This window comes from Pan troglodytes, chromosome 13 (assembly GCF_028858775.2).
Source record: "Pan troglodytes isolate AG18354 chromosome 13, NHGRI_mPanTro3-v2.0_pri, whole genome shotgun sequence".
NCBI classification, from domain to species: Eukaryota; Metazoa; Chordata; class Mammalia; order Primates; family Hominidae; genus Pan; species Pan troglodytes.
In genome coordinates, this window is record NC_072411.2 from 118372646 (window position 1) to 118515810 (window position 143165).

A 143165-nucleotide genomic window follows, 5' to 3' on the forward strand; every position below is an offset into this window, starting at 1 on the left:
AAAAAGTAAAAAAAAGAAAAGAAATCTAACTCCAGAGCTCTGACACAAAAATGCCTTAGGTGTTATTCTCAATGAGAGAAAAGGGAAGTGAATCTTTAAGTGATTAAGTGAATCTTTAAGTAAATCTGTCGTACTAGCGTTTCAGGCGGCTCAAACACCACACGCTCCCGACTACGGCGGAATGGAGAGAATGTGCGCATGCTCGGCGAGAATCTGCGCATGCTCGGCGGGAATCTGCGCATGCTCGGAGGGAATCTGCGCATGCTCGGCGGGAATCTGCGCGAGCTCGGCGGGAATCTGCGCAAGCTCGGCGGGAATCTGCGCATGCTCAGAGTTCCGGGGCACAGTTTCCCCGCCCCTTTCAGGCCTAGCAGGAAACGAAGCGGCTCTTTCCGCTATCTGCCGCTTGTCCACCGGAAGCGAGTTGCGACACGGCAGGTTCCCGCCCGGAAGAAGCGACCAAAGCGCCTGAGGACCGGCAACATGGTGCGGTCGGGGAATAAGGTATAAAGAAAGCCATGGACTTGGGCTTTACCCGGACTGGGGATCCGGAGAGGGTGGTTCGGAAGCAGGAATCGTGGGATCGCGGTCAAGCCAAAGAATGGGGCAAGAGAAGATCATGGTGGTGGGCTCAGTCAGGAGGGCCGGGACTGAGGGATGCGCTATGAGAAAAGCTGGAGATTTGGGGTTCCAAGACCTGAATTTGAGCCTCGCTGACTCCACCTCTTCCATTACCCACCCATCCCATCCCTCTTCTCCCTCTCTACCTGCTCTTTGTCTCACCTGCCTCCCCACCCGCCTCCCCTCTCTCTCCCTTTATCCCATTCCACTCCCTAGCCCCACTTCCTCTATTACTTCCGAGCCTGGGTTCTTAAGATCTCTATGAGAATGAAAATTAGCTGTGATAAAGCAACTATCCCACAGGGCTTGTTGTAAAACTTGAGAGGGACTATCTGTGACTAAAATAACTTAAAATTTAAAGCGTCGTATTATTAGCTTTATAATAACGTAGTATCCCGCATTTATTGAAAGCCCACTCTGTGAGGGACGGATCTAAACCTTTTATTCTTATCTCATTTAATCTTCACAACCCCTTGAAGTGAAAACTATCCCCATTTTGCAAGTGGGAAAACCGAGGAATAAAGAACTGTGGGCTTTTCGTGGTGAAATCCGGATTTGAATCCAAGCTGTCTGGTTTCAGGGCCCTGGAGAACCCCTGTGTTGCTAGAAATCTATGACCATTGGTGTCCCAGATCAGTAACAGAAATTACAATGAATTTTCAAGTGATTTTTTTTTTTTCAACATAAAAGAGTGGTAGTTGTCTCTGAAGGGTCACTAGAGAGAGATGTGGTTCCAGGGATTAATGAATTTATTCAATACAGATAAACAAGATACGAGTTTGAGCAACTGATCCCTAGTTCCCTCAACTCCTCATTGAGAAATGTTGATTAAAACGATCATGAACTTTTAATAATGCCACTCACCTCCTTTGTTCGTCCTCTTTCAGCTGCTGAAAACTTTGTAGCTCTAGTGGAGGAGCTGTTTGTCGCAGATGAACTGGAAGTAAAATTCTAACAGCCTGTATTGCTTCGGTATAGAAATGAAGAGTTGCTATGCTACCCAGTTTCTCTTTCTCAGTTTTCTTACTGCTGCCAGATAGGAACTCAGAAATATAGACCATTCTGCTTCCAGACAATAAGTTCCATATTTGAAACCCTTTGATGGCATTTACTGGATACCTAATTCATGACAAAAGTGCTTTAGTCCTCTAGAGTTTTCTGGTTTAAAAGTAGCTTTTGTGGGTGTGTATCAAATAAGTGCAGCAGCATATTTTGTGACTCTTAAGTTTTTTTAGGTTATTATGCCCCAGGCATTGAAACTGGGATGTGCATTTTACTGTTCTCAAAGGAATTTTGTGGTTTATTAGCACGTTTTTTTTTCCAAATAATCTAATTTTACTTCAGAAATCTCTTAGTGCATTGTGTTGTTTGTAAACTAGTGAAAAATAATCTTTTCTTTTCATGTGTTGCCTGAGATATAACCACATTTAGAAATCATCTATAACTTCCCTGATAGGAATTCATTCAGGTTTTTAAAACATTTCTAGGGTCAAGAGATCACTTAAAAAAGAGTAGTTTCTTTATTGATCACTTCTAAATGTTATTTTTTATCCCTCGTATGGAGTCGCATCAGTCTCCCTGTAACTTCCATCTGTTGATCCTGTTGTCTTTCTTGGCAGACCAATCCTTTTATACAACAGTTGTCAAATATCTGGGGGGAGGCCAGACACGGTGGCCCATACCTGTAATCCTAGCACTTTGGGAGGCGGAGGTGGGAGGATTGCTTAAGCCAAGGAGTTCGAGACCAGCCTGGGCAGCACAGTGAGACCCCATCTCTACAAAAAAAATTTAAGAATTAGCTGGGCATGGTGGGGTGCATCTGTGGTCCCAGCTATTTGGAAGGCTGAGGTAGCAGGATCACTTGAGCCCGGGAGATGGAGGCGGTAGTGAGCCATGATCATGCCACTGTACTCCAGCCTGGGTGACAGTGAGACCATGTCTCAAAAAAAAAGGAAAAAAAAAATGGTGGGGAGGAAAACTGTTATGTTCCCTTTAATCTTCTCATCTGACTTAAATATCTAGTTTTTTCCAACTGTTCTTTACATCACGTATTCTTCAGATTCTTCCCTAAGCTGCTCATTTCATGTTCATTTGTAATTAATTTTCCTGGTAAGATGTTAGCCCAGAACTGCTCACAGTTTGTTTGATCGGTACAAAGCACTGCGAGACTGTCAGTCAGAGTCAAGGAATGTCAACTCCAGAAAGGACCTTAAACCTCATCTAGTCCAACAGTTTCCTACCTTTTAGTATTATTAACAGTGAGATTAAGTGACATTCCCAAGGACTCAGAACTAATGGGTAGGAGAGATGGGACTAGATCCCAGGTCTCCCGATTGCTATTATCTTTTTTCACCAGAAGACCCTTCTTTTCTCTTCTTGAATTCACTACACTGTTGATACAGACCAACACATTTAGGCGATGAAGTAAGATAGGTGTGGGGAATGTGGTGCAAAAGACATTTCACGTTGTTGATTGATTTTATAATTCACACTGAAATTGTGAGTTGCCATCAATCCAGGTCTCTTCCAGCTTGTGTTCAGGTAAAATTTGGAAGCCAGGTATAAATAACTTTACATGTATTCCTTTTAGGTTATGTTTCTCTTATTTTCTTAGTCTCCTACATACGTGATTGCTATGTAATGGCTTGTGCCTTAGCTTATGTGATTCCGTCTGTCACTTACTTGTTCACATGATTGACTCCTACTCATTAAGACTCACCCAAAGAAGTCCACATTCAGGAAGCCTTTTCTGCCCCTTCACCGCTCTGGTATCCCCTCCACCAGTCTTGAGTGGATGCTCCTCCTGTGTCTCTCAGTGCCCAGTGCATACTTCTATCATGGAACATTGTTCTGGTATTATTTGTTATCTGTCTGTGTCCTCTACTAGAATAGATTTGGTGTCTTTATTTTAGATCATCAGTTTACAAACTGACTCAAATTGTCAGGGTATACCTCTTAGCATATATATAGATTCTAGCAGTCACTTGTTGTGACAAAAATGCTTCATAACAAATTATGCCCCGAATCAGTGACTTACAGTGAAAGCATCTGTTCTCATGTTTGTAGGTCTGCAGGTCAGCTGCAGTTTGTCTGATGTATATTGGGCATAAATGGGTTTAACTCTGGCCTGCAGGTTGGCATCATATGTACTCATCATGGGTTTATTCTGGGGCTTAGGCCAAAGAAGTGGCAGCTATCTGGAGCATGTTCTTCTCCTGGTAGAAACTTCTGTAGCTTTTAGAAAGTATCAGGACTATTTAAGGGTTTTCCATAGTGAAAATTTATATGTCTTACACACATTCTTATGTAGAACACATCCCTTTTTCACACCTTTCCTAAATACGGATACAGGTTCATGAATACAATAAGCAAGGGACATTCTTACAGTCTTTTCTTATGACTTATTTTCTCAAACACTCTTTGGAACTTTGTTTCCAGGCAGCTGTTGTGCTGTGTATGGACGTGGGCTTTACCATGAGTAACTCCATTCCTGGTATAGAATCCCCATTTGAACAAGCAAAGAAGGTGATAACCATGTTTGTACAGCGACAGGTAAGTTTCAGATTGACACTGAGCTTGTAACCCATGTTTGAACTGCTTGTTGCCTCTACCTACTAATGCAAGATACCAGCCTCCTTATAGTGTCCAGCCCCTCTGTTTGGGGGGATTCTGGGGAGTTTCCTTACATGTACTCACATACAACTTCACCTACCACTAGAGTCTGATATTTTTTCTTCCCTCGTTTTGGCCCCTTCACTAGATACTACAGTTTTTATCGGAAACAAGAGGCAGTAAAAAGTAATGTTTAAAAGCACAATCTCTAGAGACAGATGGCTTGGGTTTGTATCCTTGCTCTGCCATGTCATTTACTAACCTTCTGATGTTGAACAAGTCCTTCAACTTGTTTGTGACTAGTTCAGTTATCTTTTGCTGTGTAATAAACTACCCCAAAATGTAGTGTCTCAAGTAACATTTTAAAAATTCATCATTCATGGTTCTGTGGGATGACTGGGTTGCTCAGTTGGGTGATTCTCTATTGAGGCCTCTTACGCAGTTGCAATCAGATGGCAGCTGGGGCTGGAGTCATCCAAAGGCTCAACTGGACCAGATGTCCAAAGTGGCTCACTCACATGGCTGGAAGACGATGCTTTCTAGTGGCTGTGAGCTCAGTTGGGGCTGTCCGTTAGAATCTCTACATGTGGTTTCTGTATAGTTTCAATTCTCACATGAAGCAGCTGGTTCTAAGGAGTATCCCAAGAATGGGTTTTCTATGAGACCCTGCCTATGTGGCTTCTTAAGACCTATTTTTAGAAGCCCCAGAAAGTCGTTTCTGTTTTCTGTTAGTCAAGCAAGACACTAAGGTTAGGTCACATTTAAGGGAGGAGAATTAGACTCCCTCTCTTGATAAAAAGAGTAGCCTGCAAATACAAGGAGAGAAAGAACGGATGGTGGCTATCTTGGAGGTTAGCTACTACAGTGCCTCAGTGTCCCATGTGTAAAATGAGAATAATGATACCTGTCACATAGGGTAGTTTTGAAGAATAAAAGAATTAATGTAGATAAAGTGCTTAGAATAGTGCTTGGAATATTGTAAACACTATGTAAGCATCAGCTATTTTTATTTCTGCCCCTTCTACTTGGTATGACTGCCACTTTTGCTAAGTCCATGAGTTCCTGCTTCTTTCACTGTCTACTGCTGCTCCTCCTGGACACTTCTGTTTCTTCTGTGTGTTTACACTTCCGTTGGGCACTAGTACTTCCCACCTGTCATTCTAGATTTTTAAAAATCTTGATGACCTGGAGTCCTTGAGGTGTTGTGTCAAGGAAGGTGCTCTAACCCTGTTCTTGGTTATAGTTGTGTTGGTGGAATTCAAGTAGTGTGGCTGTCCCCTAGTATGCTGTTAGAGAAGGTAAGTAGACATGAGCAGGGCAGGAGAGAGGGCCCCCGAGAATGTTGGGCATTTGTGAAGCCATGGTTAGGCAATTAGAAATCCGTCCCTCTGAAGTGATGAGCAGGGCAAGGGAGGGGCCCCAAAGCTGTCAGGTTATCATCGAGGGGAAGACAGGCGGGCATAAAACTATCACTGTAAGGTAATAAGTGGCCATGATTGGTGTCAGGAATTACAGGAATCTTAACAGACAGAAAACACCTGGAGTTAGCAAACCATAATCCTTAAGGTTTCGAGCATGCGCAGTGAAAGAGCAAGATGGTGAACTTTAACTGGTATAAAAGCTGCTTCTGGGGGCGCTCGACCAATAATGCCGAGTTGCCGCTACTGAGCATGCGCATGACTAGTAACCACACTACGCATGCGGCCCCCTCTTAAGCAGTAGCAGGGCTAGTGCGCATGCGTTGATTAATTCGGGCTGCTCAAGGGAGGAACAAAGGAGACTGGAAGCCCGGGAAAAGATGGCGCCGGTGGTTGGGGGGCGGGGCGGTCTAAAAACTAAACAAAGAAGGGCGCAGGGCACTTGATTTTTCACGTGGCCCTCTTGGTTCTCTTCCAAGTGTACTCTGCTTTCTCCAGTAAACTCTCACTTTGCTTAAAATAAATTTTTCCTCCTGCTTTAAACCTTGCTTATGTCTGTCGTTTCAATTGTTTACTTCGAGAAGACCAAGAACCGAGATTACTGCGGAGTCGCCACTCCGGAGTTTCTCTGGATAACTGCCGACTTACACCCCAGTAACAAGAGTATAGGTGTTTTTTTGTTTGTTTGTTTTTGTTGTAGAGAGAAAGAGTCAGAATCAGGAAGTCAGAATCAGGAACTTAGTGCCAGTCCCATACTACATTCAGAATTTCCTCCCCTCCCATGACTGAGATTTTGTCTAGGGCAAGATTACCTTGCCTTAAGATGGATGCTCGTCTAGGCGGCAGATACCTGCCCAGCCTGTATGCTACGCATGCTTGAATCCAGCAGCAGGCACCCAGACACCGTTAGTCGATGTACAACTGGGAATTGTTGTGTTGTTTACAGACTAAAGGATTAAACAGACCCTACAAAAATGAAGAATGACAGAATTCCATTATCTCTCCATACAGCACTCTTCCCCATCAATGTAAAAAGGCCTATGTTAATAATTAGACAGGACTGTCTTTTGTGTCAGATACTATTTTTTGTTTTTATATTTCATTATGAAATATTTCATAAAATAGGCAAATATGGAGAATATACAGGTAACCAATTTTCCCATTGTCTTATGCTGTAAATCCTAATGTTTCATATTTGTTTGATTTTTTTTTTAATAAAGTGTTACAGATAAACCTGGAGGCCCTTCCTTACCCTTTTTTTCTCTTTTCTCAGGATTTTGGTAGTTATTACCATGTATATTTTATACTTGGACATAAGTATATATTCATAAATACTTAGTATTGTATAAAGCTGTCAAAAGTGTAAATGGTTTTATATGCTACATGTAATTCTGCAGCATATCTTTTATCAACTTATTTTAGATCTATTCATGTTGATACGTGTTGCACAAATTTATTCATTTTTACTGGAGTATGATATTTCGTTGTATAAATATTCTGCAATGTATTTTTGCATTCTCCTGTTTGATAGTTTGCTTCCAGTTTTTGTCCTATCATAAACAGTGCTGAAGTGTAAACTTCCTATCTGTACATAATTTTTCTAGGGTATACTGTATATGCCTGCCCCTGAAATTGCTGGGATATAGGCTATCCTGCACTTTTTTTTTTAACCTCTGGAAAATTTAAACCTTAGACATTCCATAAAAGACATACTAAAATCTTTTCACATTACCCATTTTTGGTTCTCTAATTGAGAATTACAGTTTGATTTGGCTGGAAATCATCAAGAACACTTACTACCCTCCTATTTCCACACCTCAACTTCTGCTGAAATGAAGGGTGAGACTTATAGTCAATGAAAAACATCTGTTTAGAACCTAAGAATTGTCATTGTCTGTAAGTCTCATGTTTCATCCCGCCCAATACTATATGGCCCCAGGGACCTGCCATAGGGAGGTTTGGTTGTCCTGCTCCCTGAAGGTTAGGTATTTTATTGCTTCCAGATTGTTCTAATATGGTTTTCAGCCATCTGACATTTTTTTCTAGGTGTTTGCTGAGAACAAGGATGAGATTGCTTTAGTCCTGTTTGGTACGGATGGCACTGACAATCCCCTTTCTGGCGGGGATCAGTATCAGAACATCACAGTGCACAGACATCTGATGCTACCAGATTTTGATTTGCTGGAGGACATTGAAAGCAAAATCCAACCAGGTTCTCAACAGGCTGACTGTATCCTTTTTCTGCCAGAGAAGACTTTAAGAAATTTCCTTTATTCTGGGAATCGTACAGCAGTTTGATGAGACACCCCCAGAGTTTCAGCTATGAGTATATGGGTATATTTTGCTCTGAGGAGGGGGAGGTAATGTGTTAATAGGGTTTAATGTGAAATTAATCAGTTTAAAACAGTGCCTGGGCTCCCAGCCCTCCACTCACTTCCCTGTTCTCTGCATGGGTGATACTGAGAGGTTGGGAGGCATAGGAAGGGGGAAGATCCTAGGGAGTATATGTGAGCATTGACTATATGCAGAGGGTTTTAGTGGTGCTCGTTAGAAATGTTTGGAGGCGGATAAAAAATATTTTTAAAAGAGCATCCTCCCAATGTTCTCTCCTTTTTTTCTGGATGGAAGATGTTTTTGTGCCAGAAATCAGATTGATACCCAAAGTGAGATTTCCAGTTTACTCCACAGGTCCCCTAATTTTAAGGGATCATCACTCTTGTTCTTTTTCTAATCAGTTAGTAGTGCTATTCCTGATCACTGGGAAGTGCTGTTGTGTTAGGAGTGACTTGCAAATGCTACATTATGGTTCGCTTCATATTTAAGAATGGACTGTGGCCACCAAAAATGGGTTCTAGATACTATTAAATGACATAATTTTTGGTTAAATGCATGCAATGTGTTAGGTTACCTTTTGTTTATATTTCTTGGTTGTTTTTGGCAGAATATATAGTTTGATATATAGAATGTATGAATATATGTTAGTGAACTTTGGAAGAATGGCACTCAGGCAAGTACTTTAAGTCATCACATAGTTCAGTGTCCACAATTTCCAGCATGGTGGACTTCATTGGAAAGAGTTGCGTGTTCACATGAAGAGACTGTTTGGTGATATCCCTATCCTTAACTAGCTGAGTCCTGGATGCACTAATCGTGAGCATGGATGTGATTCAACATGAAACAATGTAAGTGTTCCAAGGAAGAGAGCTGGAAGAGAATCTTTTTGCAAAAATTGTATGGGTTAATGTATTGAATGTACTTTGTGATTCATTGTTAATCAAGCTGCATGTTTGTGTGACAAGAGAAACATTTTATAGAATTGAATGGTTCAGTCCAACCTCTCTGTTTTTTAAAAGTTTTAAAAGGGGAAGGGCTATACTCGGTGAGTATTTCTCTGGGAGAAATAAAACATTTGGCTTATTTCAGTTTACTTCCTATTAGACTTAAGCTGATTACCAGGAATTTTAAAAAACACTAAGTGGTATAAGCCATATGTCATTGATATTAAGTGCATAGTAACTCTGGCCAACTTCCCTTTTTTGTTGTGTGTGTGTATGTTTTTTGTTGTTTTTTTTTTTTGAGTTGGGGTCTTGTTCTGTCACCCAGACTAGAGTGCGGTGGTGCCAATATAGCTCACAGCAACCTCAGCTTGATCTCCTGGGCTCAAGAGATCCTTGCATCTCAGCCTCCTGAGTAGCTGGGACTACAGGTGCACACCCAAGTCCAGTTAATTTAAAAATTTTTATTTTTGCAGAGACGGTCTCACTATTTTGCCCAGGTTTTCTCAGACTCTTGGCTTCAAGCAGTCCTCCTATCTTGGCCTCCCAAAGTGTTAGGATTACAGGCATGAACCACCATGCCTGGCCTGCTTCCTAATTCAGTATTTATTTAATTATTGTGCCTTGGAAGTGTTATCTCTGGAGACATATATGTGCATGTACACATACCTCTTGCCTGTCAGGAAAATCATTTGCACTAAAATCCCAGACCTAAATCTGTGTAATCATTTCTCAATCTCTGTACATCCTCTGCCAAATCTTGCCACACAAAATCTGTGCATGGAGTCAGAGCAGGATATTTAGAAAGTGAACCTGAGCAAGGCTGAAGTTAGAGTATGCTGGGAGAATTCTTTGTTTACATTCTGCCTATGTGGAGGCTGGGAAGGGATATTTTTTCATCACATTTGAGTTCGGAATCCAGAAACATAACATTTCCATAATACCCAGAAATTTTGGCCAAGATGTTCAAAGTATAAAGTGTATCAGGGTTGATTATGAATTGAATAAGAACTTAATTGGACTACTAGAATGTAATCACATTTATTAACTCTAGATCCATTTCTAAGCTTCTCTCCTCAGTGACCAAGTGTATTTGAATTTGTAGAAAAATAATTCAGGAGAATGATTTCTTAATATGATAACTCTCTCTTTTAGAGGAAAGAAGTTTGAGAAGAGGCATATTGAAATATTCACTGACCTCAGCAGCCGATTCAGCAAAAGTCAGCTGGATATTATAATTCATAGCTTGAAGAAATGTGACATCTCCCTGCAATTCTTGTAAGATCCTAAGAATAATGCATGTAGACAAATCCTATGATTTCCTAATATAGTGAATGGGCCCTCTGTATAGAGTACTTGGTTTATGGGAATTTTCGCTTTCTGCTCCAAGGCTGAATCTGTCAGATGACTGACTACTCAGCAAACATTTGCTGGTTACTCTCTGTGTTCTAGGAACTGTTCTGAGTGGTCGTGACAAAAAGATGAAAGTCAGCGATCCAGAAGAATTGAGCTTAGTGGCAGATCATTGTTTAGTGTTCTTAGACTCAAAGAGTTGAGGATTAGAAGAACCCTTTGAGGATATTCAATTTGTCTCCTTCCTGCATAGAAGGCTTTACCCAAACAGCAGATTGATGGATTTTTTTTTTCTTAAACAGCTCTAGAGAACTGTGTCCTATACAGAGTGCATGTTTTAGGGTAGACAGGAATGCCAACTTGGGAATCATTCTAAATACATAACATGTTTATGTTTAACTCTTTTCAGATCCAAAAGTTGTAGACACATATATAAAATTTAATTTGCTTATGTTAATTCAGAGATGGAGTATAAAACTTCAGGGGAAAAATATGTATTTCACAATTTATTAGGGAGAGAATTCTTCCTCAAAAAGTAACTTGAATATTCCCTCCGGGATTTACTTTCTGTGTTATATCCCTAACAAAAATTTCTTTTCACTACACTAACCCTTCTTGCTGCATTTGAAACATATTTTTTCTTGTCCTATTTTTGGTGAAAGTTGAGTGATGGTATAGAATGTTGAATTATTAATCTTCTGGGAATACTCGTTTTTCAAATTGAGAGCTATGCCAAGAAGCCTCTAGGTTAGAGTGGTAAGCCTTTGGCTTCATAAAATGCCTGCCTGGGGGTATTAAGAACTTGTTTTGCATGTGTGAGTAGTCTTCTCTTAAGACTACAGAGCGACATCTCCTTTCTGTACGACTGTGGAAAAAGAGTTCAGAATAACCCATCAAACCAATACTTGTTAAGATGGTACTTCAGAGAAATTAAGTGCTTTTAAGTGACACTTCTTACTGAGTTGAGGTTTTTCTCAGTACTTCAGAAGCCCAGCTCAGCTTCTGGTACTTTTTCATAATCTCAGGATGCCTTTACATGTTAGAAGCAGACTGCATTTCAGTGAATGTCATTCGAAAGAGCTACTCTTTTTTTCCATAAGCAATACAGAAAAGTGCAGAAGAGGAAGCATAGCCTTTGCTTCTATTTGCTTTTTATTTGGTTGTATTTTTTTCTTGGTAATATGCTTTCTTCCTGTGCTACAAACCTCCAGCATACAAAGTAGAGTTCATAGTTTTACTGTTTGGTGTATTCCATGTACAGCTGATTGTTGTAATTGGACTAAAAAAATACCAGCAGCTCAGAGAAGCCCTGTGTTCTGTTTTTAATTTATTTTTAATTTTTTTTTTTAGAAACGAGGTCTTCTGTAGTGGCATAGTTATAGCTCACTGCAGCCTAAAACTCTTGGGTTCAAGTGAACCTCCTACCTGAGCCTTCTGTATAGCTGAGACTATAGATGCATGTTACCACACCCAGCATTTTTTAGTTTTTCTTGGTTGTTGTTTGTTTGTTTTTGAGATGGAGTCTCGCACTGTTGCCCAGGCTGGAGTGCAGTGGTGCAATCTCGGCTCACTGCAACCTCCGCCTCCCAGGCTCAAGCAGTTCTCCTGTCTCAGCCTCCCTAGTAGCTGGGATTTCAGGTGTGTGCCACCACGCCCGGCTAATATTTGTATTTTTAGTAGAGATGGGGTTTTACCATGTTGGCCAGGCTGGTCTTGAACTCTGGACCTCAAGTGATCCACCTGCCTCGCCCTCCCAAAGTGCTGGGATTACAGGCATGAGCCACTGTGCCTGGCATAGTTTTTAGTTTCTTCTACTGACTACTGAGGAAGCTTATTTCTGATCTAATGCAGAATAGACAGAATAGTTATTATTTCTTTTTCCAGGATAACTTCCTTTCTCTTCACTTTTACGACATTTGTCCTTTTCTGGTTATTGCTTTGGAAACAGGAGTAACCTGATGCAAACCCTGTGTCTCACGCTTTCCTCCCTGGAAACTTTTTACCTGATAAATGCAGGACATGCAAATTACATCATGCTGTATTTGCTAAGTATATGAAGAAAAATTGTAAACAGCCTTATTTTAAGTGTAGCAAATAAAATGAGAAATCACCTTAAAAACAAATTTATTTCTCACAGTTCTGGAGGCCGGGAAGTCCAAGATCACAGCACTAACAGATTTGGTGTCTGCTGAGAGATCTCTGCTCTCAAGATGGTGCCTTATTGCTGTGTCATCCCATGTCAAAAGGGCTAACACTGTTCTCACGTGGTGGAAGGACATAAAAGGCAAAAATGGCAAAAAGCCTCTCCCTTCAACCATTTTTTTTAAGGTCGCTAATTCCATTTATGAGTTCCCCACCCTCAGGACTTCATTACCTCCTAAAGGGCCTCTGTCTTAATAGTATCATATTGGTGATTAGGTTTCAAAATAATGATTTTGGGGGACACGTGTAGACCGTTACAGTGTGGAAGAGGCCAGTCGGAGAGAGTGAAGCCAGCATAAAGGCAAATGAAGGTAAAATAGAGACAGAGAGAGTAATCCTTGCCACAGTTGAGACCCTGGGTCTGGACTTCCTAAGGCCTTGTGCCACCCTGCCCTTTCAGTTACTTGGTTATGTAGTAGCCAGTGATTTTCCCCTTTTACAAACCAAAGAGGTTTCAGTCACTTGAAACTGGGAGAATATTGGCTAAGGTAGGTAAGAGTCGTTTGACAGATGAGAAATTTGAAACTTGATAAGGTTGACTGATGTGCTCATTTTCTCATAGCTGATGAGTTACAGTTACAGGATTAGAACACTAACTACTGTTGATCTTTCTTAATAGCTTGCCTTTCTCACTTGGCAAGGAAGATGGAAGTGGGGACAGAGGAGATGGCCCCTTTCGCTTAGGTGGCCATGGGCCTTGCTTTCCACTAAAAGGAATTACCGAACAGCAAAAAGAAGGTCTTGAGATAGTGAAAATGGTGATGATATCTTTAGAAGGTGAAGATGGGTTGGATGAAATTTATTCATTCAGGTAAGAATTGAAAACATTGATGGGAATTTTTAATTGTACCCACGTAAATTTCTCTTTTGATTAGAGGTCTCCCAAATGTTTCCTTTTTCTGGGCCACTCTCGAATTAGTCATTGCTTAATATTCTGAGTTTTATTAAAGAAATAGTACACCCACCCTTAATCACCCTTTTTAAAGTTTGTGTTCTTGGCACATGTTTCTCATTTATTTCCAGGACCTGTGTCAGTGAAGTTCAGGAATATATAGATACCATGAGAAATTAACAAGTCAAATTGCAAAAGATGAAATAGTAGATTTCTTCATTATGCCAAGCTTGGGATACATTTTTTGGGCCCTTTTTTTTTTACACATCTACAAAAAACATTATTAATTATAGAAAGTGGTCTCAGATCTGAGATAGTCAGTATCTTCTTATCATCCTATTAAGGTTTTAGAAAGTAGCATACTATGGTATAGTGATTTTTTTTTTTAAACTTTTGATCACAAAGCAGTTTGAGTGAAAAAAAAAAAAACCTGCAATGTAAAGAGTTCATAGCCTACTTACTTTACGTGGGCGTTGGAAAGGCAAAATGATTTAAGGAAAGTGAATTCCTTGAAGTACCGTGTAACAATAAAGCAAACTGCTTTTTCAACCATCCAGCTAGAGACTATGGAAGAGACCATCTCCTTTATCCATCTTATTCTTGGTTGGAATTGGACATACATGCATTTTGAGCAAAGAACCTAAGAAGAATCGGTGGCATCTAGAATAGTGTGTGTCCTATGGGGTTCAATTTGGTAAAAGTGGCAATAGAGTACTTTACATAGCAGTATGGCTTGGGTGGTTCAAATTCTCAGGGATAATACTGCTTGATATTCTTGAATTATTTCCAGCTTATCAGTCTGTACACAAAATACTGGCTGTTTAAGCACATTGAAGTAGTGATTGAACAACTAGAATTTTTTTAAGTAGTTACAGTGTATATCTCCTTAATATTTTTTCTCAACGACCATTTTTAATATTTCCGATGAGCTATAATTGACAAAAATTATGTTCTGATTTTCTAAATACAGACAGCCTTGAAAAATGATAGGTAAATTTAGGAAACAGAATTGCCCACGGGATTGCCCTAGGAATCAGTGAGGAATCCTGTGAGGTGAAGTTTCTTGGCGTCATGTGTTCTTGTCACAATATTTACAGATATGTGTTCCTAAGTTGTTTCTCTTTCAAATTTGGGAATAAATGCCTTAAGCTAAACATATTACCCATGATATCACAAAGAAAAATTAGGCTGGACACGGTGGCTTATGCTTGTAATCCCAGCACTTTGGGAGGCTGAGGTGGGCAGATCAGTTGAGGTCAGGAGTTCGAGACCAGCCCGGCCAACGTGGCGAAACCCCGTCTCTACTAAAAGTAAAAAAAATTAGCTGGGCATGGTGGTGCATGCCTGTAGTCCCAGCTACTTGAGAGGCTGAGGCAAGTGAATCACTTGAACCTAGGAGGCGGAGGTTGCAATGAGCCAAGATCATGCCACTGCACTCCAGCCTGGGTGACAGAGCGAGACTCCGTCTCAAAAAGAAAAGAAAAGAAAAATTAGAGGCCAATATAGATTACTCTTTAAAAAGTGTTTTTGTTTGTTTTTTAAATTTTTCTGTAGCATATCAGATAGGGAAATTACTGACTATGCATTGTTTTAGCATTTCGACGCTACTTTGATTTTAGGTCTGCCATGAAGGTGTAGACCAGAACTTTGCCATCCAGTACAGTAGCCATTAGCTACATGTGGCTATTTAAATTCAAGTTAGTTAAAATTAAATACATTTTAAAATTGAGTCCCTTAGTCATATTATCTGTGTTTGAAGTGTCTATTGGGCTAGCATGGTTAGAAATAGAACATTACCATCATTGCAGAAAGTTGTACTAGACAGCACTGGACTAGATTATCTCCATATAGATCTTAGGAAGAGAACTTGACATCTACCTGGGGAGATTGAGCTCTACTGCAGAACTGAGTCAGTTGTTCTTAGATTTTTTTTGAGACAGGGTCTCGCTCTGTCATCCAGGCTGAAATGCAGTGACGTGATCTCAGCTCACTGCAACCTCTGCCTCCCAGGTTCTAGCAATTCTCATGCCTCAGCCTCCCAAGTAGCTGGGATTACAGGCATGCGACACCATGCCCAGCTACTCAGATCTTATATATTGGATGCCCGTCTTTAGAATTTTCCCTGAAATAGAATCTAAACCTCATGGTGATTTTAGGCCATGAGGTTTATATTCTGTTTGACTAGTAATGTTGTATGAGACACGTTAGACCTGGTTCAGACCCATTCATTCCTCAGCAAATCCAAAGCCATTGTGCACCATAGGCTTTGGAAGCTGGGTGTCAGGTAAGATATCTACTATTCGTTGTAAATTATTTCTGAAAATTGGAGTCTCTTGCGACCTGTCTGTCCATAACTCTGTGGATAATGTAAAATAATTCTCTTTACCACTTTGTAGATCTGTTTTTTATCTGTACCAAGGAGTTCAGCCAGAAAGTCTGGACTGTATGCTTTGAGTGTATTTTGTCATTAATTCCTTTGCTGCTTATTTTAGTGAATACCGCAAATTCCACCTATCTCCTATCATCTTCCCTGTTGTGTTTGATTATGGGCCAGATGAAAATATGATTGATTTTCACTTTTGTTTAAATGAAGCAGCACTCCACAACACTGTTTGCACCTCTCCCCAGCTTTTCCCACCAGTAAGAAACCTAGAGTTAACGTGCTTTACCTTGAGACTAAATATGAACTAAATTCCTTTATTCCTTGGATAGTCTTTAACTCTCACTATTATATACATATAAAAACGTGTATCTTTAATATTCAGAATTGGAATTAATGAATTATAGAGTTGTAAACAGTGATGATAATTATAGGATGGTGCCCTCCCTTTGATACTCTAGAGCAGAGGTTCTTTTTTTTTTCCTTTTTTCTTTTTTTTTTTTTTGAGACAAAGTTTCATTCTTGTTGGCCAGGCTGGAGTGCAATGGCGCGATCTCAGCTCACCGCAACCTCCGCCTCCCAGGTTCAAGTGATTCTCCTACCTCAGCCTCCCTAGTAGCTGGGATTACAGCCATGCGCCACCACACCTGGCTAATTTTGTATTTTTACTAGAGATGGGGTTTCTCCATGTTGGTCAGGCTGATCTTGAGTTCCCGACCTCAGGTGATCCGCCTGCCTTGGCCTCCCAAAGTGCTAGGATTACAGGTGTAAGTCACTATGCCGGCCCTGAGCAGAAGTTCTTATCCTCAGGTCCGTGGTTTTCAGGGAGTTGGTAGTGAATCCTTTATATTGTGTGCAGACTCATTCATGAATGTGCTTTTATCACATCCTCAAAGGTGTCCTTGGTCCTGAAAAAATGTTAAGAACCTCTGGCAGAGTTGAAATAAAGTATTGAATAAGAGGAAAATAGAGCTGTTCATTTTCACCTGTTAGTAAAGTAATTCAGCTCCTCTTCCCTTCTAAGCCAACTCACTCTTGCCCTGGCTATCTCCCAACTTGTGGTTGTTGTTTTCCGGCCATCTCCTGCTGTTTCTCTCTTTATAATTAACATTAGCTCACTTCTCATTGTAGAAAATCAAATGCATCATCCAGCACAAGTTAACATTTAAAAATTGTTGCTTTCATTTTATATTTTTCTTTATTAAGTGAGAGTCTGAGAAAACTGTGCGTCTTCAAGAAAATTGAGAGGCATTCCATTCACTGGCCCTGCCGACTGACCATTGGCTCCAATTTGTCTATAAGGATTGCAGCCTATAAATCGGTAAGTGGCAGGTACACATTTTTAACAGAAATGTTTCCAGGCAGATAAATACGTGTATATAAGGAACAGACAATTCATGTGTGTGTTACTCGGAACCATAATTACTGCTTTTCTAGTTGTTCTCCCTGCTCATTTAATCTCTGTGTTTAGCTTTTTGTGTAAAAGGCAGGCTAGGAGAGGAAGTTTAAAGAATTGTCTATAATAGAGTTTGATTTCCTCCTCTTTTACTTTCTCTCCATTGGTAATTGATTGTTAATCATAAGTTCTAGGCCTGTCTCTTTTTTTAAAAAGAAAGAAAATGAAATGCATTAAGCTGTGTTATTGTAGTATCATAGCAGAAATGTAGATAATGCACCAAAGTTAAGTTCAGTTATGGAGCTCAGTGACACCTAATTCAATTATGAATGATCTGATAGTAACAACATCTGTGAAATGTAAAAAAATGTTTTGTTACTGTAAAATTGCATTTTATAATATATGTACATTTATATACAATAGCACACTTTAAAAAATGAGTTGCTTTTGGTGATTATTTGATGAAATTCTAGTTTGAGTAGGAATCTGATGCGTGCCTTCATATAAGCCTCCTTGCCTTTTTCCTTTAAGTGTTCAAAATAAATAGGAACATTTTAGACATATAAAATAAATATACAAAAACATGTTTTTATGTATTTAGTTTTTTTCTTTGTATATTAAAGAACTTAATTCCAAAATACATGATATATCTGTGAGAACCTTGGGGCAGTTCTTTATTTATTTCAGCTTCCATCAGAGCCTAGAATAGTGTCCCTAGGAGTGTGAATATAGTCTCCCTCCTTTTTTATTTTGGCCTGCTTTTCAAATTTCTTTGTTGATTTCTGACACAGATATATTGCTGCTTTTTTTTTTTCTATTGGAAACTATGATAAAATGTATAGTCCTCTTTTTATTAAACAGTCTGGCTGGGTGCAGTGGCTCATGCCTGTAATTCCAGCACTTTCAGAGGCTGAGGTGAGCAGATCACTTTAGGCCAGGAGTTCGAAACCAGCCTGGTCAACCTGTCTCTACTAAAAATACAAAAATAGCCAGGCATGGTGATGTGTGTCTGTAGTCCCAGCTACTTGGGTGTCTGAGGCATGAGTATCGCTTAATCCCGGGAGGCGGAGGTTGCAGTGAGCCAGGATCGCACCACTGCACTCCAACCTGAGGGATAGAGCAAGACTCTGTCTCAAAAAATAAAAATAAATAAATAAAAATATTAGACAGTCAGGTTTTGTATAGAAAGTGTGAATGTAAATATTTGTGGATTACTTTTGGGAGAAAATGAAATGTAGAGAAGGTTATCCAGTATATTTTGTTATGAAATAAACTAAAATTTTCATAATAGGCATGAGCAAACAAAATAATGTAGCTAGAGTAATTGTTCTGGATTTTTGTCTGTGGCAGAGAGTGTATTAGGTTTTCATCTTCTATCAATTGGAATCCTAACTTTCCTTGTTTTCCCTTTGTTTTGGAATGTAAGATTCTACAGGAGAGAGTTAAAAAGACTTGGACAGTTGTGGATGCAAAAACCCTAAAAAAAGAAGATATACAAAAAGAAACAGTTTATTGCTTAAATGATGATGATGAAACTGAAGTTTTAAAAGAGGATATTATTCAAGGTATGTCAGTAAGAGTTTTCACTGTTGCCTAAAAGACATTTTCTTCAACATGATGTGATGCAGGCTGGGGTTTGTATTATTCTTTGTTTAAAGTTATTTCTTTGAGTTATAGAGATATAACAGTTTGAAAGGATAATGAGACCCTAGGTCCTTTAGCTCATTTGTTGGGTCTTAGGCAGGTTGCTTCTCAGGAGTACACTTGGGTGTTCCATCTCTGTGAGTTTTAAATGTCTTAAGTGATAGTACTCAATACTTGGCTTTATTTTAAAGTTTGAAACTCACTAGCTAGGAGCATGTTTAATATGGTTGAACTAAGGTTTTTTTGTTTATTTTATTTTTGACTTTCATGGTGATTATTCTTCTAAGGGCCAACTTCAGGTTTTATGTCCTACCAGATATGCTTCCTTAATTTAGGGGCTGAAAATTATTTGTATTTATTATATTGCTTCATATTAAATAGGATTTTTTAAAAGTTGTACTCCTATGTTATACCCATTTGGATTGAATAGTGTGTCTAGATGGCATCTTTATCCAGAGGACTTAGAAACTAGCTGAGGATATCTGTATGTTCAAGACCTAAAATTATTAAGATACCAAATGATGGTTAAGATAGAAACAAGAGTCCTTAGATAAATGTTTTGCCAGGCTATTCACTACCCAGTATAGTTTTGATTTGCAAGTCTTGAAAAGAATTCTTTTCCTCTGTGACACTGTATTTCATCTTACAGTGTATATATTTGTGTGTGTTGGAGGAGGGGGTTGTTTAAAGGTGGTGGTGGTTATGATTCCTTCCTTTCTCCTGATGGATTGTATGTAGAATATAATTAATACCTACAATTTCTACCAGTTCTTGAATTCAATTCTGTAGCATAGAACATGAATTTTGGAATCAAACCTGGGTTAGAATCTTGGTTCCATCATTGGTTAATCATTTGATCCTAGTATAATGACTGGCTCATAGTAGGAAGAATAGCATGATTAAAGCCACAAGACCTGGAAAGTAGGGGGACTTCTCAGAGATACTAAGTAGTCTACTTGGGTTGGTGTATTGAGCATATACAGGTTAGTACTTGAGGGTAGCATCTAATGGACAGCCTGCATTTTCTCTTTTAATCATCAGCGACCATCTTATAAAGCAGGTACTCTTTGTTATTTCCATTTTATAGATAAGGGAACTGAGGCTGAAAGACACTCGTTCACATATTCAAAGCCACACAGTTCTCAACTAGCAGGACTTGGATCTAGGCCTGTACTGCTTCAGAGTCTGTGCCTGCATTCTATTCTGAATTTGGACTGAGTAATGAAGGGCTTTGGTTAATAGGCTAAGAGTTTATGCATAACCTTGAAAACAACGTGGAGCCACTTACAGTTTTGAGGAAGAGAATGTCATTGGGGCTATGTTTTAAGAAGATTAATATGACAACTGGTTGTAGGATGGATTGGAAGGAGAAGGATCTAGTGATAAGGATGGATGCCAGTTCTTTTGGTTGTCAGCAAAGAAGGCATCCCTGGTTATCTTAGGCAAAAAGGAAATTTATTGCTGGGGCAATGGAGAGGGAAGAGTTAAAAACTGCTTGGGTTCAAAGAGCGTAGAAGTGCATCTTTTCTCCTGTCCTCCAGTTTCCAGCCCCTAATCAGCTAGGGGTTTTTGCTTTTTGTTTTTTGTTTTTTCTTGAACTAAGGGACCAGTATACACATGTGGGCAAAGGAATCTGGTTAAATGTTGTAGTCTATTGTAAGTATACAATGTACAAAAGTTGGAATTATATGCCATTTCAGTAAATGAACCAGAAAACATAAAACAGTTTTAGTTAGAATGTTCATTACAAGTTAACACGATTCACACGATTCAAGTAAGATGATGACTGATGACAGAGATAAGACAAACATTTGGTTTAGGTACCAGTCTTAATCATGTGCCATACATTTCCCTGTTAATTTTTTGTTGGAAAGTTTGGTTTTGTCATTAGCTTTTTAAAAAAGACATACATGGAAATAAAAATGTGTTTCTATTTTGAGACGGAGTCTTGCTCTGTCGCCCAGACTGGAGTGCAGTGGTGCGATCTCAGCTCACTGCAACCTCCACCTCCCAGGTTCAAGTGATTCTCCTGCCTCAGCCTCCTGAGTAGCTGGGACTACAGGCGCGTGCCACCATGCCTGGCTAATTTTTTTTTGTATTTTTAGTAGAGACAGAGTTTCACTGTGTTAGCCAGGATGATCTCAATCTCCTGACCTTGTGATCCACCTGCCTCGGCCTCCCCAAGTGCTAGGATTACAGGTGTGAGCCACCGTGCCTGGCCTAAAAGTGTGTTTCTTTTTAATAAAATAAATGTCATCAACAGACTAACAGGAACAAATAAACACTAGATCACAGAATCTGTCCCTGGATATGAAAGTTTTATTGTGTCTTGGGGTAAAGATGCATGTGCTTTTCCTTTGCATTTGTCCAAGGCCAGAATCCTTGGATTTTGATGCTCCTTCTTCCCACAAAACATAGAAGATACTGTGTATTGAAAGGGTGTGATTTTTCATAGAATATAGGCTACAGAACAGGGCTGGACTTTTTTTTTTTTTTTTTTTTTAAGAAGCCGAGAGCCTATATTTATATAAATATCCTATGTAATTAAAAAGAAAAATACAGTTAAATCCCAGAAATAAAAGAAATTTAAATATAGAAGAATATATAACTTATCAATTGAATGTTTCCAAACAGAAGAGTTTTAGCTTCTGTCAGGCATTGCATATCTCCAGCATACGTTTTTGAGAACATTTTGTTCTGAAAATTTCCTGTTGGCATTTTTCTCTGTGGGTCTCTAGGTTTCTGAATAATGTGTTCTTATGTTTACAAATCATGCTGTACTTTAGTCAACCATGGTTTATCTTTGGAGGATAACTAGTACGTTAACATTTGCCAGATTTTTTCTTTTAGGCTGGGTAATCATTGAGCTAACTAGATTGCAAAATATGCTACTTTAAAAAATGTAATTAGATTTTAATCATCTCTATATTGTATATGTGGTTTGTGTATCTGCTGCTGCTTTTTCACCATTGATCACAAGGGGCAGTCATCTGATTCCAGGGAATAGAAGATGGAGGCTTGCTCTGGCGTGTGCGTGTATTGTTAATGTATGCATGGAACTAATTTCAGCTTGTAGAAAATGAGGCCCCATATGCTTAACAGATGCTCTTCTCTTTTTCTCCAGGGTTCCGCTATGGAAGTGATATAGTTCCTTTCTCTAAAGTGGATGAGGAACAAATGAAATATAAATCGGAGGGGAAGTGCTTCTCTGTTTTGGGATTTTGTAAATCTTCTCAGGTACGATTGTGAACAAACTAAATGAGCTTTTTCCTAGCTGTTATTTGAAATGGTATGCTTTTGATTGGTCATTTTATTTATAAGGTATATTTATTTCACTTTTAATTTTTCTAAAATGTAGTCTGGGGGTTAATGTTGCCATGGTATGTATTTTATACATTGGGAAACTGAGGTTCAGAGCCGTTAAGTAAATCTATATGAGCATAGCAAACTAAAAATACAGGATGGTTTTTGAATGGGGAATGGAAGTGGAGATGAGGGGTATTTGAATTATGTGGGCCTAACCCTCATCCCTTTGAGGTTCAGTCTTCTTGAGCTGGTATTATGGTGAAAGTGCTCATAATGTCTCAACTCTAGAGGTGGGAGGGCATAAAAATGCATGAGAAACATTGCCCAATACAGCACATTGCATGTTCTTAAAAATAAACCCCAGGCTCCAGATTTCATAGATCAGACAAAGTTGATCTTGGTAGATAAGTGCAGGTGGTTATGATTTTCAGAACTCTTCAATGCTCATTTTCTAATCTGGTATTAGTAGAGCTGTCTTGACCCCTCTTGATACTGTGCTAGATAAGTTAATTGAATTTAAGGGGGTGGGGGGAGAGACATGCAGTACTTATTTTTGATTTAATTTCTCTTTCTTTCAACCCTTCCCCTCTAATTCTTCACTCAGGCCTCTACTGTTCATCAGTGCCTCAGTGCTACTCTTAGGAGGAAATGCAAACCACTTAGCTTTGTTCTTAGGAGACTTCATCATCTGATCTTTGTTAATCTCTGTAATCTAATTTTTCACCTTTCCTCTCACACAGTGGCACTGTACTACTCCAAGAGCAGTTCTCCAAATGTACCATGCTTTTACAGCACTCCAGACTTCTATTGATACTGTTTTCTCTGCCTGGAACGCTTGTGCCCAGACTTTTCTCTTAGTTCCTATTTGTCCTTTTAAGTCTAGACTTAGGTGTCACCATTTGCAGAAACCTTCCCTGATCCCTCATGACCAGGCTTGGTGCCCTCCTTATGTGCTCTTAAAGCACCATGTAACCCTGGACCATAATACTACACTGCAGTTAATTTCATATTTATCTATTGAAGCTCCTCAAGGGCAAGATTATATTTTGTTCACTGTTGTGTTTACAGTGCTCAGATAATCTTGGACGCATGCTGGGTGCTCAGATATTTGTTGTGTTGTATTGAATTAAACTTCAGGTAATAAGGTGTTTTTAGTATCTGAATGTTTTTCAGTAAGAGGATTTTGAATGGAATTTCTTGGCAATGTGTGTCATGGTTATACATGTTACTTATTTTGGATCAAAAGCAATTCTTTTCCTCTCTTGTAGGTTCAGAGAAGATTCTTCATGGGAAATCAAGTTCTAAAGGTCTTTGCAGCAAGAGATGATGAGGTGAGTTGGCAGCAGGTCTTTGAGGTAGTGCTACAGAATTGAATTGTAAGTCTATGAAAGCAAGTTGTTTGGGGCTTTTATAGTTTAAAATGACATGAATTCTTGCAATAGGAGTGGGGAAATCCACTGATGTTTAACTGAAAATGGAGATGTGGTAAATGAATTTGTGTTAGCATGAGCACAAGACCCGAGGACATGGAGACCAAGGAAGTATTAAAAACATTTTGAACCACTGCATTTAGGAATGGGAATTTCACAGTCAAATGTTAAGGAGGGTTGGGGTCAGGTTGACATTTTGTGTTGTCATAAGCATCCTGGATGTGCACTTCAGTGACTCACTAGACTGCTTTTGTCATTGAGGAAATGTGTCTTTTCTCTATTCCTCTCTCTTGGTACTCTTCCTGCCTCCCCAAGATACTCTGTTTTCAGGCTGGTTTTTCTCTAGCTAACAGCCTATGACTGCTGCATTCTATACTCACATCTGCCCTTTCTGTAAATATTTTCTGTTTGATCTCCAAGTTAGAACTAACTTTGTTGGAGATACTGATTTTAACTGGAAGATTGCAATCTACTATCTGTTTAAGGCAGCTCAAGCAGGTTTCCAAGTTCCTGAAGTATTTGCATTTGTAATTAATAAACTGGATGTAGAAGGCTTGTTTGGGGTGGGGGTAGGGTGGTGGTATAACTAGTATAGTTCTCTTTTTCTCCTCACTTCTGGAAGGTAGCTGGTTGCTGATATAGTGGATGGGTATGCCATTATTAGAACAGTTAAGGGAAGAAAATGTTTGGCTTCTACCCTGTTTTGAATGAATTATTAGAGCACAATATTAGCATACATGAATCTTCAAATTTGAGAATCCTACTTCATGGATTTCTCTTGCATCAAATCCTGTTGGGAATCATGGAAGTCTAGTATATACTGTCAAACCACAACTTAGCTGAAGTTTTATTTTGTTTTGTTTTTTTAAGAGACAAGATCTCATATGTTTCCCAGGCTGGCCTGGAACCTCTGGGCTCAAGCGATTCTCCTACCTCTGTTTCCCAGATAGCTGGGACTATAGGTGTGCGCCACCATTCCTTGCTTCTGCTGAAGTTTTAACTTCCACTTACTGTCTCTTTATGCAAAGAACATTCTGATCACTTCATGAGACTTGCTGGGTATGCAGTGAGGAATCACAGAGTTGTGTTGAGACACACGTGTTGGGTAATGATGTAGGCTTGCTAGCTAAGGGCAGCCTTGTGGATTGTGTAATTCAAATCTGGCCTTATACAACACTAATTTCTGTATATCATAGGATCACTTTGAGATAACTCAAGAAAAACAGATTTATCTCCTAATGGCAAAGGGATACTCTCTAGTGTCAGTTTTTGAGGTAGTCAAAAAATGATAATATCTAATTGGAGCTTCTGAGATAAGCAAGGGAGTAAGGAAACAATGTCATATGAGGACTTCCAGTAAAACAAAACAAAAAAATGCCTGGAGAAGACTTGTGTAGGTAGGCAGGGGTGTAGGAGGGATGGCAGACATAATAGCACTCTTCATGCATTTGGAGAATTATCTTGTAGAATAGAAATTAAACTCTGCTTCGTATCAGAGGGGTGAACTGGAAACAACAGGTGGTGCTTTTTGTTCAAGATGAAGAATTATTTTGTCAACAAGGATTACTGTCCCCACTGGATTGTTTTCTTGTAAGATGATCAGATCCCCATTTCTGTAAGTTTACAATAAAAGTCTTTATCACCACTAGTCAGATGTACATGTGGATTGTTAAACTAGATGAATACTGTTGTTTTTTAGCTCAAATATTCTGATTCTTTGGATAATTCCCTCTTTAAAAAGTTTTCTCTGGTCATTAGCATACAGTTTTTTGTATTGAGAATCTATACTTTCATGTGCTGATTTGCACTGTGTGTAGAAAACGAGGGAAAAGAAAGGAAGGAAATGGAGCTTTAGTTAAGTTATACACAGCTGTAGTACTGTTTCACCATGTAGCAGTCATTCACAGCCCCATCCTTCCTTCTTCTTCTTCTTTTTTTTTTTTTTTTTTTTTTTTTGAGACGGAGTTTGGCTTTTTGTAGCCCATGCTGGAGTACAGTGGTACGTTCTCGGTTCACTGTAACCTCTGCCTCCCGGGTTCAAGTGATTCTCCTGTCTCAGCCTCCCGAGTAGCTGGGATTACAGATGCCCGCCACAACGCCCGGCTAATTTTTGTATTTTTTGTAGAGATGGGGGTTTCACCATGTTGGCTAGGCTGGTCTTGAACTCCTGACCCCAGGTGATCCACCCCCCCCCCTCGGCCTCCCAAAGTGTTGGGATTACAGTTGTGAGCCACCGTGCCCAGCCCCTTCCTTCTTTTAAACATCCTAATTGGTCCTGTCAAAGACATATAAATAAAAACTTCAAACAAATTGGAAGTAATCTCTTCCTCAGATTCTCATTGTGCTTATCTAGCCCTTTCTTATGGGACTTAACTATTAGAACATACATGTTTCATATTTGCTACATATCTCATTTCTGCTAATAAAGAATGTATTAGGTAAGTGAGGTCAAGGACTTGGCTTTGTTTTTTCACAGGGCTCAAGACAGTGCCTGGCAAAGAACAGGCACTAAGTAGCCTTTGAATTGAACTGAAAAAGTAATGATTCTGTTATGAAATCTGTACTGGATTCTAATGGCCAGGTCTTGGGGTCATAGGTTTTTTGTTTGTTTGTTTGTTTTGTTTTTACAACAGCATGGCTGAGAGGTCATAGGTTTTTAACTTTGATAAGGTTAACCGTGATAGAGAAGTACATAGTGTTTGGGGAGTTTCTGCAGAGAGAGAGAGAGAGCTGACTAAGGTAAATCTGGAATGGAGAGGGTATCAATTTACTAAGCCTAGAGAAAAGGTTAGAAGCTGGAGAGCCAGAGATTAGTAAAGGGGCATTCTAGCTAGGAGGTAATGGTATGAGCAAAGGCCAAGTGTGAGACCTGCCCCCAGTCAGTGATCAGCTCAGTGATGCCAGAATAGAGGAACCACTGGAAGGGAGTGACGTGATGAGCTCTGGGAACAGAGGTGGCTGTCAGGGAAGAGATGGATTTGAGAGACAGTATAGAGGTAGAATTGGTAGTTTCGTGAACACTTAAAAGGCGAGGGATGAGGCCCAGCACTTTGAGAGGCCAAGGTAGGTGGATCACTTGAGGTCAGGAGTTCGAGACCAGTCTGGGCAACATGGCAAAACCCCATCTCTACTAAAAATACAAAAAGTTAGCTGGGCATGGTGGTGCGTGCCTATAATTCCAGCTACTCGGGAGGCTGAGGCACAAACATTGCTTGAACGGGGGACACAGAAGCTGCAGTGAGCCGAGATTGTGCCACTGCACTCCAGCCTGGGGGACAGAGTGAGACTCTGTCTCAAAAAAAAAAAAGTGAAGGATGAGAATGGTGCGGTGGCATTATCAAAGACCGGGGTTTCCAGTGTGGTTGATTAGGCAATGATGTTAATGGAAATAGGGAATCCAGGAGGAGAATGAGGGGGAAAGATAGTAAGTTTAGGTTTTAGTCTTGTCGTGGTGAATGTGAACAGTTCATACTGAACAGTTTGAGATAATTGAAGATGCCATGTCAGATATCCACCAGCTAGCAGGCAGTCTAAGTCTAGATCTTAGGAGAGTTTTAAAAATGAATGTACAGGCCTGGTGCGGTGGCTCACGCCTGTAATCCCAGCACTTTGGGAGGCCGAGGCAGGCGGATCACCTGAAGTTGGGAGTTCGAGACCAGCCTGACCAACATGGAGAAACCTCGTCTCTACTAAAAATACAAAATTAGCCGGGCGTGGTGGCACATACTTGTAATCCCAGCTACTTGGGAGGCTGAGGCAGGAAGATCGCTTGAACCTGGGAGGTGGAGGTTGCGGTGAGCTGAGATCACGCCATTGCATTCCAGCCTGGGCAACAAGAGCGAAACTCTGTCTCAAAAAAAAAAAAAAAAAAAGAAATAAAAGAATGTACAGATTTTTGATTCATCAACTCATGGGACTGGATGAAATAATCCCCAAGTAGAATTTTAGAGTGAGAGGAGGAGGGAAAGGTCTAAAGTAGAATTTACAAATTGGTGGAGAAAAGAGAATAATCAGGGGAGAATGTTGTTTTTGAAGCCATGAAGGAGAAAGTATATAGAGACAGTGGAATGGTGAGATGCTACTGTCAAACAAAAAAATCGAGAACCAAGGAGTTGGCAATTAGAAGGTGATGGGTGACTTCAGAGGATAATTTCATTAAGGAAGTAGGGGCAGTAGCTGGACTAGACTGAAGAATAATTATGCACTAAGCAGTGGAAACAGCATGCCTATTATTTTAAGAAATTCAGAGGTAAAGACAGGAAAGATACTGATAGCAATTTGTGGAGAGGGAAGGACAAACAAAAGATTTGTTTAGGAGGGCTGACACGAGTTTATTTTTAGGGTAAAGATAAAAATTTAGAGAAGGAAGGTTGAAGCAGTAAGACAGAGGATTTAGTTAATGAGGTTAAGTCCCAGAAGAGCTACAGTAAATGTAATCAAAAGCAAATGTGTGCACTTCGTCCTTAAAGTCAGGGGGCACCCTAAAAAATGTAAAATAGAAAGAAAGTGATAACAGTCTTAAAGTATTTAGTTCTGTTGTGAAAACTCTCACATGTTGAATATGTGTTAATACATCCATCTTTCTTACCAGGCAGCTGCAGTTGCACTTTCCTCCCTGATTCATGCTTTGGATGACTTAGACATGGTGGCCATAGTTCGATATGCTTATGACAAAAGAGCTAATCCTCAAGTCGGCGTGGCTTTTCCTCATATCAAGCATAACTATGAGGTAAAACCCAAAGTCTTAATGTTATTTTTTTTCTTCAGTTCCTTTATTCTAAGCGTGTTTCTCAGCTGTTAATGTTCATGACAATTACTTGGGGATCTTGTTAAAATGCAGATCCTCATTGTGTAGTTCTGGGGCAGGGCCCAGATTCTCTGTTTCTCTCGAGAAATGCTGATACTGGTCTGTGAACCACACTTTCGGTTGGAGGAAAAAGTATACGTTATAAAAATAATATAAGAATCTTTTAATTATAAAGTATTATAAGAATCTTTTTATTAAGTATTATGAAAATCGTTTTAGATTAAAAGAATCTAATCAATAAAGGTTCACCATGGCCTTTTCTTGGTTCTCATCCTTCTTGACTTATTGGAACCAAATAGAGAAATTACCTCCATTTTTACAAATGAGAACTATGAATAAAGGTTGAGGATATGATTTTGTTGTGATCTTTGTGAAACAGTTTATTTAGGGCTCTCTTGTGTAAAATACAGTTCTAAATTCCTTATCATTTCCTCTGTCTCAGAGAACTTACTGTGGCCGAACTGGAAAGAGAAGGCACATATCTTGACTTCCAAGTCAACCTTCTGGTCACCCCAGTCTTCTCATTTGTTGTATTGGTCATGCATTTGATAGCAGTCCTTTAGTATTCTTTTATACATTTCTCTTATGCTTAATATTCTTTATACTGTTTGCAGTTGTGAACAGCCAGTAGCAGAAGTCAAAACACTTCACTTTTCATATGCCAGAGTTGGGCTGTCCGATTTTTGAAATATTTCTGTTATGCTACTTTCCCAGAATTTGGGATCAGTTTTATATTTTTTCATTAATTTCATCGTTTCTGCTTTTACCCCCTTTCTTTCTCATTAGTGTTTAGTGTATGTGCAGCTGCCTTTCATGGAAGACTTGCGGCAATACATGTTTTCATCCTTGAAAAACAGTAAGAAATATGCTCCCACCGGTGAGTTTGTTTTCATTTAGATCACTCACTGACTACACACACTGTTCTTGGGAAATCACCTGTCTGCTAGTTGTTGGTTGGGGCTAGGTATTTATAGGGTGCAATTAGTTGGATTTCCAATCATACACTTAGACACAGTAATGATGAAGGTGGTTTACTTGGTGTTTTTCCAGTAGTAGGGATAGGTTTGCCTTAAACTCACCCAACACTGTCTAGTTTTTGCCTTGGAGCATGTACCTAGGGGAAAGCTTGATGGTAATGGATGTCCATCTCTAGTTGTGAGCAGAGTTTGCCCCTGCCGAAGTGAATCTGAGCAGTATCAAACCTGTGACTTTAGTGTTCTGTGTAAAGTCTGATGTAGCCTTTAAATGAAAAGTGACAGTGCTGAAGATTAACTTTTCTCTTTGCCCTGTTTTTGTAGTTTGCACCAACAGTCCAAGTCTCATTGTTACTTATTTCTGGCTTTTAGGAGTTACTTCAGGCTTGATGTGAAAGGTCCTGATTGAGCATCTGGCTGCAAATGTCAGGGTCCTATATAGAATTATTCTTAGAGCCACAGGTCCAGTCTTCCAGAGAGCCTGTCATTTAAAACAATTGTAATAAAATATAATAGGGGGCAGAAGTAGAAAACATACCAAAAAGAACAACAAATGATGAGTAGATGTTTTAGGTTACAAGTTTATGTATATTGTCTGTGTCTGTTAAGATTAGGGAATTGTGAGGTGAGTCTCGGAACTCAATTCTTTCTGTTATTTTGGCTAGACCCTTTGGAAGTAGTGTGCTATAGAAAGGCCAAGAATCAGATGGGTCCCTAGGGCCTGTATCTTTATCTTCCTTCTAGAAGTGAGTCTGTCTGCATCACGGTGGAGGCAGGCATGGACCTGATTGTATGGAAGTTGCCACTGTATTACAGTATTACTCTGTCTCTATTTCCTGATAATTCCAAAATTTAAATGAGTAGAATATTTAATTATTTATTTATTTGAGACAGGGTCTCACTCTGTCACCTGGCTGGAGTGCAGCGGCATGATCATAGCTTACTGGAGCCTCAAACTCCCTGTGTATTAGTTCATTTTCATACTGCTGATAAAGACATACCCGAGACTGGGAAGAAAAAGAGGTTTAATTGGACTTACAGTTCCACATGGCTGGGGAAGCCTCAGAATCTTGGTGGGAGGCGAAAGGCACTTACATGGTGGCAGCAAGAGAAAATGAGGAAGAAGCAAAAGTAGAAACCCCTGATAAACCCATCAGATCTGGAGTGAATAAATCTATGGACTTACTCACTATCATGAGAATAGCACGAGAAAGACCAGCCCCTCTGATTCATTTACCTCCCCCTGGGTCTCTCCCACAACATGTGGGAATTCTGGGAGATACAATTCAAGTTGAGATTTGGGTGGGGACACAGCCAATTCTGGCTCAAGCAATCCTCTTGCCTCGGCCTCCTAAGTAGTTGGGACTACAGGTACGCGCCACCGTGGCTGGCTCATTTTTAAAATTGTTTGTAGAGATGGAATCTCACTATGTTGTTGTGGCTGGTCTTAAACTCCTGGGTTCAAACAATCCTCACATCTCAGCCTCCCAAACTGTTGGAATTATGGGTGTAAGCCATCACGTCCAGCCCAGAATATTTTTAAAAACCCAGTTTATTGATAATTTATTTTGTCGACATAAATCACTCAGGATCTGAAACATTAAATATCTTCTGTTATCTATTTTCTGTGAGTTAACATTTGTTTACATTTTCTCCATTGGAAAAATGGAACATTAAAGTTATTTCGTGTATTTCCCAGTAGATGTCTATGTAGGGATGCAATGCCAGGATGATCTGGCCTCCTACTACCTTGTAGTAGTAGGTGAAAATCACTGAATGTTCACATGTATAAGTACTGCCCCCTACCTGTTGCTGGGAGGGCCTTGAATTAGCAAGTTCAAGATAGTGTTGGCTGTGCCATTGCCTGAAACCTCCATGGTTTCACCATGAAAAGTCCATAAATGGGTAGAAAAGAAATATCTGATGATAAATACCTGTATGCTCTTTTATTTTGTTGTAGCTGTACAAAAGGGATATTTGAAAAGGTGCAGAATAGAAGTATAATGTACTTTTTAGGAACTACTTACTCTTTTCCACCTTTTGCCTGGTGACTGTGAATGTTCCAGAAATAGTGCCTCAGGTTCAACAGCTGAACTGCTGTATGAATCAGCAAAATGAAAGTTACACACAGTAGTTTAGGCAGAAGTATTTTTGGGAGAATTGCCTTTCGTCCATATTGCTTTGGGCTGTACCATTTTTATTGACTGAGTAGATTTTTATTGAGGAGCACTTGTTTTTTATTAGTATTAGGAGAGACCTAAGGAAAGAGGATGTCGTATTTCTGCTCTCATGGAACTTGAGAGTTTGAATGGAGTAGGGCAAGACATGTACGCAGGTGTGATTAGTGTCACGGAGGCATTGAGAGAGGAGAGAGCTTATTCAGCCTCAGTAGATTGTGAAGGAATCAGCTCACCCTGATCCAATGGTGTCTTCCTGTTAAGGTGCTGTACTCTGATAAAAGTTATATTAAAGTCATTAAAATGCTTATGCTTCATTACCAGAGAGGTTTTTTCTTTTTAATGTTTTTCTTCTTTAGCTAATTACTAGTTTTTAAAATATTAGCTCAATGGATACTAAATATTTTGTTCCAGTCTCCTTATAGGGATTGGTTTTTATATGGCTGTATTCCTCTGAAACAAACTTTCTTGCTTTTGATCTGATACTCCATTGTCAAAGGCTCACTGAATGGTAGAACTGGAACCTAATCAGTCAGTCACTCTAAATCGATCTTTTCATGGATAAGAAAACCAAGACTTGGGTTAAATACGTGCATAGCTAGAGAATACTTTGGCAGGGCCAGGACTGTATAACCTGCCAATATTGCCGTGGATATCTCTACGTAGAAAGCATTTGTTTTAGTGGAGAATAATGGAAATAATCATTTTTCTTTCGGCTTCTCTGTTTAAGAGGCACAGTTGAATGCTGTTGATGCTTTGATTGACTCCATGAGCTTGGCAAAGAAAGATGAGAAGACAGACACCCTTGAAGACTTGTTTCCAACCACCAAAATCCCAAATCCTCGATTTCAGAGATTATTTCAGGTGAGAGAAGAAGGATGAACAAGTCATATTTCTTTTAAATGAAAGAGAGCTAAGTGCAAAGTTGCGGTAATTGGCCAGTCCTAAATAAATGTCTTTTTTCTCTGAAGGCCCCATTTGCTCTATTTAATGGAAGAATAACATCTTCCTCTCCTACTTCAGAAGGTAAAAATATTCTGAGCTCTTAAAAAGAAAAATAAAGTTGGAATGCTTTCTTTCTTTTCTTTTTTTTTTTTTTTTTTTCTGGAAGAAGCTTACTTTAACAAAAAAAATACAGGAAGGCCAGTTGCCCATGCTGGAGTGCAGTGTTGTGATCATAGCTCACTATAGCCTCAAACTCCTGTGCTCAAGCACTCTTCCGGCCTCAGTCTCCTGAACAGCTGGGATTGCAGGCACGTGCCACCATGCCTGGCTCATTTGTAAAAATTTTTGTGAAGGCAAGTCTTGGCCACGTGCGGTGGTTCACACCTGTAATCCCAGCACTTTGGGAGGCTGAGGCAGGTGCATCACTTGAGGTCAGGAGTTCAAGACCAGCCTGGCTAACATGGTGAAACCCTGTCTCTACCAAAAAATAAAAAAATTAGCCAGGCATGGTAGCACGTGCCTGTAATCCCAGGTTCTCAGGAGGCTGAAGTGGGAGAATTGCTTGAACCTGGGAGATGGAGATTGGAGTTAGCCGAGATCACGCCCCTGTACTCCAGCCTGGACAACAGAATGAGACCGAGTCTTTAAAAAAAAAGAAAAAAAAAGGTTCCTAGGCTGGTCTTTAACTCCTGGGCTCAAGCATTCTGAGTAGATGGGACTCCAGGTGTATACAATTGCCCCCAGCCAGATGCCTCTTTTATATTTTTTCAGGCTTTTCTCCTGTATTGTATGTAAATAACACTTTTCTTCGTTTTCTATATCAAAATAGTAGGAGAGCTTATATGAACTATATAATAATATAACATTGTTAGAGAAGAAGTGTTCTAATGCCACATTTCTCAAAAATTTCATAATTAAAGGGAGCATGGGGGTCAGATAAAAAGGTTATATTGTGAAATTATTAAAGAATAATTAAAATACAGAAAATATAAAAAATCTTCTGAATCTGAGTCCAAAGGAATTGGAAGGCAGAGATTGGATTAAGGTAAATTGGGGAAGTTGACAAGAGAGCTGACTTATGCTGAGGAAGGGGAGGGCTAGACCAAGGTTGAAGGAGAAAGGAATATTCCAGTCCTGGATTCAGTTGATGACAGCAGGACATAGGCTTCTCTGACCCCCACAAAACTGAAAAAAAAATTATATAAGCGGCTTTTTAAGGCAAGCTGTTGCTCACAGAGGAGTAGAGGGCCCTTTTCTGCAGGTTGGGGGTAACAGGGCATGTGCTGCAGAGACCACAGATTCTCCCTTATGACTCACTTCATGAAACATCTGTAACTAACTTAAGTCCATATTGGGGCTTGTGATTTGAGGGATCCTCTACTTGAAAGAAACTGCCTGTTTTTTTGATGCTTGTAATTCTTTTAAGTAGTGAAAAAAATCTTTTGTTCTAAAATTAGAGATGTGAAGCTTAACATGTGAAGACTTGACTCTGAATACTCATGCCCCTCAGTTTATGATGGGGATACATGCCTATAAACCCATCTAAGTTGAGAATATAAGTTGAAAATGCATTTACTACACCTAACCTACCGATCATCATAGCTTAGCCTCACCTACTTTAAATGTGCTCAAAACACTTCACATTAGCCTACAGTTGGGCAGAATCATCTGACAATATCATGCACTGTAAAGGTTGTCTACCCTTGGGAGCTGCAGCTTGATATCACTGCCCAGCATTGCAAGTGTCCTACTGAGTTCTACTGAATGAGTATCGCTTTCACACTGTTGTAAAGTGCAAAAATTGTAAATTGAACCATCATAAACCAGGGACCATCTGTACTCTAGCATGCTAAGTGTAATGAAGTATAAATTACAGATATAAAAATCCTTTGGTGTTTTTTTGGCAAATGTACTTGAAGACCTAAAGCCTTGTGCCATTTGTAGGAAAGGTAGGAGCAGACCAGTTCAAAGCTTACCAAAATGGTTCACTGTGGAGAAAAAGAGAAACTTCTATTAATACTATTTTGCACACTTATCTACAGTAGGTTGTATTTATCTTTAATAAATGCTTATTGGAATAACAAACAGATACAAGCCATAAATGCAGGCATTTTTATATTCCAAAGCTGCTGCAAGCACGGGCTTTAATTTTTATTAGTTTGTTTTGTGGGGGAGAGTTTTTAATATGGCTTATCTGTATAAAGAAGTATCTTTACTAGGATACATAAACTTAAAAAAAACTTATTTATTGAGTACTAACAATGAACCACGTGCGAAAGATACTATAAGCTTCTTTTTTTTTTTTATTTTTATTTTGAGACGGAGTCTCACTCTGTCACCCAGGCTGGAGTGCAGTGGCGTGATCTTGGCTCACTGTGAGCTCTGTCTCCTGGGTTCACACCATTCTCCTGCCTCAGCCTCCCGAGTAGCTGAGACTACAGATGCCCGCCACCACGCCTGGCTAATTTTTTTTTTTTTGTATTTTTAGTAGAGACGGGGTTTCGCTGTGTTAGCCAGGATAGTCTCGATCTCCTGACCTTGTGATCCGCCCGCCTCGGCCTCCCCAGAGTGCTGGGATTGCAGGCATGAGCCACTGCACCCGGCCAAGCTTACTTCTTTTATGGACCCCTCTAGAAGAACGAGAAAAGTAGAGAGAGAAAAAACCAGTAGTTAAAACAGTGGTGGGAAAACACCATGAGAATAAGAAGAAAAAGATTTTTGCAAGTGGGTGACTTAGGGAAGGCTTTGCTAAGGAATTAGCATTTGGACAGAGTTCTAAAAGAACAAAGGCGTTGCATGTTGTAAGGAGGGCATGCCATGCAAAATAAATAACATGGAAAAGCATGAAAATATGAAGAGCCAGGATGTGGATCCCTTTGGCTGCAGAATAAGTTCTGTATGGGGAAATGATGGAAAACGTGACAGAGAAGGTAAGTAGTAAGTAGGTTGTGAATACCTTGTATGCCATACTCAGTCATTTGGATTTTACAGCAGTGGGTAATTAAAGAATTTTCAGTGGCCCACTTGAAGGCTTAAGAGTTAAAGCAGTGATGGAGAGAGTGGAGACGAGAATCAATTCTTAAGGCATTTAGAAGGTATAGATAGAACTTGAGTGATTGATGGAAAATAAAGAGGAATTGAAGATAACAGGATCCTAGCTTGGGTGACTGAAAAGATGATGTCACCATTCAATATGATAAGGAATACAGAATGAGCAGGTGGAAAATATAATTCATTTATTTTCACAAGTGTTAAATTTGAGAAAATCTATTGGATATCCTGGTACAGACACTCATTGGGAAGTTACAAACAGGGTTGCAGAGCCCAGAAGACAAGTCAGGTCTAAACACAGATTTGAGAGTCCTCCTCATTGAGGCAGAAAGACAAGTGAGTAAGATTGTCTGGGAGAGCACACTGGGTGAGTAGGAGAGAGAACAAAGTAGAGAACTGCAACACGTGAGTGAACAATTAGACATATAAAAAAGGGTTGTTACAAAACCAAACCAAATGCTCCTACCTCCATACCCCAACAAAAATCAGCGAGGTAGAAAACTAGGAGAAATGCATCTTGGAAGGCACAGGAAGAGAAGAGTTGGAAAGGAAGGAATCGCAAGTCAGATGCACAATGGGGAGTAGAGGTGAGCTTAGCAAAGGGTCTTTAGGAATTTGTAGTCCAGTTTGAGGACTTTGGGGACACAGAATCAGTTGAGTAATGGTGTGCAAGCCAGGTTACAATGCCTAGATGAGAAAGACTTTCTGATGAAGGGAGAGAGAAAGAGAGGACACAGTAATCTATAGGAGGTTGTGGGATCCAGGAAGGCCACTTTTTTCTTTTTGAAATACCTACAGTTAAGGGTAAATGAGCTTGGAGAAGGAGAGAGAGATTAATAATTAATTTGTTATCAAGAGGTTAATTTAATTCTAATTTTGGAAAGAAATGCTGAAAATATATCTTGTCAAGTATACAGTTAAAACCACTTTTTAAATAATTGATACAATGGTGCTAAAATCAGTATATTAGTAACTTTTGAGCTATTGTGGTCTGTAGGTTTTTCCTCTAATCTTTTTCAAATTGTAAAAATCACATCCAGTAACAGTTGCTTAAAAGAGAAATAAATAGGTGATCTCAGCTTCCCATCTGCTCAGAAATGTCACTTTCTCATAATCCCATTTTTTTAGTGCATTGGGAATTTTTACCTGAATGAATTTCGTAAGTATCTCGCTTAGCTTAATTTGCCTAAAATGTGACCTTTCAGAAAATATGAGAGGGAGGTTGGTACTTCAGAACATCTCTTGTAGATCCTTTATTATTGACTTACGGATGATGACACTGAAAAGATTGCCTGGGGTTTATGCTGAAAATCTGGAATGTTTTACAGTAGGAAGGCTGGGTAGGATACTTGTCCATTGGTTGTTCTAGCCCTTTTCCAAGAAATGTCAATTGGATATCACAGATAGAATCTTCAGGAGTTTATGAGAGGTAGTCTGCTATGTTGGGTGTTTGATTACTGCTTTACATCTTTAGGACTTTCTAAGCTGTTCAGGTATTTTAATGAACCAAGGGAGAGCACTGAATAAAGGATTATGCATAATAAGAAGGTGGTGAGGGGGTAGATTCACAGAGTTTGGGATCTTTTGGATTTGCTTAAACAGTTTGGGGATTACCTTGCTTTACATTGAATAGGCCTGATGTTACTGATGCTCAAGGGAAAGTCAAGTAATTACGAAAGAAGAAAGCAGGCATCAAACTCAGACAAACAAATGAATATACTATGGAGAAGGAATAGTTGTGGTTGGTGGTTGAAATGGGGAAGGGAGCAGGGAGAAGCGCATGGAATTTCTGGAGGAAATTGGTACTTAATTCCTACTTCAGGGTTTTCGAAACTTACAGGACATTGACTCTTGGATGATACTCACTATTAAACCTAAGCATCTTTTATTTTTTTAGAATAGAAACTTTCAGCTTACGTTTTCTTCAGTGTAGGAAAGGAGTCCAGGGGGCCAGGGGATAGTATAAATCACATGCTTTGTGATAGGAGCAGTATTTTGAAATTACAGGAGCTCTTCAGCTCCCTGGTGTTTTGTTTGTTTTTTTTAGAATTACCAATTTATAAGTTGTTTAAAAGTGGGAATAGTTATACCTTAATTTTGGAATTAATCTTCATCGAAGGAAGGAAAACATCAATAAACTGATAGTTTCATTTCTTTCTTTGTTTTTTAATGACATCTAATCTTACTGCTTACCTTTCTATACTCCTTTTAGAGCATTTCCTTTTCTGGGCAGGCCAAAGGCCTGGCCCAGTAGACTCGAGGCAGGATAGGTGGTTGAATGAGGTGGCATGCTGTGTAGAACTTCACTCACATGGGCAGTGGAGAATTTGCCCTGGCCTTGAATTTGGCGCCCCTCCCCCTTGGTGTTGCTTCTTGACACCGCTGTCAACAACTAGAGCCCTGGAAAAGAGCACTTTATTCCTTCAGCTGTTATCTGCCAGGTGCTTATTATGTGCCAGGTAGTATTTTTGGTGCTTAGAATTCATTCAGCAGTAAAGAAGAGAAGAGCCCTACTTGTAAGGAGGAGGGTTAGATAATAAACAAGTAAACTAAAAAATTGATAATTTTAGATAATGATGGAGGCTATAAAAAATATAAAATAAGGGAAGTGACAGAAAATGACTGGGGTGGTAGAATAGGGGTGGAGGGGCTACTTCATATAGAGTGTCAGGGAAGGCCTCTCTGCAGAGATAGTATTTCAGCAAAGACTAAAATGATTTTTAAAAAAAGGGCAAGGGTGGAGCTGACTCTGTTGAGGTTTAGGGAAAGACAGAGGAGGCAGAGGTAGTGTTAAGCCCAGGCCCCAAAGTTAGGATGAGCTTGGTGTATGAGCGAAGCAGGAGCCCAGCCTATTGGGGTTGTGAGTGAGGAGAACAAGTGGCTGGTGATGTGATCGAGGAGGCAAGCAGGGCTGCATCATAGGACCCTAGGGTATGGTGAGCAGTTCATTCTTGGACCACTTCCAGTCAGACAGTGGAAGGAGAAGCCAGGAAACCAGTTAGAAGGTGACTGGTAGGCCAGGGATGAGGTGATAGGGCCTGGGCAAGAATGGTAGCAGTGGGGAGAGAGAAAGGTGGATGGACTTGTGCTGAAAAGTGCAAACTCAGCAGTCAGGGACAACTCAGTATTCTCATCTCTTTTGCAGACCTCTCTCTGGGACTCACTGAGCATGGACAGCTTCCCTGTAGCCACCTGTTTCATCCACCACATGGCATTCTCTGAGATTAAGTGAGGGAGAAAGCACAGCATGATTAAGAGAGAGAAAAGGATTATAACAAGAAAGTTATAATCCCAGATTATCAGGTCTTAGAATTAGGTATTTTAGGGAATCTTGTATATTCCCCAAGTAGTAAAAGCAACAGCTTTGATTTATAAGGTGAGGCTCCTTTCCAGGAGGTCCAGAGCAGAAGATACTGTTGCTAGGCTTGGATCTATTTTTACAGTTGGTTTTAGGTATTGACCAATATCCTGCCAACAAAGGTGGTTCTAGGTGAATCCTCTTGATTGTTTTTTACATGTGGTATGAATCACTTAGCCCTCCCACACTAAAGGTGGAGGATCCCTGATCAGAAAATATAAAGAAGCCATATATGTCTCCATCTGTGTTTTAAAATCCTTACTTTTTCCAACAGTGTCTGCTGCACAGAGCTTTACATCCCCGGGAGCCTCTACCCCCAATTCAGCAGCATATTTGGAATATGCTGAATCCTCCCGCTGAGGTGACAACGAAAAGTCAGATTCCTCTCTCTAAAATAAAGACCCTTTTTCCTCTGATTGAAGCCAAGAAAAAGGATCAAGTGACTGCTCAGGAAATTTTCCAAGACAAGTAAGTACTTGGTATAGTTGCATTTAACATTGGGGTACATAAGAGTTGTGGTCATTTTGGAGTGGCTCTGGAAGTGTCACATAGGGGTCTATGGAATTTAAAAGGTGAGAGGAAGAAGCCTTTTGCTATTTGGCCCTTATATTGAAATATTGATTTCTTATATCTGTCTGCTGTGATCATATTTCATCCTTGCTGTTCACTTTGGATTTAGAGCTACCTTCTGGGCTGATGACTTTTTGATCAGCATCAGATTCTTGGTGAATTATATATAATGTATAATCAGATAAGTTTCTGAATATCTAAGGCTAAATGTTACCCTTTTTAAAGTAAAGTACTGAGAATGAGTGTGTTGAAGATCATAGGTTTTTTGGGTTGGGAGGAGATTAGATGTTGGGGATGTCAATGAGATTTTTGGAGGAAAAGTGGGAACAAGAGTGAAAAACTATCAATTCTTCAGCCGTTCTATTAGTGTATCAGTGATGTATTTGTGCTATTGGGGAGGTGTTTGTAGTTTTAAGTATTGCAAAATGCTTTTCATATACACTTAAATCAAGCTTACAACTGGCTATTAAGTTTTTTCCCTCTTCTGTTCACAATCTGTGTCAGCTTCCATTCAAAACAAAACAAAAATAAAACAAGAAGAAATTGTTGTTGCTTATCCAGAATTATTTGAGTATGTAAAATTGATTTTTACCAGGTTTAGGTCAACCAGTTATTGGTGACTGTTTTTTCTCAAGCTGGAATAATCTATACATTTCTTTTGGCTGTATTTTGAAATCTGATTTGAAACCATGAATTTTTTTCCCTTTTTTATTTGATTTTTCTCTCCACAACTATCTTTATTGACAAAGCTTCTTATTTATAAATACCCCAGTGGAGAAGTATTGAGTAATTTCCGGAAGTCTTCACAGGTTTCTATAAATCATTGATTTAGAGAATTACTGTCTAAATTGAATAGAAAGTTGTGCACATTCTGTGACTTTCTAAAGGTTAACATCCAAGCTTTGTCAGAATTGAAAAAAAAAATCATGTACTTGGTTCCTCCGCACCAACTGCCCGCCTCCCATAAGACCATCTCTCAAGGAAATTGATAGATTGTTTCTTGATAGATTTTATGATGTGCATTTCTTACACATCCTGGAGAGGTTTTCATTTCTGTTTAGTCTATCGTTCTACACAAGAAGACTGTCCCTAAAAATTCACTTTCCCCCTGCTATCCTTATCTACCTTCTGGATTTGTATTTTAAAACAGTTCAATAAAAGTCTGCAGCCTTTTCTTTCTATGACACCTTGCTCAAGTCTCACTGCAATCACAGAGCTATTCTCTCTCTGTGTGTTAAATCTCCAGTCCGTGATCTTGATTACCTTCTGGCGTTGTGGGAAAGAAATGGGCCATTTTCTGCTCTTCCCTTTGATTAAAATGTAAATTAGCTAGTTAAAAAAGCACACCACCCAGACCCAGAAGGATGCAGTTCTGTCGTTTGATCCCTGCTATGATCACACCTTTGGCTCTGGTCCTGCTGGGCACTCTTCTGGAAGCTTGGGTGTGCTGAGCTTCTTGTTCTTTGCTCCCATAATGGCTCACAGCATAGCTAAGTTAATCTTGCAGGGGCCTGAGAAGTATCTTACTCACACACGCTTGCTCACGCTCCTATTCTCTCTCTCTTCTGAGAAAGCTTAGTTTTTAAGAATTGCAGAAATGATTCATTTAGCAAATATTGAGTACCACCTGTATTCAAGAAGAATGGTTCAGTCCTTTCTACAAGGTTCTAAAACCCCTCAATTTTGATGATGAAGCTCCAGTCAGTTCTAGAGGTAGTTTTTCCAAGGAAAGAAAAAATTGCCAACAATTCGCAATGTTTTTGTATATATTCATCATCTCTGGATCCAGGGTACATATTTCTAGTGGAGGGGAGAGGGGCTAAGATCAGGAGTGGACAAATGTCTGTTCAGGAAGTTTAATCATCTTAAGAGCTGGGAATCATTCCAGTTTTTTCACTTGATATGATTTTGGTGAAATAATTTTACCTTTATGAGATTTTCTTCACCTAAAGAAAAATCTCAAGAGATACTATAACAATGAACAAAGATATTAAAGCACTTTGAGCAACTGTCATCCTTCACTTAACGACAGGGATACATTCTGAGAACCGTGTCATTAGGCAATTTCGTTGTGCGAATGTCACAGAGTGTACTTACACGAGCCCACATGGTAGAATCTACTACACATCTAGGCTATGTGGTATGGCCTTTTGTCCCCAAGGTACAAACCCGTGCAGTGTGTTACTATACTGAATACTGTAGGCATTTGTAACAAAGAGGTATTTGCATATATAAACGTATCTAATGATAGATGCCTAGGGAGGCTGAGGTGGGCAGGTAACCGAGGTCAGGAGTTCGAGACAGTCTGGCCAACATTTTTAGTAGAGAATCCCTATCTCTACTAAAAATACAAAAATGAACTGGGCGTGGTGGTGTGTGCCTATAGTCCCAGCTACTCGTGAGGCTGAGACAGGAGAATCTCTTGAACCTGGGAGGCAGAGGTTGCAGTGAGCTGAGATCATGCCACTGCACTCCAGCCTGGGCAACAGAGCGAGACTCCATCTTAATTAAAAAAGAAAAATAAAAGAAAACGTAATGCTTTGCGCTATGATGTCATGACAGCCCTGATGTCACAAGGCGATAAGAATTTTTCAGTTTCATTATAATCTTATGAGACCACCATTGTATATGTGGCTCATCATTGACCAAAACGTCATTTCGTGGCCCAGGAATGTATTTGGAGGGAAGGCAATAGTCAAAACCTAAAGCAATAATAGTATCATATCTATAAAAACATTGAACCTTTGAGAAGATCTGATATTTGTCTTGGACTTGTTGAATACCTAGTGTTAGAAGTGATTTCATTTCAAGAGGATAAGAGCACCATTTGACACTGCAGTCCCCAAATATACTAAATATTACCCTCATCATATAAAAGCATTGCTTCCATTTATGTTGCTGTACACGCTTGACATGAAAATGTCATCTCTTGGACGGGGAACTTGCATGAGAATTCGGACATCTCAGGTCTAATCCTGCTTGTGCAGCTGATGTATACGTGATCTTGATTTCTGTTTATGCAGGTGGTCTAAAGCTTTCTGCTCTTTTCAGGTCCACGAAGACTCCTTCTCACTTACTCTCAGCAGACATCCTCACTTGGTTAATGGTTAAGACTTCAGACTCCAGAGTCAGCCAATATGAGTCAGACCCCTTGCTCTGCAGTGTGGCCTTAGGCATAGGTTACATATCCTCTCAAAGCCTCAGTTTCCTCATGGGTAATATAGGGATAATAGGAATATCTGTCTCATAGAGTTGTCATGGGGGTTAATGCGAGCAGTGTATGCTGTTCACTCTTGTATCACTAGGACCTGGCAAAGTGCCTAGCAAATAGTAAGAACACAGTGTTTGGAGTAAATGATTTTAAAAATCCTAGTAATATGCCTGGCATGTTAGTAGTGACAATGACAGTAGAGGCCAATAGGTGGTGTATTAGCATCACTCATGCTGCTATAAAGAAATACCCAAGACTGGGTAATTTCTAAAGGAAAGAGGTTTGATTGACTCACAGTTCCACATGGCTGGGGAGGCCTTGGGAAACTTACAATTATGGCAGAAGGCGAAGGAGAAGCAAAGGTGCATCTTACGTGGCAGCAGGCAAGATCGAGTGTATATCAGCACAGAAGAAACTACCTTATATAAAACCATCAGATCTCATGAGAATTCACTCACTATCACAAGATTAGCATGAGGGAACCGCCCCCATAATCCATTCACTTCCCACCCGGTCTCTCCCTAAACACCTGGGGATTACAATTCAAAATGAGATTTGGGGCTGGGCTCAGTGGCTCATGCCTGTAATCCCAGCACTTTGGGAGGCCAAGGCAGGTGGATTACTTGAGGTCAGGAGTTCCAGACCAGCCTGTCCAACATGGTGAAACCCTGTCTCCACAAAAAAAAAAATACAAAAATTAGTTGGCTGTGGTGGCACAAGCCTGTAATCCAGCCACTCGGGAGGCTGAGGCACGAAAATTGCTTGAACCTAGGAGGCGGAGGTTTGCAGTGGGCTGAGATCACACCATTACACTCCAGCCTAGGCAACAGAGTGAGACTGTCTTAAAAAAAAAGAGAGAGAGAAAAATTTGGGTGGGAACACAAAGCGTAACCGTATCAGGTGAGAACTCCGCAGTTTTGTGGCCCATCTGATCTCAAAACATACCTGTTTTTGCATGTACCTCCCTTCTTTTCCTGTCTCAGTGAAATAGGGTATTTATTTCATCCTGCCTAAAGTGAATTCCTTTACCTGTGCCCTGGATCCTTTTTATCTTGTTTTTTTTTTTTTAAATTTTAGTTTTTGAGACAGGGTGTCTCTCAGTCACCCAGGCTGGAGTGCAGTGGCAGGGTCACAGCTCACTGCAGCCTAGACCTCCTGGGCTCAAGTGATCTCCCAACTTGAGGATCCTCAGTAGCCTCCTGAGTAACTCACGCCGGCTAAGTTTTGTATATTTTGTCGAGATAGAGTCTTACTTTGTTCCCTAGGATGGATTCCTTTTTCTGCCTCATCTGGTACCTTAGGCCACTAATAATTTCTTCTCTCTTTCTGTATTTTTAGCTTCTCCCTCGCTACCACTAACTCCTTTCTCTCTCATGTTAAATTTCTTTCATTTAACACAAAATAGTCCCCCTAGCTTCTTCCCTCTAATTACTACCTGTTACTAATTACTAATCTAATTATTATCTTTCCTTCCAGAAGCCAGGCTCTTGGAAGAATAGTCTATTCTGCAACCTTTCTCAGCTCTCATTCTCACCAGCTTTTGCCCCCACCACATCCTTGAAACTCATCTTTCAAAAGATACTAACTGCTAAATTCACTTCGGCTTTGTGGTTCTTTGCTTTCTTGACCTCTTTGAAGCACTTGACACTGTCAGTTATTCCTGCTTTCTTGAGACTCATGTATCTGTCTTAACTTCAGCTTCTCCAAATTTTTCTTTTCCAATCTTTGGCAGCTCCCTCTCAGATTCCTGTGGGGGCTGCTTTTGTGTGTTTTTGTGTTGATATTCTGTAGGATTTGTCCTCAGAAACAGCAAACATTTATTGAACCTTATGCTGAAGATAATGGGAAGCCATTAAAGCAAGAGTTTTTAATCAGGGTTCCAAAGATTGATATCAAGGAATCTGTGAACTACCTGAAATTATATTCAGACTTCAAAACTTAATATGTTAAGTGCTTTACATGATGCTAAGTGCTTTACACACATTATCTGTTTGGACCCACATTGCCATCCTATGAAGTAGATTCTTCTATTGACCCCCAACTTAAAGCCCAGGAGACTCAGGATTAGAGAAGATGAGAAACTTGCCCAAGATTGTAGTTGGTAAGTGTTGGAGTAAGGATTTAAGCGTCGGCAGTCTGACTCCAGAGCTTGTACTTCAAACTGTAATGCCACTTTGCCTTAGCAATGCATGTCCCAAGACCTCTTTTTTATTTCAGAGCCTCAAAAACTACTAAATATCTATCTTCAGCTCAGATTTCTATCCCATCCACTAAATAGCTTAGGTGCCTGTAGGCCCCTCCAGTTCAGTAAGCCAGAAATGGCTTTGTTATCTGCTTTCTTCTTCCTGCTCCTTTCCAACCCCTCTTCATGCTATTATTCTCTATTTCAGTGAATGACACCTAATTTCTTGGGAGTCTTCCTTTTCTTTTACATTCTATATGTAATTGGTTTACCAAGTTGTATTACATTTACCTCAAATCTAACGCTTTCACTTAAGGTTAGTCTGGTGGCTAATGGCATTGATTTTGGGGTCGAATTTGGAGCTAAACTCAAGCATTTCCCCTTAAAAGCAGTTGAAATTGGCAAGTTGCTCAGTGTCAAGTGGCAATAACAAATGCCTGCCTTCCAGGAGGTTGGTTAGGAGAATGGGTGAGTACAGGATTAGTTCTTTCCCTTTACTGTGTGCTTTAAACAAGGGATCAAACTTTCTTCAGGCTTAGTTTGCTCATCTGTAAAAGGATGCTGATAATAGCTAACTCATAGGGTTGTTGCAAAATTTAACTGAGATAATTTAAATGTGTGTAACATAGTGACTAGCACATGGTAAGCATTAAAAAGAAACGTAAGCTCTTAATAGCATCGCCCACTGCCACTGCTTTTATGTAGGCCTTCTCATTTTAGCCTGCCTCACTGACATAAGCTCTTCACTAATTTCCCTAATTTGTCTTACCCCTTTCCAATTCATGCTGCTACCTGAGTGAGTTTAAAAAACAAACCTGATCCCATCACTGTCTTGCTTAAAATTCTTAAAAGTAGTGATTCTTAATCATGTGTGAAAGACAGAGAGTGCAGTGAACTCACTTGATACAAAATCTATGAACTGTCTTCCCAGAAAAATGCTTTAACATACTAAGTTTTGAAGTTTGGATATAATTTCTGGTAGTTCACAGATTCCTTGATGTCATCTTTGGACCCCCAGTTAAAAAACCCTTGCTCTAATGGCCTCCCATTATCCTCAGCATAAGGTCAAACTCTTTTACACAGATGAGAGAATCCAGATAAGCAGAAAGAAAAGAGGCATCTATTCATAATCCAACTATCTAGAGAAAACCATTTTCTTTTTTTAAAGTAAATAAAAATGAACTTATTAAAAAAAACCATTTATCATTTCACAACACATCAATAACCAAGTAGAAAATAAAAAAATATATAAAAGCCTGGGCAACATAGTGAGACCTCATCTCTACAAAAAATATAAAAATTAGCTAGGCATGATGGCATACACCTGTAGTCCCAGCTACTCTGGAGGCTGAGGCAGGAGGATCATTTGAGCAGCCTAGGGTTCAAGGTGGCAGTGAGCCATTATTATACCTGTGAATAGCCCCTGCACTCCAGCTTGGGCAACATAGTGAGGCTCCCATCTCAAAAAAAAAAAAAAAAAAAAAAGACAAGGAACTAATAATTAGGATATACAAGGACCTCTTGGCAAATCAAAAAATAATTTTTCAATTTTTCCATGGAAAAATGGGCAAAGATTATAAAAAAGCAAATCACAGGAGCAGAAACTCAGCTGGCTTACAAGTGTATGAAGAGATCTTCAATCTCAATTAGTAATCAGAAATGTAAATCAAAGCAAAACATATTGGCAAATATTTTTAAACGTTAGATGATACCAGTTGGTGAGAATATGGGAGAAACAGGAACTTCTGTGTACTGCTAAGGGGGAATGTAAACTGTTACAGTAGGACATTAGAAGCAACCAGTGTACTCGTCACTAGGGGAAAATGGTCTGTAAACATGGTAGATCCATATCATGGATTATGCTGCAAGTAACAGCCACATCGACAGATCTCTAAGGTCACCACTGAAGGAAAATTAAGAAAAAGAATAAGATCTATAATAGCCTATATCATCTTGTACTTAAAAAGCACATACATAAAGCAGTACTGTGTAACTTAATAAAAATATATACACATCTAAGATGTATCTGATAATATCGGTGGGTACAAGAGGGTAAGTGGGGTGCAGAGGGAGTGGGAAAATAACTATGAAGGGGAAAGGTACTAAAATACAATGAGAAGGGCCTGGCACAGCCCATATTTGATAATGTGCTAAGAAGTCATTAGAAATTTTGAATGACTGAATTCCCTATACCTGAGGTCCCCCTTTAAAAAGCTCACCCTTCTTATAGACGAAGAAGCGAAGACACTAAGTTACAATGATATAAATTAAGCTACCAATGACAAAGTGCTCAGTCAACCTTCTGCCTTGTGTTGATAACACTAACCTGCCCTAGTTATATCTAAAGAAAAATATACTTTCATACAGATTTCACAGCTTTTCAACATCCATATACCTGGAAAGATAAGAACATTTGTATATCCTTCCATATGAGTCCTTGTGATTCGTTGAGGCCATAGGTTAAGTTTCCTTTCAGTCATTCCAAGGAGAATCAGCATGACCAAGCAAAGCAGGTTCCAAAGGCAGGAAGCAGAAGCAATATGATGCTGTGGAGGTACCTTTCTGAAACAGTCTCTTCTGCTGTTGTGGGGTCTTTGGGCAACCCTTCAATTTAAGTGCTTGGCAACAAGTCTGCTGAGATAGGCTGACCTTGTAGCTTTTGTAGTCTCTATCGTACAGCACTGGTCAGATCTACATAAGCCTCATCGATGCTGACGCATTCAGTCACAGCAAAACAAGACTTCCTCCATCACTTCAACACTGGCTTCCTGGTACTTGGTGAGGTTAGCTTTCCCATGGTACTCACGAACTTGTGCCAGTAGAAGACCTGGACTTAACTTCTTTGCATCATTTGCCTACATGTAGTGACCCCAAATGCAAGAGCTTCATAACTCACTGCAATTATTCTACCACCTTCCATGATTTGTACTATACAGCTGCACAAGATTTATTCCTCAAATGAGGATTTTGCCACTGCTCCATTGGAACAAAGTCTATGTCCATGAGAGTAACCACACAATCCTGTCCAGTAGCCATTTTTCAAGGTAACAGACACTTGGCCAGACTGCCAGCAGTGGGTGCCGCAAATGCTGGGCTCGGTGCCCACTGGAAGGAAAATGGAAGAAGGGCTTTTGAATATCTTTTCGCCTTTCTGGGGAGAGTTTCGAGAGATTTATTCCCCGTGATGACAGAGGAACAGAGAAGGGGTCGTGAAGGATCCTGCCCAGGCGACCGTCCCCACAGTTCAGCAGGGATCAGCTGAGAGCAGTGTGCCCAGCAACAAAGCCACCAGACTGAGGACAGATAGCACGCATGCTGCCTAGAGAAAACCATTTTCTTTCCTCACGTTTTTTAATGCTCCTAATTAATGTATTTTCTAGCTCCTTTTCTCACTACTTCCCAGCTTTTGCACCTTATGCTTTAACCCAATACAACTATTTTCTTTTTTTTCGTTTTTTTTTTTTGTTTTGTTTTTTGAGACGGAGTGTCGCTCTGTCACCCAGGCTGGAGTGCAGTGGCGCCATCATGGCTCACTGCAAGCTCTGCCTCCCGGGTTCACGCCATTCTCCTGCCTCAGCCTCTCGAGTAGCTGGGACTACAGGTGCCCGCCACCATGCCTGGCTAATTTTTTGTACTTTTAGTAGAGGTGGGGTTTCACCGTGTTAGCCAGGATGATCTCGATCTCCTGACCTCGTGATCCGCCTGCCTCAGCCTCCCGAAGTGCTGGGATTACAGGCATGAGCCACCACGCCCGGCCAATACAACTATTTTCTATCCTCTGAAAGAGATAGGCTGCCTATCACAGTATTTTGTTAATTGTCTATATGTATACTTCAATTTTTATTTGGCTGAAGGTGTTGATGGTATATTAATTTTTGTATATTGAGAGTTTAGAGTCTAGCTTAGTGGCTGATATATAGTACATATTCAGTAAATACTAGGCTAAATAAGTGAATTGCAAAATTCATACATGTTTGTGAAAGAAAATAAGAAAGGAGAAAGAACAAATTACCCATGGTCTCATCATCCAGATGCACCAACTGCTGACATTTATATGTCTATTGTGATCTTGTGTGTATAAATTTCTACTTTCTAGAGCTTAGCGCCTTCATAGATAATTTAGGGAAGAGAGTCATTACCCTTTCCCACTTCACATAGAGATTATGAATTTAGTGTATGCAAAATTCCTAATAATGCTGTTAAATGATTTGGCCTGGAGAATATTAACCATACTAAATTTTACTGTGTTGTGCATATGACTGGGGCTACTTTTACTTGCCTGGTACGGGAAAATTGTGTATGTGTCTGTTTACCCTTCTTTCCCTAGAACCTCATTTTGGAGGGTTGAAGAAATTCTTCATGTGATTCAACTTCATATTCCCCCACAACTTAGCTTTTTATGTGTAATCCTTCTTAATACTACTATATAAGCTAATCTGTATTTGTGGAAGAGAATAGTTGATATACTGATGGTAGTTTTCATCATAGTGCTTTCCTAAGGAGCAGACTGAAACTCAGAGAGGTTTGTAGCTTACTAGACTCTAAACTCTAGATAGATAAAAATTAGTACACAGTGAACGCCATCAAGAAGGTATAAGATTTCAGGGCTAGTCAGTGGCAAAATCGAGACTAGAATCCAGGTCTTTTGACTCCAACTCTTCAGTAGTTTAATGTTGTTGGCTTGTCTCTTGGGAAGAACTGGCAAAGGTTAATTGAAATGACTGGCTCTGACCTTTTTTTTAAAAACAGACTCAACTTCTAATGGAATTTCATTCTACCTTGGATTTCTCCTTTTTTTCTTTCATTTTTCCACGAAGGCTTTGTGTTTATTTTTTATTCTACTTGCAAGAAAAGAGTTCTGGGTGACTTACCCCTTGTAATGTTTCCTGGTTCCCACCCTTCTGTCTTCTACTTTGCTCTTGTCTACTTCTCAAAGGGAAAACATTTAGTGGTGAATGGGAAAGATGCCAAATAATGAAAATTTTAATTCATGGATGTATGGCTGTGATGATTACTTTAGTTCTTTTACCTACCTCTAAGAGGAAATTCATTATTGAAATTGAGGAAGCCCATATATGTTTTATTTTCTCTTTGCTTCATTTTATTTTTAAAATTTATTTTTGCTTCATTTTTAAAATAACTTCATTTTCAAGCCTCATTGTCTGAAGGTTGAGGCTTTGAGCAAAAAAACAACACATTTAGAAATTCTAGTCCTGAAAATTGCTGAGAAATTTTAACTGTTCTCATAATAAAATAAGTAAATGAAATAATGCATATGATAATTAGCTTAATTCAGCTATTTCACAATAAATGCATATTTTAAAACATTTTGTACATGATAATATATACAATTTTTATGTTAAAATAAATGAATTTTTAAAATTTCTAGATCTTGGTTACTAATTCTCTTATCATTTAGCCATTTCTGATGGCTGCTTTTGCCCTAGATTGCATTTCTCTCTGGGAGAAAAAAATCTTCATTTCTTTATGTTCAGCAGCTTAAGGGAGATTACAGGCAGAGTCTTTGGATTTGATTTTCTTCTCTTTTGCAATTAACTTGACCTCCTCTTGACTTTAAGACAGGCTGTTAAAGCCAGCATGTTGCTTGAGGCAAGATGTTTGATATACTTTTCCTTAGCACACAGATGCTACTGGACTGTTAGCATATTGCACAAAACAGAATTAGGTTTATAAAAGAACAAATTAAAAGTTTTCGGGGAAGTTTTTTTTTTATAGTTTACGACTTCTTTAAGAGGGAAAGCTCTTGCGTAGTTAATTAAGGATTGTCTAGTAAGTTTTGACAGTTGTAAACAGAGGCTTATAAAGCTCTAACATACATGATGGAGAAAACGGGTTGTTAGACACAAAGGTCTTCTGTGTACGTGGAAAGCTAATAGCTGTCAATTCTGAGACAGGAACTAGAAAATAATATCTGAAGAGTAAATGGATTTCTTACTTAAATGTTAAATTTCCATTATCTGTGCTTGCAGTTTCATCTTTTCCAAGGACCTTATGATGTGATTGCTTAATTCTGATTCTCATACTGCTGTGAAACAAAGCCAGGGCTGCCTCAAGTTAGGCCCTTAGGAGCCCGGTGACTGGGAAAGGGAGGCAGCTTGTTTGTAGAAGGACTACATGTAGCTATTGTTTTTCTTTTCTTTTTCTTCTTCATTATTTTTCTTTTCTTCTTCTTCTTTTTTCTTTTTTTTTTTTTTTGGTGCTTGGAAAATAAGTTTCACAATAGCAATCTGGTTTTGTATTGTTTGTTCTAAGAGAAATTTTTTTTTTTTTCTTTTCTAGCCATGAAGATGGACCTACAGCTAAAAAATTAAAGACTGAGCAAGGGGGAGCCCACTTCAGCGTCTCCAGTCTGGCTGAAGGCAGTGTCACCTCTGTAAGCTAAACTTTTCAAGTGCGCTTCCCGCTTTGCAGGAAGGTTGGGGCTTGAGGGAGAGTGCATCAATTTTTGTTAGTCCGTTCTTACCACTTTCAAGTAAGATCATGATCACTTTCTCTGGTCCTTGCTCTATAGAAGCCAAAAAGACCCATTCCATACTTCTTTAAGTAATTATTATCATGAATTGCCTACAGAATTATCTATATGATATAAGGTATATAGAGCTCTTTATAGAACGTGGAACATCTCAATGTTGAGATTTTGCTGTTGGCATTATTTTGCAGCTTTTCAACTAGTCAAAATGATAGGATAAGTGGGGCTTAGTGATACGAGCCTTAATCTTCAAGTACACACAATTTAAGTTAGTATGACTTTCCTATTTTCTAACATGCAACTTTAGAACAGGATTCACAAGTTTAGGATTTCCCCAAGAAAGTATCCTTTGATACATGAGATTTTTATTGAATGAGAAATTTTTTGGAACTTGAAAATACCACTTTATTTAATTAATTAATTTATTTATTTATTTTTATATCTTGGTCAGTCAGGAGGAAGAATATTTTACTTAATTTTAGAGATAGGTTGTCACTGTCACCCATGCCGGAGTACAGTAGTGTGATTTTAGCTCACTGCAGCCTTGAAATCCTGGGCTCAAGTGGTCCTCCTGCCTCAGCCTCCTGTGTAGCTAGGACTAAGGGTACATGCCACCATACCCGGCTATTTTTCATAGAGGTGGGGTCTCAGTATGTTACTCCTGGGCTCAAGCAGTCCTCCCGCTTCAGCCTCCCGAAGCACTGGGATTATAGTCATGAGTCACTGCACCCAGCCAAATAGTGCCTTCTTCTAAGCAGCATTAGTGTGAATCAACAGATCTTAAAAATTGGCGGATAACTTTTTAACACAATGTACTAGGAAGGATAGTCAGGGAATAAAGGGCATGCCTTTATTCTCACCTCAAACAGAAACTCAGAAAAATTGAATGTGTGAAAAATGATTTAGATTTCATTTAGATGTTTTATATATAATAGTAAAGGAAAAAGTCATGATCTTGTTTTGAGAGCTTTTCTGCTTCCTATATCCAAGCAAACTGGAAGCTTTAGTATATTTTGGAACCCCATTGTTTTCTTTCTTATGAGCTGAGTGGTTCTTAGGCCCTGTGAGGGTTGGGGCCAGCAGATTAAAAACATAGGTATAATCAGAAAGTTCCATATAATATGGCAGTTTCGTCTTTCAAACTTCCTCACCCAGCACTGCAGTACATCTTTGTACATAATCTGCTTTTACTTTCTGAGGACATGTTCAACCTGGGTATGCTTTGTATATTCTACCAAAACTTCAGTGCCAAAGGGTCAGCAGCAGTCCCACTAATGGGCACTTCGGTGAATCAGGCATTAAGCTGTATTTCTCATGTTATCTTAGTGGGGCAAATATATTCGAAACCGACCCCACACTGCAGAATCCTCAGCTTTCTAATTGGTTGGGTGACAGGATATACAGGCAGTCTGTGCTACACAAAGCCTTCCAGCTGGGCTGGCTGGTGGCTTGAGTTGTAATACTTTTTTGACCCTTCTGGAAAGAAATCAGCTTTCATAAAGCAAGGTGAGTGAAAGCACAGAGGGCAGCTCTTGGACCACTGAAATCTGCCGGCCTTTCACAGAGCCCTAGAAATGAAAATGAATAGAAAAGGCCTTCTCTTTGTCTTTGGTTTTATTTTATAAGAGCACACTTACTACATTAAGCCATCTTGTATTGCCTGGGATGCTGCTAAAAAGAGAAATAACCTGTAGGTTTATCATCTCTTGGTATATTTTAGGTTGGAAGTGTGAATCCTGCTGAAAACTTCCGTGTTCTAGTGAAACAGAAGAAGGCCAGCTTTGAGGAAGGTGAGTGGTTGACTTTGCATTTAAGAGAAGCTGTTTAGTTAAGCTAACTAATTTAAAGTCTAGATTAAGAACTGTAGCCTTTTGTTGTAACACTTTAGCATTTTTCTTTACTGGCGGATCTTTGTGGTTGTCCCTTGTTAGGGAGCTCACTGAGGCAACATTATGAGCACATGAAAGTGAACTCGGCACAGATTTCCCCAAAAGGAACTAATTTGTAGGTCTCCCTACAGAAAAACTTTGGGCCAACACCTTGGCGCTTATAGCTCCACTTCATTGAAGTTTTTTAGGATTTTGTCATGAGCTATAAATAAAACACTTTTATGTCACATCTTCCTATTTTATTTTCTTCCTTTTTTTTCTTTTTTTTTTTTTTGAGTTGGAGTTTCTCTCTCGTTGCCCAGGCTGGAGTGCAATGGCGTGATTTCGGCACACCACAGCCTCTGCCTCCCGAGTTGAAGCGATTCTCCTACCTTAGCCTCCCGAGTAGCTGGGATTACAGGCGTGCACGACCATGCCCAGCTAATTTTGTTTAGACGGGGTTTCTCCATGTTGGTCAGGCTGGTCTTGAACTCCTGACCTCAGGTGATCTGCCAGCCTCAGCCTCCCAAAGTGCTGGGATAACAGGTGTGAGCCATTGTGCCCGGCCACATCTTCCTATTTTCAGAGACACATAATTCTTGTTCCAGTCCTAAGAGTTTGTGGCCCATTTATAGTAGACCTAGAAAGACCTTGATGCTGCCCCTAAATTTAATCCTTCTCAAAATGGCTGCATGGTCAATTTTCCTTATCAGATAGTACCTAGAATCTCATTTAGGCTGTGGCTAACATAAAAATAGCTTTCAGGGATGCACAGAGGGCCTGGAACTAACATTCATTCACTTGATTGCATTCAGGTTTCTGTTCATTTACCCTTTAAATGGTGGCAACTGGCAGTTGTTAATCCTGCAGATTTATATATAAACTATTATATTCATTATTGCTGGTCCAAGTCTGGCCTGTCTGCAAGCTGACTTCTACGTATGTGAGTGTTTATGTTTGTTCATGTGTGTATAGAACTTTTTCTTCCAACATCCTGCAGGGAGCAGGGGAATCACTTTTTTTAGTGACAGGGTCTCGCTCTGTCACCCAGGCTGGAGTGCAGTGGCAGGATCATAGCTCACTATAACGTTGGACCTCTGGGCTCAAGTGATCCTCCCACTTCGGCCTCCCAAAGCTCTGAGATTACATGTGTGAGTCACCATGCCTGGCCAAAAATTACTTTTTTTCTTTTTCTTTTTTTGGGGGGGACAGAATCTTGCTCTGTTGCCCAGGCTGGAGTGCAGTGGTGAGATCTCGGCTTACTGCAGCCTTCACCCTGGCCTCCCGAGTAGCTGGAACTACAGTTGCATACCCCCACGCCCGGCTAATTTTTGTATTTTTAGCACAGACGGGGTTTCATTATGTTGGCCAGGCTGGTCTCGAACTCTTGACCTCAAGTGATCTGCCCACCTTGGTCTCCCAAAGTGCTGGGATTACCGTGAGCCACGGTGGCATGAGCCACCGTGCCCGGCCCAAAAATGAGAGTTAAATGCTTAGAAGCACTACTGCCTGCAGTAGGTCTAATGCATCTTACTACTTGCAGTCTAGGAATCCTGGCAAGATCCCCAGATCTACTGTGCTGTTGTCCAGAGGCAAGCATGAGCAGCTGAGCCTCAGAGAGAGCTTACAGTCTACCAGGCTAAATCCTGTCAGCAGGAATGCCAAAGGCCAAACCCATGAGAATCTCCAGAGGAAGAACAGCTTCGTTATCATAGTAATCTGCAGTCTCTTAAGTGGGGTGTATATGTTTTTGGTTTTGAGATGGAAGAAGAGCTTTTTGTCCTGCTAAAAGTTGCCATATAGGAGAAAAACTTTGAGTTTTAACACAAAACAAAACCTCATGTAAATAGAAGGAGATCTGAAGTTCTAAGTGACAGTTTTCTAGGATTGGTGAAAACAGTACTTCAGAATTTCTCTCTTTAATGTATTGGAGTGATCAAGACACTTTCACAGTATTATACCTGTTGTCTGTTCAGCTGTATATTGTTACAGGGTGCTCGGAAAGTGGCGGAGATGCTACTGTGACAAGTCAATGAACTCTTGTCTATCAAGACTATTGTGTTTTTGAAGGAAAATCGAGACTTTCCTAGCTTTCAATTGTATGTCGTCAATTACCTCAGCCAGTCAAAGTCCAAGGTCCCCCGTTTGGAAGTGATTGGACTCTGTGGTTGGTGTAGGCATGGTCTTTTCAGGGACTGAATCTATCTGTCATCACCATTATATGGTAGCCACTAGCGGTTTCATATTTACTATGTTCAAGGCATTGTGCTAGCACTTTTATGTTATTTTAATTACCCTGCATTAGCAGTTCTGCAAAATCTTGTGAAGAAATGAAGAAAATGTTAGAGCTTTAACAGCTTTTGCCAGAATTTTCTGAGAGGATTGCTTTACTTGGGAAAATAACTTTGATAAGTGCTTAGGGTAGAGAACGAGTCTGCATCCCCAGACTTGGTTGGCTAGTCCAGAGGCTTCGGAGGAAAGGAAGCTCCTCAGCATCATAGAAGGAGAAAAACTGGAGCTAGTTTAGGAGAGGAGGGGCTTAGAAGAAGAGGGGAGAGGCAGGGAGACAAAGTGGGTGAATTTACGCACAGTCACGGCCTTCTACTATACGTTTCAAACTCATGACCACAAATTACTCAGTGTCAGTACAACTCTGGAAATGCCAGGTTTAAGTGCTGTATTTGGGGAAACTGGCAGTTTGGTATCTGGCATTATTTCATGCAGAGCAGAGAAAGCACCTGAGCACACAGGAGGCCAGAGTCTGAAAAGACCAGGAGAGAGTCAGTTACTGAGAATCTACTCACATCTTAGGAAAATATGTCTTACCCCTGGCCATGGGATTGGGGATTCAGAGCAGTCTTGTGAAAATAGCAAGGGCAAGCAGACCCTAGATAGCATGTAAGTTAACAATTAGTATTATTATCTCCATTTTACTGATGGATAAACTGTAAAATTGGAGGAGATGCATTTTCCCAAAGATCACATAGGAATTCAAACACATGTCTCTTTCAAATACTGGATTTTTTACGTAGCCATATTGTTTCTTTTGATTCCTAATGACTTCCTTTCCTACGCTTTTTAAAACAACATTTTAAGGTCATGTGTCTGAAACCTTGTACCTACTGATAGGACTTTTGATGAATAGATTGTTCTTTTATATTGAATTTGACTTTGAGACCCAGCATGTTGCTAGTATTTCGACAAAAGATGTCCCTCTGACCTCCGTCTAAGACTTGGTGAATCAGAGCCCTCTAGTGATGTCACAAAACCAGACTCTCCACAGAGCTGTCGGAAAATGGATTGCTTATTAGCAACTAGTTCTCCTCGTGGTTTTAACTTGGCTTCCCTTTTATCCCTTCTGCCGTTCTTGGTGCCACCTCCAGAATTGATGTCCTGTTCTTTGTTTTGGGCATCTTGTTTGTTTGTTTTTCCGCTAGGGCATCTTTTTACTAACGCCCTTTATAAGCCAAGACTCACTTCTCTTGCAGGCCCAAAGAGTTCTCCCTCCCTAGTAGTGGTCTTCTTTTAGAGAGATTTCTGTCCAGAGTCGGGAGACAGGAATCCCTTCCCCTTTTCTCCAGTAAATTTATTTTTTAAAATTCAGTTGTCAAAAGGGCGATCAGCGATAGATAGTTGGTAAGATTGTTTGACCCTTAGGTAGAACTCGGCTGTTTTACCTATCATTATAAATTAAAATATGGGCGTAGTTACTTTTTCTCAGGCCTGATAGTAGCATAATCAAACTGAGAGTCTTTTGATTCTGTCCCCGACATCAGCAGTCTGTATATAGTAGGCAGCTACACATTTTCTTAACTTCTGGTTTTCAGTGTGAGGGATGTATCTTGTTCTAAGCTTACTGGCAGAGAGGAGATAACCAATGCCCTGAACCCCAGGAAGCATGTTCTTTCTTGCCCTTTTCCCAGTCCCTTTCCTCCATTCTCCCTACCCATCACCATTCTATCACCACAGAGTTAGAATAGAAAACAATTTTTTTTCTCTTTTCCTTTTTTGTGAAAGGGTCTCAGTCTGTCGCCCAGACTGGAGTGCAGTAGCATGATCACAGCTCACTGCAGCCTCTACCTCCTGGGCTCAAGTGATTCTACCACCTCCACCCCCCCCAAGTACCTGGAGCTACAGGCACACACTACCACACCAGGCTAATTTTTGTAGTTTTTGTAGAGATGAGGTTTCGCCATGTTATCCAGGCTGGTCCTGAACTCCTGAGTTCAAGCGATCTGCCTGCCTTGGCCTCCCAAAGTGCTGGGATTACAGGTGTGAGCCACCAAGCCCAGCTCAGAAAAAATTTTGACCACAGCTGTATATATAATAATCATCTATCAGTTGCGAAAGTAGGGTTGTTTCCCTACATACACTATTCATAAGCACATCATTGCCATCATCTGGGATTTGTTACCTGTCGTTGTGGGTTTCAGAGTCTCCAGAGGCTCTTTACATTGAGTTTATCCACTTGTTTGGACGTCTTCCACCCAGCTAATCAACAGAGTTGCTAAGGAGGAATGCTATGATTTTCAGCTCCTTGCGCTTTCCCAACTTAGGAAGAATGCTAAAATAAAATAAAATAATAAAATGTCAAAAGATAGACAGCAGGTTCAAGAAGGAAAAGCCACATTACTTCTTTCCTCCGGACAATTCCTGCGCGATTATGTCTGAATTTATAAATTCCCACTGAGTATGGGAGATAATGTAAAATAGCTTGAATGTTCTTGGTGTGTCAAAAACAGGTTTTGTGAGGATCTTAAGAGCCAGAAAGGATGGATATATGGGGACAGATAAAAGGATGGAATGTAACTTAACTTTATAATAAGATGATTCTCTTTCAGGGACCTTGTTTTTGCCACTGAGATTGTAGTTTCTGTATTAGGCTTGTGTGTAGTGACAGGGTGGCAGAGCTCCATGTTACCAAATTGAATTCACTTGAGCCTGACTGGTTTAAAAAAAGTCTGTCAAGAGAAGACCTAAGTAGAAATAATACAGACCCCAAACAGCCTTAACATTTGACTCATGAACAAGAGAGCAGTAATATGTACTTGTCCATTTGATTAGAAGGTGATCACTTCATTTTTTTCCCCTTTCACTTTGTTTCGATTACGTCTCATCCTAGAGTCTTTTTGCCTTTGTTCTTCAACCTTCTTTAATCTCACTTACTAGAAACATCCTTTCATTTTTAAAAGATATTTCCTAAAATTCACTTTTTCCAAGCAATTTCAGCACTAGATAGAATATGGTACAATTAGTAATAATATGATATTCATCAAAGCCAAATAGTTTTCAGTGTTGGTTTTGTATGGTATAGCACTATCCCATTTGCATAGCTGTTTACTTACATACATTATGTGATTTTCTGCCAGGAGTCAAGCCCTAAACAGTGAACCTTCGAGAATTGTGATCTAGCAGAAATCTCTCTCGTGTGTGTGTGTGGGTTTGTGGGTGTGTGTATGTGTGTGTGTGTGTGTGTGATTTTTTTTAATTGATCCTGATTCATGTAATCTTGGGTATGAATTATATAATCAATTATACTCTGCCCAGATAGATAAGAAGATAAAAATATGGCGTTTTTCTACACAGCGCTGGTAAATTTAAGAAAAATAAGCTCTTTCAAATACCTTGAGCATCTTAAAGATGCTAAATACAAACAGTCACTAAAATTTTAAACATCTTTAGCCCTATAAAAGTTTTTTTCTTAAAGAATTTGACATACGTTTTTAGTCCTTTCTCCAAATAGCATTGATACATCTAATCATGAGAAAATTCATGATTAAGGATTCCAGAGGTTTAGTCTGTACTTTGTATGTTTATTAAATATCTCACTTGTTTTTCACTGGTTTTCTTTTTGACTCATTTTAAATTATTAAACCTCAGAACCTGACAATCCAGGCTTATTTTATGCCTCATTTATCAGGACAAGTGGTCTCATTGTAACACAAAAATCAGTGTGTTTGGAATTGTAGAGAATACTTGCTGAAAGGGTGTGTTATCTGACATCGTAATTATGCACCATTGGCCTTTAAGGTGTTGTTCATCTTTCATGTGGGCGGACTGAGGCCCAGAGTAGTTAGGATGACTTTTCACAGATAATTGCAAATATGTGAAAGACTCTGGATCAAATTCCAGAGAGCCAATTCTTGGCCTCTGTGGCTTAAACCTTTTTACTGGTTGTGTATATTTCATTGGATGGCACAGCACCACCCTGAAGTTTACATCTTAATATAATGAAACTCAGCAGCCAAATAATTCAGATGAAATCATTGAAATAGAGATGAAAAGAAAAAATAAAAAGCACATGACGTAGAAACTGAAGACCATTATACACACATAATCATTTTAAGTATTTTCATTTTTCAGTGACTCTTCCTAAAAGGCTTTCATCTATTCTTACCCAGCCTTTAAAATCCTTTTAAGTTCCTGTCAATCTGTATCAGAATATCCCTAATTACAGGATATAGCTCTTGTAAAATGTAGCCTGGCTATCCATTAAGAAAGAGAAATGTCTGGTAGCATAAAAATGAAAGCATGTTTGCTGTAGTTACATTCTGTTAACTGAAAAAAATCACAAGATCTATAAATTTAGAAAAAGAGAGCTTTATTTCTTATAAAGGGTTACAGCTTGCAAGGTGGAAATAGCAAGGCCAAGTGGACCCTAGATCGCATATAAGTTACAGTAAGTATTATTATCCCCATTCTACTGATAGATAAACTAAAACTGGAGGAGATACATTTTCCCCAGAGATCACATAGGAATTCAAACGCATGTCTCTTTCAAATACTGGATTTTTTACTTAGCCATACTGTTTCTTTTGATTCCTAATGCCTTCTTTTCCTACACTTTTTAAAACAACATTATAGGGTCACGTATCTGAAACCTTGTGCCTGTTGATAGGACTTTTGATGAAAGCCTGGGAAAGGCTATTCCTAGTCTATTCAAAGGCTGGGAAACATGGCCTCCAGCCAAAGCCCAGAGACAGGCACTATGAAGGAGGGTTTGGGGTAAGAGCATTATTGCTGACCTGATTGACTAAACATACATATTCAGCAGGTTACAGGAGGAGCTATGAATATTCATGAAGGTGGTCATGATGCATGAGTATTAAACATGCATGTTACGTAATACCCATGTTCACCTTGCAGGGAAGACTTGACATTTAAATATTACAGTTAGACCCTGTACATCAAAAGGTCTTTTCAGGACACAGCATGCAAATGTGCCATCTTTGTAAAACCCACTAGAACCAGTCCGTGGTTGGTGGTCTTCTTATCAGGAGAAAGTTACCGAAATCACTCTCTTGTCCAATCAAAGCTGTAGTTATGGCTGGTGGAACAAGAGTTCAGTCAGTCAGCATCTGGTAGAGCTGCAAATTGTTTAAAAAACAATATTGCTTATCCCAAGGCCAGTGCTTTTTTAGCTGCTTAAGAAAAAGAAAAACCTTTTGGCAGTTAGAACATAGTTTATTCTTTAAGTTTAGGGGGTGCGACTTAACCCTTGCCTGGCATGGCCTTAGGTCCTGTTTACTACAGAGTTTGTTCTCTCAGTCTTATGATACCTATTTTAACATTAATGCTGGAAGGTTGTGTCTAAATTGCAAAAAGGAGGGGTATAATGAAATGCACCTGGCCGGGCGCAGTGGCTCATGGCTGTAATCCCAGCACTTTGGGAGGCTGAGGTGGGCAGATCAGGAGGTCAAGAGATTGAGACCATCCTGGCCAACATGGTGAAACTAAAAAAAAAAAAAAAAAAAAAAAAAACAAAACTTAGGTGGGCATGGTGGCGCGCACCTGTAGTCTCAGCTACTTGGGAGGCTGAGGCAGGAAAATTGTTTGAACCCGGGAGGCGGAGGTTGCAGTGAGCTGAGATCGTGCCACTGCACTCCAGCCTGGCGACAGAGCAAGACTGTGTCTCAAAAAAAAAAAAAAAAAAAAAGATGCACTTGACCCCTTGTCGTGTCATGACCAAAAACTCAGTTAAGGTTTTCTGGGATCCCCTTTGTCAAGAGGGGGTCCATTTCATCAGTGGGGAGCTTAGGATTTCTAGTTTACATTTCTCAGTGAGCACCTGAATTTCTTCTTGAGAGCTTTTTAAAAAGTCCTTATGAAATATATGACAGTGTTCCTGTTTTCTCCCAGTGTTTTGTTTTCTCATGCTACGTAGGAAAGTTGCTTCCCTTAAATGTGCTGAGTAATTTTTCTCTTTTTATATTAAAAATGGAAAGAATAATTTCCCATCTGGCTGAAAATGGAATTCATGAAGGCTTTCTCAGCATCATAACTAGATGAGCCCAGAGTCCATTCAAGCCTTTACTTAATATACTAAATCACTCCTGATACCAATCTTCTATGAAGGAGAGAGAGAGAGAGAGACACTTTTAAACCATGAGATATCAAAAGAACTCACTGTCACAAGAACAGCAAAGGGGAAGTCCTCTGCCGTGATTCATTCACCTCCTACCAGGCTCCTCTAATTTGATATGAGATTTGGGCGGGACGCAAATCCAAACCATATCATTTCAGCTTGCATCAGTGACTTGGGCCATCAGTGCAACAAGGCAGGTGCTCACAATTGGTTCTGATGGAAATGCAGAACTCTTGGGTGCTTAGGAGAAAGGGCCTGCAGCTTGCTCTTAGAATTCACCCTTGCAGTAAGTGCTAATGAGTATGATTTGTGAGACAGAGAGCAGTTCAAGGATTTACTCATGGCAATTTGGTTCTTTCTTTCCACCTCCTGTTAAATTCTGCAGTTCTTCCTTCCATGGTAGGTCATTGTCATGTCATGTAGGGTATTGTACTTGGTTCTCCTTGAATTGGGCTGTCTTCAAGATTGCTTCTTAAGCCCAGCTGGTTGAAAAAGGAAACCGGTTTCAGATTGTGCTGATGTGCAAACTGCTTTAATCAATGACTTAAAGTGACTGCTGGTGGCAGACAACAGACGCTCTTAACCAATTAAGATATTTAGGAAAGGATGTTAGGCTTTTGTTAAAATAGTCACTAATCAACTGAAATGTGTTAAGAGGAGCCAAGAAACAGCTAGGAGTTCCACTTAAATGCAATAAAAGTGTTTGGGTCCTCCCCTTTCAAATTGCATGCCCAAGGCAAAAAATATGCTGACACAGAAAGAAGTGGCAAGTGTAATTTGGTACAGTTAGCCTGTCAGATCCATGCATGTCTACATAAAACCTAGAAAAATGTCGTGCTTGCTTCTTTGGCCAGAAAAGGGAAGGGAGTTTAATTCCTTTATAGAACAGTTTCAGCAGGGCTGGAGAATATTACCAGCTTAGATGTCTTTGGAAATGGGAGAAAATTTAACTTGTTTTTAGAGGTTCCTTATGTTTTGGAGGTTGGAGAAAAATCTTCAGTTAATAGTTATAATTAAAGGCCCGTTTTCATTTTCCTCTGTCAGATTAAACTACTGAAATCTGTAGTTATCTGTTCATGTCTCTCAGTGGTAATGAGGCTCAGCCATAACACTCAGGATAATATGGTATTTCATTGGTAGCCATTTGAAGTCAGGAGCCATTGCTCATATAAGAACTACTTTTTTACAATTCCCTTGCTCTTGGAATCCAATAGTGTTTTCTTGGGGCATTGAGAGTAAGATACGCTGTCTAAGTTTTCATACTTATTCTGTGATAGAAACATCTAGTTTCTCTCTTCTGTCTGTGGTAAATCTCTACAAGTCTCTTAGATAAATTGCACTTATTCTACTTTTTAAAATAGCTTTATTGAAGTGAAATCTTCTACTATAAAATATACTGGTAAGTATAATTTGATGATCTTTTGTAAATTATAGAGTTGTAAAATTATCACCACAGTTCAAAGAACATTTCTCTCACACCCAAAAATTCCTGGGACCTGTTCATAGTCAGTTTGGGTCTGGAGTGCACACAGGTGGTGGGAGGTTGCAAGGTGATGCCGGCCTACGTGACTTTTTCTGATAATCTTGAGTTATTGCACCATCTGTTGAATGGGCTGGCGCCATCTTGGGCCTGACGAGTTGTAAATTAGCTGCAGCCTTCAAGTAATAACCCGGTGGTGGAACATTCTATAGATACCTGGATTGTCTCTGGAACTTCTAAGCAAACATAATTAGACAAGCTAGCAATGCAGTGGAGTGTCTGGTGGAAAGGAGGAGAGTAAAGGTTGTTATTTCATAACTAAAAAGTTAATACAAAGGGCCTCAGAAGGAAAAGTTTAAGAAAAAAAGACTAAAAAATTGAATACTCGGATACACTCCAACTTTGTTCTTTTCTAAAAATGTTTTAACTACTCTATGTCATTTGCGTTTCCATGGAAACTTTAGCATCAGCTTTTCTTTTCTTTTTTTTTTTTTTTTTTTTTTTGAGACAAAGTCTCACTCTGTCACCCAGGCTGGAGCACAGTGGTGCGATCCTAGCTCACTGTAGCCTCCACCTCCCGGGTTCAAGTGATTCTTGTGCCTCAGCCTCCTGAGTAGCTGGGATTACAGGCATGAGGTACTACGCCTGGCTAATGTTTGTATTTTTTTAGTAGAGACAGGGTTTCGCCATGTTGACCAGGCTGGTTGAACTCCTGACCTGAGGTGATCAACCTGCCTTGGCCTCCAAGTTTTGGGATTACATGTGTGAGCTGCCGTGCCTGGCCCAGCTTTTCAATTTATATGAAAAACCCACTGGTATTTTGATAGGGATTTTATTGAGTCTATAGAAGAGTTAAGGGAAAATTGCCATTGTAATAATACTGAGTTATCCATGAACATGGAATAGTTACTCATTTATTTAGATCTTATTTTTTCTCCATAATGTTTTATAGTTTTTAGTGTACAAGCTATACAGCTCTTTCATTAAATTATTGCCAAGTATTCTTTTTGATGATGTTGTGAGTGGAATTGTTTTTTAATTTTATTTTTGGATTATTTGTTGCTGGTATATAGAAATGAAATTATTTATTTATTATATCTTGCAACCTTATTAAACTTATTAGTTCTTGTGGTTTTTTAAATATACTTCTTAGGATTCTCTACATACAGGATCATATTGTCTGCAAATAAAGAAAGCTTTACTTCTTCTTTTATAACTTGTAAGTTTTTCTTTCTTTTTTTTTAATTATTGTACTGGCTGGAACTTCTGGCACAGTGTTGAATAGAAATAAGAGTGAACATCCTTGCCCTGTTCCTGATCTTAAGGAAAAACCTTTGTCTTTCACTATTAGTATGATGTTAGTTGTAAGTTTTACCCAGATTTCCTTTGTCAGCTTGAGAAAGTTTCCTTCTATTTCTAATTGGTTGAAAGTTTTTATTATGAATGGATGTTGAGTTTTGTTAGATGCATTTTCTGCCTCTATTGAGATGACTGTGATTTTTATTCTTCTGCTAATATATTAATTGACTTATAGTTGTTAAATCAACCTTGCATTCCAAGTATAAAATCCAGTCATTCTATAAAATCCTTTTTATATGTACTGAATTCATTTAGCTAATGCTACAGTTTGAGTAATGTCACCCAAAGTTTATGTGTTGGAAACTTAATCCCCATTCTAACGGTGTTGAGAGGTGGGACCTTTAAGAAGTAATTAGGTCATGGAGGCATCATTCTCATGAAAGGATTCAGGCCATTATCACTAGAGTGGGTTAGTTATAAAAAGGATGAGTTCGGCCTGATTTCTTCTCTGTCTCTGGCTTGCTTCTGCCTTCTGATGTGGGGTGGTCTCCTCCAGCTGCCGGTGCCATGCTCTTAGACTTCCCAGCCTCCAGAACTGTGAGCTAAATAAATATCTGTTCTTTATAAATTACCCAGTCTTGGGTATTCTGTTATAGCAGCACAAAATACACTAAGACAGCTAATATTTTGTTGGGAAATTGTTTGTAGTTTTCTTGTTTTGTGTGATGTCTTTGGTTTTGGTAACAGGAAAATACTGGGCTCATAGAATGAGTTAGGAAGTTTCCTTCTCTTCAAGATTTCTATTATTTATTCTTTACATATTTCATATAATTTACCAGTGAAGCCATCTGAGTTCTTTGTGGGGAGCTTTTGTTTTGTTTTGTTTTTTGAATTTTGAGATTGTTTCATTTGAAGGGACCTTAATGCTCTTAAATTCAAAAATATGCTAATTTAAATACCAAATCCTATTAATCTAAAACACACATTGCAAACATACAAATATCTCTTCTCTTCACATGTCAGTGCGCATTCATGTCATGGTTTGGAAATGGGGACAGTAGATTCCCCTTGAGCTGCAAGTCAGCATATGTTTCTTTATAGTTAACTTTAGCAAAATTTATACAAAATAGTAATTAACAATAATCTTCTTTACTTGTTAACTCAAAAGAAAATACCTTCAAAACTGCATTTTAAGTTTCTGTACTAAAATACAGAAAAACTACACAAATATTGAAAAGTTGAAAATTCTTTAATTTTTTTATTCCTGTTATCACTACCACAGTTTACAGGGCAATATACTTGATGTAATGAAAAAGAAACAGACAAAGCTACAACAGATAAAAGAGCTCAGGAATGTACGTCTAATCGACACTATATTGCATTCATTAATAGCTGCACTTTTGCAAACTGTGGCTATGATAGTCCTGCACAAGAAGGGTTTTCTGTTTAAGCTCCAATAACTTTTCTGACCATGGATCACCATTCCTTCTGTGGCAGATTTTTACAGTTCCTCTAATGCATTTGGGATGACTATCTCAAATAACCTGCAACTTTTGTGACAACTCCTTGTTCTTTCTCCTGCTAAGAATTGTAGCCCCTCTCTGCTGTTTTTAGAACCTTCTGCTACCATATCCGTCACGTCTACCGCCAGATCCGTAACCACCACCACAGGAACTCCCCGAGCTTCTTTCACCAAAACTGCACCCTTTAATGGGTTCATAATTTGATTGTTTTTGTCTGCTAAAATGTCCAGAATCATTATAGTTCCCACCACCACCATAGTTACCACTGCCAAAATTTCCTCCTTCATTGTAACCATCATATCCTTCACCACTATCCCCCTACCCACCATCGTGGTTTTCATATCCTGGTCCACCGTCTCCATAGCCCCCACTACTGCTGTAGGCAGGCCCACCAACACTGTTGCCCACCATCACCTCCACATCCATTATATCCACCATTACATCCTCCATAACCACCTCTGCTGCCACCACCTCTACTTCTACCACCAGAGCCTCCTCTTCCACCAAAGTTTCCACCACAGCCAAAATTACTTGCACCACTTCCAGAGTTTCCTCCACAACCCATAAAGTTGTCAGATCCACCTCCATCACCTCTGTGATCCTGCAGACTGCATCTCTTGTTTAGAAAGGGCCTTTTTCACTTTACAGTTGTGCTTGTTAATAGTGTGGTGTTTCCAAACAACAGTTTTATCAATTGTATCATGATCATCAAAAGTTAAAAGTGCACATTCTCTCTTTTTCCACTCTGTCATCCATAACTTGTATGGTTTCAGTCTTGCTATAGTTTTCAGAGTAATTTCTGAAACTGTATCTACTTTAATACCACCAGCAAAAATGTTCTTCACTGTTAGGTGGGCACCAGGCTTTACAGAATCCTCTCTAGAAACAACTGTCTTTGGTTCCACTCCACACCCATCAACCTTGTGTGGTCAAGCACACATTGCTGTGTCCACCTCTTCAACACAAGAGAAAGCCATAAAACCAAAGCCCCTGGAATGTTTGCTTGGGGTTCTGTCATTACCACGCAATCTGTGAGTGTGCCCCCTTTCTCAAAATGTTCTCTTAACCCATCATCTGTAGTTTTAAAGCTCAGACCACCAATAAACAATTTTCTCAGCCACGCTGGATTCCTTTGGATCATGGCCTTCCTCCTCTTGGCGGCAGTGGCAATGACAACGGCCAGAGTCAGCCTAGGGGCAACCGGGTAGTGGTTTTACCTCCATTTTAAGACTAGACTTGCCTCCTCCAACTCAAGTTCAACATGGAACTGTGAGGAAGAGGCTGTGGGAAGCTTTTTAATACTAATTCAATTTTTTTCTTTTTTTTGGATTACGGGGTCTCACTCTGTTGCCCAGGCTGGAGTGTAGTGGTGTGATCTTGACTCACTGCAACCTCTGTCTCCCGGGTTCAAGCCATTCTCCTGCCTCAGCCTCCCAAGCAGCTGGGATGACAGGCGCCCGCCACCACACCCGGCAAACTTTTCTATTTTTAGTGGAGATGGGATTTCACCATATTGGCTAGGTTGGTCTCGAACTCCTGACCTCAAGTGATCCACCCACCTTGGCCTCCCAAAGTGCTGGGATTACAGGCGTGAGCCACTGCACCGGGCCCAATTTTTAAACTAATAAATCTGGTCAGTTTTAAAATTTCTTATTGAATCAGTTTTAGTAATATGTCTTTATAAGAATTTGTTCGTTTTGTCTAATTTTTTAGTATAACATTGATTATTATTCCCTTATAATAATATTTTTGAGATCTGTTCTTTATTTCTGATTTGGGGATTTTGTATCTTCCCTTTTTCTTGGTCAGTCTAGGTAAAGGCTTATGGATTTCATCTTTTTAAGATCCCAGCTTTTAGTTAGTTTTATTGATTTTCTCCATTATTCTCATTTAATTAATTTCTGCTCTGATCTTTATTATTCCATTCCTTCTTCTTACTTTGGCTGTAATTCACTTTTCATTTTCTTGTTTCTTAAGGTGGAAGCTTAGATTATTGATTTGAAACCTCTTTTCTAATATAGGCATTTAAAGCTATACATTTCCTGCTAAGCAGTTTTTTAGCTTCACACCATAAATTGCGATGTGTTATGATTTTGTTTTCATTTAGTTTAAATATATTCTAATGTCTCTCATGATTGTTTCTTTGACTCTTGGGTTATTTAAATGTGTTCTTAAATTCCAAATATTTAAGATTTCCCAATTTCTTCCTGTTGTTGATTTTTAATTCTGTTGTGATTGGAGATCATACTTTGAGTGGCTTCAGTCCGTCTGAATTTATTCAGACTTGTTCTTACGTGGTCTCACATATTGTCTGTTCTGACAGTTGTTCTCTATGGCCTTAAAAAGTACGTGTATTCACCTGTTACTAGGACAAGTGTGCTGGAAGTGTCAGGGCAATTTGGTTGATAGTTTGTTCAAATCTGTCTTTTGATTTTCTATCTAGTTGTTTTCCGTGACGTTTTGAGTATTGAAAGTTATTCACCTTGACACCTTGTGTGCTAGTGAGACCTTTATGATTTTTGTCTCACCTAGCTAAACCAGCTTGGGTCATGAGATCCTAGTGAATTTTTACAGGGTAACACTAAAGAAAACACTGTCAGTTCAGGTAATAGAGTATATTTTAAATAAAAGTCTTCAGGTATTGGCGTTTTAAGAAAAATAAACTTAGCTATGTGTGCTGCAAGATTGTGTGTGTTTCTGAATCCTCTGCTTCGAGGGAAAAATTATATTAGTAGAGGATAAGTTTACTCAGTACTGGAAAAATTGTGTAGATTTTAGGAACTTGTTGGAGCAGAAAGGTGATTAGTTGTGAGAAATGAAAGTCAATTTTAGTGGCAACAGGTATATCAAGTACATCAAGTCTTAGTTCAATGTTTATAGATTTTGAAAATTTATAGGTTCATTATTCCTTTCATTTGTTTCTTCTTTTGTCCCATTTTTGTCAAGCATGTATTTATTTTGTTTGACTCCTTTTTTATCTCATGGACTAAGAAGAAAATATAACTAAGGTTGGATTATCCCACAATTTGCCCTGTGTCTAATTATTCTGAGGTGGATTGTAATGAAGCCAGCAAGACTTATACATTGGAATTTTAAATGTATGGGATTGTAAGGAGGGTAGAAGCTACAAACCAAAGATAAGATATGCCTGCAGATCTGCTTCAGATTTCCTGAGGGCAGTAGATGAAATTATTTCTAAGGGCCTTTTTTACCACTTCTCTTTAAGTATATGAGTAATAAACAAAAAGAACAAAGTATGTGGTTCAGAAGGAATAAAACAAAAAAGAAAGAAAAGGATCAATGAAATAGAAGTATCGTGTCACCCCATGAAAATTTGTCTTCCTGTTGAGAGCTCACTAGAAATAGAAACAATTGTTTTTTATCTCATTGTATGACAATCTCTTAACTGTTTCGAGATGATTTACTTGCTCCTTAGGCTTCCATTAAAAATAAGCACATGCTTATATGGGGGAAAATGCAAATAGTAATATAATACCATATAAAGTTAAAAAGTGGACATCTCCTTCTTTATTGTCTCCCTCCCTTTGAAACTCTGCCCATACCCACATTCTCTGTCTTCATAGGAATAACCCTGTTCATCCCTACTGATGCCCTGTATTGTGATCAAGATGGTTAATTGTTTTAGGGTATAATAAATTGGGGATATAGTCAGAGACAGTACATTTTGGGAGAACCCTCCATTCCCAGTGGCATCAAGCAGCTTGATCTAAGAAAAGAAAAAGGTGTACACCAAGATGAGATGAGGCATACTTAGTAAGCAATAATAAAACGCCAAGATGTCTTCATGCATATAATCATGACAATGTTGGATGTGATATCTCATCCCTGTACATCTGCATATATATCTTACATAGCATGTTATTCTTTCTGCATTTCCCCCTTCAATAGAGCTTTATTGTAACCATTTCCATCTCTGTAAAATTAAGGGAGGGAGGGGATAAAAGAGAGTTCTAGACTGTCTACTCCCCTAAGTGGCAGCCAGTGCTAAATACACAGCTTATGGGTTTAAACTGAACGAACAACAAAAAGACATGTTCATTCCTTAGGCTTTTAGAGGAGTAAACCAGTGAGGCCTACACCATTTGTTCATCCATTCAACAATTATTTGTTGAATGCCTACTGTGTGCCAGTCATACCAAGATACAGACAGTAAACAAATAAGAAAATATATGTCAAATGGTGATAAGCATTTGTGTTAGTGTCCTAGTGCTGCAGTAATGGAGTACCACAAACTGAGTGCCTTAAAGCAGTGGAAGTTTATCCTTGCAGTTCTGGAGGCTAAAGTCCAAAATCACAAGACTGCTTCCTTCTGAGAGGTGTGGGGGAGAATCTGTTCAATGCTCTCTCGTAGCCTTTGGTGACAGCTGGCAATTCTTGCATCCCTTGACTTGTAGATCCATTACTGTAATCTCTGCTTCTCTCTTAACAGGAGAGTTCTTGTATGTCTGTATCCAAGTTTGCCTCTTCTTATAAGGATGTCAGTCCTATTGGATTAGGGCCTTTCCTAGTGACCTCATCTTAATTTGATCACACATCTGCAAGGACTCTCTTTCCAAGTAAGGTCACGTTGTGAGGTTTTGGTAAGGACAGGAATGTGGGGGCGGGGTGGGGATACTATTCAGCCCATGACAGCACTATAGAGAAAAGTTAAAGCAGGATAGTGGGATAGGGAATGCTGGGTTGAGATGGGCTTATAATTTTATGTAGAGGATCAGGGAAGTCCTCACTGTTGAACTGAGAATTGAGGATAGTGAGAGAGAGAACCTAGTGGATATCTGTGAGGAGAGCTTTGCAGACAGAGGGAGCAGCATGTTCTTGAGAAGCTCAAGATGAGTATGCTTGGCTAGAAGCATCAGGGAGGTCCGTGTGACTGGAGCAAAGAAAGTAGGAGCTGAGAAGTCAGAGAGCTGGCTGGGGTACATATCACATAAGGCCTCCTAGACCTTTTGCTTTTCTCTGAGTGAAATATGAAACCATTGAAGAGTTTGAAGTAGCGAATGATCTGGTTTTATATTTCATACCATGTTGAGGAAAAGGGCAAGGTTGAGGTAGGCAGATGAGTTAGAAGGCTTCGGCGTTAATCCACGCGACCGGAGGTAGTAAGAAGAGGTCCGATTTTTGATCTGTTTTGAAAGTAGAATTGTCAAGTTTTGCTGATCATTTGAATGTAGAGTGTGTGAGAGAGAAAAAGGTTAAAAATAACTCCCAAGATTTTTAGTCTGAGCAACTGGACGAATTGCCATTTGCTGAGAAGGGGAAGATGGTCATGCAGGTCTGGACTTCAGGAAAAAGGTCTGAGTTGTATGTATAAATCGTGGAGAAGGAGCCATAGAGACTTTAAGACATGAGACTGGAAGAAATCCTTGAGTAACGGAGAGGCATGGGATCTAGGGCACAGGTGGAAGGGGTAACTTAGATAACACACAGACAGTTCAGCACAGGCAATAGGATGGAAGGCAGACTATATGGGTGCAGATGCAGGTAGGTGACTACTTTGAAGAAGAATTTGTGGAGGGGCCGGGTACAGTGGTTCACGCCTGTAATCCCAGCACTTTGGGAGGCCAAGGCGGGTGGATCACTTGAAGCCAGGAATTCAAGACCAGCCTAGCCAACATGGCAAAACCCCATCTCTACTAAAAATACAAAAATCAGTCGTGCATGATGGCGTGGGCCTGTAGTCCCAGCTACTCAGGAGGCTGAGGCACAAGAATTGCTTGAACCTGGGAGGCGGGAGGTTGCAGTGAGCTGTGATCATGCCAGTGCACTCCAGCCTGGGCAACAGAGCAAGACTCTGTCTTAAAAAGAATTCCTGGAGGAGGTTGGCATAACCTGGTCCATTATGGTAAAGGTGGATAGGAGAGGGCCCAAAGAAGGGCATTCTAAGGAAGGCAACCACCTACGTGATGGCGTGTCCTGCTGTTATTAATGGGACTTTCTCCAGAAATAAGCAGTGTTGTTACTGTTTTTTTGCCCCTTGAGTATCTTTTTTTTTTTTTTTTTCGAGATGGAGTTTCGCTGCCGTTGCCCAGGCTGGAGTGCAATGGCGCGATGTCGGCTCACTGCAACCTCTACTTCCCAGGTTCAAACAATTCTCCTGCCTCAGCCTTCCTGAGTAGCTGGGATTACAGGCATGCACCACCACACCCAGCTAATTTTGTATTTTTAGTAGAGATGGGGTTTCTCTGTGTTGGTCAGGCTGGTCTCGAACTCCCGACCTCAGATCATCCGCCCGCCTCGGCCTCCCAAAGTGCTGGGAATACAGGCATGAACCACTGCGCCCGGCCTTGAGTTTCTTCATTGACATTTCTGACAACTTTGTATCCAATTCTCTTCTGCTTTCTAATCATCTTCTAATTTACTTCTCAGGTCTGTCTTTTCGTTTCCATCCTATCACTATCCTAATTCAGGCTTTCATTATTTTATCATTGGACAGTTCCAGCATCCTTCATTAATAACCTTCAAAGTTCTCCTTCATTCCTGCCCATATGTTTGTACAGATTTAAGTTCTTATAGCACAGATTTTATTCTGGGTCAGCCCTTATTAATTACTCCCATTCAGTCCCCCATTCAAGGCTTGCCACAATCTGGTCCCATTCTGCCACTCCCGACCCATTCTTATACAGATTCCCTCTGCGAACCTTGTATTCAAACCATGTTCCTGCTAATGCCCTTGCAGCATCGGCTTTCTAAAGCTGATTAACTCTTTTTAAAAAATGGCCATTCTTATCTTTACCCCCAAATCCTACTCTAAAGAGATGCTTGTGATTTGAGAACCGGTATATCTTTGGATCCCAATGCCGCCCGTAGTTTTATTGTAGTATGACTCATTAGATACTGCTGCTGCTTTACCATCAGTGAGACAAAATGACCTCCATCTGGCTTTTTTGGTTTCCATTGCGACTTTAATAAAACAGTGCTTGGGAGTAATAAGAATTTGAATTTTTGAATTGTAGCAGATTTACTTCTCTGGTTCTTTGGATCAATTCCTAAGTCTTAGCCCCATCAAAGAAGAAGTACAGAATCTAACATGTCTGTATTTTGACTTCTAGAATACTGTAAAACTTTCTTCATAAAATTAGAAAGGATAGAGGGGGAAAAATGAAAAGAAAAAGAAGAATCTGAGAGGTCCCTAAGGAAAAATACCGTATAAACCAAGGCATTATTTATCAGTTTTTAGAAGGAGTTATCACATAGAATATGGTCTTTCTAAAATTTCTGGTACCTAATATTTCCTTTCAAAAAAGACTCAAATTCTTGAGGCATCCTAGAAGACTTGTGTGCTGCCTCCCCCTTGTCCACCTTCCCCAAAAGCACATTCGACAATGGCTGCCTGTTTCTCTCCTTGGTGAGGAGTCTGACTCATCATTCACTCTGTCTTTTCAACTGATACCTGCGTTTCAGTTCCATTCAATTACCAACTTTTAATTGGATCCCATTGCCAGATTGATTTTGTGTTCCTGTTTCCTCTTGGCTGCACTGTTACTATGACTACTTGGTATCTTCTACTTACTTCCTATATTAGTTTGATGACATCTACTCAGGTATGAAGCTAGATAGATACTATAAAATTGCTACAGTACCAATCACTATTATCTTACATTTTTCCTTTCCCCTACTGCTCATTTGGAATGGAATCAAGCATGGTGATAAGGTTCTTAATTCTTCTCAATCAATTTTAGTAAGCATTGGCAAGTTTTAGAATTCTAGGACCTTGGAAAATTGTGGAGACCCTCTTTCTCTGCCCTCCCTAGTCTTCACCCCCCACCACAACACATTCTTTCAGGCATATGGCATATATATTTCCTAAAAAGCTGAAAGATATCATTTCCTCATTTAATTAGAAAGTCTTCCTTTAGTTTCTTTCTTATGTTAACATAATGTCTCAGTATTCTACTTTAAGTGTACTCCTTTGTAGAATTGGGGAAAATTAGTTACACTAGGCAGTGCATGTTCTTTGGTCTTTAGTTAACTGCTGTATGCCCTATAAATATTAATTGATGACCTTCAGGCTTTATGGGATATGTTTAGTGGTTTTTTAATGGTTAAACTGAATATTTTTAATAAAAAATTACAAGACCATAGAATGCCACAGAACCATTCCACTTACCAGGAAACTTAAAATTTGCCAGCTGACCTGGGAACAGGTCTGGTCATATACCCAAGCTATTTAAGAAGAGAAATATTATTCATCAGAATAAAAATGTTATATCATAATGCTCTCTTACATAAAATGAGCTTACAGCCAGTGGGCTAACTGGATATCATTTTTCTAGTTTCTCATTAGCTCCCACTACCATATTTGTTACACAGAGTGAGCTAAGGCCAAGAGACCTTCCATATCATTCTTCCTGTGGCTACAAACTAGGATTCACAGCTAGCTCAAATAAAAACAGAAATAAAAGGAGAGAGATCTCATAGTCTGCAGGAATGGATTCTGACAATAAAGACCTTGCATTTACTCTGTTCCTTGTGCCTGGGGTTTTAATTTAACACATCAATGAAAAGGCACCATTTAAAAAAGGGGGGAAACACCCAGCAGGACTTACTTTTATTAGTGCAATTTGTAAGAAATTACTGCACTTAATGAGAAAATCGTTAAGCATGAAAAAATGGGCTCTGACTGAACTTGTGGAACTTAAATGGTGAGGTTTTAATTGAGTTTTTTAGTTATTGGTAAGAATAATAATAATAATTTAAAAATACAGGACTGCATCTGTGTGTTGAGGTGGTCAGCACTTTGCATATCTTAGTCCAATTTCCTGTGCCACTGGTCATGCATAATATTATGGCTGTGGTGTTCTCTCTGTCGTATCTACTGATTTTTCTGTTCTGAAAGGGAAGCAGGGAACTTCTTTTTTGTTAGATTGAGGAAGTTTGGGGCAAAGAGCTAGCAGAACAGTTTCTAGAAGGTGGAAGAACTGCAGGCTAAGGCAAAGAGCAGAGCTATGTCTGCTTCTCAGTCCAGCTGCTTAAAAAAGATGACAAATTTCAATGTCATTTTCAGGTTACTCAAGCTTATGCTTTTTTCCTAGTTCTCTGTTTCTTTTGTTGCCATCCAGTGATTTATTTTTCCTCAATAAGAATATTTCATTAAAGACCATGCAACTAGAAAACAAGAATACCAAGAGCAAAGAGCACTCTTCAGTCCGAACTCTTTTAGAAGTGGAAGCAGAAAGAAGGGTGTTTAAGAAATAAGTCGGCACTGTGTGTGTGTGTGTGTGTGTGTGTCTGTGTGTGTGTGTGTGTGTGATTTAGAGAAAAAATATTTAAGATACCTTCTTTTTGTACTTAAAATTTCATAAGTACGTTTGACTTCTGAGAGGACCAGAATGCCATGGGAAGTGCTCAGTTGCATCCAGTACCTGTTGTTTATTGTCATGGTCCACACAGTTGCATGTCACAACCGTGTTAGACCTGAAGGAAAGGAAATGTATGTAGCTCTAAAGACGTTTCAAGTAGAAGTGAAAACAATATTTTTTTACATAATTTGTTTTTTATAGAAATACAGCTTTTAAAAAAAATTCAAATGTCTGGGAGAAGCTTTAAATATGCTTTTGAACTTCTTCAGTAACTTTTAATTGAATTTCATTGTGTCCTACCTCACTAGAAAGAAAGAAACCTGCAAATTTTAGCTTCCCTTATAATTTAAATGATGCCTTGCTAATTTCTGTGTTTTTGAGATGGAGTCTCACCCTGTCGCCCAGGCTGGAGTGCAGTGGTGAGATTTTGGCCCACTGCAACTTCTGCCTCCCAGGCTCAGATGATTCTCCTGCCTCCGCCTCAGCCTCCTGAGTAGCTGGGATTACAGGCATACGCTACCACACCCAGCTAACTTTTGTATTTTTAGTAGACAGGGTTTCGCCATATTGGCCAGGCTGGTCTTGAACTCCTGACCTCAGGTGATATGCCCGTCTCGGCCTCCCAAAGTGCTGGGATTACAGGCATGAGCCACTGGGCCCAGCCTGATGCCTTGCATTTCTGTCTCCTGGAAATACCCAGTTCATAAAAGGGGCCATCCCCTTGTGAGTTCATAACACACTGTGCCCTTAGATCCCCTCCTCACCCTCCCTTCTTCTGTATGCCCTGCATCTGAGGGAGGTGTGGGCAGAGTTGGCTCTTATAGGTTACATTTCCCAGGCTCCTGTATCTAAAGACTTCCTACTGGGTTCGGCATGAGAGATATTGGTGGGAAGTAGGGAGGGAGAAACCAGTGTATCTCTTCTTCCCTTTCTATGTTGGGTAGCATCTTTGGTCCTCAGTGTCTTCAGCTCCCATAGGACAGATCCCTGAGCTCTATTTATACCCTTTCTTTTCTTTTTCCTGAGTACCAAGGGATGCTAAGGGTTTCTTGCTGTTACCAATCCCGGGGTTACAGCACCATTCTCAGTTGGCTTTAACACACTTCGTAACCTGCAAAACAATTGCCTGTCTTAAGTCTCCTGTGTTAAATATTTGGAGTGGTTTATATTCCTTGTGTTGGACCCTGACTGATACACACACCGCCTCTACCCACAATGGCCAGTTTATATTCGATAGTAAAGAGGCATAAAGAAAGCCCGCTTTTGATTCTTTTCTTAAATTGCCTGTGTTAAAACAGACTTTCTTATCAGGCAAATATCTTTTATAAGTTTCTGGCTTAAACAGTGATTATAATTTACATGTGGATTTAATTTATGGTAGACTGGACTGCTTGCCTAGAGTTTTATTTGCTGATGGGCATTACTCCTTTTTATTCTCTTAATAATGAATTACCTGACCTTATACTTATTTTGATTTAAGTGCTTGATTTTTATTGTCACTTTTAATTTTGTGTTATAAAGATGCAATTGTCATTGGCTACATAAATTTGTTTTTTTCTTTTCTTTTTCTTTTTTTTTTTTTTTTTTGAGATGGAATCTCACTCTGTTGCCCAGGTTGGAGTGCAGTGGCATGATCTTGGCTCACTGCACCCTCCACCTCCTGGGTTCAAGTGGTTTCTGGCTAATTTTTGTATTTTTAGTAGAGACAGGGTTTCACAATGTTGGCCAGGCTGGTCTCGAACTCCTGACCTCAAGTGATCCGTCCTCCTTGGCCTCCCAAAGTGCTAGGGTTACAGGCGTGAGCCATTGCGACCGGCCATAAATTTGTTCTTAACATTTAAAATTTATTTAACTGCTGACATTTGCAAAATGTACAGCATTTCAATAAGTAACATTTACATGAGGCATTGAGAAAGTGAGAAGAATTAAATTGGGAAATATCCTAAATGATGGCTGAGTTCAGCCAAATCATTTGAGGTGTCTTCACAGTCTTTATATATAATGTGTGACAGATGAGGGAACCTACTGCTTTTTGGGCTCTGTCAGATGGAGGAGAAAATCCCACAATAAATGACTTCCTTTCACTTTGTTGGAAACATCTTTGCAAAGAACAGAGGTAGTGAGTAAATGTAAAGTCAGAGGCAGACATGCACATGGCCCTGGGTGTTTTGACCTTGGTGACTGTGCAATGAGAGGGGAGGTGTAGTCCATTTTATAGGACTTTGGGTGGTGTTGAATGTATTCAGTAGAGAAGCAGAATGTGTATTTCAGATTAAACAAGAAAACTTTGCCATTTTCCTCTTCTGTAACATTTCTAAATCTGGATAACATTTTGAATATGATACTGAAGTATTGTATTGAGGTTAATTTTGGGTGTCAACATCTGTACTCATTTAAGATACTGGGTTAGTATATGATGCCCATATCTAAAGGTTTTGCATTTTCTAAAACCTCAAAATCCAAAACAGACATTTGAAGTAATCCTGGAAATAAATGACAGCCATTTGCCTGACTTAGTATCCTAAGATGGATGGCCCTTCCAATGGCCATTTTTTATTTTAGCTACTAATGAGTATTATTGAGTCACTAACTAATTTCGAAAAGCATTTTGGTGAATTATAATTGGGGCTGTGATTTACTGAGTTTGAAGACTGATAAGCCACTCCTCAGCCCTGTAATTGATGTAGAAGCAGAGAAAAGCACCCTGATGATCAGCATTTCCTTTATGTGGGGCAGGGGAGTCAAAAGCGTATTGCAGCCAAATATTATAGAATATTATTTTTTCAGCCATTTCTGCATTTTACTTTTATTAAAAATGGCAGGGAAATGTGAAGTGCCACAAAACTTTGGAAAGGAAGTCTCTTGTTTACATCCCTTTTGATACTCAGTATATTCAAGCGTCATCCATCACAGCTATTCCCTGGTGTTAAATGGTTCGTTATAGTCAGTGAACCACAAAAGTAGTCTGGGTAGAGGGACAGAATTTAGAATCATGGACCAGATTTACAAGCCACGTAACTGAGTATTCCTAGAAGGCCAAAATCTGGTTCTTTGTATTCGTTGGGTTTATTGGAAGTTTGGATATGTTTATCCGTCTGTGTTTCTGAACCCTCTGGAGGAAAGAGCACAACAGTCTAACATGTAAATAAGAAAAACTAAATCCAAATAGGCCCACAGATACATTAGGACTTCATTTTTTTTTTTTTTTTTTTTTACAAAGAAACTGGGTATTGAGACTCCTGCTACTTCCTTTTACAAAGAATTTATGGTAGACTGGACTGCCTTCTTTCCTGTATCATTGCAAATGGATTGTTGGCTTGGGTATTTATTTTTGTTTCTTTTGAATATTTTTCTCTGTAAGATAGCAACTGTGTGTGTGTGTGTGTGTGTGTGTGTGTGTGTGTTCTACCATATTTCAGGATAAAATGAGTCAGGAAGCTGGTTGTTTTGGTTTTTTGTTTTGCTTTGTTTTTTCACAAAGCATTTTAGTACCTGTGTAGTTGTTTCATGGGCTCCCAGCTCTTAGGATTCCCTACGTTTCTATCCTTAATTGCCTATGCTCTTTTTACTCTTTTCCTTGTAGTCTTTATGCAGTAGTTTGGACACAGCAGACAACTCTTTCCTTTAAATAATCTCTTCTCTTAGTATCTGTGATGCCATGAACTCCTGACACACACACACACACACACACTCTCTCTCTCTCTCTCCCCATCTCCCTGTCTCTCCCTCTCTCTCTCTGACTAATCCTTCTTAGCCTCCTTCTTCAGCTCCCTTTCCACTATCCAACCGCTAAAATTTCTTCTTTCTTCTACACTTTCTAAGGAGCCACACTGTACCCCTACCTCAGGACTCTCACACATACTTTCTCTTCTTGGAACTCCCTTTCCTCCAGCCATTTTCTGTCTAATCCTCACTCTTTTTTCTTCCCCTATTTCTGTCCATGTATGAGGCCATTTGCTTTTCTCCAAACACAGCTTGTGCTTTCTCGCCTCTTCTTCATACTTAGGCTAATTCTGTTTCCTGCTGTGTAATTGCCAAAATCTGTTTTTCATTGCCTAGCTAAAAAGCCATGTTGATTTGTAAAGCTTTCTGTAATCACCAAAGATTTTTTAAAAATTCAAACCAATTAATATATTTCCTTAAAACTCATAGCCCTCTTCACATTATTTCCCAGTGTTAATTTTATGTATATGCATTATATTCCCTATTCAACTGCAAACTCCTCAAAGGCAAGGGCCTTGTCTTCAACTTAATTCTGTTTCCCACAGAACATAACATAGTATCTTCTACATAGTAGTTGCACAATAAGTATATACTATCAAACAAAGAGAAACATTTACATTATAGCTTCCTAAGATTTCCTATTCTCATTTCAAAAGAAGTGGAGAATTTAGAGTCTGTAGGATTATTGCCCTTGGCCTGTAAAGGTTTTTATTTGTGCTCAGATATGTAACTTCGAGTGACCTTTGTATCAAATGATCTGGGAAAGTACACCACTTTCTGTTATCAAACATTTCTGTTACTTTGCTTTTCAAGCTGAAAAGGGGAGATAACTTCTGTTTGCTTTGAGCTTTTGTTGATGGTTTTCTGCTCTGCCTACTAATCAGGGTTGTATTATTTACCTTGTTTAAAAAGGTTCATCTGAACATTCTCTCTCTACCTTGAATTGTAGTTGGATATTAATTCACTGCTGCGGGATACGTTGGTAAAGATTTCTGAAATTGCAGGGAAATGTTTCTTTAATCCCTCAAGTTTGTTAAGTGCTTTCTTATAATGGAGATCATAATCTCCGAGTTGGTAGAAGGGATGAAACGGTTACTGGGGATGTTTTTCCCTTGTTGGAAAATTGCTGTATTAAAAAATACTTCATCCAGTTTTTTAATCCTTTCCACATGCTGTATGGTCCTTAGGAAATAAGTAGATTCTTAGCACCGATTTCATGTTTTTAATAAGGAAGAAAGGCGTTGAGTAATGTTCAGGTCACTGTGATTCACAGAGTTAGTGGCCTGGGGCCTTTATTGGTAAAGCTTGAAAGTAGTTTTCTTTAGCATTGTGTATACACAGGTAGCTACTAGAATGCTCACAGGAGGCTGTGATTTGGGGAAACAGGCAGTCATAGAATATCTTGAACATTCAGCATAAATTGCCAAACAGCCACAGCTAGTGAATGGTTTCAGGGGACAAGGGAGAGGAGCCTTTAGGCATGAATACCCACATCTCCCTGATTTGTTCTTCCACACAAGATCTTAAGGGTCAGTTTTGATCTGCACAATGTTAAGTTTCCTCATGACTTTTAGATTTCCTTTTTCCTCTGCTTTTTATTCATACTGAAGAATTTTTTGTTTCTTTGTAAGGTGTAATCTACTTTGGAAATGATAACACTATGAATGCATTTTCTCTTTCTGTAGCATTTATGACATTGCTTGCTGACAGTTACTGTTTATTAAGTATTTGTGGCTTTTGGAATAGTGAGCAATAGGGAGAATATTCAGGTCCAGCTAAGGGCATAAGGTAGATAGTAATGATTTCTCATTCGAAAGGGATATTTTGTTAAGACTAGGGCTGATCTTTTCTAATTTAACCTTGGATTGGTAGAAGATGGGGTGTCCCTGGCTCATTATTTTTCACTGCCCAGCACTGTTCGACAATTATCCTGAGTAGAATTAGGGGAGGGACTAGAGGATCTGTTTTCTGTGAATACAATAGGAAAGGCAGTTTTGAATTATCCAAATGGCCCCTAAATTCTGGGGGAAAATAAAATAACAACAACAGCAGTTTTAAAAACAACTACAACCTAGGTTCTGACATCCCAAAAAGGAATATTTCAACTATAATTCTCAGCATTTTAGAAATTAATTTCTTGACAAATATCAATAGGTATTATTCAGACTTTGCAAATACAGAGTTTTGAAATCAGAATTTTGCATCTCATCTCTCCCCTAAAAGAAGTATGGCAATTGTGCTTGCTGATCATGAGGCTTGTGAACTATAATACATACTTACAGGCACAAACACAGAAGTATACCCTCTCTCAGGCATCACTCAAATTTAAGAAAATTTCTTGTCTTATGTTTTAGCGAGTAACCAGCTCATAAATCACATCGAACAGTTTTTGGATACTAATGAAACACCGTATTTTATGAAGAGCATAGACTGCATCCGAGCCTTCCGGGAAGAAGCCATTAAGGTAATGCTATCCTAGCATCTCTTTTCTTCCTAAACAGTTGGCAACTATCACAGGGAAAGAGGCATACAGCATCCTGGAAATGAGCCTGGGCCGTGGAAATTATCATTCTCAGTGTGAATAGCAGTGTATGCCAGTGGAACTAAAAATGACTTAAATTCATGTTACTATCACTGTCATTTCTGAGATGGGATAAAGATGAGTAGGTAGGGTGTTTTATCCTTGAAAGTTGGCTTTTTATTGTACTGAAGACCCGGCCTTTGCTTTCTGTTCCTATTTAGGGAACCAAGGAAATTTCCATTATAACCTCTGGTGGCCCACTCATTATTGTAAAGGATGGGCTATTTTAGGGAAATGGATGGAAAATATATATTGGTATAATTATTGAGAAAGATTTTATGAAGACAGGAGTAGGGATCTAAATGTCAGAAAAAAAAGAACACTGACAATAAGTTCCTCCCCTGCCTTTTGTGTGGGTTTTGTCTGTTTGATTGTTTTATTAGGAATTGTTAGAAAATATTTCTAAAACTTTTCCAAATTATGTATAGGCTTTTATATCTCTAGGTAAGAAGTGAGCAAGTTTAAATTAGAAAGCATATTTTTTAAGTGGGCACAGCTGTAGTATATGTTCTTGTGTGGGTGCTTATTAAATACTTGGTGAACATATGAATGAATTAATGCTTAAATAATTTAGGTGCTTACAAAGAGTGACAAGAAAATGGAAAAATCATTAAAATTAGATTCAATAACAGATTCAGAAGTAGATAACCTGAATACTCTTCAGATAAAAGACAAATTTTGGAAAAGTAGAGTCAGGACAAGACTGCAGATGATTCAGTTGGATGGAGAAAGATTTGGTTCAATGGAAAGAGATAGTAAAAGTGTATTGCTTTTTTAAAGCACTACCCAGGCTAGATGGAGTGTCTTATAACACCTCTGTGCATGGTTGCCACCCAGTGTCCTTAAAAATACAGGTCACATTGTATTTCTTAAAAAAAATAAGAGACAAGAGAAGCAGAAGAGACTTCAGTGGCATATCATTCAGTCTTAATGGAGAGATTGTTATTTTTTCTTTTCCTTTTTTTTTTTTTCTTGAGACGGACTTTCACTCTTGTCGCCCAGGCTGGAGTGCAGTGGCGGATCTCGGCTCACTGCAACCTCTGCCTCGCAGGCTCAAGCAATTCTCCTGCCTCAGCCTCCCGAGTAGCTGGCATTACAGGCGCATGCCACCACGCCCAGCTAATTTTTGTATTTTTAGTAAAGACAGGGTTTCACCATGTTGGCCAGGCTGGTCTCGAACTCCTGACCACAGGTTATCCGCCCACCTTGGCCTCCCAGGGTGCTGGGATTACAGGGGTGAGCCACTGCGTCTGGCCAAGAGATATTTTTTGAACTGTAAAAAGATTATCTCTAAGTTTTATGGAACAATTAGGAAAATGAGAATACTGGCTAGTTATTTGGTTCTATTAAGGAGTTATTAATTTTTTATGTGGTGTTAATGGCATGTGAGTGTTTGTTTTAAAAGAGTCTATATTTTCTATATTTCATACAGGAATATTCATAAATGAAATAATTTGACTGAAATTTGCTTCAGTATAATTGGAGGGTTATGGGAGAAGAAGGTCATAGTGTAGAGGAAGCAAGATTGGTTTGGTTGATAATTATTTCTTTATTTTATTTTTTATCTTTGAGAAGGAGTTTTACTCTTGTTGCCCAGGCTGGAGTGCAGTGGCATGATCTCGGCTCAATGCAGCCTCCGCCTCCCGGGTTCAAGCAATTCTCCTGCCTCAGCCTTCCGAGTAGCTGGGAATACACGCGCCTGCCACCGCACCCAGCTAATTTTTGTATTTTTAGTAGAGACGGACCCATGTTGGCCAGGCTGATCTCGAACTCCTGACCTCAGGTGATCTGCCCGGCTCAGCCTCCCAAAGTGCTGGGATTACAGGCATGAGTCAACATGCTCGGCCTGAGTTGATAATTATTGAAGCTGGGTTATGAGTGTGCGAGCACTGACTAAATTGTTCTCTGTTTTTGTTTGGGATTTTCTACATTAAATGTTAAAAATAAAGGGGTAGGCCACCGCAGAAAAACTGACTCTGGGAAGCTCTGTGCCTTCCACAGATGGAAGGATTTCTGGTCCCCAGTGAACACACCTCAGTTTGGAATGCCAGCTTCCCATGTACCAAAGAAGAACATTTTATTTTTTTGTAATAAATAAGGTGATTCAGACCAAACTTTGTTTGGTCTGGGGTGAATTTGTTTTTGTGTTTGCTCTGACTTGCTGCCTCCTCTACCCCAACTTGCTACCACAGTTTTCAGAAGAGCAGCGCTTTAACAACTTCCTGAAAGCCCTTCGAGAGAAAGTGGAAATTAAACAATTAAATCATTTCTGGGAAATTGTTGTCCAGGGTAAGTTGTCATTTGCCTTTTTTTTTAAAAAGTATTTTTAAAATACTTATGCTATTTTATTCTAAATATACATATAAATTCTAAATATAGACTGTATTGTATATTGAGTTACGTGGGAAACGTGATGACTTTCTACATGGCTTTGGGAAATGCTCAGTGTTCGGTGAACTCAAACTCTCCCTTAATAAGCATAAATACAGAGTGATAAATAATAAATAAACATGTAAGTTCCATCTTAGACTCTTTATGCAGCATGACCTATTTCATGGCTGTGCCTTTCTGTTTGTTGAATGGAGCAGCTGTGTGGGCGAACATTGTCCCCTTTCTCAGATCCTTAGGCCATTTCAGTCCTTCTGGTTCCACAGCCCTTTGGTTGACCTCACCCAGATTTTATCTCCCTGCTACTTTTCATTTACCATGTTCTTGGACTTTCCGTTTCAACAGACCAGCATCTTCATGTACCAAAACCATTCAGTTCCTCACTTGCACAGCAACCAATGCAAGTTAAACCCAGAAAGAAGACAGCACACATTCTTTCAGTGTTAGGCTTGATCTTTGCTTTTTTTCATGCCCTTTGCCCCACCTTTTTTAAAACATGACCTGATTTTCTTTTAGAACCCAAGTATAAGATATTACTTGTTTAAAATACATATTATGAAAATGATTATGTTTATGAGATAAACTTTTCACTTATACTAAAGATGCAAAATTTGTTTCAATCTCTTTCTGTGCGAATTCTATATAAAAAGAGTTGCATACCTATCTATCCACCTTCTAATGGGCAACTCTTCATCACACAGGTAACTGTTTTCCTGACAGTTAATTTTTCAGCCCTTTAACTTCTGCACTGGAGAACAAAAGGAATTGGAATGGGTAGTGAAGGGGGCTTACTCAAATCACTTTTGTGTCTCTGCTGTTGACCCCGTAAATGAAGGAGATTGGTTTTGGTATTTATTGAATGCCTATAGCGTATTATTTGCTGAAAAGAAACTTACAGGTCATATGCAAAATCCATATTTTCTGATAGCTTATATGCCACTGAGAGAATACAGATGACCAAGGCCATTCATAGGTACACATGGATGTTAAATACATGTGCTTTTCGAACAGTTTATCAGGTATCAGCCATTTGATGTAGGAAAATAGGAAGAAGAGCAAACTAAAGAGTAGATTTTCTACCCTTGATTTGCTCTTACTGAGCTAAAATTGATAAACTGTCCTAAATGATAGACATGCCCCTTGGTGAAGACCATGTTTTCTTCCTCCCTAGTCCTCTGGCCACTCTATCAATAGCCAGTAACATGGCCACAAGACAAAATGCATGGCGTAGTTCCATATTGGGCACCGGATGTCTTGGACAAAAGCATACAGTCATTTAATTATCATTTATTTATTGAGCTTCTGCTATGTTCTACAGTAAGTCCTCTCTTAATGTCCATAGGTTCTTGAAAATTGTGACTTTAAACAAAATGACACATAATGAAACCATTTTTTTCTCATCAGTGTTATAATGAAACAATATTATTTAAGTACCTACTTTTGTTTCACTTAAAGTCACAGTTTCCAACAACCTATTGATGATAGTTAAGTAAGGACATACTGTACATTGAGGGGAATATAAAGATTTATAAGACTGAGTGTCTGCCCTTGAGAAAATATATTCTTAGGAGAGAGAACATGTGTACAAATAGTTATATAAAATACGACAAGAGCCATTTCAAAGGAATAAACAAAGTGATCTGAGATTTCTAAAGAAGGGAAGACTTATCTAGAGTTGATCAAGGAAGGCTTCATGGAACACGTGGCATTTGACATGCGGCCTTTATTGCTTATTACACAAGCAAAAACTGGAGAAAAGATAATTTAAGATGGTCATTGTTAATTGGTTGCCTTTATAGTTTTATATTTTTTGTAGAACAGAGCACCTTCATAGTTTAAAAAATCTCCAGCTCAGGCTGGGCACAGTGGCGCATGCTTGTAATCCCAGCACTTTGGGAGGCCGAGACGGGAGGATCACTTGAGCCCAGGAGTCTGAGACCAGCGTGGGCAACATAGTGGGACCCTGTCTCTATTTAAAAAAAAGAAATCTTCAGCTCAAAGCTGGGAGGAGGTGTGATGGAAAGGAAAATGGGATTGGGGTTGATTCTTTGTGTTTTGATTTTACTCTCTGAATTACTTTTTAGATGGAATTACTCTGATCACCAAAGAGGAAGCCTCTGGAAGTTCTGTCACAGCTGAGGAAGCCAAAAAGGTATTGTGGGGTAAACCTTTGTCTTTAGTTGAATTATTATAGTGGACTTTATTTTCTTGATACCCTCGAAGAAGTTAAATTTTATGGGTAACTAAATTAGTGTACTCATTTTGTATTCAATATGTAAATTGCTTCAACCACAGCATCCCCATGGGAGAAATTATAATCTTACTCAGTTTCCTGTAGGCTGTGGTTATATTTCTGGAACTCACCTATAATCCCAGCTTCAGTACTCCTAGAGCATGCTGTTGAACTCCATAGTGCACAAACTTAGCCTCGGCCCTGGTAAAGGCTATGAAATCCACAGTGATTCCCACCCTGGCCACACATTAGTTACTTGGTGAGCTTGTTTTTCTTTTTTTTCTTTTCTTTTCTTTTCTTTTCTCTTTCTTTTCTCTCTCTGTTTCTTTCTTTCTTTCTTTTTTTTTTTTTTTTTTGTTAATACTGATTAAAAATCAGAATTACCCTAGAGATTCTGTTAGTCTGAGATGGGTCCTGGGCACAGTTGGTTTGTTTGCATTTTAAAACCCCTCAGGTGATTGTATTGTATAGTGAATAGAGAAACACTAGTATTCTAGCATAAGGGACATCCAGGTATTTTCAGTAAAAGACCCCATGCAGTCCCCATGAGCTTTTTATTCACACACATTGTTAGGCCTAGACCTCCTTGTTTGGTGTGTATTGAATCTGATTCAGCCATGAGTCAGATACATGTGGTTATTTAGTTCAGTAGTCCTTCATTGTACCTCAAGGTTGTGATGAAATTTTAATGAATTAAGTTGAATAGCTCAAAAGTATATACTTCGTAACACTCAGTTTCAGTTACAGTCACTGACTGATGTAGTTCTGCTGGCACCTGACAGCTCTCAGTTACTAAGCTTCTGCGATATGCTAGGCACTGTGCTGGATGATAAGACAGCACCCCTGCCCTCTAGAAGCTCGGGCAGTTAAAATGGAGCAGAGGGAAGCAATGGAGACTCAGAAAATAACTATACACACTAAGGGAGAGCTTGGTCTGGGGCTGGTGAATAGGAATCTGTTAGGGAAGTGACAGATGCAAAGCTGGAAATGTTAATAAGATGGCTAAATTCTGGCCAAAATTTAAATATCTTCAATTTTCAACTCAAGAAAGGCATTTGGCAGAAACCATGTTTGGAAAAGAAATTAAAATATACAAGAATTTTTATTAAGCACTTTGCCTAGCAAAAGATTTTTGTTAAAAAAACAAAACAAAACATGTCATCCCTACTTTCAGGGAGTAGAATCCTGGTATTTTTGAAGCATACTGTAAGATGGTGATTATATCTCAGAAGGGGTTCCGTGGTGTCTGTACCCTCTCTGCCACAGGCAATACTGAGCACCATGGGCTTGAGTATACCATTTAACTGTTTGGTTTTATTTCTATTTGTCACTTTATACAATGTTTGATAATATCTCCTCATTGAACTGGGCTATTTCAGTCAAGGTTCTCCAGAGAAACAGAACCAAGAGAACGTACATGTGTGCGTGTGTCTGTGTGTGTGTATGCACATACACACATATATATAGAGAGAGAGATTTATTGGCTGAATTTCAGAAATTGGCTTGTGTGATTGTAGGGCTTGGTAAGTCTGAAATTTGTAGGACAGGCTAGCAGGCTGGAAACTCAGGCAGGATTTCTGTGTTACAGTCCTGAAGCAGAAACCTCAGCTTTTGCTCTTAAGGTCTTCACTTGATTGGATGAGATCTACGAATATTACTAAGATTAATCTTTACTTAAAATCAGGTAATTTTAGATGTTAATCACATCTACAAAATACCCTCACAGCAACATCTAGAGTAGTGTTTGATGGAACAACTGGGGACCATAGCCCAGCCAAGTTGACACATAATATTCATTGTCACATGGTGTGAAGACCTATCAATCAATTTTTGTTAAACAAGTAAATCAGGAAAAATATTTTTTGTCATTATTACATTAAGAAAATTTATTATCCAGGTGACAGTACATACTAGAGTTTTTGGAAGAAGTGAGGAGCCATGACCTAAAAAAGCTTGTGTTTCCTCCCAGCAGCACATCTTAACCAAAGATGTTCCAGCTAAGTTAACCCAGAATATTAGACAGGAAAGAAATCTGAAAACAGATGATGCACTTGCAAATTGTGCAAGGCTTGTTCTGTAATGCAAATAGGATGTCTTCTTTGAAATGTAAAGGCACTGAGCCTAAGCGTGAGGAATTTTAATGTCTAATGATGAAGCTATAGAGAGAAATTTCAGTTAATGACCAGGTAGGTGTAAGATGGTGTCCTTAGATAATTCTGATATCAGAACTGATGTTAATTGTAGTTTGAGACAACTCTCCTGAGGCAGGAGAACCGCTTGAACCCAGGAGGCAGAGGTTGGGGTGAGCCGAGATCGCGCCATTGCACTCCAGCCTGGGCAACGAAAGCGAAACTCTGTCTCAGAAAAAAAAAAAAGACAACTCTCAAAACTTCACCATCTTTGAATAGAGAGAACATCATAAAAAACAAGTGGAGAGAATCTCTTCTACTTCAGCCACGGGTTGCCTGGCTCTGACTGGCATCTTCGGCTCTGACTGGCATCTTCTTCCTTTTAGAGCATAGTGTTTCCATAGTCAAGGCGCAGAGAGTGTGCTTCCAGTACTACCAGCAAAACTGAACTTCACTGTCATGGCAGATAAGAAGTTAGGAAATTCAACATAAAATGTATTGAGTACCACCAGCTCTATGCCAGGCACTTTGATATATATTATCTCACAGCCTCCAAAAAAAGTACATTGCACATTCACCTAGCAGACTCTTTCACATCTAGAAAATGCCATTTCCTTTTTTTCCCCACATTTATCAGTGCTTTAGCCAATGTAGTATGTATACCAGATATTTAGATAACACTTTGACTGCTAAAGAACCGTTCACATTGTATGGTGTTTGTCTAGAACACTATATACATCATATCTAGATAATGGTAGAAAATAAGAGTAGTAGAATTTTACTTGTATCCAACTCCCGAACCAGAGAGCCCAGTATTATCTCTGTAATCCTCACAATGATCTGCTAAGAATTGGCAAGAGCAGGAACTACCATCCCTGTTACCACTGGGAAGCCAATCCCCAGAAAGGTAAAGTGGGGTTACACTTTGAGCTCACAGAGGTAGCAAGAGGATTAAAATGCACGTTCCTTTGCACCACACCAGACCTTCGTTTTCAAGTGGATTAAGTTTTGTGAATGGAATCTTGGACCAATCATTTCTAAAATACAGTACTCCCTGTCTGCTTCATCTCAACAAATGACTTTCTGGCCTAGAGCCAGGTGGTGGTTAGAATAACCTGGAAAGTCATAGAGTAGACCCTGTAATTTTGACTCACCTTCAGTGTACACTGTGTTATGTCTGTCAGTTCTCGTTAGTATAGTGGTGAGTACCCCCACCTGTCACTGTATCATGCCTGACTGTGAGATTATGCTTTTGTGTCTGCTTTAATATCACATGAACCCTTTATTTTGTTTTCCAGAGTGAAAACTTGATCCTTTGTATGAAAAATGCTTTTATTTATTTATTTATTTATTTAGAGACAGAGTCTCCCTCTGTTGCCCAAGCTGGAGTGTAGTGGCACGGTCTCAGCTCACTGCAACCTCTGCCTCCCAGGTTCAAGCAGTTGTGCCTCAGCCTCCCAAGTAGCTGGGATTACAAGTGCGCACCACCCCACCCAGCTAATTTTTGTATTTTTAGTAGAGATGGAGTTTTACCATGTTGGCAAGGCTGTTCTCAAACTCCTGACCTCAAGTGATCCGCCCGCCTTGGCTTCCCAAAGTGCTGGGATTGCAGGCGTGTAATCCCAGCCATGCCTGGACTGAAAATGCTTTTAAATGGCATCTGTTGATTTTTGGAGAGAAGTGTAGAAGGGAGAGTGTACATGTAGATGATAATGGGGAGAATTGCAGAGGAAGATTCTGGCTCAAGGAAGCTGATTTCTTTTGGTTTTAATAGAAGAGACATGCTTTAGCTATTTCTCTTAGCCAAGTGAGAGAAGTATTATCACTTTTGACCATGCACTGAAATATTCATTTATATTGCCTTCAAATGTTCAATTTGGTCACTTCCCAAATAATCATTTAAGGAAACTTGACTATAATCACTGAGGTTAAAGAACAATCCTCACAGTCTATTTAAATTCTTTTGAGGTATTTCCCGTAAGTTATTTAAAGTTAGCAAGCTGTCAAATTCTTGCTATTAAATGTTGACATTTGAAAGGAAATAATTATCCAGGGATGTTAATTTTAAATGAAAATTATAACTTTACATTTGTATAACATCTTAAGAGCTATTACCCTCCAGTTTTTCTAGAAATATGTGGATTGTATGATTCTTTGAGAAATAGAAGGAAGTCAGCTCTGCTACAGAAATAGAAAGTTTTTGCATGACGTAAGTTTAGACAGTCACTTTCTTTAAGTTTCCTGGTACCTCTCATTTCATTTTGAAACCTAGGCATAAATCATTCTTTAATGTTCATTTTTATTATCATTATAACCTGTCAGTTCTTCCACTTTTTCTGTTTCTAGTTTATATGATTAGATATGCCATTAGCATTTGATGTTTGGTAGAATCTTTGTATAGCCTTTGTATGCTCTTCATCTATCAGTTCTCCTGGCTCTGTAGTGGGTGGAAGAGGTAAAGTGATGTGTCTGAGAGCTCACAGTAAGTCACCGGCCAGGAATCTAGTTCTAGCGCTGCCCTAGTCCTTCATTCTCCTTTAGTATTGAGAAAGCAGTGAAGAAAGAGGATTTATCCCTATGGCATTGGGATCTTTTTTTTTTTTAAACCAGATTCCAAGAGGCTGAGCTATATCTAAATAATCATTTGATGTAAGCTCTATGAAAAAAAAATCATTATTTTAGCACTTATTTTTCTTGTAACTGCCTAATTTATCCTTCTTTATTGTTGTTGACATTTATGGATTTTCCACCTTAGTATCACAGACATTCATAGATAGCAATTGGCCATTTTACCAATTGGTGTTGGCCATTGGTGTTGGCCATTTTACCAACACCCCTGTCTAGAGAGGTAAAGTTTTCTGTGCCTCACAGCAAGCTAGTGGCCAGCAGAATTGACTGGAATCCAGACCCCCAGATGCCCGCTGTAGTCACCTTATCACCACACCATGGCACCAACTCTTCACGCCTTCACCTTATAATGCCGCCAACCACATCTACCTAGAGAAAGGATGCTCATGCTCCCTTTTTCAGGAGTACATCCGGTTCTGTGTGTGAGAGTGCACAGGAATTCTCCAAAGCTTAGTGAAGGATTGAAGACAAAGGTTAAGAATCATTTCTTGAGAGCAGTTTTGTCAAACTGCTGGCCCCTGTTGGACCCTATGACATTTTTCTTTGCTCTTTTCTGCTTTCATTTTCTGCCTTAATTCTCTGGTGTAGTTTGCTAGTACAAGAAAAGTAATAATGAAAATATCACAATGTTACCCAATATTTATTTAAGGCTTGATACATTTAAGATATGATATTAAATTTTTTATTGAGGTAGAACATGTGTACAGTAAATGCACAGATCTTAACTGTGAAACTTGATGAATTCTTACACATTCATGTACCTGGGTGCTCACCACCCAGATCAAAATAATAGAACATTTCCATCACCACATAAGCCTCCCTGGTACCTTCCTAGTCAGAAGCCCCCATCCCTTGAGGTAACCACTATTCTGACTTCTGTCACTTGAGAGTCATCTGGCCTGTTTTTGACCTTCATATAATTGGAATCATGCCTTTTTTTTCATCAATTATGTGATTATAGCTATGTAGTAATCCCTTTTATGATTTTACCACAATTTATTCATCCATTCTCCTAATGATGGACATTTGCTTGTTTGTCCTTTGGCAGTTGTGGATATTCTTGTACATACCACTTGGTGGACATATGTTAAGTGTATTCCTAGGAATTAGAACATGAAACTTACAATACCATAATGAATTTTTTCATACTTTAGTTTATCTGAGACTCAACATCCCCTAAGATAGGTATTGTAAGTAGTAGTATTCACATTTTGTTTTTGAGCGAAATTAGTTATGAAAAGGTCAGGTGGCTTGTGTAAAGTTCCTGAGAAACTGACAGGGTTATAGTTGTGTTCTCCACACTAGGCTGCAGGATTTCCCTCTTGCACCATGTTAGTGTTTATAGCATCCATTAAGCTACAAGTGGCATTAATGAAACCCAAATATATGTCATTTTAGGCAAAGTACATGCAAACTGATTTTTATTCTTTTTGATGCTTTTTTACACATCTAGATTGTCAGTAATCCTTTGGAATCACCTGATGGTGTTGGAAACAACCCAGTGGAAGTCATGTGTTTTTACTTTGGGGGTCAGTAAGGGTCTGAGCACAAGATGATAGTCTTTTAGTCTTATGGTGGTATAGGACTGGCAGTTTCTATATAGAGGTTATTGATTTCATTACTCTGCTTGTGGCCAGGATTATATTTCAGTGTACTTGAAAAGTAGTAGGTTATCCATTTCATAAAGTTCTCCAGGTAAGGAGGCACTTTTATGGTAACCCCAGGTAAGTGATGGTGGTTTGAGGAAGAAGGAATATGTCACTCACACATGCCCTTTCTATCTGTTCTCTACTTTCTCAGCATATTGCAGAGGGAAAGAACACATGAGAAAAGATGAGAATTGACTCCTACCCCTTTCTGCAGAAGAGATTCAGAGAATCTCTTGCTTTTATTGAGAAAGCAGGCCAGTCATTGAGTTCTCTGCTCTATCTTGCTTCCCTGTCACTGCATGGGCTAGAATTACTTGCAGTTACAAACACTAATGATGAGGAGTGATATGTGGAAGAGATCAGCCTTGCCTGGGGCATTGGGAAGGATAATGGATGGCAGCCCAGCTTTTAAACATAATTTGCTTACACAGAAATGTGAAGCAGATCTGTCAGGAAAATCAGTTGCAGACGATACTTAGCACTTAATGAAAATGTAGGATTTTTGTTGCTGCTCATTTCTTCCTAGGAATTTGGCCTAGTCTCAGAGATGTGCCATTTGTGCTTAAGTATATATACCATGGTCATACTGTGCCAACAATAAGTCCTTAACTAAGGGGTCATACAAGATGTAGTGGACTACAGAACCATTGAGCCTATGGAGTTTTTCAGATGTTTGGAAGATACCAGTCATTTGTGGCCCTACAGAGATTTATGGCAGGATGCAGCTCTACTGTTTATTCTCTTGCCCCAACTGGATAAGTCTTATCCTGTAGCCATATAGTCCTGATATCACGAAAATCATGCAGGGGTTAATGATAATGAGTAGGAGAGGAGAGGTACAACATAAAAAGTATGATAATAACCCGGAAAACCGCAAATAAAAACCAATTTGAGAATCTAGGATAGAGTAGTTTATTTAACCTTTACAGATAAATCATATGCTAGTAAATGTATCGATTTTTTATTCATTTATCTGTATTTGGCTGTCAGATATCTTTATTCATAATCACCCAGAATAAACAGAATGAATGAAACAGAAGCTTCATCACAATTCTGTTACAGACTGTCTGCCCCCATTGCTGGGATTTCCTCTCTCTTATACCATTGATTCTCAGTCTTGCACATGGCCCAGTTTAGGGTCAACAAAGAGCTATGGAAAGATCCATAAATGTCCTTAAAAGAAGATAAATTCCTTATTCGCTCAGTCATAAAAGAAGTTAATGAATAGTGAGGTGGTCTTAACTGAGGGAAAAAAAAGTCCAAGAGAGTGGTTGAGTCAACAAACAATTATGTCCATGGTGCTGACAAAGGCACTGCACCTTAAGGCAGACACAGCCTCCACTGTTATCACTTTGTTACCTGTGTGTGTTTTTGTATATGAGGACTAGAAGGACAGGCAGAGCTTTCTTGCTTCCTGAAACTTGCCACATGCAGCCTCATATTTCATGGTTGACTTTGGTTTGACTTTTTAAAGAGACATATTTTAGTTTATTTATAGGTCTTAGGTTTCAGAGGTCATGATTGTGTCCATTGTACCATAAAAGCAACAGGAATGTAGAGAATGGCAGCTCTTACCATTTTTTCATGTTGAGAGTGAGGAAAGTATAATTACACTTTTTCCTCTTGGGTGGAAGCAACTACAGGAGAGCATGAGTGGGCTGGAAGGCTCGCTCACCGCGTGCCTGCTCCATGCACTCTCAGCCTGAAGAATGCCAGAATGCCTCTAGGGGCCAGTCAGTTGTGGTACCATAACTGATTCTCTATTTACTGTTTCTGGCCCCCAAAGGAAAAGTAGAAGTGCCCCACTTTCCACTGCCCTCTCTAAAACACTCACTCCTACAGGCAGGCATGCTACCAGAAAATCACCTTCTCGTGTTAGGATAGATAGGCATTGCTAGATAGATATGCATTGCTAGAACCCAGCTCTTAGAGGCAGCTGCCACATGCCTTGAAGGAAAAGGCTCCCCACTGCTATCCCTTGGAGGGACAGGGTGGAAAAAGAGTGTTCAGATAATTTTCAAGGGCACTCACCTCACTACCCTTTTAAAATCTGAGTGTCATTCCTAGATCCTCACAGACTTCACTTCCTGGACTTTGCTGTATTACTATGTATCTGCCTTTCAGAAGCTCCAGATCTAGAACAGTGATGTTGAACGGTTTTCTCATCCATTTCTCATCTGCCTGTTTTCAAACAATTTCTAACACAAATTGAAAGATTTCCATAAAAGGAATCAAACAACCTTCCAAGCTCACTCATTTTTGCATTTCACGTTTCTTATAAGAAGTCCCCCTTTTACTGCTTTTGTCCACAGTAGAATTTAAGAGTAGATTATTCTAAGCTTTTTTTTTTTTTCCTGATTCTTCATCATTCAACTTGAGATTATTCTAATCTTGATTTGATTCTCATGCTCCTTTCAAAAGAGCATACTAGTTTGGGGTGGTTGGTTATTTTCTTAACCTTAGCAAGCCAGCTTATTTCCTATGGAAGCAGAACTGGAAACAGCAGATGTCCACCATGCTTATACAGGACACTACACATAGTCACTGTCTCGACAAGCCATGTTATTTCCTCCCTCTTCGTGAGCACTTTCTCTGGTGATGAGTTAGTATGGACTACTTGAACCTCAAAACTGGGCCTCTCACCCAAAGCCAAATGAAGTAGCGTATGCCAGGATGATGTTTCTTTTGGGCCGTTTGCAGTGAGACTGCTAAGCAGGCTGCCTTAGGTTTTGCTGTGGCAATGCTAGCAGATTGTTCCCTCTTTCAAAGGGGCAAAAATATCATTTTGGTATAATAACTGACTTTCTATTTACAGTTTCTGGCCCCCAAAGACAAACCAAGTGGAGACACAGCAGCTGTATTTGAAGAAGGTGGTGATGTGGACGATTTAGTAAGTACTTTTAATATGCACCTGGTGTTCTATGATTGAAGTCGCCTGAGCTGTAAATACAGCCACAAAGGCTGATCATCTTGGACTTGTTGCTTATTTGTGTTTTAATTTCCAATACACCAGAAGCTTCCTACACCATTATATATTGCCATTATAAATTCAATCAGATAGGTAATTTCATAATAGAAATTCCTGTGTTTCATGGTGTCGGCTATATTGTTCATTCAGATTAATCCTCTCCCTTGAAGGGCTGAAAAAGAGCTAGGGAGGCTATTCCATTAGTAGCAAAATGTTGTAATTCACTGAAATTGCTGTTAACCAAAAATAAGTAATACAACATGCAGTTTGTGTGGGTTGACAAATGAAACAGCCCTTAAAAGGGCTACTTCTTAAATCTTCTCAATTAACTTAATGTAAACAAAATAGACCGATAGGCATTTGAGGATTTCTGGACCCCATTACACCATGTTGTTGATGTCTGGGAAGCTGTGTAGTAAATGTCTTTTGTATCTATCCTTAATGTTTGGAAACTTCCTGCCTTTAAGCTTCATATGACAACTGACCAACAAACACTACGTACTATGATGTCAACCTTTTTTAGAGACATTCTCATTACTAAAATGAGTGGATACTTGAATGTTTAACTCCTAAAATAATGAGCGGTGAATAAATGAGCAAGTACATGCATGCCTTCCAATGTAGAGTCATTTTCATTAAACCCTCTCTCACCAGAGAAGCAGTGGTATGAAATTGGCCTGATTCCTTTCTAAGTGTGTTGTTCTTGTTCACAGTTGGACATGATATAGGTCGTGGATGTACGGGGAATCTAAGAGAGCTGCCATCGCTGTGATGCTGGGAGTTCTAACAAAACAAGTTGGATGCGGCCATTCAAGGGGAGCCAGAAGCTCAAGAAATTCCCAGCAGGTTACCTGGAGGCAGATCATCTAATTCTCTGTGGAATGAATACACACATATATATTACAAGGGATAATTTAGACCCCATACAAGTTTATAAAGAGTCATTGTTATTTTCTGGTTGGTGTATTATTTTTTCTGTGGTCTTACTGATCTTTGTATATTACATACATGCTTTGAAGTTTCTGGAAAGTAGATCTTTTCTTGACCTAGTATATCAGTGACAGTTGCAGCCCTTGTGATGTGATTAGTGTCTCATGTGGAACCCATGGCATGGTTATTGATGAGTTTCTTAACCCTTTCCAGAGTCCTCCTTTGCCTGATCCTCCAACAGCTGTCACAGCTTGTGTTGAGCAAGCAGTAGCATTTGCTTCCTCCCAACAAGCAGCTGGGTTAGGAAAACCATGGGTAAGGACGGACTCACTTCTCTTTTTAGTTAAGGCCTTCTAGTTACCACATTACTCTGCCTCTGTATATAGGTGGTTTTCTTTAAGTGGGGTGGGAAGGGGAGCACAATTTCCCTTCATACTCCTTTTAAGCAGTGAGTTATGGTGGTGGTCTCATGAAGAAAAGACCTTTTGGCCCAATCTCTGCCATATCAGTGAACCTTTAGAAACTCAAAAACTGAGAAATTTACTACAGTAGTTAGAATTATATCACTTCACTGTTCTCTACTTGCAAGCCTCAAAGAGAGAAAGTTTCGTTATATTAAAACACTTAGGTAACTTTTCAGTCTTTCCCATTTCTACCTAAGTCAGCTTTCATCTTTCTGGATGGTGTCTCCTTTACTAAATAAGAAAATAACAAAGCCCTTATTCTCTTTTTTTTTCTTGTCCTCATTCTTGCCTTGAGTTCCAGTTCCTCTTTGGTGTACAGACTTCTTGGTACCCAGTCACCTCTGTCTTCAGCACCCTCATAAGTCGTCACTAATACACAGTTTTGTACATGTAACATTAAAGGCATAAATGACTCATCTCTCTGTGAATTGCTGCTAATTATTGTCTGCAAAAGACTTCTTCAGTGCTCTGCTGAGAATTGAACACCCTTATCCATTGATTGAAAATGGATCTGCAAGATAGAACATCATTCATTTAGCTGAGGAGAGAAAGGAGTGCTTTACTTTGGGCTTCTAGGACATCCTCTCAATACTATACACACTTGCATCAAACTTGACATACAGGTGCTCATTTAAAGTAACCCCAACAGAGGATGACATATAGTTTCTGGTTAGATAGTTAAAGCCCAGGGGTTGTTTGTGACTTGGACAAAACTGAGACATTCTTAGAACCACAGAGAGTGGAAACTTTGATCTCTGAAATCTTCATTATTCTCATCAGATCCTCCCAGCAATATGAATCAGCTCAGTAAGTATGGCTCCATCAGCAGCCCCTGTCTTTGGCAGTTTGGGGAATTTCTTTTGGGAAACGTCAGTCTTTTTGTCATGCCAGGAAAAGTTTAAATCAAGTTAGTCCTTTATATCTTCTGATACTTTTTGACTTAGTTTGAATGCAGCAGGATTATTTGTGCTTCTCTAACCCTGTTTTACCTAAATCTCAATACCTCAAGGAAGAAATTAGTTTCACAGGCTAAGGAGAGGAAGAACTAAATGAGTCATGTAATTTCCAAATCCATTTCATACAGATGAAGTATATGTGCTATGTAGACTTCATCAGAGCGTACTGTTTTGAGTAGGGACAGCGTGTTTTGCATGAACACATCAGTCCCATTTCCGTGAAATGAGATTGGCAGATCTACAGAACTCCCAGGTGTTCTGCTGAGTGTAGCCCTGGAGGACAGCAAGTGCTGTATTGTCGTCAATCCACCATGGGCTGCTTCTCAGAAGCCCAGTAATCCCACAAATGATAGGCTTGTCTGTGATTGCAAGTCACTGACTATGGACCCGGTCACCTTTTTCTTCTATGTCACTGAAATTTATTGACTTGAAGAGGAGTCATCCTCTTTGTGACCGCCCCCACCCCCACCCAAGTCACAACTCAAATGACCATACGCATTTCCAAATGCCCCCTTGAAGGTATGTGCTGCCCCTCATTAAGTACCACTATTTTAAATGTTGGGTTTTAATCCTTTGCCAGTTAATTTACATATAAGATTTAGAATCTTGGAAAACTATTTGAAAAATCGTGTTGGGATTAGGCAGCATTTTTTTTTCCCGCCAAGTCCAGGATGGCTTTGAAAATAAATGGACACAGATCTCTCCTGTTTTGATGAGGTGCAGTGCTAATGACTGGCTTTGCAGTTAATTTTGATTCAGGCAACAGATTTTCCTTTTGGTTCCCTGTCTCCCATGGGCGTCATTTCATGTTGTCCCCTGCCTTCCCCCAGATATTCTAAGTTCAGGACACAAGCTTGTGGCCCATGCAGAGCAGAGGCCATGAGGGGTCACAGCATGGGTACGGGAGGAAACACTGGGCTAACCCAGATACTGGACTTGAGTCTTGCCTCTGCTGCTTGCTGCACAGCTTCTGTCATGGTGCTAAACCTGTGACCTGCCTCACAGGCTTAGAGCATGCCCGTAGAAGTACTCTAAACTAAAATGCTTTCCACAAATGAGATGGTTTCATGAAAACTTCAAATAGAGGGCCTGGGCAGAACATAACCTTTTTTTTTTTTTTTTGAGACAGAGTATCACTCTGTCACCGAGGCTGGAGTACAGTGGCTCAATCTTGGCTCACCGCAACTTCCACTGACCAGGTTCAAGTGATTCTCCTGCCTCAGCCTCCCGAATACCTAGGATTACAGGCATGCACTGCTACCCCTGGCTTATTTTTGTGTTTTTAGTAGAGACGGGGTTTCTCCATGTTGGCCAGGCTGGACTCGAACTCCTGGCCTTAAATGATCTGCCCGCCTCGGCCTCCCCAAGTGCTTGGATTACAGGCATGAGCCACTGCGCCCAGCCACAAAACAACTTTTAAATAGGTCTGCTGCTGTTTTTTTATTTTAACCTTATTTCTTCTCAGACCTTGAGTATTCCAGTGCTGTTTTCTTTGTAATGATCTATTGTTATTGGACTTAGGTTTTCTCATCTAGTTATACATAAAAATTAAAGTCTCCATGTGATCAAAGGTAAGGGTAGGACCCAGGGTAGGTTTTCTTACTTTTTAACAGGGTGACCATGCATTCCAGCTATGGAGGATGGATTGTTGTCTTAGCATAATTAATAGTGCTCTTTTTCATTCTCAGAATTGTCCTGGTATGGATTATAGATATATGGTCACCCTAGGTTTTGATTATATTAAGTTAGTATCAAACCAGGGCCCAAGGAATGACCATTTCCTGCCTTGCCACTCACCCTCTCCTATTAACTCCCTCCTGGAGCTAAATGCACAAGGAGCAGACAGCAAAATGGAAATCAACATACTGCTTTGTATTAGCTTATTTCAGAGATCTTTGGAACAGCTAGGTTGTGGCTCATGGCTTAGGTTTGTCATCTGCCTCCTACATCCAGATCTTACCACCATCTGGCTTCCAAGCCTGAGACAGGGAAGAACGTCTCATTGGGCCTGCTTGGAAAGAGTAGGCCCTTGGGCGCAGTGGCTTACGCCTGTAATCCCAGCACTTTGGGAGGCAGAGGCAGGCGGATCACTAGAGGTCAGGAGTTCCAGAACAGCCTGGCCAACATGGCGAAACCCCATCTCTACTAAAAATACAAAAAATTAGCCGGGTGTGGTGGCGGGCGCCTGTAATACCCGCTACTCAGGAACCTGAGGCAGGAGAATCACTTGACCCTGGGAGGCAGAGGTTGCGGTGAGCCAATATCACACCACTGCACTCCAGCCTGGGCGAGAGAGCAAGACTCCATCTCAAAAAAAAAAAAAAAAAAGTAGGCCCTGGTGCTTGTGCCTGGTTGACAGCATGGAGCAGGAAGTGGAAATGCATATGATGTTTAAACAACCTTTTAGGGGTTTTAATGACCCCTAATAAATATAGCTCAGTCTCCAGCCATTTTTCTAAGTCCTCCCTATAGCAGGCAGGGGAATATTAGGAGGGTGATGGGGAAATGGGACTTCCCCCACCCCACACTTTTACCCCATATAGGTCAGTTCCCCTGATCAGAAGTAGAATTGCTAATCCCTGCTTAGATAGTTGGCTTTCTGCAGTCATTTTGGAAAGGAAAGAAATGCTCCTTTAAACATAACCCAGGACTAGACTTCCTTTCAAGAGGCATAATGGCATAATGCTTCAAATAGCCACCTGGATGTTAGATACTATTAGGTTTATTAAGTCCAGGTGTCAATAGCATTTAACAGTTATGTGGCCTTCACAAGTCCCTTAACCTTTGTAAGCAACAAAATAAATCACTTGCATTTTATCTGTGGGCAGGGTGGCCCAGGAGACGACAGAAACTTCTCAGCCAAAGGGAACTCACAGGAGCTGCTTGAATATGCGAACGGGTACTGCTTGGAGTGTTGAGAAAGCAGCTCCAGACCCAGGCCCTATCCACATCCTCCCATTTTACATTGCCCAGGGCCACCCACCTTTGCACTGCAGCTTGTGTGGGTAAGGACCCTGGCAGACCTGGAACGGGAGTCTTAGCATGGGTAAGTCTCTGAATTTCTCTACGCCCCTCCCTGTTACCTTTTCAGTATGCTGGGAATTATAACAGCTTACAGGGTTATTGTTAAGATTAATGAGCACATACTGCTAACAGCATATATTAATAGCTTGGTAAAATAGGATGAAAACTAAAATTTATTTTGCAGCAGAATTCCCCTTAGGAACAGATCTAGTTTGTTGGATAAATACGTTGATGAACTACTTCAGGGATTGCAGTGGCACCGAGATAGGAGAGGAAAGCAGAAGGAAGATGGCACCCTGGGGAAACTTGGTGGTAGGGGAGGTGTTCTGGCTGGTTACTGGCTTTGGTGTTGATAAAGATTCTCTTTAAATAAGGGGAGAGTTTTAGAGATGGAGGTGGGTAAAGACAACAGTGATGGACAGCTGCAGGGGAGGGCAGCTTTAGGGGCTTGGGGAAGCACAAATGTCCATAGGCATCCTAGTCTTAAGTTATCCTGTGGGGTTGAGTGAATTTTCATCTCCCCACTGAGTATTCAGTGCAACATCCATTTCACTAATGTGCTTGGAGTTGGTATTTTTAGGGGATGCTGTGAGTGTGACCTGTTTCAAGGAGGGCAAGGGTGAAAACAGGCTGTCCAGAGAGAGTCTGGTCATCTCTGGATTATCTTCATGCCTTGCTGTTTAAACCTGAAATTAATCAAATGTAGGCGATAGCAAACTCTGCTCCTCCTTAGGTTGAACTTCCATGCCTCCACTGTGGCCAAAATCAAGCCTTATATAATTCCCCATTCAGAAATAAGAACAAAAATGAACTCTGTTCTTGAAAATAACTGCAGATAACAGCTTGGCCAGGAAAGCACAAAAGGTAGCATGTGTGAGACATTTGTCATTGCTCAGAATTTTAAAATTGCATTCCAAGCTGTTGGATTTGAGTTTAAGTGAGGCCAAACTGGGGCAAGATCAAACACACCATCAAAGAATTACACACGTATCCTTGTGGCCACATCGCTTTTGTTGTTTGTTTCAAGGATGCTGTGTGTGTTACTAGGGTTAAGACTCTTCTCCTTGGCTGAGGGATCTCCTCTGGAGATTTTGAAAACAGGAAACAGATTTCTCTCTCCCTTCTCTGGTAGTCTTCCTACTCGCGTTAGAAACAGTCTTGCTCAGAGGCAGAGGGTGAATCCCTGGCAGATCTTGACAATCTTATGTAATATGTGCATGACTTTTCTCTATCTCTGCCATAGTAAGAATACTAGGCTGAAAAATAGGTTCCCTTTCTTAGCAGTTTGTGTTGACAGAAGTTGGCAGATGGTAGGGGTAAAAGGGAGTCTTAGAGCATTTCTGAAGCCAGATGGTATAATACCCCAGCCCCACCTGGGAATGTCTGATAGGAGCTGGGGAAAAAAAAAAAAAGCAGAATCTCTCCTGAGTCCTTCCTGTCATTTCTGCAGCTTTAGCAACACCAAGAACTATCTTTGTCAACACTGAATTCCTGTGGCTTGTGTCCTAGAGGAGATGAATAGAATAGAATGTGCTCACCTCAAGATTAGAGTCTACCTTGTACCAGAAAAAGCTGAGGAATGAGACCCATGCAAAGTAATATAGAAACGTAACAATCCACTCCTGATGTTCTTCTGTGGAAAGAGGGGAGAAATAATCCCAAAGCATTGTATCAAGTGGGCAGAAGTGAGATGGGCAGAGTCTCTTCCTGCCACTGCCTGAGGGAGAGATCTCCACTTGCAGAGCATCCGAAGTTGATGAACAGCATGGCACTTTGAAGAGCCTTTACTTACTGTGGAAATGCAGAGAAATTGCTTTACCCTCACAGACTTCAGTTTTACCATATGTATGGTAATTGGTATGTTTGAGATTTAAAATCAGTTCATTTAAGTAACACTCCCAATGGAGTAAGTCATGTTAACTTTTTAAAATCACAAATCTGTAAGTTTGGAAAAGGAGAGAGGAAACTATTACTTCTTAAGAGTTATAGCCTGTCAGGTTATCTTGCAAGCTGGGAAGCACAGCCTCCTCTAGCAGAAGCCCAGAGACAGGCGCTTCAAAGGAGGAGGGGTTGGCTTGGAGCTTTATGCTGAAAAAGTTGTCTAAATATGCATATTCAGTAGGTTACAGGAAGAGCTGTGAATGTTCATAAAGGTGGTCCTGATGAATGCATATTAAACAAGTATGTTACCTATGACCCATGTTCATCTCACAGAGAAGACTCGACATTTAAATATTACAATCAGGCCCAGTACATCAAAAGGTTTTTCAGGACAGGAAGGCACTCAAGTACGCAATCTCTGTAAACCCACTAGAACCAGTCCATGGTCGGTGGGCTTCTTAACAGGAGAAAGTTACTGAAATCACTCTCTTGTCCAGTCAAAGCTATAGTTATGGCTGGTAGAGTTCAGTTAGTCAGCATCTGGTAGGGCTGCGAGTGTTTTATTAGTGTTTATGGTGAGGCCACTGCTTGTTTAGCTGCTAGAGAGAAAGAGAATCCTTGTTGCAGTTAGAACTTAGTTTATTCTTTAAGCGTAGGGGTGCATAACTTAACCCTTGCCTGGCATGGTAATTTGTTATGTTGCTGCCACAAAGAATCTGTTCTGTCAATCTTAGGATCTCTATTTTAACTTTAATGCGGGTCAATTGTCTGTAAACCAGAAAAGGGAGGGGAGTATAACAAGTCATGTCTAACCTCCTGTCCTGTCATGGCTGGGAACTCCATTTTTAAGAATTTTCTGGGGTCCCCTTGGCCAAGAGGGGGTCCATTCAGTCTGTAGGGGCGGAGTCTTAGGATTTTATTTTTAGTTTACATTCTCCCCTTTTAGCCAAGATGTGCCAGAGGCAACACTGATGACCAAACATTTATTTTGTCTCATGTCACTGCCAGGGTGGTGTCGTTACCTGCCCCAGGCTCATTCTGTTCTTTGGTGGGATCCCTGTGGCCAAGGGACTTGGAACCAAAAGACTTAAAACTAATTAAACATTGGAGGCCAGATGAAGATGGAGGTTCACAGGCACTCATTAACCCTTAAAAACCTTTTGAGCAACATAACCAAAAAGCAGTGTTACAAAAGTGACTTGTCTATAAGTTCTGTGTGTTGAGCCATGAGCTGTTTGGTAATCTGTATGCCCGTCTTTAATTTGGAGGGTCTGAACTAATTTTATCTGTTGAAACTGGCCCTTACAATCTCATGTGCCCAACCCTTCTGTGATAGTCCATGGGCCTACTGGGAGGGTGCTTGATACTGTATTGCTTTAGCAGTAGTGCCTTGGCAATGGAAAGCAGATTGGCCTAGGGGGATTGAATAGTTTTCAAATTCTAGAGATACTAGGTAGAGAGAAAGGTAATCTTCAATGTTTTACCCAATTTCTGTAAGCTGTAAATAGTTTAAAAGAAAAAAGGTTTTATTGACTCTGAAAAGCAAAACATGAAGAATTAGCAATGTTTATTTGATTTTGAGGACATTTGTCAAAGATGTTCAAAGGCTCAAAGCTTTTGATCAAAATGGAATTACAGGTCATTGTAATAGTTATTCATTAAACCAAGAGTAATAATCAAAAGACTTTAAATGCAATATAGAAAGTCACATGGATGTAAAAACCTTAACCCTTTTAAAGCTCAGTTTTCCTAAGTAATCAAAAATCTAATAAAGAAAACATGGGAATTATCTTGATAAAATGTAAAATCTTTGGTTCTTAGGCCAGTTACCAAAAAGGCAAAGAAAAACCTACAGTGTGGTTGCTTCTCCTATGAGAAGCCCATTTAGATAACTTGGAAATCAAACTGTAAAAAGTTTACTTGAATTAATCAAACACAAGAAGAATGTGTCTGGGGTCATGAATGAACTTTATGTTATAGAGGAAACAGGAAACTAGAAAACTGTACCTTGAGCGGGGGAATACATGACTCTTAATAACAGCATGGGAAGTTTTCTGGTTATATGAAACAATTCAGATATCAGGAAAAGCCAAGAGTACAGAATCAAGTTATACTGTAGGAAAACATTGCTTTTCTAGACCTTCAAGATAAAACATTTTAGCATCAGGCCACAATGGCAGTTAGAACCAGAGGGAAAAAGTTACAGGAGCTGGCAAAACAGTTGAAGGGAAGAGTTATCATCTCAGGCCTTCTCAAAGGGGGAGAAAAACAAAGTAGCAAGACACAGCAAAAGTTGAACTTCCAAGATACTAATCTGAGAAGTTTTCAACAAGAAACAGGTTTAGAATTAAAAATCAAAACCTCTTTTAATTGTATTAAGAGTAAATCATATTTTAAGACAACTTTCTTTTAAAATAAGGGACCAAAATTTAGAAAGACTTTTATAAATAATTTTAATTATAGCCAACTTAATCCCACACAAAATGCTTTTCATAAGTATTCTTTCACAAACCTTATCACAACTTAGGCCATCTATAACATGCTTGTACTTTCTGATTTGTACTAAATTTCCCCTTTCCTTAATAACCAGTCATTTTACTTTAGGACAGAAATTTACCCTGCAAGATACTTTCATATATGAAATTATTCTCTTTTGAACCTTCCTTACCAAAAATACATCTTCATAGCTAACTTTTTTCACATCTCTCCTACTTACTGGTTTTCTACCTTCTTTCATAACTAACCTTTAAATAACATCCAAATTAAATAAAATTATTCTTTTTCTCCATAAGAACACATTTATTTGGCACATTTTATATATAGAATTCTATATTAACTAAAATTCTTACTCTTAGTAACCTTAAATTTTAGTGAAAACCTAGGAGGCAAGAAATATTGAATTGTCTGTTCTCTATCAGCACTTTAAAGATGAGAATCACGTCACAATTTTTGGAAACGTGTTTCTGGCCAAGCATGGTAGCTCATGTCTGTAATCCCAGCACTTTGGGAGGCTGAGTTTACATTCTCCCCTTTTAGCCAAGATATGCCAGAGACGACATTGGTGACCAAACATTTATTTTTTCCCATATCTTTGCCGGGGTGGTGTGGCTACCTGCTGCAGGCTCATTCTGTTCTTTGGTGGGATCCTTATGGCCAAGGGACTTGGAGCCAATTAAACATTCTAGGCCAGATGAGGATGGAGGTGAACAGGCACTCATTAACGCTTAAAAACCTTTTGAGCAACAGAAGAGCCAAAAAGCAAGGTTACAACAGTGACTTACCTGTAAGTTCTGTGTGACGAGTCATCAGCTGTTTAGTAACCTGTATGACCTGTTAACCATTTTTGTAGCCTGTGAATATCAGATGTTCATTTAAGTAAGAACCTTAAACATGTGGATATTTTTGCCAACAACTCAGAAGCTAACAAAACAGCTAACAACTTAGCTGTTTTCATTGAACCAACAATATTAAATTAGTCTTATTTGTCAAAAAATTCACACAAAGATCATTCTCTTTTTGACTGGGTTTATAGTCTTATAATCTTTTGTGCCAAACCCTGATACCTTAAAACACCTAGCGGAGGCAAATATAAAATAATCAGTAAACCCAGACTAAAAAAAAAAGGTATGCTGACAATTCTGAAGACATTTCTAGTTTTATTTTACCAATAATTTTAAAACCATTTTATTTACCAGATTACTAAGTTCACATGAATCTGAAAAGTATTTGGACTTACTTAGTTTATGAGTATAATTTACTTATAAGCCAGTTTGGTACCATGCTAGATACAACACAACATAATACATGTTCATATACAAACATTTAAACACATACACACAAAGATCTTACAGCTTTTACTCTGGAACCTTAGCCATGAGATGGTAATACAGACTCACCACTTAACAAAAGACAGCTGGATCCAAATTATTTCTGACAAAATTGGGACCTGTTCACATGGCTAAATTTTATTTGTCCCAGTAGGTAATCCAATGAAGGCTATGGACCAAAGTCTTGGGAAAAGTAGTTTTCATGGCAGTTTTATTTTTAAAAACCTTTTACCCTTTTTTTTTTCCTGAAGTTTCAAATGAGTTTTCAGTGTTTACATTTTAGCTACAATTGGCTGAACTGTAAGGAAAGCTCCAAGTAGCCTTGAATTAGTAGTATCATAAACAATGAGTTTTATCTTAACAGCAGTAGCTTAATAACAGCAAATTCAAAGCAGGCCGAAAACAAAAAAGAGATAGCTTTAGAAAACTCTACATTTTAATTGTATAGTTGCAGGTTGGGCATTTGAGCTCTGAATTTTCCTTGCTGTAATTTGCCCGTTCAGTTTAAAAATGTGCACAAGAACAGGCCACAATATGCAGCTAGCTGAAGTGCTGGAAAACCTGGCATGCCTTTGAACTTCTACAGGAGTTCCTGCCCCTAGTGGGTAAGTTACCCATTGCACTGACTTTATGAAGATATCTCTTCCAGTGCCCTTAGTGTGAGCATCCCCACAAACCTTATGAACCGGTTGAATCCAACCTGAATGCCTCTCCATAAGCCCGGAGCCCACAAATGCATTTTCTCCAGGGCCCTTGGATGGAGGGAATCAGGAAGGCCTCCTCCAAACCCAAGGCTAGGAGAGATGTTCCCTCTGGGGTCCAGGGATGGAGGGAACAGAAAGGACTGAGAAGAACTAGGAATGCCCTCCCAAACCCAAGGCCAGCAGGAGGGTCTCCTCCGGAGTTCCACAGATGGAGGGGGCCTAAGAGAAGAAATCAAGTCTGCAACCTAAAAGTGGGAGATCTTGGATTTTGATAGCACTTACCCAGATCCTTTCCCAGCATGGTCAGGAACAACTGGACTTTTTCAAAGGGACCTTGGCTGTACCTGGTGTCCTGGGTGACACAGGAAAAGGAATTCAGGGGCTGCTTCAGAATCCCATCTTTGCCAGATACGTTAACTTTAAAAAAAAAAATCATAAGATACAAATTTAGAAAAATGGAGACACTATTTCTTAAGGGTGACAGCCTGCCAGGTGGCCATCCTGCAGGCCAGGAAGCACAGCCTCCTCCAGCAGAAGCCCAGAGACAGGCACCTCCAAGGAGGAGGGGTTGGGATAGGAGCTTTATGCTTTTATGCTGAATGGGTTGGCTTAACACATATTCAACAGGTTTCAGGAGGAGCTATGAATATTAATGAAAGTGGTCCTGATGCATGCATATTAAACATGCATGTTACATATGACCTATGTTCACCTTGGGGTGGAGACTTAATATTTAAATATTGCAATCAGGCCCTATACATCAAAAGGTCTTTTCAGGACATGAAGGCACTCAAGTATGCAATCTCTGTAAACCCGCTAGAACCAGTCATGGTCGGTGGGCTCCTTACCAGGAGAAAATTACCGAAATCACTCTTGTCCAATCAAAGCTGTAGTTATGGCTGGTGGAGTTCAGTTAGTCAGCATCTGGTGGAGCTGCAAGTGTTTTAGTATTGTTTATTTAGAGGCCAGTGCTTATTTAGCTGCTAGAGAAAAGGAAAAACCTTGTGGCAGTTAGAACATAGTTTATTCTTTAAGTGTAGGGCTGCATGATTTCACCCTTGCTTGGCATGGCCTTTGGTCCTGTTTGTAATTTGGTATCTTGTTGCCACAAAGAGTGTGTTTGGTCAGTCTTATGACCTCTATTTTGACATTAATGCTGGTTGGTTGTGTCTAAACCATAAAAGGGAGGGGAGTATAACGAGGTGTGTCTGACCTCTTGTCCTGTCATGGCTGGGAACTCAGTTGCTAAGGTTTTTCTGGGGTCCTCTTTGCCAAGAGCGTTTCTATTCAGTTGGTGGAGGGGACTTAGGATTTTAATTTTAGTTTGCAGCCAGGGTCAGTACATTTCAGTCACCCCCCCAGCCCTCCTGATCCTCCTGTCTTTCCTCACATCCTGTCATTGTCAGAGATTTTACAGATATAGAGCTGAATCATTTCCTGCCATCTCTTTTAACACACAGGCCTCCCAGATCTTTCTAACCCAGGACCTACTTGGAAAGGCATGCTGGGTCTCTTCCACAGACTTTAAGCTCTCCCTACACCAGAATTTAGGTGAGTGCTTTGAGGACATGAAGCTATTCCTCCCACCACCAGTAGCCTTGGGCTGGCCCACGCTTGCCAACTGTGGAGCTGGAGCGGGAGGGAGGAGTACAGACATGGAATTTTAATTCTGTAATCCAGGGCTTCAGTTATGTACAACATCCATGCCATTTGATGATTCCACCACTCCTTTTCCATCTCTCCCAGAAGCCTGCTTTTTAATGCCCGCTTAATATTATCAGAGCTGAGCCTGGAATCAAACTGCCTCTTTCAAAACCTGCCACTATATCCTGGCTTTGTGACCTCAGCCAAGCTGCTTGACCATTCTCAGTCTCAGTTTCTGCACCTGTCAAATAGGGTTTATGTTAACCTAACTTTCAGGGCTGTCAGGATTAAATGAGCATGAACCACATAAAATATTTGGTGTATAGTAAGTGTACAGTAAATACTTCCATTATCAGTCCCTCCAATTCTATTTTTCTTCCTTCTCTACACAGCCCCTGTCTGGCTTTAAAATGTCCTGCCCTGCTTTTTATGAGTGGATACCCCCAGCCCTATGTGGATTAGCAAGTTAAGTAATGACACTCAGAGACAGTTCCATCTTTGTCCGTAACTTGCTCTGTGATCCAGTGTGCATCACTCAAACAATCTCTTTTCTCCTACAAAACAGACAGCTGCCTCTCAGATAATGTTGGGGGCATAGGAGGAATGGGAAGCCCGCTAAGAGAACAGAACTCAAAAACAGTTGGGTTCTAGATGGGAGGAGGTGTACGTGCACATGTATGTTTGTGTTTCAGGTCTTGGAATCTCAGCAGGTCAGTCACATTGCAGTGTGTCGCTTCACCTGGCTCCCTCTTTTAAAGATTTTCCTTCCCTCGTTCCAACTGCCTGGGTCCTGGATCCTCCAACAGTGTCAGGGTTAGATGCCTTTTATGGGCCACTTGCATTAGTGTCCTGATAGAGGCTTAATCACCGCTCAGAAACTGCCTTCTGCCCACTGGCAAAGGGAGGCAGGGGAAATACATGATTCTAATTAATGGTCCAGGCAGAGAGGACACTCAGAATTTCAGGACTGAAGAGTATATATGTGTGTGATGGTAAATGGGCAAAAATCATCCCTTGGCTTCTCATGCATAATGCATGGGCACACAGACTCAAACCCTCTCTCACATACATACACATATACACTGTTATTCCACACACAAGGCATAATCCCAGTGTCCAGCGCACATGCATACATGCACATATTCCCTTCCTAGGCCACTGTATTGCTTTCCTAGGGCATCTTATAAGACACCAGTCGTATAAGGAGCCCACCCCACTCATCTGAGCTTATCAACCAATTACATTAGGAAAGACCGTATTTCCTAGTAAGGTCACATTCAGAAGTACTGAGGGTTGGGACTTCAACACAGCTTTTTGGGGGATCATAATTCAACCCATGACAGCCACTGAGATTATTATATCTCCAGAGAATAAATGTGTGGAGTTAAAAGGAAGATACATGTGGTACAAGGGGTGGTAAGGCAAGGGTAAAAGGGGAGGGAGGGGATTGAACTAGACACACACAGACACATGAGCAGGACTTTGGGGAGTGTGTTTTATATCTGTCAGATGCCTAGAACAGCACCTGAAATACGGGACTCAATCATTTTAGTCCCCTTCTTTCTATAAGTGTGTGTGTGCGCACATGTGTGCTAGATGTTCTTGCTGTGTTAGGAGGTGATAAACATTTGTCCATGTTATATAGGTGGAAAGCGTCAGACTACTAAATTGTGAAGACATCATCTGTGTGCATTTATTGAGAATGTGAATATGAAACAAGCTGCAAGTATTCTATAAATGTTCACTGTTATTAGATATTGTATGTCTTTGTGTCCTTTTATTCATGAGTTCTTGCACATTATGAAGAAAGAGTCCATGTGGTCGGTGTCTTACCCGGTGTAGGGTAAATGCACCTGTTAGCAATAACTTAAGCACACCTTTATAATGACCCTGTATGGCAGATGCACCTGAATGTGTGTTTCGAGCTAGAAAATCCAGGAGTGGCCAATCGGAGATTTGTTTCTTATCTATAATAGACATCTGAGCCCCTGGCCCATCCCATGAAACCCAGGCTGTAGAGAGGATTGAGGCCTTAAGTTTTGGGTTAAATCACAGTTGCCAGGTGTCGCTCATTAGGGAAAGGGGTTAAGTGAAAATGCTGTATAAACTGCATGATGTTTGCAGACAGTCGTGGTTTTCCTGCCCAGCCTGCCACCACCGGGCCATGCGGATATGTTGTCCAGCCCAACACCACAGGACCATTTCTGTATGTAAGGCAATTCTATCCAGCCCGCCACCTCTGGACTCCCTCCCCTGTATGTAAGCCCTCAATAAAACCCCACGTCTCTTTTGCTGGCTCTGGGTCTCTTTGGCGTCTTGAACCTTATGCCTTCCCTATTGAAGTTAATAGGGGTTCAGCACAACACTGGGTCCCAGGCATGCAGCCTTGTCTTTTTATGTTTGTCCTCATGGGCATCACGTGGGCCACAGGGATCTTACCCAAAATCATGCCTAGCAGGAAGAGATGCCTCTCTATTGATATTCCGGCTGCCCCACAAGCAGGTATGTGCCTACTCATTCTCTGACATGTGTCCTGGGTTTCTTGACTATAAAATTCCACTTAATAAATAATGTATTGAGCACCTGCTATATCCAAAGCTCTGCTGGGCACTCTGGAAGATTAGAGTTTGAAGAACACACATTCGTTGTCCTCCAGAAGTTCATGGTCCAGTAGGGAGAGAAGGTCACAGCCAGAATCTACAAGATGAGAAGGGCTATAAAAGAGAGCTGAGAAGAGTTTCAGAGCCACTGAGAAGATACTCATTTTAGTCTTGGTAACGGGATGCTTTCTGGAGTTGGTGGCATTTAAGATGAACCACAAATGGAGCAGGAATTTAATGAAGAGGAAAGGACCAGGACGTTCAAATAGAGGACACAGCAGAGTTCAGACCAGATGCAGGAAAGGGTAAGTGGTTTGGTTTGCTGTGAGGTCAGGTGCATGATGGAAAATGGTGAGCAGTTAGATGACAAAGATAGGTTAGGGCAGTTATGGTGGGAGAAACCCTGTTTTTGAAGAAAGATACAGTCAGATGGGCACTTCAGCAGCATTATTCTGACAGCAATGTGCAAATAGGATGGAGAGGCACTGAAGAGGCAGGATGCAAGGAGAACAATTCAGACGCAGTTGACATCGCTTGGGAGAGAATGAGGTACTAGCCAGGACAGCCCCAAGAGAGTGGAGAGCCCTGTCCTGAGATTCTTGGGAAAAGGTGCCCCAGTATCAACAGCATGTGCCCATAAGCTCCCTCAGCCCACTTGTCAGGCTGGGTCAGCTTATCCCCCACCCCACCCCAGCTCTCTCCTCTCCTCTCAGAGCAAGCCACCTGCCCTACTCACTGCTCCACCATGATACACCTGTCCTGCCTCAGCCACGTCCCCCTCTGACCATTTCCCCCTTTTCAGGAAAGTGCTTGCAGTTTGCTACCTCCCATTCTTTGCAGCCTCCTTCCGCAAAGCTCTCACCTTGTGTCATCTTTGCCTGTGTGCCCTATGGAGAAGGAAAACAAAGTAAGCGCTGTCTTCCCAGGGCTGCAGGCATGCTGGCCCCCACCTTCATGCACTCAAGGAGCACTGACTGAGCATCCTGCAATTCTGTCCTGTCCCCAGAAGCCATGCTTTGTGAGAAGTGGGGTAAGCATCACAGAAGCTGGCCACTGGCAGGCACATGCAGGGCTTCAGACCTGCTCCTGGTGTAATCTTTGCTGCACATTCACCTCACCTGAGGACCTGTGGAAACTAGCACCCAGGTCACAGGCCCTGCTAATTAAATCAGAATGTAGGAGCCAGGCAACAATAAATAGCGTTGAAATATCCCCAGCTGATTCCAGTGTACAGCCAAGTTTAGGAACCGTGTCCTGGTGTTTCCCTCCTACTCTTGCTAATATGTAGCTCTACATATCTGTGTGGAGTGAGACTGGCAGAAAGGCTGTCTGGATGCTCCTTCCTGTATAGCTTGGAGGCAAATGGACTCTATACAGCTCAGGGCTCGAGGGGACAAGTCAGAAGTTCTTCCTTTAGTCTTCCTTGAACTTGACCTCTTTAGTCATCTCTTGGTGTGAGTCAGTGTCCTACAGGGATGGCCCCAATGTCCTGCCTGGCCTCTCCTCTCTTAGCTATACTTGTGCCATACTCCTGCAGCCGGACTCCTCCTCTTTTGCCTCTGAGTCATTTCCTCTTTCCTTCATGGTACCAAAAAGCACAATCATCTATCAGAAGCACAAAAGCCTAACTAGAATATGCACATGAGTTAATTCAAGGTCCTACTTAATCCAAGACATCTCCATCTTTATTCCTATGATTATGAGTCTCATGTGACAAGCCCAGCCAGATGAGGAATGCACCTCACTTTCTTCCTGGTGATAACATGGTGAAATCATGCTAACTTCAATAAGGGGTAATATTAGGGATACAGAAAAAGAGGACTGGCTAACATGATAGTATAAAAGGTCATTTCTAGGAGGTCCCAAAGACTGCAAAGCTCCCTTCCTTCACTCATTGTTCTAAAAATGCACCTACCTCATTCCCATAGCTCAAGGCTTTGATCCTTGTTAAAATGGAGATGCTCCTTGGCCACGTTTGGGGGCTAATGCCCGTAATCCCAGCCCTTTGGGAGGCCAAGGCAGGCAGATTACTTGAGCCCAGAAGTTTGAGACCAGCCTTGGCAACACAGCAAAACCCGTCTCTACAAAAAATAGAAAAATTAACCAGGCATGTGGGGTGTGCATCTGTAGTCCCAGCTACTCAGGAGGCTGAGGTGGGAGCATCATCACTTGAGCCCTGGAGGTCAAGGCTGCTATGAGCTGAGACTGCACCACTGCACTCCAGCCTGGTCAACAGGGGGAGATGCTGTCTTAGAAAAGGAGAAGATGCGATGCTCCTAATAAGAGTAATAGTTTAACTGTAATCAGCTATTTATATCTTGGGGTGAATGATGGATCCGGATTAAGTTTTGTTTCAAGAGTAGTAGAAGAGCATGGGGACTGAGACAGGCAGAAGAGGTGATATAGAAACAGACACAGAATTTGTTTAGACCAAAGGCAAACCTGACAGCTTTTCTGGGTTGTGAGGGCACAAAAAAGTACCTAATCATTTCCTGTGACTTCATTCCAGTGAGACATCCACGTTGGAACTCACTGTGATGTGCCAGGAGCTGTGGGCTGCACAAAAAAGAAGTGTGGTGCCTCTCCTGTGTGTTTCCAGAGGTGGCAGGGTTTATTCCCAGAGTCTGAGTCCTTCTTTCCCCTCTGTGTTCTCACTACAGAGATAAGCAAACCATGATCATAGCCAGTTGGGGACCAAAACCACAACCTTATTTATGGCCAGAAAATCCCCTAGCTTTTCCCCAAATACAGGGCTTCTGGTTCTATGGGCTGAAGATCTCTGCTTGGGCCTGAGGCCTTACCTAGCAGCTTTGCAGCTCATTAGCAGAACACAGAGAGTGATGGGAACATCGCTATATTAAGACTGTGATGGTTAATTATATATCCATAATTATTGACTGGGTTAAGTGATGTCCAGATAGCTATGAAACCTTCTCAGAGTAACTGTGAGGGTGTGTCTGGAAGAGATGAGCATTTGTATCAGTAGTAATGAAGATTTACCCTCACCCATGTGGGTGGCCATCATCCAATCTGTTGAGAGCCTGGATAGAACAAAAGGCAGAGGAAGGATGAATTTGTTCTCCCTCTTGTTGGAGCTGAGACATCCATCTTCTGCCCTCAGACATTGGCACTCCTGGTTCTCAGGCTTTCAGATAATTACACCACTGGCTTTCCTGGTTCTCCAACTTGCAGATAGCATATCATGGGTCTTCTCAGCCTCCATAATCATGTGAGCCAGTTCCATATATATATATATATATATGTCCTATTTCTGGGGAAACCTGACAAATACAAGGATGTAAAATGATGAGTTTGCTGTGCTTGAGCACAAGAGTCAAGAAAGGAGAGTGAAACCCTCTTTTGAATCCCAATACTCCCCACTCCTGGGAGGAGTAGAAAGCCCTAAGAGGATGATCCTCCTGCTCCACTTAGAGGATTTGAGGATCCGATTCCCACCAATCTGTCTCTGCTTCATTAGGGTGGGCTTGCCTGGGGAAGAGACTGCAAGAAATATAAAGGAGAGTAAGGAGGCCAGGTATGGTGGTGATTTGGGCTCTTCTTTGGTTCCATATTAATTTTAGAGATGGTTTTTCTATTTCTGTGAAAAATGGCATCCCTATAATCCCAGCACTTTGGGAAGCCAAGGTAGGCGGATTGCTTGAGCCCAGGAGTTGGAGACCAGCCTGGACAACATGGCGAGATCCTGTCTCTACAATAATAATAATAATACGAAAATGAGCTGCACAATGGTGGCGCAGAGTTGTAGTCCCAACTACCCAGGAGGCTGAGTTGGGAGGATTGATTGAGCCCAGGAGGTCGAGACTGCAGTGAGCTGTGACCATTCCACTGCACTCCAGCCTGGGCAACAGAGTGAGGCTCTGTCTTAAAAACAAACAAGCAAACAAAAAAAGGAGAGTAAGGCAATGAGACTGAGACTGACTCACATAGACCTTGCTCTCTGGCATTGGTCATTCTAGAATCCAACAGAAATAATGGCCTGGATGATGCTCCAATTAATTGCTTTCTGACCCTGAGATGGCACTCCCATCGCCAGTCAAAGTTTTAATTAATCATGCCAGCAGATGGGCTGTCATGGGCCCCAGCAGCCTGATAATGAACTCATTTATTATCAGGCTCTGTCAGTGGGAGGTTGTCCAGGCTTCTGGGAAAAGAAGAGACTCCTGATGCCAGAGCCCAGGATATGTGCAGTTTGGGAAAATCTCTGGAAATACCTTGACTTTATACCTTTCATTGGTCCTTAAGAAAGGAGGGAAGGTGTGGAAAAAGATTGTGGCTCAGGCTGGAAGAAGAGGTCTTGATATCACAGTTTCTTAGATGGTGCTAGAGATAGCCTGGCTCTCTGGTACCCCTGGCACCCACCTGACTCATGAAGTTAGGGTAACACATGGCATGTATTCTTTTTTTTTTTTTTTTTTTGAGATGGAGTCTCGCTCTGTCCCCCAGGCTGGAGTGTAATGGTGCAGTCTCGGCTCACTGCAACCTCCGCCTCCTGGGTTCAAGCAGTTCTCTGCCCTAGCCTCCTGAGTAGCTGGGATTACAGGTGCTCGCCACCATACCCGGCTAATTTTTTTGTATTTTTAGTAGAGATGGGGTTTCACCACCTTGGCCAGGCTGGTCTCGAACTCCTGACCTCGTGATCCACCCACCTAGGCCTCCCAAAGTGCTAGGATTACAAGCGTGAGCCACCGTGCCCAGCCCATGGCATGTGTTCTTAAAGCAGATGCATGGCAAGATGCTTGGACTCATCAGTTCACAGAGGTGATGTGTCATGCCCTATGCAAAGTTGTTGGTTTTTAAAATTGATATGATATTTTATGTATTTATGGGGTACACTTGTTTTGTTACATGCATAGAGTGTAGAATGATCAAGTCAGGATATTTAGGGTATCCATCACCTTGAGTATTTATCAAGTCATCTCTTCACTCTGTTGTTTCCTTTGCTATGCAGAAGCTTTTTTCTTTCTTTCTTTCTTTCTTTCTTTCTTTCTTTCTTTCTTTCTTTCTAACCACTAGATGATATGGAATGCAGAAGATAGCTTTTTAATTTGTTGAGCCCAATTTGTGTATTTTTCTTGTCTGCTTTTGAGGTCTTAGTCATAAATTCTTTGCCTAGACCAGTGTCCTGCAGTGTTTTCCCTATGTTTTCTTCTAGTAGTTTTATAGTTTGGGGTCTTACATTTACGTCTTTAATTCATCTCGAGTTTTGTATGTGGGAAGAGATTGGGATCCATTTTCATTTTTCTGCACTGTTTCATGTTTCTGCACTGAGAAAATATCCAATTTTCTCAGCACTGTTTATTGAAGAGAGTATTCTTTCCACAATGTATGTTCTTGATGCCATTGTCAAAAATCATTTAGCTGTAAATATGTGGATTTATTTCTGGATTCTCTACTCTGTTGCTTTGGTCTATGTGTCTGTTTCTATACCAATACCATGCTGGTTTGGTTACAATAGCCTTATAATATATTTTGAAGTGAGATAGTGTGGTGCCTTCAGCTTTGTTCTTTTTATTCAGGATTGCTTTGGTTATTTGGGCTCTTTTTTGGTTCCATATTAATTTTAGAGATGGTTTTTCTATTTATTTGAAAAATAGTATTAATATTTTGTTAAGGATTGCATTGAATCTACATTGTTTTGGGTAGGATGGTCATTTAAATAATATTCTTCTGATCCATAAGCATGGGATATCTTTCCATTTGTTTGTGTCCTCTTCAATTTATTTCATCAGTGTTTTTATGATTTTTCCATGTAGAGATCTTTCACCTCCTTGGTTAAATTTATTCTTATATATTTTTTGGTAGCTACTTAAATGGAATTGCCTTCTTGATATCTTTCTCAGCTAGCTCATTATTGGCATATTGAAGTGATAATACTTTTTGTAAGTTTATTTTGCATCCTGCAACTTTACTGAATTTATTTATCAGATCTATAAGAGTGTGTGTGTGTGTGTGTGTGTGTGTGTGTGTGTGTGTGTGTGTGTGTGGAGCCTTTAGGTGTTTCTAGATATAAGATAATACCGTAAGTAAAAAGGGACAATTTTTTTCCTTTTCTTTTTTATTTTTTAAATTTAGATTCCTTTTATTTCCTTCTCTTGCCTGGCTCCTCTGGCTAGGAACGGGAGTGGTGAAAGCAGGCATCCTTGTTCGAATTCTTAGAGGCTTTCAGCATTTCCTCATTCAGCGTAATGCTAACTGTGGGTTTGTCATATAGAGCCTTTATTATGTTGAGGTATGTTCCTTTTATACCTAGTTTGTTGAGACTTTTTATCAGGAAGGGATGTTGGAGTTTATCAAATGCTTTTTCTGTGTCTATCGAGATGATATGGTTTTTTCCTTTCATTCTGTCAATATGATATATTATGTTTATTGTGTTGTGTATCTCTTGCATCCCTGAGATAAATCCTGCTTGGTCATGATGGGTTTTTTTTTTTTTTTTTTTTTTTTTGCTGTTGGATTTGGTTTGCTAATATTTTGTTGAGGACTTCTGCATCTATGTTTATCGAGACAATTAGCCTGTCATTTTCTTTTTTGTTGTTGTGTCCTCATCTGGTTTTGAAAGCAGGGTAATGTTGGCCTCATGGAATGAGTTAGGAAGAATTTCCTCCTCCTCCTCAGTTTTTGGAATAATTTCAGGAGAATTGGTGTTAGTTCTTCTTTGAAAGTTTGGTAGAATTTGGCAGAAAAGCCATCTAGTCCTGCACTTTTCTTTGTTGGGAGACTTTATTACTGATTCAATTTCTTGACTTGTTATTGGTCTATTCAGGCCTTCTGTTTCTTCTTGAGTCAATCTTAGTGGTTCTATGTGTCCAGGAATGTATCTGTTTCCTCTAGGTTTTCCAGTTTGTTTCTAGCACACTATGAACAACTGTATATAATAGTTGCTGGTGATCTTTTATATTTCTATGATGTCAGTCATAATGTCTTATTTTTCATTTCTGATTTTATTTATTTGGGTTTTTCTCTTTTTTTCTGGGTTAGTAAGTGGTTTATCAATTTTATCTATCTTTAAAAAAAACTTTTCATTTCATTGATCTTTGTATTTTTTTAGTCTCTATTTCATTTAGTTCTGCTATTATCTTATATGTTTCTTTCCTTCAACAAATTTTGTTTGGTTTATTCTTGCTTTTTCAGTTCCTTGAGATGCATTGTTAGATTGTTTACTTGAAATCTTTCTACTTTATTGATGTAAACATTTATTGCTATAAACTTCCCTCTTAGCACTGCTTTTTCTGTATCCCATAGGTTTTGGTATATCATGTCCCCATTTTCATTTGTTTCAAGAAATGTTTTTAATTTCCTCCTTAAATTTCTTTCTTAACCCAGTGGTCATTCAAAAGAAGGTATTTTAATTTCCATGTATTTGTATAGTTTCCAAAGTTTTATTCCACTGTGGTCTGAGAAGATACTTGATATGACTTCAATTTTTTTTTTTTAATTGAGACTTGTTTTGTGTCCTAACATGTGGTCTATCCTAGAGAATGTTCTATGTGCTGATGAAAAAAATATGTATTCTGCAGCTGTTGGATAAAATGGTCTGTAAATTTCTATTAGGTTCATTTGGTCTAATGTATAGTTTAAATTCAACATTTCTTTGTTAATTTTCTGCCTAGATGATCTGTCTAATGCTGAGAGATGAAGTCCCCAATTATTATTGTATTGGAATCTATGTCTCCCTTTAGATCTAATAATATTTGCTTTATATATCTGGATACTCCAGTGTTGAGTGCATATATATTTAGTATTGTTATATCCTCTTGCTGAATTGATTCCTTTATCATTATAGAATGACCTTCTTTTCTTTTTACTATTTTTGACTTAAAATCTGTTTACCTGATATAAAGGTAGCTACTCCTGATTGCTTTTGGTTTTTGTTTGCATGGAATATCTTTTGCTATCCCTTTACTTTCAGTCTATATAGTGTCTTTACAGGTGAGACAAGTTTCTTGTAAGTGGCATATATATGGGCCACGTCTTATGTGTTTTTTTATTTTTTTGTATATATTCAGCCAGTCTATATCTTTTAAGTGGAAAGTTTAATCCATTTACATTCAAGGTTTTTATTGATATGTGAGGCTTATTCCTCTCATTTCATTAATTGATTTCTGATTGCTTTGCATGTCTTTTATTCTTTCTATTATTATTATTATTATTATTATTATTATTTTGAGACAGGGTCACACTCTGTCACTTAGGCTGGAGTGCAGTGGCGTCATCTTGGCTCACTGCAATCTCCGCCTCCCAGGTTGGAGCAATTCTCCTGCCTCAGCCTCCCTAGTAGCTGGGACTATAGGTGCCTGCCATCACACCCAGCTAATTTTTGTATTTTGAGTAGAGACAGGGTTTCACCATGTTGGCTAGGCTGGTCTCAAGCTCCTGACCTTAGGTGATCCACCCACCTTGGCCTCCTAAAGTGGTAGGATTACAGGTGTAAGCCACTGTGTCTGGCCTGTTCTTTATTTCTCTTATTGTTTAATGAGAGAAAGAAAGTGGTTTGGTGGTTTTCTGTAGTGGTAACATTTGAGTCTGGTCTTTTCCTTGTTTGTGTGTTTCCTCTACCAGTGGCTTTTATATTTTTGTGTATTTTCATAATGGTAGATATTGTTCTTTTACTTCTGGGTATAAGACTCCCTTAAGCATTTCTTTTAGGGCCAATTTAGTGGTGATGAATTCTCTCAGCTTTTGCTTGTCTGTGAAATACTTACTCTTTTGTTTCTGAAGGATAACTTTGCTGGGTATAGTATTCTTGGATAACAGGGTTTTTTTTTTTTTTCTTTGTTTGTTTATTTTTCTTTCAGCACTTTGAATATAGTATTTCATTCTCTCCTGGCCTATAAGGTTTCTGCTGAGAAATCCACTGTAGTCCAATGGGGGTTTCCTGTATAAGTGACTAGGTTACTTGCTGTTTTTAGAATTCTGTCTTTGCCTTTGATGTTTTACATTTTAACTATAATGTGCTGTGGAGAAGACCTTTTTGAATTGTCTCTATTTGGGAATCTCTAGGCCTCCAGTATCTGGATGTCTAAATTTCCTGCTATACTTGGGACGTTTTTTTGTTTTGTTTTGCTGTGTTTTTTTTTTTTTTTTTTTTTTTGAGATGGAGTCTCGCACTGTCACCCAGGCTGGAGTGCAGTGGCGCGATCTCCGCTCACTGCAACCTCTGCCTCCTGGGTTCAAGCGATTCTTCTGCCTCAGCCTCCCAAGTAGCTGGGATTACAGGCACCTGCCACCACACCTGGCTAATTCTTTGTAATTTTAGTACAGATGGGGTTTCATTATGTTGGCCAGGCTGGTCTTCAACTCCTGACCTCGTGATCCTCCCACCTTGGCCTCCCAAAGTGCTGGGATTACAGGCGTGAGCCACCGTGCCTGGCCTACTTGGGAAGTTTTTATCTATTATTTCATTAAATAGGTTTTCCAGCCCTTTCATTCTCTCTTTGCCCTCTGGGACATCAAAAATTCAAAAATTTGGTTGCTTTATCGTGTTTCATATGTCATTGTAGGCTTTGTTTATTCTTTTTTTGTTCTTTTTATTTTTGTCTGCATTTTCCAGAAGACCTGTCTTCAAGTTCTGAGATCCTTTCTTCTGCTTGATCTAGTCTGTTGTTGGAGCTTTCAAATGCATTTTGTATTTCATTCAGTAAGTTCTTCAGTTTAGAATTTCTGTTTAGTTCTTTATTATGATATCTATCTTTGATAAACTTCTCATTCATATCCTGAATTGTTTTTCTGATGTCTTTGTATTATTTTTCAGTATTCTTTTGTATTTTCCTGAACTTCTTTAATCAGTATTTTTAAAATTCTTTTTCTGGGCTTTCACAAATTTCTTTTTGATTGGGATCTGTTACTGAAGACTTATTGTGTTACTTTGGAGGTATTTTTATTTCCTTGCTTTTTCATATTTCCTGTGTCCTTACATTGATATCTGCATGTAACAGTCACTCTTCCCATTTTTTGAATTTGCTATTGTAGGGGAAGACTTTTTCTTGAAGATGTAACTATGGTATTGACTGGGAAGGGCACTTTGCCTTTGCTTTTGGGTACATGCAGTAGTATAGTCTTTTATGTTTTCTTTAGCTATAAATAGCATTAGTGGTGCTGTGATTTCCTTGGTGGCTTAGGGTGTGGTTTTTAGTAGACACTGTGGTGAAATTTTGCTGGGGATTGGGATGCCTGGTAGGCTAGTCTTCAGGACCCAGTGGTGCCCACAGTGGGATGCACACAGCTGTCCTTGAGTCCCAGAGTGTCATACACTGGCACCAGTGTGAGCAGGTTCAGGCAGGTCAATTCTTGGGCCTTGAGGTGGCTTGCTCAGGTCTCAGGAATGGCAGCAGTGGGCTAGGTGGGTTGGCAGTTCTTGATCCCCTGAGAAGCAGTTATGGTATGGATGATGGCAATAGCAGTGGTGGGACAGCCCTTTGAGACCCAAGCAGTCCAAACTGATGTTGTCATTGGCTGTGACAGGCTGGGCTGGCCAGGCCCCAGGCCTGCATTACAGGTGGTGCATGGGGGTGGGTTTCAACTGTGGTGGTAGTGGCAGGTCGGGTGGGCCTAACCTCAGACCCTGGAAGGAATGCTCAGGTACTAACAACAGTGGACTAGGCTGAGTGATTCCCAGCCTCCTAGGCTCGTGCTCAGGTACTGGGGGAGGGCAAAGCTGGGCTAGGTGGTCTTGCTCTCAGGACCCCAGTGGTGCATGCAGGCACTGGCTGTGGTAGGCGGGGGCAGGGTGATCTCCAGGCCACCAGGGAAATGCTTAGGCTGTGGAGCAGTGGCCTTGCTACTGGAGAGTATGGGGTTGCTTTCAGTGGGAGTAGCCATAGGTAGGTGTCTGGGGGGCATGCACTTTGCTCATGCCTTGGCCCCACAGCAACTCAAAGTGGTGGTTGTGGGCAATGGAATTTGTCCTCAGCACCCCCCTCTATTGCGGGGATAGTCATTGCTAGTGGTTCCTGCGTTGGCCCTGGAGGCTGCCACTACCGGCAGGGAATGTCAGTGGGGCTCCAGAGAGGATGTGGAGATGCAGGGACTTTGGGCCCCAGGGCAGGATGCAGCCTGTTGAAGGGTAGGCTCTCAAAATGGTGCCAGGCTGTAGCTGCTTAGGACTTGGAGGGTTGTGGGATTCAATGTGAGCTCCCTCCATGGAGTAATGCCATTGCAGGGTCTCCAGGCAGCTCCCTATGTTAGTCACAGGGCCTGTGAGGGTTGAGGGGCTTTCCAGTGGCTAGGATTGTAGAAGCCCATGACGAGAATGTGGACCACTGAAGGTGTCTTGTCTACTCTTTCCCTGCATTAAGGAGCCTCCAGCCTCCCTACCAGTCCTGGCTGAGCAGGCTGCCTTGCTTCTCTCTCTTTCTTTGCTTTTGGTGCCTCCCATCACTTCGCTGCTGAATTCCAGTGTTCTCTCTTAGATGATCTATTCAAAGTGTGATTTTCTACGCACTATTTTGGTTCCTCTGTGGAAGAGGCAAGTACCAGATGCATCTAGTCAGCCATCTTGAAGCCCCTCTCCAGAGCCAAGTTGCTGGATTTTATGTTCCTGGGTTGTCTCATTCATTCTTCCCAGAGCCAACACCATGTTCTGTTTGATAAGTGTTTCATAAATGTTGCTCAGTGATTGAAAGAATGGATGAATGAATGCATAAGTATGAATGCCCAGCATGGAAGCCATCACTGTGAATCAAAAAGCTTTTATTGAGCCCAATTTGGGACGGAGATTCTAAGCAGCATCTGATACAGGAACCTAGATCTTGTTATAGACAAAATCCTTGCTTTGGAGGATGCAATATGCCTCTGACAGCACTGAGTTCTTCCTTTGGAGGATTGCAGTATGTCTCTTAACAGCACTGGAACAAACAGAACCAATCACAAGCATGGTCACTCAAGTATGAGGCAGGCAATGGCCAAAGGGCATCACAGCTAGAAGAGACGGTGGAGGATATCTGATCCTGTCCCCTCCTTGAGGATTCTGAGGATCAGCAGAGTGAAGGCCTTGCCTAAGGCTACTCAGCTGGTCAGCAGCACAGGTGGACCTGGGGCCAAGGCCTCCTGTTCATTCCATGTCTCCAGGCTGCCTAAAACCCTGTCTACATCCTGCTCACCCAGGTCCCTGAAAGCAGCCTCCACTGTGTCCAGTTGGCCTTGCTTCCCTGCTGTACCAATCCCATCCTTTGGGTTGGCATTTGCATTTTCTTCTACAGAGCAGAATCCCTCTTTTTTCCTTCTATAGATGTGGGGAGGATGGAGAGAATATCTTTGCCCAGACCCCGATCTCCTGCTGTGTAGCATGAGCCACAGGCTATAATTGGGCCTGGAGCCAGGCTGCCCACTTGAAGTGTGTTCACACAACGGAGGAGGCTTTGGCCTCCTCACGTGTGAAAAGTTCTAGATGGCTGCTCTACTCTGTGGGACACATCTCCCTCTTTGTTGAAGAGCAGGCAGAGTAAACAGGGGCTGTTTTGTTGGGCCTAATTTCCTGGTAGCACATCATCATGAATATTTACTGGTGTAGAAAAGTGGTGAGGATCCCTTAGTCCCTACTATGAAATCAGAAACTCTTTAAGACAAGAAGTAAGTATATTTCATAGTTGACACTTTGTACCAATAGCACTAAGAGAGAAAATAGACAATTTTTCTGTCTACTATGGGCCAGTGAGATGACCTGCTGAAAACTTGGTTTGTCTTTTCATAAGAATAATAGCCATCACTTAAATAGCACTAACTGTGCCAGACACTGACATAAGCACTTTATACAGCTGTCTCTTGGTATGTGCAGGGGATTGGTTCTCGGACCTCTGTGTATTGCCACATACTCAAGTCCCACAGTAGGCCATGTGGAACCTGCAGAAATGGAACCTGTGGATTCAAAAAGTAGCCTCTATATATGCAGGTTTCACATCCAGTGAATACTGTGTTTGGTTGAAAAAAATCTGCATAGAAGTGGACCCACACAGTTCAAACTCATGTTGTTCAAGGGTCAACTCTATAGATTAGCATTCCCATTTGGGAAAATGAAGCACACAGGGAGACCAAGTAACTTTTCCAAGTTCACACAAGTAGTGGGTGATAGAAGCCAGATTTATATGCTTAGATAGTCTGGCTTCTAAATCTATACACTTAGCCACTTCACTTCATGGTCTGCTTAGAAAGAGAGCTTGTCAGTGAGGTGTGGTTGATGTTTCCCCAAGCCTTAGCAAAGGTAAAATGGACCCCCAGCATTTTTAAGGTTTGCCTCCTTAAAAGCACATTCACACACTCAAACTGTGTTGTTGGAAAACAGAATGAATACTTAAGGTTTCAAAGGCTCTCCAGAACTGAAAAGAGGCACAGAGGCTGCAGGATCAGCAGGATGGGTGCCAAAACCTGCTGTGGCACCATGCCTTTGCAAAGGTGGATCTTCAGAGGAGAAGGACTGTGTGTATGGCTGAAGGAGTGGACCCTGAGCACTGGGCAGGCCTTTCAAGGTGCCAGGTAAGTAGAGTAAAGCTGCTGGCCTCAAGGAAATACACAGCCTGACTGTGTGTGGTCTGACTTCAGGAGACGTGAACACAGAGAGATAGGTCTCTACAATGAAAAGCAATGGCACACATGTGATGATAGACAGAAACTGTATTATTTATTTATTTATTTTGAGATGGAGTCTCGCTCTGTCACCCAGGCTGGACTGCAGTGGCCCAATTTCGGCTCACTGCAACTTCCGCCTCCACGGTTCAAGCGATTCTTGTGCCTCGGCCTCCCAAGTAGCCGGGACTACAGGCATGCGCCACCATGCCCAGCTAATTTTTGTATTTTTAGTAGAGACAGGGTTTTACCATGTTAGGCTCGTCTTGAACTCCTGACCTCAAATGATCCACCCACCTTGGCCTCCCGAAGTGCTGGGATTACAGGCGTGAGCCACTGCACCCAGCCAGAAACTGTAATCTTCTTTAGTGCCCAGGGTGCAGTGGAGTGTGGTGAGGACTGTGGCCAGCTTTAGTTTGTGCCCTCTCTAGAAGAGACAACTGCTGTTCAGTGCCAGCTTTTGGTAGCCATGTGGGAATAATGCATTTAATATCATCAGATAAAAATTTTTTTTGTAGGCCACACACGGTGGTTCATGCCTGTAGTTCCAGCACTTTGGAAGTCCAAGGTGGTGGATCAGTTGAGCCCAGGAGTTTGAGACCAGCCTGAGCAACATGGCAAAACCCTGTCTCTACAAAAAATATTAATTAAAAAAAATTAGCCGGTGTGGTGGTGTGTGCCTGTAGTCTCACCTACGTGGGAGCCTGAGGTGGGAGGATCACTTAAGCCTGAGAGGTTGAGGCTGCAGTGAGTCATGATCATACCACTGCACTCCAGCCTGGTTGACAGAATGAGACCGTGTCTCAAAAAAATTTTTCTTTAGGGAAGCCATATATCCAGATTTTATGTGAAATGTCCCTTTTTTAAAAATGTGGGCTCAATAGCTCAATATTTTAGATTAGATTTGGGGTGGCTTGAAGAACCCACTGTGGGAGGATGAACCCACTGTGGGAGGATGGTGTCCTGTGGTTTTACTTCCAGTCAACTTCAGTGTAAACCAACAGCTCTAGCTGGGAGAGGCCCAGTGCCCCACATGGCCCTGCATGGCACACAGGAACAGTGGCAATTGGTCATGGAGCCAGGTAGATATGTGTGTGTGTGTGTGTGTGTGTGTGTGTGTGTTTTGAGACAGAGTCTCACCCCGTCGCCCATGCTGGAGTGCAGTGGTGTGATCTGCAACCTCCGCCTCCCAGGTTCAAGTGATTCTCCTGCCTCAGCCTCTCAAGTAGCTGGGATTATAGGCACGCACCACCACTCTTGGCTAATTTTTCGTATCTTTAGTAGAGATGGGATTTCACCATGTTGGTCAGGCTGGTCTTGAACTTCTGATCTTGTGATCTGCCCGCCTCAGCCTCCCAAAGTGCTGGGACTACAGTCATGAGCCACTGCGCCTGGCCAGGCAGATGTTTTTTTTAAGACCCTGTAAGTCTCAAGGACAAGGACCACAAAAATGTGACATTGAACTTCCTGCCGATTTGCTTATGGGTAGCTTTAACCTAAATAGGAAGAAATAAAGGGATGTGACCATTCCTGGCTTTCTAGGTGAGGTAGGTAAAGAATTCATTCCATTTACAAGTTTCGTTTTATCCCTCGCTACAGTCTTGCGAGCTAAAAGCAACCACATGCTGTTAACAGATTCAGATGGGCTGACTTGCCCAAAGGGGCACCGTAAACGGGATGATAAATACATCCCCAAGTGCATGGAATCAGGCAAACCGGGTTCCTTGGCTCACCAACTCAGCCGCCATATGGTCTGGAGCAGCTTAGAGTTTCTAGGCCTCTGTTTCCTCATCTCATAAAATAAGTGTAAAAGCAACGCCTATTAGATGTGTTGTAGGTTAAAATTAGTTAATGTCTGAAAAGTGCTTAGAGTAATGCCTCTCTCCTAATGAACACTCTCATAAATGTTAGCCATAACAACTGTTATCCAAGTCCCTGCTTAAGCCTAGGTAGCTATTATTTGAGCGCTGTGCCTTCACTGCTCCTCACTCTTACCATTAACATTCGGCCTTTCAAACAGCCTCACTCATCAACACCATTCCCACTAGGAAATGTTCAGGAGTGGTGTTGTCCAATACAATCGCCACTAGCTGCTGCGACTACCGAGCGCTCAGTGTGGGGCTGGAATTGAGATGTGCTGTGAGTTGTATTACTGAAATACACACTGGATTTCAAAGTCTTGGTATAAACAAGGGAGCATATCATATCTTATTGGTACTTTATATATTGATTACACAATGAAATGATAATATTTTGGATATATTGGATTAAATAAAGTATCATTAAAATTAATTTCACCTGTTTTACTTTTTAAATGTGGCTACTAGAAAGTTTAAAATTACAGCTTGGCACTATGGCTCACACCTGCAATTCAGGCATTTTGAGAAGCCATGGTGGGAGGATTGCTTGAGCCTGGGGGTTCGAGACCAACCTAGGCAATATAGGTACTCAGGAGACTGAGGCAGGAGGATATCTTGAGCCCAGGAGGTCAATGCTGCAGTAAGCCATGATTGTACCACTGCACTCCAGCCTGGGTGACAGAGCAAGACTCTGCCTCAAAAAAAAAAAAAAAAAAAAAAAGAAAGAAAAAAGAAAGAAAGAAAGAAAGTAAGTTTAAAAGTACTTATGTGGCTTGCATTAAATTTCAATTGGACAGCACTTATCTAGAATCTAGAGCATTGCCTGACACAGAGTAGGCCTTTCAGAAACATATGTTGAATAAGTGAATGAACAGCTAGAAGGATATTTAATGTTCCCAACACAAAGAAATAATAAATGTTTGAGAGGATGGATATGCTAATTAGCCTGTTCTGATCACTATGCATTACATGTATGGTATATTAGTCTGTTTTCACGCTGCTGAAAAAGGCATACCTGAGACTGGGCAATTTACAAAAGAAAGAGGTTTATTGGACTTATGGTTCCACATGGCTGGGAAGGCCTCACAATCATGGCAGAAGGTGAAAGGCACGTCTCACATGGCAGCAGACAAGAGAAGAGAGCTTGTGCAAGGAAACTCCCCTTTTTAAAACCATCAGATCTCGTGAGACTTATTCACCATAGTGAGAACAGCACAGGAAAGACCCAACCCCATAATTCAATCACCTCCCACTGGGTTCCTTTCACAACACTTGGGAATTCAAGATGAGATTTGGGTGGGGACACGGCCAAACCATATCATATGGCAACATTACTACGTACCTCACTAATATGTACAATTAGTATGTGTCAATTTAAAAATATTTTAACATAAATAAATAAGTACATTAATTAATAAAGACTTCCATGGAGTTCTCAGGCCTTTGTCTTCTCACTTGAGCTACATGCCCTCCCTCTGGCTCTCCAACCCCTGCAATGAATGACCATCACAGAATCTCAGTTGTCATTCACCACTAGACAACTTCTCGGTCCCACAGTCCACAGAATAGGGAATGGAGCCTCGAGAGATGGAGGGCCTTGAGAAGATCACACATCCATAAATGACAGAGCAGAGGGTAGAACCAGAATGCCTTTTCCAAAGCCTATGCACTTAAACACTACATTGTTTTGCCAATGTGGTCCTAGATTTCTATAAACATGTCTTCATAAAGGCAGATGGAAACTCTCAGAGTAAGGCTGAACAAGTGGTCACAAGGGTAGCAGTCACAAAATGAGCTCCTAGGAGATCCTGCCATCCCTCCTTGTGAAACCTTGACCTCAAAATTAAGATTAAGCCTAACCCCAACCACCCATCTTGTAGGAGCCATTGAAGTTGTAGCTCTTGAAGGCAGAAACCAATAGTACTCTCATTTGGGTCACTCTGTCATGTATTTAAGTAAAAGGGCCTTGGGGTGCCCTTGTAATAGTGATAATAGTATTGAAAAAAACCAAAAGAGTTGGCAATAGCTCCTTGGAAGTCTCTGAAATAGTTAATATTATTGATCCAGAGAGGCTGCCAGTTGGCACTTGCTGAGTTGCTTTCTTTCTCTCAGTTACACACACACACACACACACACACACACACACAATCACCGCTACCACACAAGTGCAGAGTCAGTGCCCAGGGAGCCATGTGCTAGTCAGTAAAAGATTTTGGAACAATACACTTAGAGTCAATTAAATACAAATGTGAGGCAGTTACACAACATCATAAAAACATTCAAGGAGGAGGAGCAAGAAAGGCACATGGCAGAGCCAAATAAGAAGGACCAAGGTCCATAAGAATGCTGATAATACGTTTTTAAAATGTTAGGCTATCGATATTGTTTAAAATGATAAAGTATTGATCACTTTCTAAAGCAGCCATTAGTCTCTTTGTCCTATCTGTTTGTAAAATCTCAGACTTTCTAGGTCACACTCATTGCACCCAAACCCAGATAATGCAGTAGGTGAGCAGAAGCTGGTCTTTCCATTGAGTAGACAGGGACAAGTGGTGGCCTGAAACTCACAGCATAGCTAAGATGGAACTAGAAGCCAAGCCTTGCAAGTCAGAGACACACATCACTCAAGTGCACAATGGTGACAGGCCATTCCCCTAGAGACTTGGAGGCCTGAAAAGAGGGAGGAGGCTTCATTCCCATTCTTTTTATTTTTATTTTTAAAAATTTGTTTGCTTTTTCAAATGGCTCATCTGTCAACTTGATTCATTCTCATTCTTGAGGGTCTGACAGTCTAGTGAGGAAGATAGAACAAAACACCTAATTTTCAAAAGAACTCAGACCAAAACAAAGTCAACAATTAGCCACAACCAGATGGGACTGTAGATATAAGTAACAGAGAATGCTGGAAACACTCATCCTAGCAGGAAGTAGAACTGAATTTTAAAGGTGAAAGGGGGCCCCGGGCGCAGTGGCTCACGTCTGTAGTCCCAGCACTTTGGGAGGCCGAGGTGGGTGGATCACGAGGTCAGGAGATCAAGACCATCCTAGCTAACACGGCACGGTGAAACCCCGTCTCTACTAAAAATACAAAAAATTAGCCAGGCATGGCGGCGGGCGCCTGTAGTCCCAGCTACTTGGGAGACTGAGGCAGGAGAATGGCGTGAACCCAGGAGGCGGAGCTTGCAGTGAGCCAAGATGGCGCCACTGCACTCCAGCCTGGGCGACAGAGCGAGACTCCAACTCAAAAAAAAAAAAAAAGAAAGAAAAAAAGGTGGAAGGGGATATCATTTGACTAGAAAGGATGGAGCTTTTGATTTGGGGGTAAGCATCTGAGGACTGGAGGCATGGTGTGAGCAGATGAATAAGCTGATTGTCCTTGCTGGTGACCCAACAAGGATGCTGCAGTATCAGAGAGCACCTGGATGGTGAGCATCCCTGAAACTGCTGTTTAGACTTAGTCTTTATGCAAGATGGTAACAGAAAGGCCAGAAAAAGGAAGTAGTTTGGACCAGGAATCATCCTTTCAGTCATGGCTGTTACTGGTGGCTCTGCCATCTTGCTCAATCAACAGTGTTTTTCAATGAAACTGTATTTACTGTTTTTTCTCAGAGCTCCCTCCGCACAGTGTTTTCCCAGAGCCAGGGCGCTGAGCTGTGGGAACTAGGTTTGGCCAGCTCCCTGAAAACTTCCACCTGCTGAGAGCTCCAGTTGTCTCCCTGCCATCGTGATGAACGTGCTGCAGAGCGCAAAACTGGGGCAAGTGAAAAAATGAATTGAAATAAGGAAGTGAAGCAACCTGTAAAAAACCAGCAAACAAGACTAAATCAGCAATGAAAATCAATGAGGCAAACACCATCTGGCCCTGAAAATGAATGGAGCACAAAAGGAGGCCTTGCCTCCTGGGGATTCCTGCTCCAACCGGGCAGAGTTACATTCATGCCTGCCTGAGATAAGCCTGGGTTGGCAGCAAGTGCTGATGTGTTTTTGCAGAGCAGGATGTTTGGGACAGGTGCTTTTTTCCCTTGACAATATATCGGGGTATATTTTTTACCTAATGAAACTCTAACAGGAATGAGTTATGAGTTTCATCAACACACAGAGCAGAATTCAGAGATTTGAATACAATGGAACTGTCCCTGAGAGAGGTACAGCTGGTTTGCATCTGACCGCTTGCATTTACTCATTCATTCCTTCACTTATCCATCCTTCCATTCATCCATCCCTCTCTTCCTCTCCGTTTCCACCACCACTGATCTAGTCCACTCCACAGCACATCACTCCAAATGCTTGCTGGGTCCTCCTCTCCGGGCTGCCTTCCTCTGAGCCCTCCTCCACATGCCTCCAGAGCCTATTTTCCAAGCCCAAACCTGCTACACTTTCCTGATGTTAGCCCTTTAATGTCCCTCCACTGCTCACACGCAATGCCCACCATAGCCAAGCTTCTGCCAACCGGCCACAACCTGCTGCATTGTCCCCCCATCACTCCATTCATGCAGAATTACTTCCAGGTCCATTAAGGAGCTACATGGACTCATGCTTTGGTGTGTTTTCTAATGCAGGTCCCTCATCCTGGAATGTTTCCTTTTTGTCTTCTCCCACATTTTCTCACCTATATGCCCGCTGATATATATTTAAATATAAAGACCAAGTGTAGTGGCTATGAAAGTGTGCCACTCAGACCACTTGCTGCAGAAAGCATAACTGTCAGTGCCTCCAGCTGTTGCCCTTCTGGTTTTGCTGCCATGTTTACATGAAGGCCATGGTGCCAGTGGGCTGCTCCCAGCCAATGACTGAGTACAACGGGGTACTAAGGCAGCCCCATCCAACAAGACATGAGATTCCTCCAGGAGGAGACTTTGGCTCAAGAGTTCTCCATTGGTCTAGCCAAATCTTACCTGGAACTGCTCCTCTGCAAACTGAGACTTCGCCAACCCTATCCTCCTTTACCCCTCTCTTCCTTGATAGGAATCAGGCCTGCATTATGGTCTGAAGGCTCTTCCTGCCTTCTGCTCCCTCCCTCAATGAATCTCTTGTATGTAACCCTCTGTCTTAGTCCATTTTGTGCTGCTATAACAAAATACCACAGGCTGGGTAATTTATAAAGAACAGAAATTTATTTTCTTACAGTTCTGGAGGATGGGAAGTCCAAGATCAAGGTACCAACATCTGGTAAGGGCCTTCTTGTCACACCATAACATGGCAGAAAGCATCACATGGGTGAGAGATGGGAGGGTGAAGTCATCTTTTTAATAAGGAACACACTCCTGAGATAACAAGCCCAAGATAATGGCATTAATCCAGTCATGAGGGCAGTTCCCCAATGACCCAAACCCTTCCCTTTAGGTCCCACATCCCAACACCACTTTGGCATTGAGATCAAGTTTGCAACACATGAACTTTGGAGGACGCATTCAAACCATAGCACCTTCTCTTTGCATCTGCTTTTCTGTGAACCTGAACTAATGTACAAAGTTAACATCACTTATTTCTTAAAAACCTTCTTAACCTCCCTCAAGTAGAATTGAACTCTCTTTCACACTGTCCCCTCTACCTTCATGTACTTTCATGATTATACCAATGGTTCTTTACGGTAATTATCTGCTTATATGGCTGTCCCTGTCACCCAGACTGCAGACTCCATGAGGCCAAGGAGTTTACTGTCTTATTTGTCTTACTAACATCACTGCCTAGTACAATGCCTGTTATATTCAGATGCACCATAAATGTTTATGAAATGGATGAATAATTGATCTATTTATTCATTTATCAGTTCTCATCACCCTGGACTATGTGTCAGGTACTGAGAATAGGGAGATTAATGAACCAGAATCCCTGACTTTAATATACTCTTAGGCTGATCAGTGGGATTAGCATGCAGATAATGACATTAAAAGTGAGAATGGAATCGCTTCTTTCAAAATGGTATAAGCAAAATGAAATAAGAAACCAGAGGAAGGTATAATTGCTCTCAATGGGAATGGAGGATGGAGGAGGAATCAGCGAAGGCTTCCTAGAGACAGCATTTGGATTGGGCCATGTGGGATCTGTAAGATTTATACAAGGGGTGTAGGACACGAAGGGCCTTCCAGGCCAGAGAAACTACGTAAACAAGGGCACCAAAGTGTGTTGTGACGAGGGCCATTTTGTTAATTTCTGTCATGAAAATTTTCAAATACACACACAAAAAAGAAGGTAATGCGTTTGTTTTATCTTCTTGTTTTGTTGTTTTAGCTAAATAAGGCTTTATTTATTTATTTATTTATTTTTGAGACAGAGTCTCGCTCTGTTGCCCAGGCTGCAGTGCACTGGCTCAATCTCGGCTCACTGTGACCTCCACCTCCCAGGTTCAAGTGATTCTCCTGCCTCAGCCTCCCGAGTAGCTGGGATTATAGGCACCTACCACCACACCTGGTTAATTTTTGTATTTTTAGTAGAGGCAGGTTTCACTATGTTGGTCAGGCTGGTCTTGAACTCCTGACCTCAAGCAATCCACCAGCCTCAGCCTCCCAAAGTGCTGGGATTACAGGGGCTTTATTTATTTGATGTTTGTTTACTCTGTCTGATTCTCTAGGGTCTCCATCTGCCTTGGAACTCAGAAAGCAGCCTTCACCTTGTTTGTTTCAGTAGCTCCATACTGTCAATCTCCTTGACTGACCTTCCCAAGTCACATCTGGCAGGCTCTGTGACCAGGACTGATGTCTGTGAGGCTTCAGGCATTTGGCTGGACAAGCAGAAACCTTCAGCGAATATCCTCAGTCAGTCCCTGGGCAGAGGACTGACTGGCCCCTGAGGACTGGAACCTGGAGTGGGCACGGGGCATCATACACTTTGTCTGCCATCATCTACTGTTGGAAGGAAAACCCTGGCCTAGGAAGGATTTGGAAGGTGGGAGAAAGACTTAGGGGAGAGAAGGAAAAGAACCAACTGCCTGCAGTCTGGATGATCCTGCTTCTGTGCTTGCCAGCCTTGCTTGCAGCTTCTATTGGGCACAGAGGGAGCTGGGCTAGCAGGCAGCCACTGTCAAAGATGGCTGGCTGCATCTGTGTGCGGTGCCTTTCAGCCAAGCGGACTCCTCTCAACTGCGTGCTGGCAGCAAAAACTCCAGATCTCTGGTCGCTCCAAAGGCTGTTCTAGAAAAACCTCTGGTCTGGAGGACCAAGGCCTAACTAAAGGTAGGGGAGGCCACTCCTGCTGTCCAACCCAAGGTCTCTTCCCTGCCCCTGCCCTTCATTAAATTACCAAATAAAGTCTGAAGTGCAGATTTCCTTGCTCTCAAACTTTCCTTATCACAGAACCATAGAAACACAGGCAGTGGGAAGCCTCAGGAGTCCTCTACCCCAAACCCTTTAGGGCCCACTCTGCTGCAAGTTCTCAGGAAAGATGACCCAGGACTTTATCCAAGTACAAGGTACCTATTTTCTAAAAATGATTTTACTCGTTGTTGTTGTTGTTTGAGACAGAGTCTTGCTCTGTCGCCCAGGCTGGAGAGCAGTGGCACAATCTCAGCTCACTTCAGCCTCCGCCTTCCAGGTTCAAGCAATTCTTGTGCCTCAGCCTCCTGAGTAGCTGGGATTACAGGTGTGCGTCACCACACCTGGCTACTGTTTGTATTTTCAGTAGAGATGGGGTTCCTCCAAGTTGGCCAGGCTGGTCTTGAACTCCTGACCTCAGATGATCCACCTGCCTTGGCCTCCCAAAGTGCTGGGATTACAGGCGTGAGCCACCACACCCGGCCTACTCATTGTTTTTAATAGTTACTTAATATTCTACTGTATATATGCACCATAATTTAAAACATTACACAAATATCACATGAATTCATTTTTATAATTAAAATGCAAACAATATAAGCAGAGAGAAAGTTCCCCCTTCATATTCCTCAACCACATCCTCTCCCCGCAAAAATCGCTCTAATCAGTTTGGTGGTATCACTCCATATTCTTTTGGATGTGGCATCTTAAAATATGAGATGAAGGTGTGGTTTTGTTGTGGTGGTTTTTCTCCAAGTATGTGATCATTATGCATCTTGTCCTGCAGATTTCAGTTTTCAATTAATGATATGATTTTGAGAACTTTCCCTGTCAGTCCTTCCATGCCTATGACATTCTCTGATGCTGATGGTATTGCATGGTTTCGATATCTCATACTCCATCACTCCCATGTGACAGACATTTAGGTTCTTTCCAATTTGTCTCATTATTACACTCATATTGCTCTCATTTCCCAAGCTCTTTGCAAATGCAACATCTGCTACTCTCGCTCTAGGAGAGTTCCAAAGAAATGGAATCCCTGGGTTGAAGGGCACGTATATTTAAAATTCAGTAGAATACTACCAAATAGCCCTCGAAAACAGCCTACTAATTTATCCTCCTACCCTCAGGGTGGGGCAGATGCCCCCAGCTGGCCTACCCAGCATCCAGTCCCATCTCCTTTTCCCTTGGTGCATTCCATAGTAGTAGCTGGTAAATAAATAAAAAAGGGTAAATAATCACTTTCCTAGCCCACCCCTCCAGCAGCTAAGTGTGGCTATAAGACACATTTTTGGCCACAATGCTACACATGGAAGCATCTAGGAGCAGAAACATAGTTCTTTACCTTTTCAGTTTGTTTGTTTGTTTGTTTTTTGAGACAGAGTTTTGCTCATGTTGCCCAGGCTGGAGTGCAATGGCGTGATTTTGGCTCACTGCAACCTCCACCTCCCGGGTTCAGGTGATTCTTCTGCCTCAGCCTCCTGAGTAGTTGGGATTACAGGAGCATGCCACCATGCCTGGCTAATTTTTTTTTTTTTGTAATTTTAGTAGAGACAGGGTTTCACCATATTGGCCAGGCTGGTCTTGAACTCCTGACCTCCAGTGATACACCTGCCTCAGGCTCCCAAAGTGCTGGGATTACAGGCCTGAGCCACTGTGCCAGGCCAACTTTTCTTGACATAAAGGAGAGATGTGACTGGGTCCCCCCTTCTCTTATCTCATCTCAAGATGAGCTATCATATTGAGACTATGAGGTTAGAGTCACAGGTGACAAATCAACATTTTAAGGGTGCCAGAGAAGATGACAGAAAGAACCTGAGTTGCTAGTGGCATCACCAAGCAACTGGACTGATGCCAGCAGCCATGTACACTGGACATCTTATTACAAAAGGAAAACACACCCTTAATTGTTTAAACTCCTGCTAGTTGGGTATGTTACTTGTAACTGAAGAAAAACTTAAATGGGACAGAGTACTGATTCCAGGTACCCATTTTGCTTTGATTCAACCTTGCTTTTTAAAAAAAATATTGTGGGTACATAATAGGCATATATATTTATGGGGTACATGAGATATTTTGATACAGTCATACAATACATAATAATCACATCAGGGTAAATGTGGTATCCATTGCCTCAAGAATTTATCCTTTTTTATGTTACAAACCATCTAATTATATACCCTTTTGGTTATTTTTAAATGTACAATAAGTTATTGTTGACTCTAGTCACCTGTTCTGTTATCAAATACTAGACTTTATTCATTCTATCTAACTACATTTTTGTACTCATTAATCATCCCCACTTTCCCCGTCTCCCACTACCCTTTCCAGGCTTACCATCCTTCTACTCTCTATCTCCATGAGTTCAATTTTTTAAATTTTTAGCTCCCACAAATAAATGAGAACATGAGAAGTTTGTCTTTCTTTGCCTGGCTTATTTCACTTCATGTCCTCCAGTTCCATCCATGTTGTTGCAATGACAGGATCTCATTCTTTTTTATGGCTGAATAGTACTCCATTGTGTATGATGTACCACATTTTCTTTATCCGTTCATCTGTTGATGGACACTTAGGTTGCTTCCAAATCTTTGCTATTGTGAATATTACTGAAATAAACATGAGAGTGCAGATATCTCTTCAATATACTGATTTCCTTTCTTTAGGGTATATGCCTAGCGGTGATTGAAGAGGATACAAAAAAAATGGAAAGATACTCCATGTTCATGAATAGGAAAAGTCAATATTATTAAAATGTCCATACTACTCAAAGCAACCTACAGATTCAGTGCAATCCCTATCAAAATACCAGTGATATTTTTCACAGAAATAGAAAAAAAAATAATAAAATGTATATGAAACCACAAAAGGCCCAGAATAGCCAAAGCTATTCTGACCAAAAAGAACTAAACTGGAAGAATAACATTATCTAACTTCAAATTATACTACAGAGCTATAATAAAAAAACAACATGGTATAGGCATAAAAACTGACACATAGACTAATGAAACAGAACAGAGAACACAGAAATAAGTCTGTCCATCTACAGTGAACTCATTTTTGACAAAGGTGCCAAGAACATACATTGGGGAAAGGACAGTATCTTCAATAAATGGCACTGGGAAAAACTGGATATCCATATACAGAAGAATGAAACTAGACCCCAATTTCTCACCATATACAAAAATCCAATCAAAATGGGTTAAAGACTTAAATCTAAGAACCCAGACTTTGAAACTACTATGTATTAGTCAGTTTTCACACTGCTATAAAGAAATAGCTGGGACTCGGTAATTTATAAAGGAAAGAAGTTTAATTGACTTACAGTTCTGCATGGCTGGGAAGGCCTCAGGAAACTTACAATCATGACAGAAGGGGAAGCAGGCACATCTTACATGGTGGTAGGTGAGAGACAGTGTAAAGGAGGAACCATCAAACACTTATAAACCCCTCAAGTCTCACTCACTCAGTATCACAAAAGCAGCATGGGGGAAACTGCTGCCATGATCCAATCACCTCCCACCAGGTCCCTGCCTTGACAAATGGGAATTGTAGGGATTCCGATTCGAGATGAGATTTGGGTGGGGACACAGAGCCAAACCCTATCACACTACAAGAAAGCATTGGAGAAACGCTCCAGGACATTGGTCTGGGCAAAGATTTCTTGACTAATACCCCCACATGCACAGGCAACCAAAGAAAAAATGGACAAATGGGATTACATCAAGTTAAAAAGCTTCTGCACAGCAAAGGAAACAATAAACAAAGTAAAGAGACAGCCCACAGAATGGGAGAAAATATTTGCAAACTATCCATCTGACAGGGAACTAATAACCAGAATATATAAGGAGCTCAAACAATTCAATAGGAAAATATCTAATAATTTCATCAAAATGGGCAAAAGATCTGAATAGAGATTTTTCAAAAGAAGACATACAAATGCCAAACATGTATATGAAAAGGTGCTCAACACCATTGATTATCAGAGAAATGCAAACCAAAACTATAAGGAGCTATCATCTCACTGGTTAAAATGACTTTTATCCAAAAGACAGGCAATAACAAAGGCAGGCAAGGATGCAGAGAAAAGGAAACCATTGTACACTGTTGGTGAGAATGTAAATTAGTACAAATCACTATGGAGAACAGTTTGGAGGTTCCTTGAAAAACTAAAAATAGAACTAACCCCATAAGATTCATCAATCTCACTGCCAGGTATATACCCAAAAGAAAGGTAACCTTGCTTTTTATATGCTATGGTAATGATACAACTTTCCTATTACTCTGTTGAACAATAAAAATGATAATAGCAATTATTTATTTACTGCCTACTTTATATGCATTATCTCTGATATTACAAAGGTCTTCAGAGGCCAATTATCTTTATTTTAAAGATGAGGAAACCACAGACCAAAAAACTAAGATACTTGCCCATGTTCACAAAGGATTCTGACCTGGTTCTGACTGCTTCCATAGGTCCCCATTTTTAAAGTCAGACACCCATGGTAGCTTATTTAATCCAGGAAAAACAATAATAGTAGCAGTAAGGTGGCACATGTTGGGGGGCCGTGTCATGGGCAATACCAGGGGTAATGGAGAACCCCTTTGACTGTGGCCAGTGGATCAAGGTCTTGCACTGTGCTTTGCCTCATATCTTCCATTCTGAATCCTGGTGTCCTGAAGCCCTCATAATTGGATCCTGCCCCTTCCTAAGCCCTTAGATCAGAGTTCTGATCAGAGATCTACCTACTTTTCACTTTAGGTCCCTTCTTTGTCTCCCCAGTGTAATCTAAAGAAATGTTTTAAGAGAACACTCTCTGCATGTGTGTCTGTGCATATTGTCTTTCTATTTTATCATTTGATAACTGAACAGATTCACAAAGAGAATTAAGGGAGGCAAGGTGTGTAGTGGATTATGCCTGTAATCCCAGCACTTTGGGAGGCCGAAGCGGGTGGATCACCTGAGATCAGGAGTTCCAGACCAGCCTGGGCAACATGGACAAACCCCATCTCTACTAAAAATACAAAAATTAGCCAGGTGTGATGTCGCGTGCCTGTTGTCCCAGCTACTTGGGAGGCTGAGGCACAAGAATCACTTGAACCCGGGAGGTGGAGGTTGCAGTTAGTTGAGATCACACCACTGCACTCCAGCCTGGGCAACAGAGCAAGACTTTCACAAAAAAGAAAGAAAGAAAGAAGAAAGAAAGAAAGAAAGAAGGAAAGAATTAAAGGAGAATAACAGTTGTGAATGCTGCCAGGAAGCCACCTTGAGCCCTACTCAATACGAAAGGGAGGCAACCTGTTACAGTCTTTGGTCTCCCAACCAATGCACCATGGATTTAACACAAAGTTTTGTCATGGGGATATAAGGAAAGCTTTGTATTCATAATTTTAAAAAATTTTGGTTACAAGTGATATGCATGCAGCTCAGACTAATATAAGCAAAATGAAATTGATTGCCTAATGTCCTGGGAAATCTAGTGGAGAAGCTGGCTCAGTCATGAGTGGGTCCAGGAGAGGCAGGACCATCTCTCTCTTGCTCTTTGCTTTGTCTCCATGTCTTGACCACATTCAGAAGGTAGATGCTTTCTTAGTGGCAGAAGATGGGATCTTTTATTTTCTCTGACACACAGATGTGCAGCTAGCAACCCTAGTGGAGGGAAACTATGTCTCCCACTAGCCCTGATGGATAAGTCCCAGGGAGGACAATGTCTTTTTTTTTTTTTTTTTTTTGAGGCGGAGTCTCGCTCTGTCACCCAGGCTGAAGTGCAGTGGTGCAATCTCGGTTCACTGCAAGCTCCACCTCCCTGGTTCACGCTATTCTTCCGCCTCAGCCTCCCCAGTAGCTGGGGCTACAGGTGCCCGCCAGGCTATTTTTTTTTTTTTTTTTTTTTTGAGTAGAGACGAGCTTTCACCTTGTTAGCCAAGATGGTCTCCATCTCTTGACCTCATGATCTGCCTGCCTCAGCCTCCCAAAGTGCTGGGATTACAGGCGAGAGCCACCGCGCCCGGCCTCACATACCAATTTCTGAATCAACCCCTGTGGACACAGAAATAAGAGACTTTTGACTATCCAGCCTGGATCACAGTCTCATTTCTATGGCTACAGTGGTTTTAGTGGTTCAGCCCTACCAAAACCATATGGCATGAGTTTCCCATAGGAAAGAGGGTGGGTCACTGTGTGCTGAATAGACAAAAGCAACAGGTGTCCACTGAAATGATTTGAGGAGTGATGGACAACGTGAGCTAATGTCTCAGCCTTGAGGCTTTTGAGGCTGGGACTAGGACTTACAATAAAGTCACCATAATTCAGCAGACAGGTGTATCCTCTCAGCATGCTCAGGGCAGTGGCAGCTCTACGATTTCTGCATTTCTTCTTGGAAAAGGGATAGCAGCCTGTTTTGGAGGGTGCAGAGGGCTCCCCTCTCAACAAGTCACCCTTTGGAAGGATCACTGCCTGGGACATAAGAGCTGGTATCCCAACTCTAACCTGTGGAAAAAGGGGCTGCTCCAGCCACGTGACATTACCAAGCTTAGAGGGCCTGATACAGACAGGCCCCTTCCTGCCCCTCTCCATCTATTGCCTGGGAGTCTTGATCCTCTGGGAGAAAACCAACAGGCCGCTCAGTCAACAGGCCTTGACTCCATGTCACCTTTTGGAGAATGCATTTGTTACTCTCTGTGCTTATGTCTTTCTGTGTGTGTACCCGCGTGTCAAATGCAGATACATGGCTGTTGTCCTCCTGGCTAAAAGAACACCATACAATTGTCCACCTGCCCGCTGATGATTGAAATTCCACCACTTATGGGATTACTCCCCTTGCTTAAGAATTACCTCCTCTTAAAAACGCAAATTTCCCAGAAGAGAAAATACTGTTCGCTTGCTTATTTATGGTTAATAAGCATAAGCTTGCCAAGCTCTTTCATGAGAAATACTTTTTATGAAAAATGCTGAGCTTCTTAACAGAGTCTAATAAATAGGCAATGGGGTTTTTGAAGGTGGTTTTATCTAATTTACATTTGAGGTACCCACCTGGCAAGGACTTCCATATTGCAGTTTCTCACCACAGGTTCTTATATGAATAAACTTCTAGTTACCTCTGACTTCCTGATAAAACTAAATTATACACAACTGTAAGTGATACTATTTAAGATGGAATGGAAAATCAAGGAGGAGGAATCATGTCCAACATTTGGGTTTAACACAGGGTTGAAATAAAGAAATAGCTCTAAGACAGAAAACGGAAACCCGGAGTTCAGGAGTCTGGATTTCGGAGTAGGAGGCAACCAGGAAAAATTTTAGGGTCTGAATTATTAGAAAAACTGCTGAAGGTATCAATCTTCCCACAGAAGGAGGGATGGAGAGGTTGGAGCTGACCTTAGCGGACATTGAAGGACATGTGACATACAGACATCTCCGTTACATCTGGCTGATGGGGGCCTCATTCTCTTCCTTCTTTGCCTCTTGAATCAGATAAACCTTTTAAATGCATTTCCACTTTGCTGAGAGGCAGTATAACGCAGAGGTTAGCAGCCCAATGTATGGCCTCAGACAGCTGAGGTATAGATTCCCGTGCCACCGTCTATAGCTGTATGACCTTGGGCATCGTGCTTAACCTTTCAGGCCTCAGTTTCCTCCCCTGAAAAATGGGAATAACAGTAGTTTCCAACTTATGGGGTTGGAAAAACCCAACCACCTTGGAGAAATAATTAATAAATAATAAAATAAAATAAATCCACCTCTGTATTATTAGATGCAGAGCCCAAGCATTCTACTTTTTCATTTAGTGGATTGTCCCCTCTCTGTGGGAGAGGGCCCCTCAGACCCATGGGCACCTTGGAGGTGTTCTATGCCAAGGTGGCAACTGCATCTGGCACGGTGCTTTCCTTGCTGGGCTGGGCTTCAGAAAATGGCAGAGCGCCAGACTTTGGCCAATGCCAAGGGCACTGAGGTTGCTGTGTTTAGGACTTTTCCTTCTCGAAAGTTATGACGGCATGGGCACCGGGTGAGCCTGCTTCTCTTTTCATCCATAACCCTAAACCCTCCTGAGCCACGGCTCCTCCTCCTCCCTAAACATCTACTGAGCCCGTGGGCTGGACCTGAGCACTATGGGGAGATGTTTTGGTACATGTTATGGGTAACACACTTAAAGAAGAGGGACTCACCTCAACCAACTGTGGTTGGGAGCCAGGAGGATATTGAATGCTGCAGTCCTCAACTGGTTGGCTTGGGCAGGAAGAAAGCCAGTGGATTCTTGGTGCTGTGATGGGCTGTGTGAGGAGTAGATGTGGGAGGAGGGAGGACCCATGATGGGGGCCCATGGTGGGATGAGTAGGTACTGAGCTAGCCCACTGGCCACCAGCCAAGGCAGCCCAGACCCTGGACGAGGCCAGTTTCTCACACTTGGAGTCATTCCGGAGTTTCACTCTACTGTCCACAGCACCCCAAGGATTGCCTAGTTCCCATATTCTATTCTACCAATAAGGGGGGTGAGAAAGTGTGGGGAGAAGGTTTTGGGACTACTGCATCAATGCTGTGGCAGGATAATTTGAGGAAAGGTAGTGAGGAACAATACAATATGCGTTTTTCCTTCCACCCCCGCTGCCCTCTCACCTCCACAATACAAGAAATTCTGCTTATGAACACACAATTATCCTTAGAAATTGGTTATGGTCCTATCAAACCATGCCCCTACCCTCTGCCATACATCCGGATCTCACAGGCAAAACAAAGAAATAACAGTTATCTCATAGAGACTAAAACAATTCTATGATTTTGGAGCTTCTATGTTCTAAGATGGTGACACCTGATTTTCCTGAGAGGTAGGGACAAGACCTCATATTCGTGGGGTTCTCCTAAATGCTGTGGACTGTGACTAGAACCCCCAACCTGCCACTCTGCACCACTCATTTGGAACCAGTGCCAAAAGTCTAATATCCAAAGAGGATAATTTTTTATTTTTATTTTTTAATTGGGAGGAGAGGCCTCTGTGAACCTATATG

The 143165-nt window shown here is 40.6% G+C and overlaps 1 protein-coding gene across 2 annotated transcripts; it reads left to right on the forward strand.

Annotated features, from left to right (window-relative positions):
- Positions 1-265: 265 nt before the first annotated feature.
- On the forward strand, positions 266-97258 carry XRCC5 (X-ray repair cross complementing 5). 2 transcript variants are annotated; one of them, XM_016950457.4, is made up of 21 exons: positions 266-504; positions 4060-4173; positions 7698-7881; positions 8785-8833; positions 10082-10204; positions 13101-13292; positions 16960-17074; positions 18576-18714; positions 21918-22030; positions 23368-23430; positions 28121-28258; positions 29123-29213; positions 32218-32351; positions 39116-39309; positions 51105-51198; positions 53015-53084; positions 81227-81336; positions 83646-83742; positions 85926-85993; positions 95296-95370; positions 96162-97258. In XM_016950457.4, exons 1-21 carry the CDS (start codon positions 325-327, stop codon positions 96174-96176), a joined length of 2358 nt encoding a protein of 785 aa, XP_016805946.2. In that variant the 5' UTR covers positions 266-324; the 3' UTR covers positions 96177-97258. The 2 variants fall into 2 exon arrangements, with proteins under 2 accessions (XP_016805946.2, XP_054535310.1); XM_054679335.1 differs by lacking the exons at positions 95296-95370; positions 96162-97258 and adding an exon at positions 94250-94379 and having other exon boundaries at positions 330-504; positions 85926-85992.
- The last annotated feature ends 45907 nt before the right edge of the window (positions 97259-143165 follow it).

Bases quoted from the DNA above. Each gene is read 5' to 3' on its own strand.
- XRCC5 (XM_016950457.4), top strand. From the start codon at position 325: ATGCTCAGAGTTCCGGGGCACAGTTTCCCCGCCCCTTTCAGGCCTAGC. The intron at 8,834-10,081 runs GTAAGTGTTCCA...TCTCTCTTTTAG, and splicing joins GTGATTCAACATGAAACAAT to AGGAAAGAAGTTTGAGAAGA. The intron at 17,075-18,575 runs GTAAGTGGCAGG...TTGGAATGTAAG, and splicing joins GGATTGCAGCCTATAAATCG to ATTCTACAGGAGAGAGTTAA.